The 144,179-nt window shown below is 43.4% G+C and overlaps 3 protein-coding genes across 4 annotated transcripts; 1 reads left to right on the forward strand and 2 right to left on the reverse strand.

Moving 5' to 3' along the window:
* Positions 1-16,993: 16,993 nt before the first annotated feature.
* dtx2 (deltex 2, E3 ubiquitin ligase) lies at positions 16,994-37,831 on the forward strand. Of its 2 annotated transcripts, XM_084474414.1 has the most exons (9): positions 16,994-17,600; positions 18,843-19,431; positions 22,757-22,815; positions 24,805-25,161; positions 26,629-26,690; positions 27,485-27,652; positions 29,094-29,255; positions 30,315-30,404; positions 36,181-37,831. In XM_084474414.1, the coding sequence occupies exons 1-9, from the start codon at positions 17,288-17,290 to the stop codon at positions 36,415-36,417; spliced, it is 2,037 nt and encodes a 678-aa protein (XP_084330540.1). In that variant the 5' UTR covers positions 16,994-17,287; the 3' UTR covers positions 36,418-37,831. The 2 variants fall into 2 exon arrangements, with proteins under 2 accessions (XP_084330540.1, XP_084330541.1); XM_084474415.1 differs by lacking the exon at positions 24,805-25,161.
* A 1,302-nt stretch (positions 37,832-39,133) lies between these two features.
* On the reverse strand, positions 39,134-65,386 carry gtf2ird1 (GTF2I repeat domain containing 1). Its single transcript, XM_084474497.1, has 27 exons — positions 65,168-65,386; positions 59,733-59,862; positions 58,551-58,692; positions 57,187-57,378; positions 56,124-56,307; positions 53,985-54,337; positions 53,730-53,825; positions 53,017-53,100; positions 52,280-52,463; positions 51,475-51,500; positions 49,952-50,114; positions 49,816-49,859; positions 49,469-49,549; positions 48,333-48,536; positions 46,608-46,661; positions 46,384-46,461; positions 44,631-44,814; positions 44,404-44,465; positions 43,916-43,987; positions 42,886-43,153; positions 42,696-42,724; positions 42,553-42,600; positions 42,364-42,441; positions 41,621-41,813; positions 41,315-41,352; positions 41,092-41,201; positions 39,134-40,866 (listed from the first exon to the last, which is right to left on the reverse strand). The coding sequence occupies exons 2-27, from the start codon at positions 59,856-59,858 to the stop codon at positions 40,798-40,800; spliced, it is 3,162 nt and encodes a 1,053-aa protein (XP_084330623.1). The 5' UTR covers positions 59,859-59,862; positions 65,168-65,386; the 3' UTR covers positions 39,134-40,797.
* A 1,926-nt stretch (positions 65,387-67,312) lies between these two features.
* Positions 67,313-92,112, reverse strand: clip2 (CAP-GLY domain containing linker protein 2). Its single transcript, XM_084474582.1, has 18 exons — positions 91,928-92,112; positions 89,806-90,055; positions 85,372-85,925; positions 80,290-80,414; positions 79,449-79,662; positions 76,459-76,656; positions 75,592-75,695; positions 75,222-75,282; positions 73,325-73,375; positions 71,966-72,343; positions 71,239-71,808; positions 71,009-71,063; positions 70,794-70,877; positions 70,345-70,501; positions 69,706-69,877; positions 68,931-69,119; positions 68,520-68,579; positions 67,313-68,419 (listed from the first exon to the last, which is right to left on the reverse strand). Exons 2-18 carry the CDS (start codon positions 89,918-89,920, stop codon positions 68,393-68,395), a joined length of 3,114 nt encoding a protein of 1,037 aa, XP_084330708.1. The 5' UTR covers positions 89,921-90,055; positions 91,928-92,112; the 3' UTR covers positions 67,313-68,392.
* Between the last annotated feature and the right edge of the window lie 52,067 nt (positions 92,113-144,179).

Genomic DNA, 144,179 nt, shown 5'->3' on the forward strand with positions numbered 1-144,179 from the left:
GCATGCATACATGAATACATACATGAATACATTCATATATACATACATACATTCTTCTACGTATGTGTATATACCGTACCAGGCAGCAGTCTTCAGAAGAAAGGACCGTCTGCAACATCTCAAATCCCCATCTTGACGCCCGCCCGCTATGTTGTTCTAGGAGTGATTCTGCTTTCATTTCGACATCCAATTATCGCTGAGCCTCAGACTGCTGGCTGAAAGAAATAAACATTACAAACGACCATAACAAGCCAAAAGAAAATGTGTGTATGAATGGGATTTGGATATTCATTATAAAAGATTCAAGCAATCATCCGCCCAGGGAAGAAATGTTGTTTTCCCCCAGCCATACATTCCCTTCTCTTAAGTTCTCTGAAGGTATGTTAGAAATGGCCCAATTGGCTTTTGGACCAATTTGGGGGAACCCAGTGCGTAAGGTCAACAACCTACGATTAGATGTCCCTGAGAGTCAGCCAGTATTACCAGCTCTCTTTGTAGAGATTAGACAGCTCATCTCTGGCTGAGGCCCAGACGCTGTGATGAAACTTTTACTTTGACAGGAAAGCTATTGAGGTGTCTATGCTCCACAAATGGTAGACCGAAGGCTTACAAACACTTCAGTGTTGATGGATATTGTTTTTGTGTTGGTATATGTTGAAGAATGTGTGTGTGTGTGTGTGTGTTAAGTCCTTTCCAACACTACCGTAAAAGTCACTCTCAAAGACGACAAGAAGTTTTCGAAAAGTGTAGAAAATGATGTGGCTTGAATTGTCCGAGAGAGCAGCCCCTTTTTGTAGCGTTTTAATTGCAGTTGACCTCCGTTAGCGTAGTGTTAACTCCCTGCTAAATAGCCAGAAATGACCCTCATTTTGTCGACGACAATGTGTTTATTTTATGATTAAGAAAACCAACTGCTGCACTGCATCTAAGGGCTTGGAATATGTTTTGTATTTTCGTTGTGTCTCTGATGTGGATGGACATGTGGAATTCATTCCATGTGCTTTCTTTTTTTAAGATAACAAGCTATCACACTAGAAAGCTAGATAGTGTGTTAAGACCTAATCCACAACGGGAGCGTCTACTAGTGACATCAATATACCATTCTTTAATGGCTTCTGTTTACTTTAATAACTGTTGAGGGTTTTGTTAAGCTGATATTTGTTTTGATTTCTTAAATAAATTCTTGAAGCTCAATTGAAGAAAAAAAAACTAAGAACATTTTTCATTCTCTTATTCTGACAAGTGGTAATATTTAACACCTACAAAGGGGATTACACTAATTTAAAACATTAATGTTGGTTTGCAATGACCTTTTTCATGCATATGCTTAAGAAGGTGGTATCTGAATGTTGAAATAAGATTTATTTTACAATCAAGGCCAGCGCTACCTACCAGCCACCTGTGTGTATATACCTTGCCTGGCTCATAGGCAGAATCTGAGGCGTTAACCTTTACTGCATGCTCTATTTACATTCCACGTGATTGATACCCAACTATGACCTAATCCGTGTGTTGTGTTTAGTATGCATTCATTCCGTGTCAACATCATCAACATCCCAATCCAGGCGTTGTTTTTCTTTGCACGCCCCGAGCTCTGGCCCTTCCATCCATTCCCACCTCTCCACCTTCATCACCACCTCCTCCACCACCACCACCACCATCACCACAGATACAAAATTAGAATTCACCCACACAGGCCCCACTCACGTCAGACCACCGCTGCTTAGGTGTTCTTTTAAAAGGCCAACATTTCAACGGCTTCATTAGCATCTCAGGATGAATGTAGGATTCTCAGCAGAACCTGAGCGATGTTTACCCTGCTTACTCACCGCTCCACATCCGGTTTTGGTTTCTAATAGCAGCTTCTTCCACTCCTCCTTTCTAAAAAGGGCAGATGTTATCGTCCGGTCCTCATCATTCAGATCACCGCCGCTAGGATAAATCGCTCATGTTGTGGGTTTGGTTTTATCTTTTTGATCGGTTCCTCATTCCCTCTTGTATATATGTATATGCATTTTATTTTTTTGTAACGCCACTGTTGTGGAAGTGCGCATAAAAATAACTTAGGTATTTTCTTCAAGCTGCTACTAGAGACTATGTATTCTTGCAACATGTGAGTGAACGCCGTAAAATGTACCACCACCACCGGACCCCCACCCTACCCCGGCCCACCCACCCACTTTACCCCACCCACGGTCCTCCGGGTGGAGAAGATGCACAGCTCACGCGTCCCGGCTCCTACAAACCTTCACCCCCAGCACCACCACACAGACGACATGTCCCTGTACAGAGCACTGTTATTTCCTGTATTCTCTTTAAAAAATGCAAACAAACCCTTGTATTTCTCCTATAATATGTACAATACAAAAGTGAAATACACAAACTGTGTGGGCTTTTATTTTCTGCGCTGTCCTCTTGTTTGACATTGACTCGATTTCTAAACGTGGAAAACTTGCCATCTGTGTTTTGATTTGTCCTATATTTGAGAGCCCATGTGTTGGCTTGTCTCTGTCTGGGTTGCAAGTTTAGTGCTCAATTCGGATTGATTGCTCCGATCCAAGTTTTTTGTTGGCTGTGTGAACTGGTCACAGTCCAAACTGACTTGTACACGTAAAATAACAATAACAAAGACATCCCACGCTGCACACTATCGCAAGGAAACATGGAGGCCACTGAAGTCTGGATTCAGGATCTGGGCCACTTTTACTGGCAGTGTGAACGAGGCCAAAAACTGAAAAGTATTAAATTGTTTAAAGACTATGGTTTAAAGGTTATATACCCAAATAAATACTATGTGCAGCGGTCAAATATATCAAATTTAGTCTTTTTTCGAACATTTCATGGGAGAGAGCAATAAAAGATCAAATCAAATATCCTGCAGTCATGAACGTACAGAGCTCTCATGTTAACACCAATTCCCCCAAAAAGAAATTATAATCTTGTGGGCTACAGAACTTTTAACTTCTATGAAGCAAAGTATTTTTGCCTCTTTATATTAAGTCCAATTTTCCTTGAAGGGCATTAGTAGTGTCAGGCAAAGTTACCCATGTGTTGCATAATATTTTGGCCCATCTGTGCCGCCGCAGACGGATCGAACCATAAAATCCAAGGACAACCCATAGGAGTCTCCTCGCTAAACTTGGTTATTACAAAAAAGGATTCTGACATAACTATTTGTATACATAAACTATATGCATACAGGGGCTTTAACCAGGGAAATCTGCATCGAAGAGTAATGGATTTGAATGGAACGTCACCGCTTGGTGGAATAACAAGATTTATAGTCGTGGATGAGGCATCGCTAGAATGGCTCCTGGTGTGTGTGTGTGTGTGTGTGTGTTTGCGTGCACGTTGCACTGCCTCTTTCAAGCGCTGTTTGAAAATAGCTCCACCATAAACACATTTCAGGGCACTTACGCTTGACAGAACTGTTTTGCCTGTGTCATTCCATTCACCAACTTACAGCATACATATGTCTTCCTATGAAAATGGCTTTGCTATTTAGTCTTTTGGTACCTGCTTTTATCCTTACAGACAGTGGCTTGTAGATACACTTCATCAGCCGGTAAGGTTTTAGGTATGTTGCTCAGGAAGCTTTGGGGTTCAACCCAAGAACCTTTAGCCCTGCAGTCTTAGCCGCTACAACCCTCTCTGCACTTGGCTCTCTCTCAGCCACTAGCACACTCTCATGCCACCTCTCTGCAATATTGCGGAGCTTCGTTACACTAGATCCTCTTGTAAGAAAAGACAGAGCCTAACCTGCATTTTAAAGTGACACAAGAAGCTCTTTGTGGCCCACAGAACATCTTAAACCCTAACCCCACGGGTGTCACAGGCATTCCAGAGAGATCCCTACTTTGTGCCAAACGCACCCAACCATCCACAGAATTCCCTCTTCCTTTTGTGGAGTCTGCACAATACATCCCACTGGGATCTGATCATAATGTGGGTTTTTGCTGCCAGTGTTGGAGGAGCCATGGCTATTTACAGAATGCACGTTTTTTTAAATGAAAAACTACAGTCGATTCAAAGGGAGGGAGCGGGTGGCTGCACCCGCGGCTACTGTTTGACACAAAGAAGTGCAAATGGCAGGTGTTTGTTTGAGCCAATCTGAGAAAAGTTCTGCAATAACCTGTGGTTGTGAATGAGATCGGGTTTTTACTACTGGATCGCCCACTAGATCATCCCTCTCCACAGCAGTCCAACTAATGAGTTTGGAGGAGAAGCCATGAGATACATTGCTCATGACAGCTGGCCTTAAGCGTATGTGAAGCAAGCAGAGGAGCGGGTCTTTCTTCCTACTCCCTTAGCACTCACACACTCCCTGGGAGAGACACAAGGGTATAAATTATACTCAAATTCAATTTGCATAGAATACTGTATATACCTACATAGCAGGACGTTAAGCATGGCAGATTAACCAGTTCACATTTGTACTATATTTTATATAAAGTATGTTCATTGGTTTGAATCCCTGGCACCACTTCTGAAGTAGCAAACGGTTACACTGTTAAGGAACCTAAACAAAGTGCATGACATGCTGCTCTGCCACGCTGTATCTCTTCTATATATGCCAGGGTTCAATCCCACAGGCCCCTTCCCCATCACACACAAACACACAGCCCTACAGCGATATATTTTATTTATCGTCTTTACAATGTACGTCTCTCTCTCCTGGTATGTGAAGTGAACCGTATTCAGCACTCAATTGCTTTTATATGTTGGATTTCATGATCTCAGAACATCTCAGAGGAAAAACAGTGAGCCGGTAACTCATCTGCATAATCACCACACTCCGAAGAAGCTGCTGCAAGCCCTGACTGCCAGCAGAGATCTGAACTATGAGATGTAAAAGACGGCTTCATCCTCCTCCTCTGCCACTCGCTGGCATGGGTGACATCTGCCAACGCCGTGGCAGAGAGTTAGAGACGACGCACACATCAAGGGGCCAGCGCTCCCATCTGCAGGGAAGAATGGGCTTGGTTCAGTGCAGTGTCGCACAAGGACCTCGATACGTGGAGAAGAAGATTGGAAGATTGGGAACTTAGCCAAGAGGACCATGGCTGCCTACAAGACTCTGACTACAGCTGAGGCGGACCAGGATGCATTTCACCTCCAAGATCAGGGCGATGGTTCAATAGTGCCGGCTGGGACATTGCATTTCACCTCCAAGATCAGGGCGATGGTTCAATAGTGCCGGCTGGGACATTGCATTTCACCTCCAAGATCAGGGCGATGGTTCAATAGTGCCGGCTGGACCTCGATCCATGAAGCAAATGTGATTTTGTGAAGATGAAATGCATGTTTGTACACAGTAGTGAAATGCAAGCAGAATGGTGGTCTTCGCCATAACAACCCATGGTTAGCAGAATCCCCAGCAGGAACTAATTGGACGGTACCTCGATGGACATCATTGTGATCTATTTGAATTGGATTGAGTTTAATTTATTGTGTTATCGTGGATTGGGGTATTGCATAGTTTTGTGAAGTAGCTTGGGATAGCAGGGAGTAATCAGAAGAGCAGTTGATGAATGAAAGCACAGATGGAGATCAGATTTTAGGGGAAGATGGAGAAATGAGAGATGAGTCATATTTAGGCACTTATTTCTCCTCACCAGATACAGGCGATAAAGACTTCCAGATTTCAAATGTCAGAAGAATAAAAATGTTGTTGTCGTTTCCTGCATTGTTCTGCATTTTCTGCAGCAATTTGAATGTCTTCTGAAATCTTCTGTGCTGATTGCCAGGTAACTTCTGGATGCCAGTTGGAAGTCTATTAGTCATTACCAAGCAAAAGTAGTCTCCCCAGGACTGAGAGAGAGATTAAAAGAGAAACGTAAATCAAACCCCAAAAAAACAAAATGAGTCTACTGCTGCATATCCATTTTTCTCCAGCTTTGTTTGTCAAAAACAGCAATATAGTGAAACAACTTACTTACTAATGTGATATGACTGAGGTATTGACTTCAAAGTCAACACAGTGTTTGTTATGGATAAAAACAATGAGAAGCAGAGCAGTCCCACCCACCCACTGCATCAGTAAGGCAGTGCCTCCTCAGCTGTCCAGGTGAGAGATGGTCTTATATATCCTCTGAACATGATAATAATCCTGGCGGGGGCAGTGTCCTCTCTGGACTCTTAAGAAAGTGTCTAAAATGGAAAGTTTTGGTGACTCATCTAAAAAGGAAAAACTGCCTTGGGGAGTGAGGAAGATCTAACCCTAAGCCAATGGCTTTTAAAGCAGAAAGGAAGAAGATGAATGGATACATAAATGGGTGGATGGATGAATGGACAGCTGTCTTCTGTTCTTTTCAGCGATACTTTCTGCCTTTGTCCGCTGTCTTTGTCTACCTCTTTATTACTGAACAAGATAAATGCAGTATCTGCACTAAAGATCATTTGTTATTCAAGACGTTTTTATGCTCAAGGTTTCTTCCATGATAATTAAGTGAGTTTTTTCTTGCTCTTTGGGGGGTTCATGGGTTATGGGGTGTCATAAAATATGGCCAGTGAAGCCCTTTGAGACTGAAGAGCTCCGCAAATAAAATTGACTTTAAAATGTGATGGGAGACTCACACTAACACACACAAAATGAAATGTGACAGTAGACGCACACAAACACACACACACACACACACACACACACAAGCGCTTGGAAAAATGCAAAGTCACCCAATTAGCATTAGCAGAACAGTGTGTGTGTGTGTGTGTGTGTGTGTCAGGTCCTGCAGGGAAGAGCAGGCCCTTGTTGGGGGGGTGTCAGCAATCAGGTCAGGGTCTGTTTTCAGCGGACCCTGGGAGACACTGCAGAGAGAGAGAGAGAGAGTGTGTGTGAGTGAGTCCCGCTGATATCCTGCTGGCTCTCCATCCGGGCCCTGACCTCTGCAGGGTAAATGACAAACCAATAAGAGGCAGGTCCCGACCCAACGCCCCCCCACACTTACCCATGGCACTGATGTATTTTTATGTTCAAGAGCCACCGAGGGGGGGGGGGGGAATGCGAGCAGAGGATCTGACAAACACGGGTATCTCCAGATGCAGCCTGGGTTTAAAATACGCCAGGTAAGCCGCTCCGCGCAGCATGAAATCATTCAATAAGCCGACGCTAAAAATCTCCTCTACTACGTTGCGTTCCTCCCGTTCCCCCTCTGCCTCCCGGGGGTCTCCGAGACAAGGCAGGGAAGCACCTCCTATGTTCTCTTTGATGTGCCTCCATTTACCCTAACCTGCCGTCTTTACCATCCATTGAAAAGGCCTTCTGAAAGAGATGGCTTTATGACTAAATAAAGCCCTGGCTCTAAGAATGTTCGCTACACCTGCCTTTGAATCTGCCCATCTACCTTCATGTGTCTGTCTGCCTGTCTGTCTGCCTGCCCTCTTTATCCTCCTGTCTGTCTCTTATCGGTGACTGCCTATTCCTCTGTCTGTATATGTCTGTCTGTTTGTCTGTCTACCTGTAATCTATCTGACTGCCTGTGTTGTCATTCTGTTCATCCTATCCGTCTGTTTGTCTGTCTGTGTGTGTTGCTCTCGCTGCCTGTGTCCTGTCTGTCTCTGTTGCTCCATCTGTCTGCCAATTCATCTGTCTGTATATGTCGTTCAATATGCCTATCTGCCTGTCTGCCTCTCAGGTGTCTGCCTGTTTTGTCTGCATGCCTGTTTATCCATCTGCCTGTTCATCCGTCCGTCTGTCTGTCTGTACGATGCAGAAGCGTCAACAGAGCAGCGTGTTTGCAGATCGTGGAGAGGCTGTCAATGAGATCCACATAATTTCGCATTAACACCTTAACCTAAATAGGATGCATAGCAGATGGAAGATTGAAACTGACAAATCTTCAAAGCACTCAGCTGTTTGAGAGTGAGCTATATTCCATCGCATGGCAAAATATATTTAGAAATATGTTGGAATGTGTGATGTGGCTCATCATAACACCCTAGATTGCGATATGGCACCCAGATTGCTATCTTCACCACCAGCACATGGAAGAAACAAATTATTGAAGGGGGGGGGGGGGGGGGGGGGGGGAAATATTGATTTTTTTTTTTTTTTTTACATGGACCACACGCACATGTTCTCCTGCATGACAAGTTGTCCGCCTGGCCATGCCTTTATTGCCCTAAAATGGTCGGTGATTCTGCCTGCCACTGCACTGGCTAAAGTTTCAGAGGTAATGACAGGGGTCATCAGTTCTCCGTTTAGACTGTCCTCGTGGCACGACGCCTTTCAGATCGACACATGCAGTCAACTGAGTCTGAGTCGCTTATCAGTAACCGATCCACTTCAACACAATGTGGTCCACCCCAAGAACATGCTGTCGGAGGAATCGCAGATCCACCCTTCATCTCTGGAGAGACGGGTTGTTTATCAAAGTCCTCGTTTTGTCTCGTAGTTTGGCTCCCTAACTCCAAGCTGTCGTTTCTAGTATTCTGTGACACGGTATTATATCGGTATTAATGGGTTTGAAATGATGCGCACAGCCGCACACACACGCACGCACACACACGCACACACACACACACACATACTGCTAGCCAACGATGAACATCTAATGTCTGATGGCAGACAAAATCTCAAATCAAATCTGGGCAAACTGGATTTTCGGTTTCCTTTGGCTTCTCATTCATTTAACCAATCATCTTTCTGGGGGCAGGGATCTATTGCTGCACGTTACACGGAATGGGTCTCTACTGGAAAGTACCTGCCCGGCAGAACCACATCAAACATGATATGGCCAACTATTAATCTTTGGTCCTGAAGAGGACTGAACTTAAAAGATAGCATTGTTGGTAACCCTCCTTGGCCAGTACTGGTAAACTAAAATGACAAGCTAAAATGTCCTGTCCGGACTCAAACACCCTCAGAAAAGTGTCTGTAAAGGTTTAAAATCAAACCTGTGTAGTAGACATCATCTGCTGAAACCTTCCTCTCCAGTACTTGTGAATGAGTTTATTGAATATATCCATAGCTAAACAGGAAACACTGCGTAACCCCGTCCCTCATGTTTTCTGGTGTCCGGCTCAGGCCCTCTGACGTCCCCTGCTAGAAGTTTGGCTTTAAAATTGACAAACTTCTGGGCCAGAGCTTAAGTGCAACTCATTCTTTTCCAATAACAACACCCAGGATATTGACCTGTCTGCATCCAATTCCCTCGATGTCAACGCAATGCTCGGCTTCTCGATTGCTGGGTGGGTGACCTACTTCAAATTGGATTTTCTCTAGTATTCAGAATGCCGATTTTAGCATTTTCAACTTCGGTATTATTCAGCTTTCAGCCAATATGAGAGTTACCGTAATTACCATCTTCTAACATATGAATACCATTCACGCCAACACACAACCTGTTGATTACACCTAGGAATTTGATATCTTTCCAAAAGCGCTGTTTATATCCAACTGGTTTTGTTTACACACTATTCAAATGCCGCTGGAAGAAAAAAACAACAGCTTATATCAGTGCTTTTGAAGAAGATGGACTCCATCTTGTTCAAAAGCACTGATATACAGCTCATAAGCTGTAAAGATCTCCCCCCCCCCCCCCCCCGCTGTCTTCCATCCCACACGAAATGAACGTACCATAAGCCATACCATAATGATCTGATACCAGAGAGACTGGGTTAGAGTCCTAGAATCCGGGTTGGAGTCCCAGAGAAAGGACCAAGTTCCTTTAGGTCGGGTTGGAGTCCCGAGTATCAGAGAGATACATGAACTTTGAAGGGTTTGAGACCCGAGTTCTGTCTGGGTTAGGGTCCTAGAATCCGGGTTGGAGTCCCAGAATCTGGGTTGGAGACCTAGAGAAAGGACCAAGTTCCTTTAGGTCAGGTTGGAGTCCCAACGTGGGTATACCAGAGAGACTGTTGATCTGATCTTAAATACATTGCATTGCTTTTTTGCCTTTATTTTCTATTTATTTTACTTTTTTCTTTTACTTATCTATTATTTTATTTTTATTGCATGACAATGTTTATATGTGAAGCACTTTGAGTCTGCCTTGTGTATGAAAAGTGTTAAATAAATAAATAGAGTTGCCTTGCCTTGCCGTGCCTTGGTAGAGGTACACATGCAGTGGACAAATTTAAATGACCCCTTTTATTTGTACAGATTGCAGAAATATTACAGGTGCGAAATTTGAACTTGATTAAATGGAACACACACTTAATGAATGCTAATGAGCTACACCTGTGTCTATCCCCCAAGACCCTTCTGTTAATTACAGCAGTAGAAATATTGGAATAACAAGGACATTCTGTGCTGGTTTTCGCTCATAAACTACACAACAACAATTAACAGAAAGACTGCAGTGGGGGGCAGAGAGAGAGAGAGAGAGAGAGAGAGAGAGAGAGAGAGAGAGAGAATGCTATCAGTATCATTGGGATGTTTCTCTTTCGACTGTGTCTTCCACCCCCACTATCTTGATTGAAAAGCCATCCAGCCTTCTTCAAAACCCTCTATCCTAATTGGAAACCATCACCTGCCTACACCCTTTCACAGTTCAGGTTTCCTCTCTTTTTTTTCCTTTCTTTAAGTATCTATCTATATAAAAATAAATAAATAAATATATATATATATATAGCTGTTTAAAAGTATGGCTCAATTCTTCTTTGTACATATATTTGACAAGTATATGTTGACAAGAAATAATTAGACGCCGTTACCTAGGTAACTGCTTCACCTCCACCGAATACTATCGACATCCTCTGCTGAAGAACCCTAAGGGGAATGGGGGGATTTTCTTTCACTGAAGTTGCTTGAGAACAAAATTAGATCCCCATTATTCATTCACTTGTTTGAACAGTAATATTGAATCCCAAACATACAACATAGAGGGTAACTGAAAACAGACCAAAATAAACACATTAATGCCTTATTTATCCTATGGAATGAGTAAACGCAGGACAACGCGATCTGGTTTAAACGTGGTATCCGCTGTGTGAAATCCATTTCATGTGGATTTAGGCCCCTCCGTCTCTACCCCCTCTGGCTTTGAGCTGTAAAGAATGGGTGTAACAACACACAGCCATTACACTCTGCCGTGCTCCCTCGCTGAAACAAGGAGGTACTTAAAGGCAAAAAAGGAAATGTCTGGAGTCAGCTTTGGGAATACCGAGATTAGTACGCAAATGTCGATTTCCTGAATTGTAATCTCCACTTGAAGAAATTTATGTGTGTGTGTGTGTGTGTGTGTGTGTGTGTGTGTGTGTGTGTGTGTTAATGTGTGGGTGCATGTGCGTGTGTGTGGGCCTGTGTCTGTAGCCATGTCTGTGTCCTAGTTTTCTCAGCAATTGTTTGCTGTCGAGGTATCGGCTAACTTAAGGTTAATCCCAAATAGTGATAGAAATAGATGTACCAATTACAAAATAGCTTTCAGTGTAATATCTCCTAAATACTCATATATCAAAGCTATACAAATACAATATTATAATAGCACATAAGGAACATGACATGACAAGAAACGTGAGATATTTCAGTCGAGGTCTGTGGTGAAAGTGAGATGATTAGGTTGTGAATTTATTGGCATAATATTAGAGGTCATGGAGGTGTTAGAAGAGCATTATTAAATGTTATATCAATGTATGATAACTAGGGCAGGACTATTGTACACACAGGTACAAACAGTTGACTCACTTGGTTATCCTACAGCCTTTCATTGCTTAATGTGAGCTATTGCATAACGTGCACTGCATGACATTTTATATTCTAGTGGGACGCCACTTTGGTAGTGAACTACCAAATAAGTTATAGCCATAGCTGCACAAAACACAACGCATATTTAAACAAGCATTAAACATGGTTTGGCATCGTGGCAAATTATGGGAGAAGGCGCCTGAACAATGTACTGATTTTTAACTGATATTAGGAGCAGCAAATAAACCCAGTTTATATTTATCCCTGAATGTCATTATGTTTGACAGTTGCTGCTGCTAAGTAGCACTGTTCAAAGAGGATATCAAGTCTAGTAGCCCAAGGATGACTGCACAAGGGGGAATGATGGGGTGTGAATATTATAAACCATAAATGTCTTATTGGAAGCATAGGATCTAGAATTGGTGATCAGCACAAGTTGCCCCGAGGAGAGCTTACAGCACTCAATTAAAATAGCATGATCTAGCACGCCGAACACTGCCCGAGCTCCCCACTCTTTATTTTTATTTCAGCATGTGTGCTGCTGATCAAAGATCATTTCCAGCCGAACTGGCTAATACGGGGTCATGGCTTTTCCATTGGATGTTTGCAGATTTCTTTAAGCTCTGTGTACCTAGGGGTTGACCCCAGCCAGGTATTGATTGGAATAAACCCATGACATTATATTAAGACTAGGAGAGCTACAAGCTGACCATCTTCATCCCCTATGCCCCTATGGTTTCGATTTGTGAGTGAGGAGGAAGCACTGGTTTAGAAGAGAACTGAATATGGCCTTGGTGCGCTGCTACTGTTACAAAGAAGGATTATAATACAATATAAATATATAGGTGTTATGCAATATGTTCAGCTAATAAATGCCAGATTTCATATGAAAGTGACATTTTAACATCTAGCTGATCTAGAAATTGCTTTATCCTTAGAGAAATAGTATATTTTAGACATCTGTAGATTGAAAAGTTGAACTTAAATGTTAACAGTGTTTACTCACAATGATGACCAAGGTGTTTTCATGTATTTATATCTCTCGCTGACGTGTAGGCCTATTTGGGCGCACTCATCTGCTGTGAGACTAGTGGTAACAGTGAATAGAAATCATTTAGAACACCAGACATTAATAAGGGTTCTTAATTACTGTTCAGTTGTTTTGGTCTTGTTCATTTCACCATCAAAAGACAACTTTTAGTTTCATGGTAAAATAAGAAGAATATTGTCATCACTTTGAGTCTTTTTCAGTTTGTCATTGGTTTTGTCTGCCATCATTAAAAATTATTGTTATTGATGAAAGACTTTTCTCAGGATTAAATAAATGCACAAGTACATGCATAAAAAGAATGATTGAGTCAATCATTTTGTTTTATTAATCATATCATATTGCCTGGAGTGTCGAGTCCATTCCAGCAGAAAGGTGCTAGGTTTGATTCACCAATTACTTGTTTGACTGGTATGTTTATTGATTCCAGTTTTCTTCTGCCTATATATTCTGTACATTGCTCCCCTGCAGATTCCTCTCATGTTTCCTGCTGAGTGGCTTTGCTGAGCTTAATGTTCCCCCCAGGGACTTTGAATAGGTGCGTTTGTCTTTGTCATTAATTAAAGGGCCTTCTTTAGTATTGTCTGGCATCATTTCTCAGGATTAAATAAAGCAATTGCATAAAAATAATGATTGAGTCAATATTTCAGTTTTACTAAGCATATTGGTTGCAGTGTAGCTGTAATTGATTCAATAAGTTCCAATGCAAGGATTAATAAAAAGAACAACAATTATTCCCCAGCCTCTAAAAGAACAGACAGAACCTTCCAATGTGGGATGATAAAACAATGATCCGTCTTGGTTAACCTTTTTATATATTCAAACTAACAGCTGCGCACTTTTGACAAGAGAATAGCAAAATAATTCCATGCATTATTTTCCATAGCACTTCCTGGAGGATATAAATACCAGCAGCATGAACAGTGTCTGTCCATGGGGTCTGTTCCCAGCAGGCCATGCCTGATGATCCACAACAAGAGGAAGCTGCCCAGCTAGCACCCAGCCAGCACCCAGCAGCTGAGGCTCAAACTCTGAGGTCCACATGCACCACTAAGCACCTCACCCTATCGCCAAGGGTAAGCCCAGCAGTGACCGGAGGAGGAGGAGGAGACTGGGGTTGGCTAAGCTCAGTAGGTAGAGGGGGATGACTTGAAACCGCAAAGTTGCTAGTTCGATCCCCGGCTCCTCCTAGCTTAGTGTATCAGTGAGCAAGACAGCAAACCCTAACTGCTCGTCACCTTGCATGGTAGATGCTCGCTGTTGTCGCTGTGTGAACGTGTGTATGAATGGTTGTTAGTCGCTTTGGATAAAAGCGTCTGCTGAATGTCCTTAATGTAAATTGAACCATGCTGAGATGACTAGCACTCCCCATGTGATTCTTCATAACTTGGACCATCAGCAATACAGCCGTCCATGCTAGGGAACACTGATTACACAGGGCCCCCCACGGCTTTGAGCAGTCACATGTCCATCCCACATGATGTGTGTTTCGAAGTAAAATCACTGTATGATGTGTTAAAGCAAACTCCCACAGTCCCTCGGTTAATCTGTGAGAGATTATAACGATTATAAAGTGTTCAACTGTACCGCAGCCCGGCTTGAATCTGCATTGTTCAAATATTGGCCTGGCATAAGCTTTAACCCCCAAAGGCTGAGCATATTAAACTTGGGGCACTATCTTATAAGGAATAGACTAGAAGCAATCCAAAAAATTAGCTTACTTAAACAAAATATATGTACTTAAATATGAGGTGGAGTTAAATATTAATTGCACTTAATTTGAATAGGCCCTTCGTTTTTAAGTACACTTAATGATAATCGTATCAAACTTGACCACACTCTATGCTTTCATGACTTTTGGTTTGTTCATTATCCTGTATAGTTCATACATTTTGTATTGATTAATGTTGGTTACCATTCTAGGAAAGTATACTACTAAAATGACTTTGCTGCTATTTTTCCAGCAACTAAACATGTTTAGAGGAGAAATGGGATCTTCTCAAAGAAGAAACACACTGAGAGGGCTCATTGGCCCTGGGTCCAAGCCTGTGGACTGTATTAGTAGAAAATATATATTTTTTATTTTATTTTATAGGTAGGAGGAGCCAGGGAACAGTCCATTCCAGCAGAAAGGTGCTAGGTTTGATTCAGCTATTACTTGTTCGACTGGTATGTTTATTGATTCCAGTTTTCCTCTGCCTATATATTGTGTACATTCCTCCCCTGCAGATTCCTCTCATGTTTCCTGCTAAGCTGAGTGGCTTTGCTGAGCTTAATGTTTCCCCCAAGGACTTTGAATAGGGGAGTTTAAAGGTACGGTGGCTCTAGGCTATATAAACCAGGGCAAGTTGTTATTGGTTGTGCTTTTTTGTTTCCAGTCATTGCATAGCTCTCTCTCTGTCTCTCCCTTGTTTTATGTCCAAGCTATTTTTGAAGCAAAGCTGGAGGCTTTAATGTGCACAGATAAAGATCCAAAATTGTTTATGTTGGCACATTTGTCGGTTGTAACGCCACTCTGGAAGTGAGTTTCAAATCTCCTAGAAAGAGTTAAAGCAGGCTACTTTTCTTGTCCTTACTTCCAATACACTATGGGTTGTAAGTGCAAGAATGTGCATGTTCTGTGTGTGTGTGTGTGTGTGTGTGTGTGTGTGTGTGTGTGTGTGTGTGTGTGTGTGTGTGTGTGTGTGTGTGTGTGTGTGTGTGTGTGTGTGTGTGTGTGTGTGTGTGTGTGTGTGTGTGTGTGTGTGCGTGTGTGTGTGTGTGTGTGTGTGTGTGTGTGTGTGTGTGTGTGTGTGTGTTAGTTAGCATGCACGTGTGTGTGTGTGTGTGTGTGTGTGTGTGTGTGTGTGTGTGTGTGTGCGTGTGTCACTTTGATTTCTTGCGGCAGTGACTATTAAAAAGCCATTTGCTTTGATAACTTTGCATCACTGTAGATTGAGCTATTCGGCCTGATTTCCAAAAAGTGAATTTCTCCTTTAGAAGATCCAAAAGGAGGAAGTGTGATGGAGGAAGCAAAGATGTTTGGAACGCTGTGTGCGATGAGATTAGAATGTCAAAAATGACCTATCATCAGTATAAAAAGACTTGAAAATAAATACATTAATTTTGAATTACAAAGGCTTTCATGATGTTCAAGGCCTGAATGCGTTTCAATTTCCGATTCCAACTGCATTATAAAATGCTAAGAATGCTCTACAAAAATGTACGAATAACCTTTCCTCCAACCTTTTTTAGAAAGGGCTGGTTACTATGAAAAACTATCAAATTACATTCTTGGGCCAACATTGGTATGAGCAGCATACACAATACTAAATATTATCATTGTGTATTTTAATTAAGCTTATTTTATATTTGTATATATATATATATAAAACAGATGGTGGTTTGCTGATGCTTTGCCTGTCATTGCCTGTCTTCCTCTAACACTGGGAGATGTTTTCACCTGCAGCAGCTCAATGTCACATTATAGATTGACGCTGACATCTATTGAATAAGGAATCAGGTTTCTGTAGATCGGTTAGAAAACAAACATGTCCAGACCCAGTTTATATTATTAAAACTATTTCTGTACAGCTTGCACCGTACACGCAGAGTGTTGAGAATGTGTCTAAGACTGAATGTGTGTGCTGGGATAACCCCGTGGCACATTAGTACAGTTAATTTTGAATGTGTACATAATTTGAAATCATATGGGGCATTATGTAATCATCAATGCATACAGCTGGTAAAAATAATGTATTCTTTTATGATAAGGCCTCCAGTTAATTTAAACAATGGTCAGATTTGTATGAATATATCTAGGGAGCAATTGATATATTCCATCCTTTGCTGTTGTCTGAGGGCATTGTGTTGATTTCTAACATATTGTCTTAATTAAATCTATTCAACTTACACTTGAATTTACCAATTCAAGTTTTCAAAGTATTCCAAGGAATAATGAATAATTAGTAATAACAATAATAATGTTATTATTATAATGTAATGAATAATAAATAATAAACAATAGATAATAACTTGAATCCTTGTTCATAATGTATTCCTTCTTAATTCCTTCTGTATTCCTTAGAATAAAGACAAAGTTGTGTTCATTAAATATCATGCATTGCATTATAAAACAATACTTTTGTATGACCAATAAGTAATGCAGTAGTGTCTATTTTTTACTGTAGGGAATAGCCACTATCATAGTGGCGCGTCATAGCGTTTCACTTCCAGTCGAGGGCAGCAATATTCACCCAGCCAGCTCCACCGCTGGGGAGAAGAAGGAGTCGACAGGAAAGGAAAAACGAAGAAGAAGAATAACAAGAGCAGGAAGAAGAACATTGGCAACAACCTAACAACTTCCAACCTTACTACAGCTCGGCTGCCTGTAAACGTATTACGGTCATTAGTCAACATGCCTTTGGATGTTCATTGTGTCCGTGTGTTGTTTGCTGTGGACACTGCCATCGCCACGGACGCATGCAAATGAATTTAGAATGGCTATTTTTAACGAGCCGAGCTAGCTGTGCTAGCTAGCAGCTATTATCGCTAGGCTTTGTCGTGGCAACGGAGGTAACAAGCTCGTTATCTGAGTGGGTTATTGTTATCAAACGTTAAGCAAGCAAAGTGTGAATATGGCGATTGTCTCTGGATCCTGCGTTCGAGTCAACGGGTCCCGAAACGGGCCCTCTGTGTCAGCCTCGCCCTCTGGGACGGTGGGACAGTCCCAGCCCATGATAGCGGTGTGGGAATGGCAGGATGATCTGGGCCACTGGCGGCCGTACAGCGGCCAGGTGAGCGGACACATCGAGCGGAGTCTGACCCCCAGACAGGGCCCGAGCGGAGGGGGCCCCAGCCCCACCAGCATCTGTCTCGGACAGTCAGACCCTACACTGTCTCCCTATCTCATAGACGTACCCAGCTTGAAGCAATTTCGGCAAGACACAGGTAAGACGGCTGGTGACAGATGCTCATTTGCATACTGTGTTTGTATGTTTAACCCGGTAGTGCCACGCAGAGTTCCAGTAAGTAGCTACCAGGCCTAATGGGGGAACAGGTTTAGCTGGGGGTTGGTTAATCTTACCAGTGATCAGTCAACGTTGTCTATTCAAACACCGACCTTGGGGTCCTTATAGACAGTCTATAACCAATGTCTTTTTGTGGTTGGGGATAATAACAACTTAGTGTTGCATTCAATGTATTTGAATTATTTAGCTGGTTAGTTTAATTATTTATTGACCTATGTTGTATGTTTGTTATGTCTTTGTTGTTTTTGTTTGTTCTGTCTCATTGTGCAGTGTTTTTTATTGAAACTTATTTACATAATTGATCTATGGATGTGAAGCACTTTGTGACTGTGCATTTAATAAAATGCTTCATAAATAACGCTTTACTTACTTTACTTAGTTACCCACTGTATCATAGCCTAGACATTTGTGTGTTGACCAGTGACAGCGTGACTGTGCTCAATACAGGAGTCATGGAGGTCTAATAATAGACGTCAACAAGGTCATGTTTGAATGTTGCATCGGTGATCTTAAAGACATTTTGACTTTTTGGCCAATCATAAAATATTCACCGAAACGTTGGTTGTGTCATTGACTTTAATTAGATGACAATAATGATGCCTTTGTTTATCTTTTCATAGACTTTCATGAGCAGGCTCTAATTAAGGGATACGGTATATCAGAATCAGAAATAATTGATTCCTGGGGGAAATTGGGTCACATTAAAGCTTGTTTTTAAAATAACAAAACAACATGGTTTCAACTATCTATTTGAAGCTAGTCAAAGGTCACAGAAAGTGTCAATGTTCCCAGTTAGTAAAATCCCTAACCCTATCACTGAGTCACCATTGTATTTTAATTTTTGTGTTTGGTTATGTTACAAATAATCAGTTCAGCAACCAAACGTACATTTCTGTGTAAATTGATATTTGGATATTTTTTAACCCTTGATTCTGTTAGATACCCTGTGAGACATTTGTGCAGGTCATAGGTTGCAACACATGCATAACTTGGTAAACACTTAAATGCATAAAACTTCTATGAAACATGCATGAGTTGCTATTTGTAAGGAAGAAACATCAACACTTATGGGAAATGGGGTCTATAAAGTTATTGTTCCGCAAAGCCGTTTTTCAATCCATAAACCCCACAAATCACCAGACTTGTATTGTTTTACCTCCAGGAAAAACCAGATCTGTGCGGCGCTCCCTGTTCCCCCAGTCCTCCGGGCTGGGCAGCGGCGTCTACTGGGAGTGGGCCAACGATGAGGGCGGCTGGACGCCGTATGAGACGCGCACCTCAATCCTGCTGGAGCACAGCTACCAGGCCCGGCAGGGCACCGCCGACCTCGGCCTGCACGGCTACAACTACATCGTGGACCTCACGTCGCTGGCCCAGGTGAATAAGGCCAGCGGCTTCAGGCGGCAGGTGCGCCGCCAGTGCAGCCTGCCGTACCCGCTGGCCTCCGCCGGACACGCAGCCGGCCCCTCGGGGCCTGCCTGCTCCTGCCACCAGTGCTTGAGCCACAGCAGCACGGGGCCCATGCCGAGCCGCTCCCGCCACTCCCTGTCCTCCAACCAGCTCAACCGGCCCAGCCTCCAGGGGCCCGGGAGGACCGTGGCGGCACACCCGGCCTCCGTCTACTCTCCCTACCCGAGGAGACCCCTCTCCGTCGGGGGCTTGTCATGGGGCAGCCCCTGGCCTCCGCCGTCCACTGGTACGCAGGCCTCTGGGCCGATGCAGAGCAACTCTGGAAGTGCAAATGGATTGAGGTAGGGTGTTGCTTTTCTGGTCGTCCCATTGTTTTGTTTTTGCGTTGTGATGTTGAATTAATGCCTTTAATGTTTGGATTTGAGAGGAGCTCTTGTTGAAACCTGAGTGGGAAATTGCACATTGAGCCTAATCTTTCCACAAGTGAGTACTAGAGAGCTCTTCTGAAATGCATGTTAAATTAAATTTGTGCATTCTGTACCAGATACAAAGTGGATACCAGAAAGTAGCTCTGGTAAGCTCATTCGCGTCAGAAATATTAAACATTTCAAGTTTCCTCGTTGTGCTGAAATATCGTAAGGATGTTTCCCCAGTGCATACATTTTATGTTCGGTTGTAACTTGTTTCAGAACAAGCCATCCGAATGTGTGTTGCAAAAAGGTCCTCTCAGAGTATGTAGCCCAACTAATCAGAGCCAGACACGGGGCTTTTTGGAACAATAACAAGGAAGATGATGTCCAAGATTGGATTTCAGTGGTTGACTGAAAAAGACCCATCAGTTAAAGTTGAGGACCAAAGTGCTTTTAGCAAAAAGCCGTTATCAACCATCATGTCATCGTCAGAATGTTGCTTTTTTATAAAATTTAAAGTAATCAGGGCTCCAGAGTGCGACTAATTTGGTCGCACATGCGCCCAAAATATTTAAGGGTGCGACTAATAATTTTTCTAGGTCGCACTGGTGCACCTGACGCTGCCCGGGTGAAAACATAAATTTCCTTTGCATCATTTCTATGTGTTCTCCTGTGACCGAACTCACACTCGTGGTAGGATCATATCGTGGTCTAAACCAATAAGAGAAAGAGCTCGGTCGGCTCTTTGCCTCTGATTGGCTGTGGTCTTGTTCACTACTTGTGTATGTTTAAAAATTGCAAGCGACCTGAGTGCCAGAGTAACTTAAACGGAGAAAGAAAATAAATGCGACAAAAGACGAGGGAAAATGAAGCGAGGTTGAAACTAACTTAAAAAACAGCCTACTGTTCCAACCAGACCTACTACTGAGAGTCTGGACCCCATGACACGCACAAACTTAAACACGCAATAAACGGCAGGCGTGTTAAACAACCCAGCTGTCCTAAAGGACAGCGCGGATCAGTCTATCTCCTCTCCCTCTCTAATTATTGAACAAGCTTACAAGGTAGGTTGGATTTATTGGGTTGTTTAACACGCCTGCCGTTTATTGCATGTTGCACGTTTGTGCGTGTCGTGGGGTCAAGTAGCTATTTTAATGTTTTGTGTTATCATTAATAAGCACATTTTTAAATTTAAAACATGATCATTGCACACCGGGTTTATATATTTTTTACTTTTGTTGGTAGGACCACGAGTCTCATGCAGGCCTTTATTAATCTGTAACCTATATGTTTAGAAACATATAGGACAGCGCGGCTCCGTCTTCCATCTCCTCTCCCTCTCCCGCTGTCAACCAAAGAGCACCATCACCTGTACTGTCAATCATCTCAGCCCCATTCATTGTGACCCGCCCCCATTCGAACTTCAAATCGCCGGAAGTGTATCGGTATTAAAGAGATTTACTTTTTAATTTGGCGTTAGTATATTCAATTGCAGCAAAATAACCTATAAATATATGATATATATTGTTGGAGCACAATGTTGTTTTATAGGTGAATAACCCTTTAAGCACAAGCCCTTTTATTTGGAAATGTTTTATTTTGAAATGTTCAATTCCGGCTAGGTGAAGCACTTGAAACCCCTAAATTTTTGGGTGCACCTAAATTTTGTGCTGGTGCACCTAAAAAGAAAAGTTAGGCGCACCAGTGCAACCAATGCAGTTGTTAGTCTGGAGCCCTGGTAATGTGTATACAACCACAATACACCAGCTCATCACATGCTAGGGCTAACAGTGCCCCTGCACAGGGGGAAATTAAGCATGAACAATTAAACAGAACATCTGTTGTGATTGCAACAGTGCTGCAAACATTCCCTTTGCTGGGCTTAGCTTGCTTCATGTCGTGTAGACTGGCATATTATTCATCCGTGCCCGCTCTCGGTGCATCATAATCCCTGCGATGTGAACTTAAAACATGTCTATTTAGAGAGTGGTTGGGCTAGCACTCATCAAAAGCTTAATTTCGATGCTAAAATAATTCCCTGATTATGCTTGGAGCAGCTGTGTAGTGAGGTAAAAAGGACAGGACGAGGGAATGTGTGTGCTTTTGCCTTTCACATTTGGGCACACCAACTCTACTCATCGTGTTGTCTGGTGCTTTTCCTGTTTGTGTCTGTGCTAGCTGGAAAATGTTGCAATTGTATTGCTGGGCCCTTTGATTGATGTCTGATTGTATCACCGTTCAGGTTTCTACACACAAACATCTTTTGTTGTGGTGTTTCATGTGTTGTGATTGCAAAAATAAACACTGCATGGCAATGTATAGAATGTGAGCAGAGAAAATATATTTATCATCATGCAGACATTCCTTTAGCCTTTGGTACACGTCTTTGTACCAAAGACGTCTCTCTCTCTTTTCTCTCTCCCTCTGTCTCCTCTATCTGTCACTCTTTCTATCGTGGGCGAGGAAACAAGCTGTTTAAACTAATCATGTGTTCTTTGTAATTTTCCACACTTCAATGAATTGCCACGTTGGCTTATCTTTGCCCGTAAGAATGTAAACCTGGGGTTTTGGTCGGTGCGAGATAGCAGATGCTGCGTCTGTTGCACATTTCTAATTTAGCACCATGCTTTCATAGCAAAGGGCTAACATAGCAGTAAGCCTGTCTGCTGCTATGTAATCAAAGGTTTATGGGGATTGCTTTCCGCTTAGCGTGACATCTTCAATGGGGATGGAGACACCTGGAGTGCTTGAACTGTTGGCAGCTGATCGATCTGGAGGATTCCCCCAGGGCAGCTGTAGCCTTAATGGTTCATGGGACACTGCTAGCGGGGACGGCAGCGGTCTGTCACTGCAGATGAGCCGCCAGGTGGGATGTATCAAACAGGGGGTCGAACTCTGGGATTACTTTGATTTGTTATTCATGGCAAAGTGTTTGTATCGCAGTTTTTTTTATTTTTTTGTTCTTAGAAACCGATTTCTAGAGCAACAAAGAAAATAGGTAAAACCGCTTGTGTCGGTTAAGCGGTTTGCCAGTGTCATGAGATGAGGCCGTGAGTGAGTGTTAAAACGATGCAGGTACACAGGGAACGAACGCACGACGAGACAACGGCGCTTTCATTAAACATTTAAAGTTGAGCCACCAAAGCTGGCGCTCGCTTCAAACTCGGGAGGCCTTTCTGCGTGACTTAGCAGGGGATGTTTTCTTTGTGTGCGTCTGATGATTTGAGTCACATCCCTCTTTTATCCCTTCCTGCAGTGTTCCTGCTATCCCTGTCCAGCTGAGCGGCTCCACCAGCATGACCTCCGCCCTAGCAGGTAAAGAGGTCGCGGGCCATCCGTCCCAAATCCCACTTCCCCTCTACTGCGCCGCGGGGCCTGTCAGCCTCCACACAAACCCCCCCCCCCCCTTTGGCTAGCATACAGCTTCATGATCTGGGTCTTTGCTATGCTGCCTCTTTTCCTTAATCAGTCAGCCTGCATAGGAGTAGTGTTTTGCCCCCCGAACAGCCGACGAGCGTCAGAGCCAAGTATGGGTTGCCATCCAGTTACTTTAAGTTTAATTTCTGTTTAATTTACTTTAAGATTCATTTAGAAGATTTGTTTGTCTTGTTGGAGATACTAATAACAAACCAGTTCAGGTGGTTCTACGGCCCACACTACCCATACAGTTGATGCATACTGTACACGGCTGAACATAGAGGGGCTTGTCTGCATTCAGCACTTTTTAAAACGCCACGCATGTACATATGGAGCTCGCCCACACTCGAATCTGGTAGAATGGCTTCACAGATGTATGTTTGTTTGTTTGTTTGTTGCCTAAGCAGCGTTGGTATTAATTTTTTCACGGAGGGGAGTGGTGGATTTTTGGTTTACAAGACAAATAGGATATGTTTAAAGGATTTCAAATGAACTGCTAGCGGTCGGTAAGCGCTTACTTTTAATTGTCACTGCACTTAAATGGATTCACTGAACAAAGCCATTGTTATTTCTTTTGAAATCCATAACTAATATAACATTGAGCTTAAATCTGCCTGGTGTAATTTGTTAAACTGTAAAACAATATTGTATAACAAATATATAGTCAACGCTGATTTAATTGTCCCAGGCTTTTGCCGTGACTATTATTACTAATGAATGGTGACCCCATCTCTGGCTTCATCAGGCTCACACAATGAAGTGAGTACAAAAGCTAATGTTGTGACAGCAGCATATTTTTAACGTGTGACACAGGACTTGTTAAGTACTTCATCGTCTATTACAGGAACAAGCGCTTGCTATAATGTAGCGCTTGCTACAAGTGACAACAGAACTTTCCCTGCGGGGGAAATTGGAGAACATCTCCCGCATGGAATACACTTCAGTTGACCTTTTTATTCTCAAAGAACAAAGCCGCTGCAACTCGTGCTCTCATTTCCCCCCCCCCCCCCTTAATGCCGACATCATCCCCAGTGAAAGGAGCGCAAGCAGTTAGCAGACAGTGTTACTTCCTGCTCACAAGTCCCCGTCTGTCTAGCCATCGGCAGATGGATGTGTTTCTTCTGTGCCGTCGACTTCCGTAGTTGTCTATGCCATAGTCTTTCCGGGACTCTTTTCTCCCCCTTTCTCCCTACTAAATAGCAGTAGAGAGTGAGTGAGGCACGGCTTGCTGATTTTTTTCCCTCTGCATCGCTGGATAACTCAATTGCAAGGATGTCTCTTTGTGTTGTTTTTTTTTGGACAGCCATAGAAGACTCGGGACACCATTAGTTTGGAGTGGTCCACAATAACAAGGATAACGTACACTGTGTTTTTTGCTGTGAAGATATTGACTGACTGAAGTTGAAGACACATAATTCATTTATCCAGTGCATGAAATGTTTATTCAGAAAAGTTTTAGTTTTGATTGTATTGAGTCGTCAATCTATTTAGTCGGACCAGATAAATAGTTAATTAAACCCGTCATTAAAAGGAAAATGAAGGCGACATGTGAGATGGAATGACATCTCGTCTCAGAGGGAACATCAGACAACCAGACTCGCTGACTCAAATTACAGTTCCCTGTGGCAGTTGAGGAACTTCCCCCCCCCCCCCATGCTACCGCTTTATCTCCAAAAGACTCCTTCTACATATCTCATACTTTTTGATTTCTTCCTCCTCCTTTGCATACCTCCACTGGCTCCGCCACACCCTTGCCTCCTTCCCTTTCCTTCCCCTCTGTCCTGCACCCTAAACCCTCCTCCCCTCCCCCCTCTCCCTCCCTTAACAACACCGACCCCCTTCCTCCCTAACCCACTCCCACCCCCATCCCACCCTGCTCCACTCCAGGCATGGCCTCCATTTTGATGTCAGCAGTGGGCCTGGGCGTGCACTTCACCGGCGCCCCCCTCCATCACCAACAGCAGCAGCAGCAGCAGCAGCAGCTACAGCAGCAGCAGCTACAGCCGCAGCCACCCGCGCTCCTTCCTCTTCCTCCGCCTCTCCTGCCCCCAGGCGGCGGCGGCGGCAGCAGCAGCAGCAGCACCAGCAGCAGCAGCAGGCCTAGCAAGGCCCACAGCACCAGTGGCGGCGGGGGTGGAGGTGGTGGTGGTGGTGGTGGTGGCGGCGGTGCTGGTGGTAGCAGCGGCACCACCAGCAGCAGCAGCAGCAGTTCAGTTAGGAGAGCAAAGAGGCAGCACAGGAGAGGTAGCTACTGACAGCCACCAACACCCCCACCCTCTTCTTCCCTCCACGCACCCTCCATCCCTCCCTCCCTCCCTCCCTCCCTCCCATCACCACCGCAGATCCGACCGCCTGCCCGTCTGTCCGCCCGTGCTCTCTGCCACCTACTGCCATTTGCCTTATGGGGGGCCGTCCATCATCATCATCATCATCACCATTCCCATTGCTGCAATTTGCATCCGTCTGCTTTTGCTCCACTTTGAGTTCTGCCGCAGCAGCGCATTCCAGCCTTGAGAGCAGGCCGTCCAGCAGCCCAGGAAACATGTTCCAGCTTTTATGTATTTTTTAGCGGAGAGGGCTGGGGGGGGGGGGGTCGTCCTCCTACAATGGCCAATAGAGTTTCCATCTCTTTTTGCTTTGTATTGCAGTCCATAAGCTGTAGTTGTCCAGGCTAATAAGATGGGCTGTAATTGTCTCGCACTCTCTAGTCCTTCACAGAGAATCGCCAAATTAACACAAACACAACACCCCATTGGAGAATGTTGTTTAGAGAGTAGAAGCACTCTGCGAAGTAAATATGCGGGGCAGGAGTACTTTTTGTTTCTAGGATGGTAATTTCCTGTCTCAATTAAAAACGGATATTATGACTCACTTTATAAAATGCAGGGGAAATGTGTTTAGATATAAGTTTTGGTACACGTCTTAACATTTAAGTAATTATCAATCATGATTGGGTGAATTTGTCTTTCCTTGTCTCTACATATTTATAAGCACACATTATTTTATTTTATATCGCCTATTTAAGAACATTTGCATGTTTCTTAAGATGCGTATTAATAATTCATTGGGCTCCCCAAGTGTGCATGCTGTGTGTAAACAAGTCATTAAACTAGTCGGGATCAAATCACAGGATTTTAAAGTCGAGAGAGAGAAGAGAATCATCATGAGATATGCAGCACTAGGGGGTGACCTGACGATGGCATGACTCGGACAGCTTTGCTCCTGTAACCATAGCTGGCACTAGCAGTAGTTCTCCCTGCATGTGGTCGACTCAGACCCTTCCTTGCATCTTCCACTTCTGCTTGGAGGCCCCTACTCAGTTCCACTGTGCAATTTGCCAATCAGCCTGGATTCTTCTTCTCACAACACTTGACCATCCACATGCTGTTTCTCCCGTAAACAGAGCGGGCCTGGACAGAGATTTTTGTTTATTTTCATTATATGCCCATGTCTCGCAACTACCAACCATTGGCACGTCACTCCCTACGTGAAGGAGAATCCCTTCACTTATCCACCTCACCTCATCCCATCCCATCTCGGCAGAGTCTCTCATGAAACCCTTTTAGTTTGTCTTTGTGTTTTTCCACCCTACGGATGTCTCACTGAACACAGCCTTTACTTGGAGGGGGGGTGATGTTGTTTTCATCCAGCCCATTCTGTACCCTGCGGATGCTGTCTCCTTTACCCTCCACTCCTGTGTTCCTCCCTCAGCCTCCAGACCCGAAGACGTCATCCAACGATACATGGAGCACCTACCCCTGGCCCCCGACGAGGTAGACCTTTTCACCTTTCACGTTTTCAAAAGAATCGATCGCTCTCTATATACAGTTTTCATATTTCTGCTTACAGCATTGGATTCGACCGAGCGTCCTACATTTCCTTGTGAAAGACAAACAGGACCTGTTTTTCTGAATTAACAAGATAATCATCTCACAACTCTGAGAAAGCTTTTCAAGAAAAAATGTATTCTTCTCTTGCTTTCTGAATAACCAGATGATTATCTCAGAATTTGGAGGAAAGTATTCATGGCGTAAAAGACGTGGCTCAGTTTTTCCGAATAGAGATGTCTGAATGGAATTACTTAGACACGAATATCTCCCAATGCTTCAAACACCAACCAAGCTAAAACTGGATTAAACGGGCAGGACGTGTTTGCTTCCAAGCTTCCATTTCAGTTTGAAATCAAGCTCTCAAGTGACTGACGGCTCGTCTCGGGATTTTTAAGATATCTCATGAATTCAGAAAAAATGTTTTTTTCATGAAGAATTCTTTCTGAATTCTGAGATGATAATGTGATTAATTATGATAAAAAGCACCAGACTCATTTTTTTTTCCCAATAAAAACTTTTCTCTGACTACTGAGAAAATTTCTTTCAGGTCAAAACTTTCTCAATTGATCGCATTGCGCTCTCATAGGATCCTATTCACTCTCTTCTACTTTATGTGTTTATTCGGAAAAAAGAACGGCACTCTGGGGTCTAAATGGGAAACGTGACCTTACCGACTGACCGGTCTGTAACAAAATAACACCCTCTACCTCCCCACCCCCATCCCCATTCCCACGCAGGACTGCATTATCTGCATGGACCATCTGTCCAGCCCCTCCAGCTACGAGGCGGTGTCCTCAGAGAGCGGCGGCCCGTGCATCCTGCCCGAGACCGTGGGCAAGTTCATCACGTGCGGACACGCCCTGCACATGCTCTGCATGCTGGCCATGTACAACAATGGAACCAAGGTGTGGACGCAGCCGCCATTTGTAGTGGTTTGTTTTTAGACGCTTTGACGTTGCGTGGATTATTGATAGTATGGTCACATTGTGTAGACTTTAATCGCACAAATCAGACTTTTTGATGAATTATGTAAAGTCTGATGGGAGACCAGCTCAAATCTAGGGTGAGCAAGGCTTATGTTTTTCTTAGTTTCAACCAATCGTGTTGCTTCAGGCGGGGATCTGTGAACGTCTTATTCTGTCTGAACACCGACGTTCTTAGGCAAATGGTCTGTAGGGTTTTAAATCGATACCTTGTAGACTTGCCACTGTAGAAATACACTTAATAAAGTCCCCTTCTGAAAGATTCTTCCTGTAGAAGAATTCCTGTCCTCTTTCTCTGTAGAATATCTCAGAAACACAACAGAAATACAAGGCGTAACTGCCATCCCACAAGTAGGACGTCCAGATTCCGTTGACTTTTATTATGTCACCACCAGATCGAGGTTAGGGAGGAATATTTATGTCCACTGTTGGATTCTCTGGATGTCACTCTTTGTCTCTTTGTTTAGGTCCTTTTGAAGGAGTTCTGGGATTTTATTTTATGTTATGGGCGGTTTCTCCTTATTTAGTTAGAGTTGACTTTTAATTTTATAAAAAAAAAACATTACCTGCTGAAGGTAGCTTCAAAGTATTTCCCGATCCAATGTTTAGCCCACAGTTGATGCTCAGAACCTGTGCCAGCGTGCTCCAACCTTGCCAGTTGGTGCTCCCAGAACCGTGTCAAAGGATTACCCCAACAAAATATAAACAAGTTTTAGGCATGCCAGTTGTGCATGGCAGCAGACCAGACCTCCCTCTCTGGTCTCTGTCTATCGCTCTGGCTCTCTCTCTCTCTCTCTGTCCGTCTCTGTTTCTTGCTCTGGCTCCCTCTCTCTCTCTCTGTCCGTCTCTGTTTCTTGCTCTGGCTCTCTCTCTCTCTCTCTGTCCGTCTCTGTTTCTTGCTCTGGCTCTCTCTCTCTCTCTCTGTCCGTCTCTGTTTCTTGCTCTGGCTCCCTCTCTCTCTCTCTCTCTCTCTGTCCGTCTCTGTTTCTTGCTCTGGCTCCCTCTCTCTCTCTCTGTCCGTCACTCTGGATATTTCTCTCTCTCTCTCTCTCTCTCGATCTCGCTCTCTCTGTGTCTTGTCCTCTCCTTCTGTCTCAGCAGGTTGAAGTGGTCAAGATTTTCAATTGTATTTATTTAATTCCTTCTTGCTCTTTTTCTCTCAGTTCCCCGATTAATACAATATTTACTAATTAATATTATAATTATTTGTACCTTTATTATGTTAGGCCCATTGAGATCAAATATTGTTATTTATATGTATATACTTTATACCTATTTGTTTATTTTTCCAAGATGGCAGCCGAGTTGCCTCCTCCCTGGCTGCATGGTATTTATTTCCCCTGCCTCATTTCCTGCCCCGTAGGACGGCAGCCTCCAGTGTCCCTCGTGTAAGACGATTTACGGCGAGAAGACGGGCACGCAGCCCAAGGGCAAGATGGAGATCTACAGCATCGGCCAGTCCTTGCCAGGCCATCCTGACTGCGGCACCATCCAGATCATCTACAGCATTCTGCCGGGCCTCCAGGTGTCCACGCTCTCTACCATTACACATGTCAATGGTTGGATAAACATTGATATGGTGATCTGTATCAATGGATGTGGTGGATTTGGATATGGTTTCACATATGCCCCGAGTTAAACACACTCTAGGGATGTGTTTCACCTAGAAGAAGTAATTTATTACAAACCCAGTGGTGTTGGGTGGTTTCCATTAAAGAGCAACTGCAGAATTTGTGGTCTTGCCGTTCAAATGGTCCTTTTGAGAAATGCATTGTAGAAGGACTTACTAAGCATCCACATTGCTCTTAGAGTTAAAGGCCATAGATGCTCACATCACCACATAGTTGGGACTGAACAGTTTATAATGCATGTCACTTGAATATACAACAAATATTCAAATAAAATACTGGTATTTAAACCTATTGACTAGTAATATAATACTCTGGCTATTTCACATTCAAAAGAGGTCACTAGTTCTAGTTGCAGCGTAAGTAAATTACCTTCCGATGTTACTCTTAATACATATCCCCTTCATACGAGCAAAAGCATCCTTTAATGTAGTCTATAATTTAATGGCTAAATATAATCTCTTCACGGGCCTCATAATGAAGCCTATTCCTATGTGTTCGGTAAACCCTAATAGCCAGGTTTTGCCTTTCCATTAATCTCCGTAATCTCTGCGGTAATGTAGTCAACATGTATGCATTAATGCATTAGAGAAGCGTTTTCTGAGCATATGGATGCTGACACCTCACAGATGCGCTTTTGTGTTGAGAAAACAACAAAAACGTGCGTGCGTGCGGACGTGGCTCCGCGTGGGGCCAGCTGGTGTGCATGGTGTAATTAGCTGAGACAGAGGCTTCGGAGCTACTCTGTCTTCCATCGCTCCCAAGAAATGCAGCTAATGCATGTCTACCCCCAACCCCAACCCTACCCCCAACCCTACCCCCAACCTTACCCCCAACCCTACCCCCAACCCTACCCCCAACCCTACCCCCAACCTTACCCCCAACCCTACCCCCAACCTTACCCCCAACCCTACCCCCAACCCTACCCCCAACCCTACCCCCAACCCTACCCCCAGGGCCCGGAGCACCCCAACCCTGGCCAGCCCTACACCTGCAGGGGGTTCCCGCGCTTCTGCTTCCTCCCGGACAACGACAAGGGCCGCAAGGTAAAAACACCCAGTAGTTTAGTACTGTGACTAGTTTAGTACCGTAACTAGTTTAGTACCGTGTGTAGTTTAGTACTGTGACTAGTTTAGTACCGTAACTAGTTTAGTACCGTGTGCAGTTTAGTACCGTCACTAGTTTAGTACCGTGTGCAGTTTAGTACCGTCACTAGTTTAGTACCAGTTGCAGTTTAGTACTGTGTGTAGTTTAGTACCGTGTGTAGTTTAGTACTGTATGTAGTTTAGTACCGTGGTTTTGAAGCTGTGGGTCAGGGGATAGAACTCTTACTATCAAAAATGATGATTACCTCTTTTTGGACATGTAATATTATATTATACATTTTTGGTTATTTCGTTCCCTCGTCGATCATGGCATGGAAATTATAGTGGAACTTCTGGTTAAGTGTTTTCTCAAAGCCCAGATTTGGGATGAGATTCCTAAACAAGACGCTTTATTCCAAGTGGACCCTCAGTGAACACAGCTACGTGTCACCAAAGAGCAGGTAGGGGTAAGGCGATGCTAACAGGCGGACGGCGGAGCTGGGGGACGCTGGCTCATGTTTGCAGATGGTTTAGTGAGGTCTGTGCTCCTGTGTGGGTTTACATTGTTTAGGTTGCATATCGGCCCACGATCAATTATCCACGATCAAGTCTTATTAATACCTCTTCACAAGGCGGTATTACGCTTATAATCAGGGAGATTAATGGATCTCTGTACATATTTTCATCTTCCCTCAAGGGCACTGTTTTAAGTGGAGTTGGTTGTAAAGAAAATACTTTTTTTACTTTGCTGTACTTTATTTTCTCTTGGGTGAGTCGATCAGTCTCCTTTGTGTCATCTCAGGGTTGGCAATACACACAATACACACACAATGCAAAAACGTCTTTGCCCAACCTACGTACAGCAATATATCAATACCGTGGGGGGGGGGGGTATTGAAGTTGCTGTTGAATTGTTCACGCTTGCAGAAAGGCATAACTAAGTATGAATGTGCAATTACCTCTTGCCGTCTGCTGCTGTTGTTGTCAAAGCCCTGACTACAGCATCCTTAAAGCCTGTTTAACTTATGGTAATTAATCATCACAATCGTGTAAATAAGCCTCCTTTTTAATTTTGTTAGAACTACAAGGATCCAGTTTAAGCTGTTGGAAAGGGATTTATTGTTTTCTCTGCACACATGCTACATACAATTTTCCATTTCATTTAAATTCAATTACATTTTATTTGTATAGCCCTTAATCACAGTCGCAGTCTCAAAGGGCTGAACAGGCCATATATATATATATATATGACACCCCCCTAACCCTAGCCCCCCAGAGGGCAAGAAAGAACTCCCTTAATTAGCACAAAGAAATCTTAAGAAGGAACCCAAGGTGAGATTCCTCCAGCAATACAAGCAAACATTCTAAACCATTTAGTTAACAAAAATACTATGGTGCTGGCCAGTGAGTAGGCTGGTTACGGTCAGGGGGGTCCAGGCATCCAGTCACAGTCACCGCAATAGACCAGACATCTAGTCAGTCAACACAACAGACCAGACATCCAGTCACAGTCACCGCAATAGACCAGACATCTAGTCAGTCAACACAACAGACCAGACATCCAGTCACAGTCACCGCATTAGACCAGACATCCGGTCACAGTCACCGCAACAGACCAGACATCCAGTCAGTCACCGCAACAGACCAGACAGCCAGTCACAGTCACCGCATTAGACCAGACATCCAGTCAGTCACCGCAACAGACCAGACATTCGGTCACAGTCACCGCAACAGACTAGACTACAGTCAGTCACTGCAACAGACCAGACGTCCAATCACAGTCACCACAACAGACCAGACATTCAGTCACCAGTCACCAGTCAGTCACCGCAACACGCTAAAACAGAAAACACAAGACCCTCCCCGACCCTCTCCATTGCGCTGATCAGCCTGCGGCCGGGATTCAGTTATATCATAAACGGGCTGTTCCTGCTGGGTTAAAGGAAGGAACTGATTTGCAAGCTCACTCCCAAGCGCTGCAGTACATAAGAACTAGCTTTTGCCAGTTTGTGTTATTGTGCAGTAAGCTGCCGAGGAGCCGGACCCGTCAACAAGCAAGTGAGCAGCTGTGATCCGAACAGCATCAAGTACTCCACCCACAAAGAGTGGGCGGTGCAGTTCACTTAAGGCCCAAAGAGTCGGTAATGAAAAGGCGGTTCTGATTCTTACACAATCAGCCCCCTTTTTATGGTGAAAATTTCCCATTTTAAAAAGGGTTGCCGGCTATGTTCAGCTTATAAACACAGGCCATTACTCTCCATTCAACCAGGACCCACCGGGGATGTTGGGGTACTTTAAGGAGCCCCCCCTAACTCTGTTCATTTCTACAGCTCAGTGCGGTGCCGTGGACGCCATGGGTGTTTTCACAGCTTGTTTGTGTGAAAAACGGTATCTCCGGGTGTGCAGGTCTTGTTTATTTATTGTCACCCAGCAATCGTGTGTGCTGTAAGCCTCCCACGCGGCACACGGTGTGCGTACCTTCGCTCCGTGGCCCCGGCAGTGCGCCCGACTCCCGCGGCGCTTTGTCTTGAGAGTCCCTTAAGGACTGTGGCTGCAGCAGCCCTGGGGAGAAAGCTCCAGAAATGATTCACTACTGCTCCCCTGACATGTAGCAGCGGGAAGCAGCAGGTCAACAATACTCCAAATCCCAAAATGAGAATAAAATAGCTTTTTAAAATACTAAAATACCCCCTTTAAAAAAAAAATTATATATATATATATATATATATATATATATATTACATACAGTGGCAAGAAAAAGTATGTTAACTTTTTGGAATTTTCAGAATAAATTTGTCATAAAATGTGATCTGATCTTCATCTAAGTCAAGGGTATTGACAAATAAAATGTGTCTAAAATAATAATGCCTCATAGTGCTTGTGGAAAAAGTATGTGAACGCTTGAGTTAATGACCTCAAAGCTGATTGGAGTCAGGTTTTAGCACACCTGGAGTCTTGTTAAGATAATACGTTGTGGTAAGTAATAAGGTGTGGACTACAGCTGCTTTGACTGATAAAAACCCCTCAAACTTTTGGAGTTTGCTCTGCACGAGAAGAACGCGCTTATGTGAGCCATGCCTCACCAAAAAGAGCGTTCAGAGGATCTGCGATCAATAATTGTTGATTTGCATAAATCTGGCAAGGGTTACAAAGTTATTTCAAAGACTTTAGAAATTCAACAGTTAGGCAAACAATCTACAAATGGAGACACTTTGGGACCGTTGCTACTCTACCAAGAAGTGGGCGCCCAGTCAAAATGACACCAAAAGCACAATGAAGACTCATCAATGAGGTAAAGAAACAACCCTGAATGACAGCCAAAGATTTGAAGGCGTCATTGGAACTTGAGTCGTCAATATGTAAAACACTGAACAAGCAGGGTATCCACAGCAGGACTCCACAACGGAAGCCACTGCTTACTAAAAAGAACATTGCTGCACCCCTGAAGTTTGCAAAAGAGCTCATTGACACTCCACAGTGGTGAAACTAAGATTGAACTGATGAAACTAAGATTGAACTATTTGGGGAATAAACACACAGCATTACACCTGGCGTAGAAAGGGCACGGCATATCATCATGAAAACATCATCCCAACTGTAAAGTATGGTGGAGGAAACATCATGATTTGGGCCTGCTTTGCTGCATCAGGGCCTGGTCAGCTTGGAATCATTGAGGGGAAGATGAACTCGCAAGTATATCAGACAATTCTTCAGGATAATGTATGTCAGCTGAAACTGTGTAGAAGGTGGGTGATGCAACAGGACAACGACCCAAAACACCGGAGCAAGTCCACAACAGAATGGCTTCAGAAAAACAAAATCCGCCAAAATCCGGCCAAGTCAGAGCCCAGACCTCAACCCAATAGAGATGCTATGGATTGACTTGAAGAGGGCCATAATCATGAGACGTCCAAAGAATATGACAGAGCTAAAGCAGTTCTGCCAGGATGTGCAGGTCTGATCCACAGCTACAGGAAGCACCTGGTTGAGGTTATTGCTGCCAAGGGGGGGGGGGTCAAGCAGTTATTAATTCACTTACTTTTTCCACTGCCATTTTGAATGTTGAATGAGTGTGTTCAATAGATTCAAGATTCAAGAATTTATTTGTCACATGCGTGATTTGTGGAACAAAAAGCAGTGAAATGGGGATTGCGACTGCAACTCCCAGCTGTGCAAAGTTTAATAATGATAGAAAAGTAAGAAGATAGAAAACAGAAGACATGAAAGATCAGAGTTTTTTTGACACATGTTTGTCAATACCCTTGACTTAGATGAAGATCAGATCACATTTTATGACAAATTTATTCTGAAAACCATGAAATTCCAAAAGGTTAACATACTTTTTCTTGCCACTGTACATGCACACAAAAAGCTTTTGTTTCTATGAGAAGGCTAATATATATGATGATTTATATACTAATGTAAAAAAAAAAAAAAAACCTTCTGAAGTACACTGTGTCCTTCCTCACCTGAATCTTCCTCCTTATCCTTTCCTTGTTCCCAGCCTATGGAATGGCATGTAAATGTTGTGGTGGAGCGGCCCGGAGAGCAGCCTGTAACCACCAGGGTTAACAACGACGCTCATGAAAACTATCCACCGCTGTTACCTTGGCCTCAGACAAACAAACAACTTTGGCCATGCACCTGCACCGTCACCGTCCACCTAGCCAGGCCATTTGTTATCGCCTCGTCTTTTGTTTCTGTTTTGCATGAGGCGTAAGCGATGTGGAAGTTGTGTCACACCGCGGGCCCCCCCCCCCCCCCCTCATTCTACCCATCAGCATTTCAATCAGAGCTCACCCAGCTGGACCCCTCCGAGGCTCCCGGCCCTGTACTCACCCTCCCGTAACGCTCGACGTGTTTTCCACTCTGAGCCGCTTGCAGCCACTGCGGCGGTGGCCCCGGTGGCCGCAGGTGTGAATTGATGGGGCTCGTTTAGACGCAGCCGCCCTCCCCCCCCCCTCGCCCCACCGCCCGCCTGCCCAGGTCTGGAGTCTCTCTGCAGGGTCTGAACCACTTACATCTGTCAGCTCGCTACCAGGAGTCGGAGCGCCCGGATAAAGTGGTTCCTACCTTTTCTTTCTTGATTTGTTTCCCCACCGCATTGTTGTTTGTTGACGCCGGACGGCGGAGGCCTCTTGTCGGCGACGTTCACCCCGACTGAGATAGATTATACCTGGGTGTTGTCGTGAGCGGAGTCTTATTTCAGGAGGAACGCGGGATGGGAAGTGACTCCCCCCCCCCCCCTCCCCCCCGAGGTCGGTGGGCCGCTCCTAAGCACGCCACTCTGCTCAATTCAATCTGGCGAGCTCGACAAAAGACACGGCGCGGCTGCACGCCTCGTCGCGCCGCCGATCCACTTCACTCTCGCTTTTGAGGCTGAGCCATCTCGCAGAATGAGAAGTCGTTTTCCCTGCCGAGCTCTGGCGCTTTTGCTCAAACTCATCTTTATAAATGTAGGGTTTTTTTTTTTTCTTTTTTGGAAATGTGCCCGGGTGAGCGGGTTGGAGCTTCTGTAGGGTGATTTATTTTGGAAGGTTTTTATCCTTTTTATTGTAGAGTGAGACAGGAAGGTATCTGGTCGCTGCGATCAGGACTGGGCCTTAGTAGTACGCGCTCTACCCGGTGAACCACCGGGGCGCCCCCGGTCCACCGTGTTTTAAGAGATGATTCACCATTCTCTGTGTGTGTGTGTGTGTGTGTGTGTGTGTGTGTGTGTGTGTTTTTACAATGTCAGGTGCTGGAGCTGCTGAAGGTGGCGTGGATGCGGCGGCTGATCTTCACGGTGGGCACGTCGAGCACCACGGGCGAGCCCGACACGGTGGTGTGGAATGAGATCCACCACAAGACGGAGATGATGTCCAACCTGTCGGGCCACGGCTACCCGGACCCCAACTACCTGGACAACGTGCTCTCGGAGCTGGCCTCTCAGGGCGTCAACGAGGCCTGCCTCAAACACCCGGGCGGCAGCTAGGTCTGCAAAGGACCCGCCTTCGCCCCAACCCCCTCCTCTCCTTCTCCCCCTCCTTCTCCACCCGTGGACCACCAAGACTGACCCCCCCCCCCCCCCACCGCCCCTCCTCCCCCGACCCCTGATCACTGTTGACTGTTTCCCGGGTTCAACGAAATGAACGGCAAAAGAAATGAAGTGGCGTCGATTCCCATCCACCACCACGGAGCGGTCAGGTTTTAACTGCGTTCTAGTCTGTGCTCGTCGTTGTTAGGAAAGGTCAGTTAGGGCTCTGCAGACGACGCAAAATCGACGCCGCGTCTGGAGAATCCTGTTGTGACCTAGTGGATGGCGGCTGGACAAACGGCTGGATGGCACCTCCCCCCCCCCACACCCCTCCCTCCCGCAGTCGTGATTCCCCCCAGAACAGTGAGCGGCGAGAGATCCTCGCGGAGCACTGACCCTTGGTCACCTATATTTCAGTTTCTCTTGTACTCCACCAAGTGTGGAAAAAGAGGAAAATGTCAACGTGGATTCAATGCTACTGGCTATGGAGGATATTTAGGATTTATTATCTTGTCTGGTTTCTTTTTCCATCGAGAGTCTCTCTTGTATACCGGCGTCATGAAAATGGCAGCTTATGTGGGAGATTAAAAAGATCTCATTGAGCACTTTAGTTCTCGCAGTGCAACTAAGTAACATGGTTAGCTTTTCTTTGAATGGTTTGGGGGTTTCTTAATAGGTCATTTATGCAATGAAAAAGAAATGGAGTATTTTGTTTAAACCTTTGTGTTTAGCGCAAGGACACACTGAAAAATCTATTAAGTAATGAGCGTATGTTTATATCTGCCTAATTAATTGTCAAGGCACTATCTTTGTTGTAAATGTTAACCCCCAGTTAAACAAGCCTTTGATAAAAAAAAAAAAAGACAAACAAATTATGGAAATTGATCATGTACTCCACAAATACCACTACAGGACAATGCATTAATTATGCATTGATCTCACTATTGTTGGATTAATCACTCATCTATAACATTATGGGGGTTATTCTTTCTGTAAAACCAATATCTGGCATTGAGTTGCCATTCACAGGTAATGGGTTATTCCCAGACACGTGGACTGTGTTTAGTCCGAGGGGACCAGACGGATGAAACGTCAGTTGTATCGACAGAGCCTCGGCTCTGTGAATGACACGGTGTGACAATCAAGACGACAGAGGGGGGAAAAAAAGCTCTTACTCAGACAAAAAGCAAATGTATATTGAACACCAATGTCTTGTTCACAGCTGGCCCACCGCTGCCTGTTCATCTGATTGTTAGCCTGTGTTAATCCTGCCTGTGACACATTGCAGCATTGTCAAACTGAGTCTTGAGATGTATGCAAACCAAGTATGATTTTAGGGGTAAAAATTGATTTCTGCAATAAAGAACGTAAACTGTAAAAATTGTTTTTAAACAAGTCCCTGTTGGGTCTCACTCCATCCCACATTGATGTAGTGTGTAGAACTGACTGAGTCTGGGGAACTTTGTGCAGGTCTACTTTGCTCACTTACTGGTGAAGAACTGAATACCATGTAATTTGATTTCTGAAAATCAATACTGACTGGGAAAAATACTTTTATAATTGAATCAAAACGACTAAGAAATATTGTATGGATAGGCTTTCTTCTTTCTTTATTATTCTCTCCAAATGTTGGGACCCTTCCACAACTTTTCACCTAGATACCGCATTACACTTTTTAAATGTTTATATTTGCTTGGAATCGCCCACTACTGTTTAATTTTTTTTAAATATTTTAAGTATTCAAGATATTTTACTTTTAAAATATATATATTTTTGTTGATTTTTTTAAATTGTAAATGATGGTGTGTAGGCCTATGGTGTTCGAAGATGCAGGGTCCTATGTCCTACTGGTGACCCTGATGATGACGACTCCATTTAGCGCCCCCTCCTGGCAGTTAAGGCAACCTCCAAGAGCGGTCGGAACTCGCGGTGGTGCAGGAGCTGTACAGCCATAACCGCTGTGGAAGGGTAAGATGCTGAAGTGCAAATCTTAATTTTCTTCGTGGCTCAGTTTAGTACGGTTTAGAATCATATTGGTAATTTACCCAACCCTTTTGGGATGGCAGATTTAGTCCCCATCACTTTTTAAAAGCAACATTTGTTAAACATTGTTCTGAAAATAGCCTGCACCAAACAAATTAGTAGGCCTACGCTCTGATAAAGGGTTGGGACCCGAAGGCGAAGACGGGATAATACATCTGTTCTTTCTGCATTACTCTATTATTTTAGTAACAATGGGAAATAGCATACGATACTATGTTGTAGACCTACCAAGACTTTTAAAACAAATTACTGTCTTGGGTTAGCTGGCACTTCTTGACACATCTTGTAATATTTTACAAGATACTTGCACAAGCAATCAAGAATATCATGCTTAACAGCTTTCCCATCTTTTAGACATTGATGTAACATACCCTTCATGGAAAGAAGCCCAGGTAGTGCAGATCTATTTAATCAGTAATAAAGATGCACTGATCCGATACTGGATATCTGTATTTCATCCGGCTATTCTTACTGCGAAACCGAAACAGATAATACAATGGAGTTTATATTTTGTAGAGGTTTATTGTCAATTCAAAACAGATTCGATTTTTTTGTTTAAAAAAAAAGTTTGCTAAACATTTATAGCATAAAATACTGTGTCCATTTATTGAAATTTGATGGAGCTCTGAAATGGGCCAGCCTTATAAGCGTTTAAATCGAAATAAACTCATTGGTGTATGGGATTGATTCTCTGCGTGGGCAAACACATGTGTTGGCGCAACAGTCATCTGTATAATCACCATGGTTGGCTAGATTGGAGGGGAGCCGGCAGGCTTGGAATCCAGTTAATCAAATTCTGTAGGTCAAATTATAATATAATTGTAATTCAGTCCTTTGTTAGGAATGCAATGATACCATCAAAGTTGTCTAGCACCTATAGGTAAGATATGAGTGTTGTAAAGAGAAAGGACATCAAAGACAAACCAGAAACAACCAAGCTCACATGGCTAAAAAGATGTCACGCAAACTCCTGATGCCTGGCGGTGTTCCTGACAGGTGACTTACAAACATACCTCGATGTGGAACAGTTCAATAGTGATTACTTCACCCACCAAAAACCCAATTTGTGTTGGCATGCTAAATAATAATGGCTATGGGGTAGACTAAGGGTCGTAATGGGGTTTGAGTGCATACATTCTTTGCATGGAGACAACTTTGACATTGTTGTGTCATGTTTTACAAACACGCAAAAGGTCCAAGGCAACACATTTTATTTAAAAGGCCTAATTGGCATTAAGGTACAGCATTATTAAATATTGTTAGTCCAGAGACGGTCAATCGCAGAATTACACATACCATTCATTTCCTTTACATGTTACATTCAGTTTGACTTACATGAGTTATTTTACATACTGTAAATGTGCTGCTAACAAAAATGAAAAAGTGAGGCGGCTATATCTTTTTTTAAAACATTTTTCCTTAAAAACCAAAGGGTTTATCGCGGGCACGGTTACTACTGCAATTCCAACTATCTGGATAGTCTTTTCACAAATGTTTTACAAGACTGAAAGGCAAAACGTTCATGTTGATCATCCTGTGTCCTTGAACTCCTGATGGCTTGTGTGGGCCCAGTTAAGACACTTCAATGCCGGCTGTGTGATTGGTAGTCACCTCTTATCGCCTACGCTACACTATGCAGCATCTCTGCCGTTTAGTGTTGTTGGCCGTTCAGTAAGAACTTGGTATTCTTGTATTTTACATCCCTGCACATATAATTTTTTCCATAATAAATATAATAAATAAAAAATACAAATATCATAATCAGTGGAACCAGATTGTTATCAAAGACTTGCCTATTTTTTTTTGTCAGTAAAGTGTTGCAAACAAAAGACGGATCCACACGGGATCCACAACGTCACCCACGTGGATGGACACTCAGTTAAATGCAAAGGGGAAATGCATTGTTAGTAAGAAATTACATATAGCTCTTTTTAAAAGCCAATGATGCAGTCACATCCATCCTCTTTTTCTTCTCCCTCTTCTTTCAGGTAGAAAACGTTTGATAGCCATCTCTTTGCTCGCCAGCTTTTCAGCAGTACTGAAGAGAGCCATCCAATGAGCCGGCCTGACTGATTCGAAATACATTCCATAGTTCTTCATTCCTAGGAGGTGGGTGGGAGTTGGGGGGGGGGGGGGAGCGCAGGTGTAGTTTTTTTTGTGGGTTTTCTTTTTTGGTAGAGAACTTTTCAGCAGCGGCACTCAGGCAAAGTGTTAATGTTCCATGTGGAATAGCAATAAATACCAGGGTCGTGTCTTCATCTCCGTCCCTCTGACGTCACGGAAAGCTTAACTCCGTCAGTACTTGACTTTCCCTGGAACCTGCACATTCACTCCGCTGTAGTCTACCATGTACATGGGCCATTGCTGGAAGAGAGAAAATCACATGAGTGATGCTTCCAACTCGATTGGGCTTTAAGCCATCGCATCGCAATCACAAACCGGATGTCAGTTTATATTTCAGATGATGGTCTGGAAACGGATATCCCAAAACGTTTATCATTTTGGTTTCTTTTAATCAGCAGAACTCTGAACATCAGAACACTTCAAACTCAGCGGGCATGGTTATATATATGATCATAAAATACCCACCATTACTGGAATCTGATTAGGCGATACCCCGGCGTTGGATGATTCAGGGACTCTGTTGCACTCCTGGACCCGCTTGCGTTTGCGTCGATTAATGGAGACCTCTGTCCCCTCTGAGATCAAAACCAAAACATAAAAGGCACATAAAGGTATGCCTTTCTAAGCACTCTGTGTTTCATTTCATTTGTTCAAAACAGACCCCCAAAGGCAGCCCAAGGTTACGTACCTGTGTTGCAAGCTTCGGTACATATTTCTGCAAAAGGCCTGCATGAGGGGAATACAAGAGCTCAGATTGTTGCCCTTTTCAGTTGGAAGTGTTTTTTTAAACACATCTCTCTATTATTATTCTTTGCGTCAAGGTCAATCGTTCAACAATCGTTAAGATCTCCATATTTAAACTGTTTGCATTTTTCGACGTATCTACAGGCAGGGCTCACACCTGGAGAATTCAACGTTTGTATTTCAATCCTGGGAAGAGAAATGAAAGAGCGCTGAGTCCATTTTAAATGTTACTCTATGTTGGCCCACTCACTGTAGCTGGCTCTTGATGTCGACGCTGACTTGGTCGGAGGCTTGGAGGATCTTCTCGAGGCAGAGCAGGTCGTAGTTGTTGGGGTTCCTGAAGGGGACGCCCTCCGGCAGGCCACTGACCTCCACCGACTCCGGGCTGGCTCGGATCAGCTTGTACGGCACCACCACAGGCTGGTCCAGACCCAGAGCCTCACCTGAACCCACCGACATCACACATTTCACACGCTCAGGCATCACATCACATCACATCATATCTTCTGGAGGAGCAGCACACCACGTGACGGACTTATCAGGCCGTTTCCCGTCTTTCTAACTTGTGTATACATCCACCTCTGAGATACAACAATTGGAGGCTGCTTGAATCAATGAACTTGTTGAATATTACTCTGGGGATATGCCAAGATCAGGTTCTTCAGTATTCCTAAGGTGCGTTTGAAGTTGTTAATTTAAGTTGTTACATAAGACACTGTATGTTGTGTGTACATACAAGAATTCGGTTCAAATTTGGATCTCATACACACGCATCCGTCTCTCAAACCAAAATGAACCTATATTCACCACGGTGATCTAACTTTCTCACAAAATATTTATGATATGATATATGATATTGTGGTACAATGATCATTTGCAAACCGTAGCGATGAGCTATGACAAAAACCATGCCACACAACCTCCAGCCACAGTGCATTGACGCAATCAGCCGCTTTCTCGTTGTGAGTGTGAGGCCCGGAGAGTCGTGCCCACCGTATTTCCTGTTGAACAGCTCCTTGACCTGCTCTCGAAGCATCACTTTCTCCCCCATGCGGTTGATGTCTTCGTCGTCTGTGGGACGAAGAGCACAGCTTAGTGGCACCATATACGCTGCATAGGTGAAGGCCAAACACCTTGGTTACACAAAGTCAGGAACAACGTTGGTGTTGACCCGTTCTTTACCGCTTATGGAGCCGTAGGCCTTCTTGAGTAAGGTGACGCGCCTTGGTGCTGTGAGAGAAATAAAGGTTTATATCAAAGGGTACCGGTTTATGGAGGTTTAGAGGAACATGGTAAAGAATTGACATTTTCTTGAGGTTTCTCACCAGGTTTTGGAATGAGTCCTTGGAAAGGTCTGCAAAAAAAAAAAACAAGCATTATGAGCATGAGCAAATAAAAAGGTTTTATGGTGACCTTTTTATGACCAGGCATCCTCAGCAGTGCAAATGAAACAGGTAAGGTCAATGATCAAAATAATAGTTTTGAAATTAATATTTTTTTAAAAATCACCATCACCTGGTGATGGTGAAGCAGATCTTGTCGGCCACGGCCAGGATCCGCTCCAGGTTTTGCGAGCCGAAGGTGCAGGGCTTGCGGAAGGGGATGCCCGGCGGGAGGCCCTCGATGAGCACCGAGCCCGGGTTGCTCTTGATCCTCTTGTAAGGCACTTGCACCGGGTACTTGATGCCCAGCGCCTCGCCGTACTTCCTGTTGAACATGTCCTGCACCTGCTCCCGCAGCGTGTTGGCCAGGTCGGCCCGGGATAGCTTGCCCTCCATGCACTCTGAGTGAATGAGGGAGGGAGGGACAGACCGAGAGAGAGCGATAGATAGAGAGAGAGAGAGGGGATGAGGATGGATGAGGGCCTGCCGTTTAGAAATGCGAAGGTGGGCTGTATCCATAACATCTTAATAGCATTGGTTTGGAACTAACTACCGCCATACTAGCTTAACCGTTGGCCTAAATAGATGTCATACACATCTTATGTAATGCTGCAGAACATGAGGGCCGGTATCACAAGATTAATAATGTATTTGGGATAGTTTCCACTTTTTAAAACTTTCTTTCTGCACCGTTCACCAATTTTGTCCCTGTAGCCTCTACAAAAAGATGTTTTTGTGGTATTAACTCTTTTCTTTCATTGTCGTTCATTGCCGTATGCTCTGTGGTTTAAGAGCCACATCCAGTATTAGAGCATGCCTCAGTTGCCGTGGTTTCCTTAAGTGCTTCACTGTACTTGTTTGAGGATTCATACTTCTTACAGACATTGTGACATGTGTATGTGCAAATGCTTGTGCATATTTTTTTTATGAAAACCCCCCTCAGATGATGAACATGAAGGTTTTCTGGCAACCTTACAGAGAGTGGGTATTCTTTTGGAAATAAATTATAAATTTGGCACAAACCACTTTAACAGACGTCAACAAAAACACAAAATTGGTATTTTCTTTTGGCTATGTTTTTGTAATCCATTAGCTTTAATCCACGGGGAGTTGTTGACAGTGAGTCACAGACATGTTTTTCTGCATGGGCAGGTGGTGGTTACCTGTGTAGCCAGGTCTCTTAGATAAAGGGATCATATCATCCGATGTGGTTAAGGCATCCTTGTTGTCCAAGTCTGCAGGGAACAAAAACAATGTTTGTTTATTGATATGCGTTTTTCAGAAATATCCGAGACCGGAGGTTTGAGTTGTCCATATTTCAGTGACACTATCAAACTTGGTCATACCATAAAAGGCAACCTGAAATGATGTACCCGTTATAAATTATCTTAATAAAGACAGGCTTTATGGCCAAGAAAAGGGCATTCATAAGAGTATAAGGCGGATTAGATTTCTCCCCAACCTTTATTGAACGCTATCTTAACATTTTAAAATGCCTAATCCATGTATCAAAGTTCACCATAATGAAAGCTGAAAAATGCCTGCTATGCTTGAGCAAACACATACCAGTGATACGTGCTTCATAAAGCTACCATCCAACGCTGTGAACACACAATATACTCGTATCACAGGCAAGTAAAAAAAAAGCTACCTGCATCACAGAGAGGAATGGGGGGCATCTCTTGTTTAACGAGCTCCGTCAGCAGTTCAGGCCTGCAGAGCAAGGAAGCAAAATGCAGAACGACACAATTCAAATCACCACAAACACAGCCTTAAAAAAAAAACAAAAGGCTATGGCCCATCCATCCAGTGGGTGGCGCTGTTCTCTCTCTACCGTCTAAGCTCACTAAGACATAATCCTCCTGGTCTCCTTCTTACCTCCGGATGATGAACTGGATCTGACTGCCCACGGCTAGGACCTTGCGCAACTTGGCCGCCCCGAAGCAGTTGGGCCTCCGGAAGGAGACGCCCTCTGGCATGCCGGTGACATACAGGTCCTGCGGGTACATCTGGAACTTGGAGTAGGGCACCTTGGCCGGCTCGGGCAGGCCCAGCGCCTCAGCTGGAGGGGCAGGAGGACAGAGAGGAGAGGACACCAAAGAGAGGGATAGGGTTTATCGGTCTATAGCCCAGGCTCTCTTATCCACACTTAAGGCTAGGGTAGGCAATTTGGAGATCCCGGCCAGAGTAAGCTCGATTTTCATCTACTTGATGATTCTGACCCAGGCTTTCAGGCCTCTGTCCAGAGCCACTCCCCCAAAACACGTGTCAAGCTTGCTAGTTTGACAGACAGTCAAACCATCAAAGCATTTAATTCAGGCCGATTTAAATGATAACACAGGTTTATACAGCGACAGCCACAGATGCAGATTCGTTTTTTGGTCCGAGAATCTGATTTTGGATCGCTGTTGGGATGCAAAAGAGAATTTCAACAAATATGACAAAAAAGTCCTATCCTAGGGTGAGAAGACAGCGATGCATTCATCTCAAGGCTCACAAGAGCAACCTGCCTGATAATAATAATAAAGCTGCGCACAGTATGCTTCATGTGCACTAATGTCAAGGCGGACCACAAGTGCAGGACGAGCACACTGATGCGTTTCATTCTGAGATACGCACTAAGAGGCTGGGATCTTAGCAAACCATCGATTCAATAATACAAGGTTGTACGGTTTGGGTTTTCAATGCACTTGCGCACCTCGTATGTGCTTCACGGTACCCAAGAGCACTGTGCGAGGTACAGAGCAGGGTTATCTCTCCATATTCTGGCTCTAGTCAACGGAAGCTCTACAGCAACATAATATTAATTCACCCCCCCCCCCCCCCGGGATTTTCCCTATCCCTGTCTTACTTGTCAATGAAACACAGGTGCTTTAGTACACAATGGTTGTGTTAACGATTTGTTTAACCACAGGATCACAGTAGAGGAAGGCCAAACCTGCAACGTCTTCTGTAAACACTTGAAACAGGGAATCAACAACATCCTGCGACGCCAGCGGGGGAAGGCTTATCATGGTTGGCAAAAACAAATGAATGATTCCATTGATAATAATTGCGTTTTCCCTCCCCCATGTCTTTTCGTTGACCATCTACGGGTACTTTCTAATCGGAAACGGGACGTGCTATGAAAGCCCCGAGCACGGCGGCAATGAGGGCACTGACGCCGCCCTGACAGCCAAGGACATCAGCCGTTCAGCCCCGGTGGGTCCAGGCTGTGAGTTAACTCAAAGCACTGGGGCAGGATGTGCACGGTGTGCATGTTTGAATTTCAAACAGCTCCCTCCCATTAGGAACACGCACACGCACACATGCGGTTCGGACACATATTCTGACAGTATTCAAATATCTGTCTCTCTGTATCTGTATCTCTCCCCGCTGAGATTCCACCCGTGTTGTTTTTCGTTTGCGGCTCCATTTGAAAACTTTGAATATTCTTTCGACTTTCGACTGACGCAACCGATATACCTACATATCAAAGACAAGGGCTGTTCAAATACTTGATTGAATACACTGATTGTGCTCAATCCATGAAATGTGCATTAAAGGGAGAGTTGCGAGTTCTTCAAAGTCTAGAGGAGGACAGGTCCGTACATATTGGGGATAAGCCGTCCCTTTACTAAAACAACCTTACCGTACTTGATGCTGAAAAGGCTCTCAACTTGCTTCCGGAGCTGGAGAATCATTTCACCAATGTCCTCCACAAGATTTCCTATTGGGGCACAATTGGTGAAAAAGAAATGAGACCCATCGCACACATTGAAGAACGAGAACAGACACTCTTATTGATCTCAAAAAGGACAAATGTTGCGGCGATCCGGAAGAAATAAGGTCATCTTGTGAAGGATGTGTAGGTACCTTCAGAGAGTCTTCCGATGCCGTAGGGGCCTGCTTTGGGTGGCATATCTTCAGCTGAAAGATGAAAGCAAAAAACACTCATTGGACATCGGCTACACTCCCCATTCCCGACCCCTTCAAAGCCTCCACCACGGATAAAGAGGCCATCGTGGCTCGAGGGTCAAAAATAGGATATTATAAAATGAACTATTTGTTAACGTTGCGTCAACAAAAAAGTTTGAGTCGGTTCTAACATTCCGATCCTGGAGCAGAGACAAGGGGCTCTAAACATTCCTCAAAGTTGTGCTCGTGAAACACTCCACGCTGCTACAACTTGGCACAGGCCCTCCCATAAGCCTCTCTAGCTTTAGTTTATGTTTAACAGAAACTTCCGGAAAAGCTTAAGCGCTTGCCAGGCTTCGACCGGTAACAGCGGGCGATAACCTTGCCAGATGAGCCTTTTTTGAGCGTGGACATATGAATCTTTTGATTCAGATGATATCTCACTGCTTGGCTAATTGAAAACCCACGAGGGCAGGGTTCCAGCTTATTGCGATGGCGGAGATGCTTGGCCAAGGAAATATTCTGATTGATGCATATTTCTCTTTTTACTGTTTAGAACTAAGAGAATATCTAAAAAGGTCGCTAACTTTTCTACGTACACCAAACTCACCTTTTACTTCACTCCTTTAGTGGTCATTTGTGAAAGAAAAGAAAACTTAAAAAGATAGCAGAAGCAAATTAATAAAATGAAAATACAACTGAGTCACTTCCAAAGAACTAGAGCATTTGAGGAGAGGTCCTTGGCTAAACAATTCAATGTTTCCATGCAGTCCCTGTCGAAAGAGTGATCATGATCATGATCTATTGCCGCACTAAAAATGCAATATATATCCCAATTAAATGCAATATATCCCAACTAAATTGTGCTTTTCTGGATAAATATGACTTATTTAAGCAAAGGCTATCTTCTCAAACACTCTTTTTAGGCTTAATTAAGACTGAGCCACTCAGCCATTTAAATGACTCACACATTTAGCCAGGAGCTAGGGGTCGGGATTTAAACAAGGGACTCTGAAGGGAGCGCTTGGGCACAGAATTATTCAACAGCAGCCTCAGGTCCAGGACGGAAGGACGAGAAGGAAAGCTCTGCTCCCCCTCTGGAAACACGCATAATAGACTCCAGTCCAAACAGAGAGATTTCCCTGGATTATGACTTGACATTCGTACTGGCGTGTCATAATTCTGTTGATTTTAGGATTTAGAATGACCCGATTTAAGGGTTTAATGGACGTGTTTTTTTTCCCAGGGTAAGAGCAGAGCAGGGTGAGAGGAGCTTGCTGGTGGGTCTGGGGCAAGGGGGACAGGCTACTGTTCTGGGGGGGTGGGGGGGGGGGGGGGGGCGCTAGACGCTACTCGGCTACGGGGAGCGGTGTAGGGAGAAGGGGGGTGGGAGTTGCAGTGGAGAAGTGGGCGGAGCTGGGAGCTACAAGGTGTAGGGGAAGAAGTAATGTCTAAGAAGCGGTTCCATACGTGTGGCCGTGACACGGCAACCCCGAGGCGGATGTGGAGCGGGAGCCGGGGGGCCCCAGAGCGGCCCTGTGCTGGTGGCGGGTGCCGGTGGTTGTGGTAGTAGTAGGGGTGGTGGTGGTTGCGGGGGATTGTGTTTGGGAGCGTTACAGGAAGAGAGGGGGCTGGTGTGTGAGGTGGGAGGGGGCAGGGTTCGGGGGAGCAGGCGTGGGTTACCTGCGTGGTTCTCTGGGAGTTGGTGATGGAAGAGAGGGTGGGGGTGAGGGTGGAAGGGCGCGGAGGGAGAGGTGGTGGCCGGGCACACGGCTGCAACCGGGGTCTCCGCCTGGGGCTCGGGGGGCTCCTCACTGGGCTCCTCCCCGCCGCCACCACCACCACCACCACCGCCGCCGCTGCTGCTGCTACCACCGGCACCGGCGTCTGGCGAGAAGGACATTGATAAGAGGAATACACCAGAGGAAACAAGGAGCGACGGTAAAGGAGTAACAGCACAAGATGACACCCTCAAAAATGTGGTTTCCCGCCCATCTTCCACTCATTACGCCAAGCCGTTTAACTGATTACGAATCAAATCACGCATCGACACTCGGGCAGAACACTGTTGCACGTGATGCAGGATCACACAACATTTCGGGTGAAACACGGAAAATAGCAGTGGTGGGTTGTGATTCAATTATTGCCAAGCAATTTTATTTGCCCTAGTTCGGATTGTCATCACCTGGCACCAATTAGAGTGCCCACAGCTATCACAATTAGCGGTTGTTTGGTGGCGATCCTGTGGAGCTGGGTTCAGGGTTGAGTTGGTCCTCCGAGGATTGAGGAGACTGCAGAGAACCGCCCAGAGTTTGTTATGCATAGCACAACATTTGTGATGTTATGCTACGACAACCCCTGCAGTAGAGTAGACCACTGATTTATTGGCCGTTGGCATACATCTCAAGACTTTCCAAACTACTCCACTCTGCTCCGCTATGCAACGGGGTGAACCAGCGATCTCGTAAAATGTTTGTTGTTTTTCAGAAACAAAAAACTCACTGAACCATTAAGCTTATCCTAGAAGATATGAGTCTGACACTTTTTAAAATAAATATGCTAAACTATGATAAAGAACGTGGGTATACTTTGCCAGTATAATGATAGCGTAGCATGATGCCAAACATTTTCAGTTCTGCAATTATTGTCAACTTTCTAACTGCCTCAGGAGCCGGCTAGAGAGAAGTGTTTACAGTTTGTTCATTGTGTCAAAATGAGGCCTGTGACCCCAACAAAATGTCCACCACAGAATATGAAATATCAAATATTTTGGACGAAAGCCGACCGCCGTGGCTGGAATGAGAAGCACCGTCCCGTACCTGCCACCGTCACCTGGATGATGTCCTCTTCAGAAGGCTCTGTTTTGATCCTCTTCAGGGGAAGGCACTCTCCCGATGGACCTGGAGGACAGGCGGCAGAGGCAAAATAAACAAGAGGCACAAGAGGTCAATCAGCTCATCTGAGTTTGGCTTGCTAATAGGCCCGCTTACACTGCCAATAGCAGGCCCCTGGCGTTGGTTCCAAATACAGAGAGGTTGTTTGTGTAGGGTGCTCATGGTTAGATATCCAGGTGTTGTTTTGTCGAGATTGAATCTCAATGCCCCATGGGATGTAAAAAAAAAAAAAAAAAAGTGAAACCAAGTTATTTGTGTTTCGTTGTACTCACCAGCCTCACAATCGACAAAGGGACTGCCACAGGCGCTGGTTGATCTGAAACAAAAACAAAAGATCATGTTACTCTGAACAGACAAGCCTGGTGGGTGTGTGCATGTGTGTGTACATGCGTGTGCGTGTGTGTGTACCTGCTGCTGCCATGAGGGTTGCTGATGAGCTCCAGGGAGGAGGAGGAGGACGCGACGGCAGGGATGTGCGGGAGACACAAGCTGTCTGGGAAGCCGTCCTCCAGCGAGGAGCACATGGAGCTCAGGTCGTGGCGTCCGTCTTCCTTGGCCATTTTGCCGGCAGCTTTGTGTTTTTTTTTTTAAAACCAACCCCACAAAAAACAAGAAGAAGAAGAAGACAGAAGGCAAAGGAATAAGTCAGATGACCGACGGGGGTTGTTGTTCTTTCAGCACATGTGCAGCCCTGTAATGGATCAGTAGTTGTAGTGGATCAGTTGACAGCTTTGCCTCAGTCAACACACACACACACACACACACACACACACACACACACACACACACACACACACACACACACACACACACACACACACACACACACACACACACACACACACACACACACACACACACACACACACACACACACACACACACACACACACACACGCTGTCGGGTGTCTGCTGTGCATTAGAAAGTTAATGTCAACAACGTCATTTGTTTCAGGGCTCTCTTGCACAGAGACTTCCCGAGACGGCATGACAAAAGTTGGTTGAGTACTTATAGGCTTTGTATGTTCATTTCTTCGGGCAAAGGAAGGTTTTTACATCATGTTGAAAAGTTATTCATGTTTTACCTCACAAACCCGTTCTTGTTTTCCTATTAGGATTTACAGGTCCTTTTTTATCTATTGGTTGATGGGTTGTGTGTGGTGCAAGTGGATTGTTTTTGCTCAACATAAAACCTTTTTTTCTGTCACAGAAGAATTGCGAGGTGCCCTTAGAGCTCCAAATTAATCTGCAGGAGATAACGTGCAAGCTCCCAGTCCTTTTGTTAGTGTGGTTATATTGTTCTCTGATGGGCCTTCGGTCAGGTTAGAGCGAGAGGGGGGACAAAGTTAATCAAGAGTCATTTTTTTGTTGTTATTGGTCGATTCCGTGAATAGCAAATAGAAAACCCATTTCTTTTGAATAAAATGACTGCATGGCCACCACACAAGGTCCGGTTTTAATGACACCTTTTCTATCCTTCAGTCCCGAGTGATAATGAGTTCAGGGCCAGTTGGAGAAACACATCTGTGGCTTTTGTGGGACTAAGGAACTGGGCAAACATTGAAACACTGAATGGGCATTTGATTGAATCTTTTAGGAGAAAGAAACCAATATGCGCGCAGAAGTTACTTTCCTGTGTTGCTTTCACTATTCATGCAGCATAGTAGACACCTGGTTCGTTCAGCACAGACACACTTTTAAGCATAGCCTAGACACAGCAACTGTTTCAACAACCCGTATGTAGGTGTGTAGTGGGTCCTTTTTGAGTAACATAATATTGCTCTGACAATTGCAACCATTGCAAGCTTGCAAGCTGTCACTGATAGATGATGTAACAACCTTGGGGATTCAAAGTCCAGGGGAAAGACATGCAACCTTTTTTTAATATGCTGGATACAAGGTGCATAATTGTTAATTAAATGTAGCCTTACCTGTGAAAATCCTTTCATCAAACATTCTGGAATAGAAAATCAAATAAAAAGGTTATTGATGTCACAACCTTTGTTCTATGGTCATTTTGGCTGCATTCAAAGTAAACTTAAGTTGCATTTCCCTAACTGCACACCAGTGGAAGATTATCAAGAAGTATTTTTCCTTCCGTGGCAACACTTGACTCGCTAGCTTTGGAATTATAAGCCCAGTAACAGCCAATGTTTACATAATTGTGCATCGAGTGTGTGTTAAGGTTACTAAAGTAGCATTGCAGCTACCGACAATGCTATGCCATAGGCCAATGTTGCGGCTGTAATCATTACCATAAGTAGTAGGTAAACAGTAGTGCTTTAATCTCAGTACGACAATTTGGGAAATTAAGACAGAAAGAGGCCTGGCCATTCAATTAGGGGGAGAAACCTTACAGCAACAGTTTAGGTCTGTGTTAAATGCCCTCGATTACCATCAGTATTGGTGGCGATTAACAATAACTAACACTAACGAGACAGCACAGCAGCCACCACATTTCCGTTAATTGTAATCATCCTATAGAGAGGCGAACATGCAAAGTGGCGACAAAGAAACTGATTGCATCATTTGTGAAGACTTATCTCTTCAAGGAAATAAGAAAACAGATGCCTTTTCACTTTCCACTATAGTCCATCTAATAAGCTGTGCAAGCTTTACACTGGAATAGAAACGGCACTTGGACTCGGGTAAAGAACGATGGGACGCATTGCGAATGGTCTCACAGAACGCTCATTTCGCTGGAGCAGTGGACGTCTACTAGGGTCCCAACGTTACCGTTTGACCACGAAGCGGATGGCGTGCCGTTCGTCCAGAATGCGCTTCAGCTTGGGAACGCCGTACGTGCACGGCCTCTTGAAGGGGATTTGGTCCGGGATGCCGAAGATATCTACCGCCCCCGGGTCGCACGCAATCTTTCGGTACGGCACCGGCACCATGTGGTCCAGACCCAGGGCCTCCGCTGGAGAGGGAGAGAGAGAGACAGAGCCAGAGGGACAAGCAACAGGGTTTAAAGGGACCAATAGGATTGTGGCCATTGCTTAGACCACCTCTCACCTGACATCATGATTTCAGTTACACTCCAGGACGAAATACACTTCTGCTGACACTAGGAAAGTAGACATGCTTGTGAGCAGAGTCCGATATTAAATGACTATTAATTGACTATTTGGCAGGTAAAATAACATCATGTTTGCAACAATGCTAGGCCAGTAGAGTTCTCCACTCTGGCAGCTAAAGAGTTTGGACCCTGCTTCTGAGAACTCTTGGACGGTTCGGTTAAGTATGCATTTTTACACACTTTTTGTCTTAAAAAGTTCACAGTCAAAGGTTAAGCAAAATCCCATGCTAAGCCTTTGCGAATTTGGTTTTGGTGCTTAGTGCATTCATAGTAATTTGAATGTATGGAAAAGATGTGAATGAATCCCATGGGAGCACCATCTCGACAGGTGTGACCTATAGTCTATGATGCAGGCGACCTATGGAAGCTATACAATTGTGAAAGACGTGCTCACCATATCTGCTGTTGAACAAGATCTGGACGCATTCCCTCAGGGTGTTGATGTCCTCCGTTTCCCGTATGAACGAGTCCCACTTTTCTGAAGAGTAGAGCAGCACAGGAATGATTCATAAATCCTTTAAGTGGGTGGGAGGGCGTCTAATAAAACATACCTATATGAGACAAACTTAATGAGAGATTTCTCTTTGGGGGGCGAAAGTTTCTTGGTTTAAATCACTAGGGCCATACATGGGAAAAGACATGTCTATATTGGCATAAAATGGCTGCGTGTAATGCGATTCTGGATTAATCTTCTCCCATCTACTCAGTCTCCCTAAGAATTGTGTCTAATCGTATTAAAAGATTAGCCTTGACATTTAAACAGCTTACTGCTGAATGGTTTAGAGGTTAGTATATTCTTTGGGCTCGGTGAAAGTGGTTTATCGTTAATTTTTTCGCATTAAAAATCAATCAGGAAGTTTGGACTGAAAGTTTCATATATATATGCTTTCTGACTCGGGGGGGGTCGTAGTGCTGCCGGGGTTGCCTGGGAAACCCTGATAGATATATATATATATATATAGATATATATATATATATATATATTATTGAAAGTGTTGAAATGCTACCAAGACATCTATCACTATCAAGTTGTTATTGTCTACTGTTGCAGATGCTAGAGCGGACATCGTCAAATATTCCTCTGGAAAACCGGCCCGTTCTTCTCACCCGATTTCTCATGCACGATGGAGAACAGCAGCCTCTTGGAGATGTGGACTCCGGGGGGGCTCTGCCCTAGGTCATTGGGCACTCCGATCATCTCTTCTGAAAACACAAACACATATACACATATATATATATATATATATATATATATATATATATATATATATATAGACCCTCCGGCTTGGGAACAGAATTTCGGGTGAGTAATGGTCCCACACACCACAGTGTGGTCTTCTAAAGTGGCAAAAATCTCCTCACCGTGGCAATAACCGTCCCTGGCCGATGCGCCCATGTCACCCCCGGTCGCCATGGCGCCGGGCCGTTCCTTGCCCAGGTTGAGGAGGCCGACGGGCTTGATGTCCAGGTTGCTGTCCAGCGGGTGGGGCTTGGAGGACATGGGCATGCCGTACAGGAAGCTGGACAGCACCGAGTTGCTGGCGGTGATGGAGGAGGAGGAGGAGGAGGAGGGGGGGCTGGAGGACGTGGCGGGTCCCTGGGGCTGCTGGGGTTTGGCGGCGTTGCCGTGGGCGCCCGGCGACAGCTTGGCCGGGGAGGGACTGTGGTTGATGTCTGCGACGGGCCTGGACTCCCGCGGCGAGTCCCCCGACGGTCTGTAGAAATAAAAACATTGAGCAAGATCTAACCTTGTTGGGGGTTCCTTCTGGTTTTCAACAGGTCGCCAAGTAGTTCCCTTTAGTGGTTCTCCCTCATGTTGTACGAGAGCTGCCCTTGCATGGAATAGTGAGCTTAGCGGTGTGTGTCCATTTATTATAACAAGAGCACATTCAAACCCTGAGGGAAATGTTTTTTCTGTGGAACAGTTCTTCATGGGATCCTTTCGCTAAAGACGTATTAACAGGTGACCGAGTGGAGATGGATCGGTTGATTCCAACGTGCGATAGCAAATGCGTGCAGCATAATCACCGTCCCTTTTCCAATATGGAGCCGCCATGGCTTGATATTAAATTGGTTCTGTCTTCTTCCCTGGGATGTATAATCGGGTGTCCTTGGATAATGATATCACCTTGTCCTGTGCATCAATATCCCCCTCCCTCACCCCCACTCCCCCCCCCCCCCTCAGGGGGATCTGAATGTTTTATCTCATCTAATCAAAACAATTATCTTCTCCATCAACAGCTCATCATACGCAGGGGCCCAGACAGCCTAATTATTAGATAGACAGGGAGAGAGAGAGAGACACAGAGAGAGACCATGAATAGAGCCTCCAGTTAAATTAATTTTAGCCAATTTACCAGGCATACCTTTCCTGCTTTTACCACTACACTCCTTTGTCTTTGGGGGGGAACAGTCTCTTGTTTTTCTCTTCTTCCTGCACTGTCACATATTCTCTGTGTGCTAGCCGGCCCTCAATTATGTAATTTATGTAAAAGAAAATGTGTTAGTTATTCATCTATGAACCCGATTGAATTAGCCTTCACAACATGCTGCTTCAAATAATGAAGGCATAGCGAATTGTTACCATTTAAACTAGATTGAAATACCACAGAGCCATACCCATTAGAAAAATGATAGCTTTTGTCCACAAGGACAAAGCTTTAGTAACACCAAACGCAATGAATACATATTACTACTACCATGTCCAATCATAAATCTAATCCAATATGATTATCCTCCCAACCTATCTTAAAAATATTGTAATATTGAATCATGTTCCCTTGATTTATAAACCAAAGGGAAACTACAGTAGACTATTTACTACTACATTATAATGAACTATACTATAGTATACTGAAAACCACACACACACATTGTCTTCAGTGTTCTTTGCTTGGCGGTAATGTGTGACTTTGCAACCTCGTGAAAGCCAGTGTATCGAATGCAGCCTAATCACATTAAACTCTATTACCCACGAGTGTAGGAAAAAAAACAAAAAACATTAGGTTTGTAGGGGAGGGGACATGTTACATCTGTTATGTTAATGACAAGATGGAGCCTTTATCTTCTCAAAATGGGACAGAAGTTCTTCTTTTTACGGCTTAATAAAACAAATGGATGTTTCGGTCGCTGCATTAGCCATGAAGACAGGCTATTCCGCTCATGTAATTCAGCCTTAATGAGCCGTTCACATTGTATGTGTTAAAGAGGAGCCACTAGAGTCTTTCGGCCGGGGGGGTTACAGTGTAAGCTACGAATCAAGACTTGTCGACTTATCGTACTTCCTCAGGTCGTTTAAAATAAGACTTAAAAATAGGTCGACAAACTCAACCAAAATTGTCAATCTTTGCCAGAGCCTGTGCCGACAGTGCCGTCTTACAGCTGCAGCCGCTCAGCGAAATCCCTGCGTCGCTCGATTCAGAACTGTTGTGAACAGCAACACTCACTCTGGGCTAAAACCGATCCCTCTGTTACACAGACGCACGCTTTCGTGAGACTCACCGCTTGACGGAGAAGTGGATGCGGTGGCTCTGCTCCAGGATCTTCATGAGGGTCTTGGTGTCGTACTCAGAGGGCTTCTTCAGGCAGACGCCCTCCGGCAGCCCGTGGGCCACCACGCAGCCGGGCTCCTTCTGGATCCACTCGTAAGGCACCGGGACCAGGCTGCTCTGTCCCACGGCCTCGCCTGCAGAGACCACGGAGACATCATGGTGAAGCCTTCTACTGCCTTCTACCGCCTTCTACTGCTACTACTACCACCGCCGTCCCCCTCAGAACAGAGCAACCCCTTAGGCTCCAACCAGGAGAAGTTGTGCCTAAAACTGGGTTTTTGGATACGGGGGAATAAAAGTTTTTTGATGTGTTTTTTGTGAGGAGCATAATCATTCATCGCAGTAGTAGTTGGTTTCCTTTCCAATATAAAATGTATCTGCTGATTTCAGAATACGAAAGCTTGAAGCATTCAATCATTCACTTTAGGCTGAGCACATTCACAATGCTGGGGCAGGAGAGGCAGTGGGTGCCAAATGTGACTATCAACTTCAAAAGAGAGGTTCAATAAAAACAGGGTAATTAGCTCAGCTTCTACCCCATGCCTGGAATTATGATAATATCATATCACTGTTGTAGCATCTTCACAGGCGCTGCCAGTCACCTCTGAGGATCACAGTTGAAAATTATTTCAATAGCTTTTTTAGATCTTATCCCCCTCTTTCCCACAGACCTCCTCCTAGGGGCCTCTGTTCCCCTGTGGCCGTACGGTCCTTGAATCAAGGTCGAGACTCAAAACTTTGATACCAGAAAGAGAGTTTTCTCTTAGGCCTGCTGCGGTTTGGTGAGGAGGAGGAGGAGATGAGCTTTTTGGCATGTTACCTGTGGTATGGTCTGGTATTCTATTGTTCTCATACTCCTTACTCACACTCATTCCACTACACCTTTACAATATCCTGTTTTGTCACAAAGCGCAAAGCATAAATACAGACTTTGTTGAAATAAAACTACAAAATTATCATGATAATGATTATAACACTATTCCTATTAAAGAGGCTTTACGGCCTCTTCTTACTGTAAAGCACGGTGAAGACTTCCTCCACCATCTTGATCAGGACAAAGATGTTGGACTGGGGGTCCGAGAGAGACGTGTGGCTGGGCCTCTGCTTCAGGGGTTCGCCCTCCAGGCTCTTGTTCACATCACCCTCCTGGACTTTGATGTGTGTGTTGGCTGGCGTGTGTGCGGCACTTTGCAAACACGGCACCCCTGATGTGATACACAGAGAAAGAAAAAAAAGATTAAATGGTGTGCATCATTTGCACCATTTGGGCCGATGCACCGAATGCACTGCATGATGGACAGGAGTCACACTGCGCCACTTTTATTGATTGAAAATGAAATGTCTGTCAAGCTGAAACAAGCGCATAATTCAACAACCGTGTGGTGATGATGGAGTTCACAACATAACTCTGCAGCAGAGAGAGGGTCAATTGCAGTTGTAGCAATCTAAAAAAGCCTTGTTTGGAAATACTTGGTTGATACTAGTCAGTACAAACCAATATGAACATTGTCCGACCTGTATTAAATGAGGATATCAATAACCAATCATTTATTTGGTCTCACTCCGAGAGACAGCCCGTTCTCAGGTCTCACTCCAGCACCAACCATGGTGCAAACACAGAGACAGAGGCATAGAAAGAGAGTCTTTAAATTAAGTTTTACAGTATAGGACACTATTTATTTGTTTATTTTGTCATGTGTATGTATGAAGATCTTTAAAAGAAACAAATGTACCTGTACAAGTTGTCTCTTGCATTGGTTTGCCCTATTATGGACATAATGGTAAAAATATTATATTTAAATGGTTCCAACTTAGGTGTTTTCTTAAGAAGTTTTTTTGGGGGGCATTTTTTACAGCCCTAGTGAATATGAACTAAAAATATCCAAGAAATTGAAATTAAGAATTCTAGTTTTAATAATGAAAGAGTCCCCTCTTTTGAAGAATATTAATGTCTTCCCTTTAGAGAAATGATCACGTCACAGGCAATCTAGTTTGCTTTGTGGATGAATTTCAACAATCATTTTATGTGGATATTATGGTAAATCTCAGGATATTGTTTACTTTCACAACTCACAATGAACCTATGCATGGAGTTAATTCTTTGCCATAACAATAATAATGTGTTGTGTCTTCAAGCATCCAATCATTTATTAGTTTGGAAAACTAATTTCACGATGGGATGCAGATTGAAACTGAGCGATGTTTGTACGCCACATCATTTCCATAAGTAGTACAGCTAGCCATGCATACGTGTATTAATTTATATCACTTGAACCAGCGTCTCCTCCATAGTCTAAAAATAACCAGTTTAAATTAATGTCAAAATGAATACAATGAATAAAAGTTTAAAAAACCTGTTTAAATATTAAAATCTTACGGCAAAACTTGAAGAAGTCTGTTTGGATTTCCCGCCGAGAGTTGAGGAACACCCTGCCCTTCTCCGTGCCCACGGCGATTACACTGTCCTCGTGCACGGTGACACACGCCACCTCAGCGTTCAGCTTGGACATGGCCAGGCACTGTAACGACAGGACAGCCATTGATTTACATAAAAACCTAGTGAAACGTTACAGAAACCAAGGAGTCTATTGGGATGCTTACAACCCAAGTGGGTCATCTGTTACTCATCCACTGTTAAGAAACACTTCAGTGACCGTTAACACCAAGATTTTTGCAATTAGCAGAATGATGGCTAGATAATGGGTTAAAACTAAACTATAAGAATACAATAATGTGAACTTTAAATTAAATAGTAACCACAAATAATTGACTATTGTCTAGTTTAGCATTACGTCTTTGTTCAACATCAAGTGTTTTCAAACAGGTCAAACTTTCCATTGGTTGAAAAGCATTCTGGCGGTACATGATAACACACACAAATGCCTCCAGGCCTTTATGAGTGGAAAGCTTTCCATTCATAGCTGGGAGAAGAGCGGGGAGCTTTCCTCTGCTAGCTAGTATCTCATACTCCCTAGCTAGGAGCTGGGGGCTTGGCGATTTATGAAGTGAGCGCTCAGCCCTAATAAGCTAAACGCTGCTACTAGCATTTGTAGGTTTATGGGTTTGGGGGAAACACATAGCCTGCAGGTAATACACTTAGAGGTCTGGACATTGGCCCTGATGATAGACATCAAAACAAGCATGGATTTTATAACAGGCCGAGCTAGAACCTCTGCAGTTGCCTAGTCTAGCAGTTGTACTTGGTGGAGCTGGAAAATTTAAGCCATATAACATAATTTACATCTATATGATAATACAAAGCCAAAATTACTGCCGCATTATTTTATGACATTTTAGAGTAACCCACATATCCCCATGAGGGTATGTGCATGGTTGGTGCTGAAAGTTGATCAGAAACAAGCTCACCTATCGGCTATACAGTCATAGCAGCTACAAATTACCAACTCATTCTCAATAAATCTCCCAAAAAAGAATTATGGTCAGTCTTCAACATACGGCATGGCAGAATACTGATGTCGGACGAAGATGATGACCATAATTGTAGTATGCAACGGTTAAAGTTCTTGCATATTGAAACAGCGATGTGTTGTTTACGTACCACAGAGTCCAGGGCGGATACCAGGCTTGTGAGGATCTCCTGTCTGGTGGAGACCAGTGGGCCAGCATGGTCTGCCCGGAAGTTTGTCCTGACACCTTCACATGCAGACTTTCGTATCTGAGCCATGCCGCTGCAGACATACAGACAGACAGACAGACAGACAGAACGAGATGTGGGCTCATTAGTGATACTGGTGGTTTAGTGTAGTGATGCTGGCACGTCTTATGTTGATATGATGAAAATATTTGGTGGAAACGGTGCAGGACAGTGGGACTATTATGGCCAGTCCAAAGATCAGATTATGAAAGGCAGGAAAAAAAACTTATAGCAAGTGTTCCAGTGCGCTGCATTCTGTCGTGGTCTATATTCAGGCTTCCTTCAAACATGGCCACAGTTTGTGTTTTTTTTCTTGTGAATTGTATTTTCACATCAAGGATAATTGAATGTAAATAAGCAGAAATGTACATGACTGGCTAACCACACTTGCACTATATATTTGGAGTTTTGTGTATTTTCTAGGTATAATGGTAAGTGTGTAATACAGTTACTACAGAGAAGCATAACACATATACAGCCAATTCACTTTTCTTTGCATGTTCAACCTAGATTGAACCAGATTTAACTTCCAAGGACAATCTTATCTAATCCTATAGCTTCATCATTCATTCTTTGTTGTCCCATTTTTAAGAGGACAAATTTATCTGATTCCAAATAATCAACTCTGATCTGAAAGGACTGAGTGATACACTTTTGAAGAAGTGAGTGATGCTATAGCTTCGTTTCAGACTTTCCAGAAACTAGCTAGATACCGTGGAAATACATAAATAAAGTCAACAATTAAAATAAACATTTGCTCAAATAATAGGCTTATGTGATGATAACAGCCTTATTTTAAGCAAATAGCCTGCAAGTAAGCAGCAAGTAAGCAAATAAGACTGCAGCAAGCAGTTTACATGAATTGCAAATACTTTCTCAAAAAAATGTAATAAAAAGCAAAATCAGATTCACTCTCTCTATTCTTGATTTCCTCCCCTGAGAAGGGACACACATTGTAAAAGGTTAGGCCTACCACTAAAAGGAATAACAAATACAATATCCATTGTGCTAAAAAGCCCATCTGCCTTTTGGCTTGAACAGCCATGTATCCGGATGACTCCTATTACAGAGCACTGCTGACCACGAGATTAGATTAGATTAAATTACATTAGGTTGCAATTCAATAATCCCTTTAGGGAAATTGGGTTGTTGCAGCAGCCATGAATTGGGGCAGAGACGGGCATTGAACAAGGATGACCACAATACTGAAACCTAGTGGAACCACTGTAGGCATGGACACATCATTAACCGGTTTAATAAGGGATATGTGTAGAATACAAAGAACCATAAATAAATAAATGAACAAATAAGATAATTGTAAATAGTCAAAGACAGAAAACAGGGTAAAAAAAAAGGTGCCATCCTAAAACCAGGCAGTGTTTTCTCATGGCAACTGAAATCCGTCACCTTGGAAACTAATCTCGGGGCATTCGAACAATGCAGGTCTGGCCTTTAATCTCTCCAGACACTAGGAGCCATTATGTTAGCCTCCAGCGAGCACCAAAACCCACAGACTAAATGGAGAAGAGAGGGAGAGACTCAGCTGCACCGGTTGCAACATGCCAGGTCGGTTTGCCCGTCTAAATCCACCTTCCCTGGGGGCCACAGTAAACATTAGCCCCCCTCTCTTAAATGATGACGGCCTTGAAATAGACGTCCTCCGCCTTCCCTTCACATACTGAAAGCAAAGGGAGCAACAAGGGAAGCGGCGATGAGAGGCATGCGCGTATGTCGTCGGCCTTGGTGTTTATGAGAGAAGGGGTTGGGAATGGTCTGTGATGTTAATGTGGTTTTGGTCCTGTGCTGGAGTTGGAGTTGAGGCCCCATTTGTGAAAAATAAATTTGGGGGACAAACAAAACAAATGGTAAACAAATGGTAACATACGCTTGTGCATGTGGGCGCTTGTGTGTGTGTTACCACACAAGACGAAGCAGAATTGTTTTGGCATCAAGTTACAAGTTACTTATTGGTATCATGGGCATTGGGTTCTAGCTTAGTTTAATTGAATTAGATAGATAAAAGCACATTTTCTATATCAACCAGGCTCTGCATGGTGGTGTAAATATCCATGTGAAAACACTTGTGACTTCAGAAATTAAACTGCCTATTTTATCAAACCTATACATATTCATATCCCCTGAATAGTAGGGCTCACAAACAAGTAAAAACGGTCCCAGCCCATTGTTTAAAAGTCTGCCTTCATTGATTTATCAATGGCAAAAGATAGGTTGTGTGACATTATGTAAACAATGTTTGAACACCATTGGCTCCTCAGACAGAAATGTATAGAAAACAATTGAGATGGTCCGAAAAGGCATAGGTTTCAAAGAAGGGTTTGAGCAAAGATGTTACCACCCCCTTATTCCTCAAACCACTGTACAAAGCCCGAGAGAATATACTGCAAAGTCACATTTGTTATCTAAGGGAGGAAAATCCCCTTTGATACATCTGCCCCCAGGCAAGACCAAGCAAAAGCCTACCAATAGATCCCTTCTCCTGTAGATGAAAAGACGACAAAACTGTAAACTTTATGGCAGAAGAGACCTGACTCTCTCCCACCTTCTAGTAGTGTCAATGTAATAACCATATCCAAGGGGCGGAAAATAGCTTGTGATGATCGTTCTACCGATACTTCAGAGTGAAAGACTTTCTGTCTATAAATTCTCATCTACTAAAATGTTGTTGATGAGAATTAAAGAACAGCTACCATTTATAAAACTCAACGATTTTTGTATCACCAGTCATAAAGCATGATGTTCAATGATCTGCAAATCCTGCTTTAGGTTTGGAGAAAAATAAATCCACCCTGAAAGGAAGGCAATAAAGCCTGGCAGACTTTTCCCCGACAGGATTGAATGTGTAGCATAATAAAAGAGATTTGTTGCTACCAATTATTTATGAAGAAATACCCTGAAAAGAAAAGCTTCCAGATGTTTAAACAAGTGATAAAAACTTAGAATGAGGCTTTGGCACCTGGGTTTCCTTAATATTAAGACTCTTGTCTATTAAAAATGCTGTGGTTGCCGATAGCGTAATGCTTGTGAGGTTAAAACATGCATACAATAACCAAGGGAAACCATTACAATTGCTGCTGATTACAGACACAGCACAGGGTAAAAAATGATTCATGGCACCATTGCAAGAGTATGCACATATGTATGCTTGCATATCGACTAAGGGTAAGGGTGACGTCAATATTTGACCAACAGTGCTTTTTGTGTGGTCTTAAATTAGTCTGATGCATTGGGAATAGAGGGAAGGTCAGGGAGTCTCTGAATAGTCTGTGGCTATGAGCATCTGGAGAGCTTGTACATGCGTTCCCAGCTGTGGATGGGGTTTATTAAAATCAATGAGCCACAAAAAATACACCGAAGTTTTGGCATTGTTTTGTGTTGCTATGGTCTTTATTGCTCTGCTGTTTGAATCTGAAAATGATTGTGGGTACTATGAGGATAGAGACTTGACTTTAAGAACAGATGGTAAAATTGCATTGCTGCATTATTGTAAATGTATGTTGTGTCATTATTAAATAGGTTCCAGAAGAGATATTTAGAAGGGCTCTCAAGATTAGAAGCATTGGAATTTGGGTTGAATAAGGGCAGCAGAAGTATGCAGCGACCATGACTAAAATAGCTCATGTAATCTTGAATGTGCCAACGTTGACCATCCATGATGTAATTAAATTTTCCATAGGCTTGTATACCTTTCATCAGAAAACAAGAATGTGAGCATGTAGAAAGACGACACCAGAAAGGTTGCATACCTGGATTGAATGCCTTCTCATAATAAGTTATATGTTTGGGCTATTAAAATCAGCAGCAACCTAGTCCCATGTGTGCTGCAAGACTTGTTTATCAAAACGTTTAAAAAGCAAACATCGAAAATAGGAGAAGGTTAATTTTTAAAACTTGGAAACAACCCAAGCAATGGCTAAGCTTAAACGAAACAACTGTGTGTGTGTGTGTGTGTGTGTGTGTGTGTGTGTGTGTGTGTGTGTGTGTGTGTGTTAGGATAAGTGTTAGTATGTTAGGATAACATAGGAAAAGTACTTGCTAGATGTGTAATAGTCGGGGCACCAATTGGAAAGGACTAAGACAAAGCGTATGGAAGTGAACAAATGAGGATGGCCATCTTCAGAGGCTCAGGTTTGACATGCCTTGATAATATACACAGCTGACAAAATCGGCGAACCAGCGTAACCCAATTTTCAGTAATGCTTGAACTCCAAGGTATAAACAATAAAAATAAATGCTTTATCAATCACGTCCACCTAGTTTGATGATGACATTGTAACACTGCGTATTTAGGTTGAGGCGTACGCTCAGGGCTGAGCTCACTTCACTTAGCTATACAATATCTTAATATTAACAAAATAATTACTAAATATATACAAGTATAGGCGTAGCCTACATTGAATAACTCTGCCTCCTTTCAAACTTTACAGGTGTACGAATGTGTGGCTCACATCTTCCTTGTGCAATACAAACAGGAGAGCTGCTGGTTGAAGTCCACATGGATAACCTTTTTGGAACCGCTCATTTCAATAAACCTCTATATTCTACAAGCCTATTGAAGTTTGTAACGCTGGCCAAGTTATTACAAAGTAATACTAGTGTGTGTGTGTGTGTGTGTGTGTGTGTGTGTGTGTGTGTGTGTGTGTGTGTGTGTGTGTGTGTGTGTGTGTGTGTGTGTGTGTGTGTGTGTGTGTGTGTGGTGCTTACTAGATGGCCGAGATAGAGTTATATTTACTATGGGGCTCTGTGTATTTCCAAAGAGAGGGGGGGGTTTACAGTATTGTAGTGGCTAATGTGTCATTTTCTCCTACCAGATAGCTTGCATTTAGAAGAAGAGCAAGCACCATGACAGCGACGGCCAGCTTTGTTGTACCAGCGGTTTAGCCGTGCATGGATAATAACGCTACCTCTGAGCTTTACCGCAAAGCTAAACGAGCTAAAGCTAGCTTCCATGACAGACAAATGAATTCCAAACAAAACATAGTATTGCTGGTCAGTCCACTGGCGAAGGGTCGAACGGACGGTGCGCGGTGGCAAAAGTCATGAACATTGTCATTCCGATAATTAGTATGCGTGTTTAATCACGTAGGCTAATTAACGGGCTCCTCAGAACGTTTATCTAACTAGCCATCTTAACTGGTTAGCCCCCTCTTTGCGTTAGCCACCATGCTAGCAGACGTTAGCACTCCGCTTTCATCTCCTCCCCGCTGTCGAATTGGGTTATAATCTGTAATTTCAAAATGAACAACCGTGAAAAGTCACGTGCTCCACAAAGACATACTATTGGCATGTTGGTTGACATAATGAATTCTTAAAAACCTTACCTCAATTAACGATTCAATATCTCCGTCGCTACTGTCAATCCCGGAATAGGTTTATTCCCCGTTTTAATCCATCAGAAACGCTCACTATTCCCATCTACAATGTACCGCCGCCGTCCGCTCAAACACCGTAATCTGAGGCATCACAACAACACACTCGGTCACAGGCCAGTTTGTTTATTTGTATATTTCAGTTTCTTTTTTTGAAACAGCAGCAGTCTATCCTTTCCCCTTTCTTTGTTCTGTAATCCAGTAAAATTGAAACTCATTCGCTTTTGCTAATCCCAGCCCAACTCAACAACATCATCTATTGGCTGCGATTTACATATAGGATTAGGGAACCTCTGGAAGGGAAAAAAAAACAATGGGGGGAATTTACCTGGAATGGGTTGAAGACCTGATGTAATTAACAAAGCTCACATTTAACTTGACCTTTATATATAAAAAAAAAAAAACATGTTTATTATGACTGTGTGGCGTTTACCTTTTACCACGCACTGCGACCGCGTCGCATTTATTTTTGTTATAAACGAGAATAGTGGGGTATAATATTGAGGACCTATTCAAGATCCTATTCACCTATCAAACTAAAGTGTGAAGTATTTTGTCAACTAGTGTGTAAATACTTGGCACGCAAGTCTCACAATAACACGCACGCTCTCTCTCTCTCTCTCTCTCTCTCTCTCTCTCTCTCTCTCTCTCTCTTTCTCTCTTTCTGTCTCTCATATTTTTATAAAACCATGAAGAATACTAATCAGTATAACTATATTTAAGGTAATCAAATTACCTAATGCCATTCTTCTCTTAGAAAAAAGTAACTAGATCTTTGAAAGTATGTATGTATAGATGCATACAAAAAAATGCATACAAAAAGGAAATCATGAATATATATTTTAAACTGTTTAGCTCTTATATAGGTGAGGGCAATACAGTGTTAACCTAATCGTCTGACACTATGGTCATTGATTATTTGTTAGAAGCAGAAAAGCCTTTGACTCTTTGTTTGTTGGTCATAAACGTGTAATAAAGTACTTATTTCTATTTACTAAAAAAATATTGTAGTGGTGGAACAATATTCTTTAGATCCTGATCCCATTCCCACATTCTCTGAATTGATCACTTGATTACTAGAAATGTATTTTACTGCTAATAATATAATAATAATAGCTAATTATGAACTTTATACTAACATTGAATTAACATAGATCTACCTACACAATATCAATTCAACTTAATTAACCCATTTTTGTCATGCATAGTAAGAATATTTATAATTTCATCAAGTTGGCCTACATGTTCCAACATTTTTGAAGATATAATCCACATCTCATATTACTTGCCTCTGTCCTTTTCAGTTTCTTAGCCAAACCCACAATGAATTGATTATTACCCAAACCTCTATTTGCATTTCAAAACCCTCCCAGTAGAGGTCTCCTGAAAGCCATGTACTGACTGGGAGAATACGTGTACCTCTGTATAGTAGGGGGAAAATAAAACAAACAGTCCAAAGGTTACAATTGGTGAGGGAAGAATTGTGTGTTTTCATGTTAAGTGAGATGTACAACTGTGGCAAATGTGCTTTAAACACTTAAAAGAGAACAACTTCAACTGTGCGTTGTGTATATGAATTAGGGTTTGGAACACCGACCATTACTTAATTAGACGTTCTCCTTGCTCAATGTAGACGCTATAAATCCTAATAAAAACATACAAACAAACAAGCTAAAGCCCATCTGTTGTGGAGTGGAAGGATCTGGTAAAAAATGTGTTTGTCGAAAAAAAGTTTATTGGTCAATGTATAACATACTGATAGGTATTATTTTTATAGTGGCTTGTTAAATCTCTAGAATAATTTGCATTGTTTGTGATTAATTGTCACTTTTCCCGATTTTGCTACACATGCCTTTGACCTCTACTGACACTGTGTATTACCTCTCTTCATTTGATGTCTAAAAAATAAGGAACGTTATTAATAAAACAAATGTTAATTCATATTTTTAAATTGAAATATGACTGGGCTTTACTTAAAATAAAGTTTGAGAAAAATAATGCACTGACAAACTCTGAAATAAAGCACCACAACACTTTGCCCACATTGTTAATATTTAATGACTCAATCTCTGAAACCGTTGCAGCAATAATCAAGGGTATAAATCTTCCATTGGAGAATATCTTATAAAGTATTCAATGAAAAACAAGAACATTAGCTGACCGAAGTCCCCCCAATACTGATAAGAATTTGTGTCCATGTAACACTGGCTCACAGAAGGGCCTCCGAGTGTCAGTCGCCTACATCTTAATTGAGCGGTGATTTGGAATTTACAATATTTGGAAGACTTACAGTATTTAGGATTTGGTAGCATGTTGGAAAATAATAGCCAAGGTGAAGAACTCCCATTGTTTTCCTTCTACTTTAAGCCCTTTTGTATCTCTAAAGCAAAAGAAAGGCCTTGATGTGCACAATGTTCAGCATCACATTTAATCACACGAGGGGGTATGAAAGGAGTCATATGCACAGGAACACAGGGAAAGAAGGAGAACATCACTGGAGGTATAATGGTAGTAGATTGAGTTTTTATGGAACGCTTCATTACAAAACGACTCGTTAGTCATTCCATTGACACAAGTGGACATTGGAAACACAGCAGGGCTCTCGATTTAATTAACATCCATTTATTTTCAGTCCTCAGATTAAGCCACTTGTTGGGGGGGGGGAGGGGGGGGTTCTCGCTGGCCAAACACCACTGACTTGACAGAGCATTGTTACAAGGCATAGTAGCAAAGTATGAGCAATAAATAAAAGAGGCAGGGTGCATCGGACCCCTTAGGTTCTTCTCAGTCGTTGTCCACCAACTGTTCACCAACTGTCCTCCAACTCAGGATACAAGAGTCAAGATTCAGGAGTTTAGGGTTGGTTTTCCTAGGAAACACCTGGATCCAAGCTGTCCATCACAAACTATCCCATCCCAATTTTTATTTTGAAACGATAATACCATGTCACTTTGAAGTCCATTTGCCATCCACAATTCATAGTACATTGAGCTGACTCTGTCTGCAATTGGCTAATAGGTGTTTCCAGTAACAAATAAATTCAGTTTAGAAGGATCATTGTTTTGGTATTAACTGCAAAGGGAAGAAAAGTTCTTCAGGAGTCCATCATAGCATTAGGCTGAACATCAAATTGTCTTTATTTTCTCATGTTGGCAATGTACCTCTGTGTGACCCAATTCAAGCTTCTCTCATCCTGGCATGTTCCTGGGAAAGAAAGAGTGATGTAAGAGGTAGACACTCTGTATACATGTAATCATGTATTACTAACAGCCATGATAAATGACAATAATAAAGAAATACAAACATCTTGGGTCAGGTCGGCCTCTTGCTGATGAATTCCATTAGCTGAATTTGCCCCATGAACCTGGAAATTATTGAAGAAAACAGAAATAATATATATATGTTAGAATGGACACTGGAGCAGTTAAAACCAAACTTCATAGAATTTGTATAAAGAATAAAATTTCCCTGCTGATAAAATACCAGCACTATTTACTTGTCGGACAATAATCAACACAGGAGCTACTTCTTGGAGTTAATACAAATAAGTATTTGCATTAAAAACTAAAGTGGGAAAATACCAATGGTTTTGTATAGCTCCATCTTTTAGCATCAGATCTGTGTACTATTGGAGCTGTTCCTTAATATACCCTAGCTTATCTTGGGTCGAGTTATATTAGGCACCACTGGTATGACTGCAACATCAATGTCTTACGGGGCTTTTGTCGGGGTGCCTGCCCATAGCCTGCACCAGCTGGTCCACGTGCTGGTTGTGCTCCATGGCGTTCCTCAGGGCGTCCTCTGTGCTGAGCAGCCTCTGGCGCAGCCGCGTCACCTCAGAGTCCAAGGTGGAGGGGTCGAGCATGGAGAACCTCCGGTGGTCCGGGGAGGAACGCTCCCGACCCTGGGGGGGGGGGGGGGGGGGGGGGGGGGAGACACATTTAAGGAGTCAGAGTGTTTTGTTGTTGTTGTGGATAATTGTAAAGAGTATTAATACCTGTAGTATCTGTAGTTGCATGCATGGACTTGCGTAAATTCCCACCACTGTTTCAGTCACGTAGCAAGAAATGGAAACACCTTTTTTTAATCATTTATCTAATTCTCAAAATGAATGTTCTCAGTTTTAACACATTCATGTGGATCTGCCTAAACACAGTGTGCTTCAAAATGTTTTAGATATCTTAATACTGAAACACTTAGTGTTGTTGTAATGTGTTGTTGTAATGCAGGAATAACCCAAATCAATGAATTAATTTTATAGAGGAGAATGGACTGATTTAAGAGCAACCACAGGGAAAGCCAGCAAGTCGAGTGCATCCCGGGCTTCACATACAACCCCCTCATATCGATGGATCTCAAACTTGCTTGTTCACCGGACACAAGACACTGTTCCTCAGGTCTCACTCAAGGATTTGGTTCAAATCCTCAAGGACACTGGACCATCGAAACAATCCTAGCGTTCCCCCCCCCCACAACCACACCCTCTTCACCAGTAGGAGCAGCTTGTCGCGCAGAGTCTTGATGTCCTCTTGGAGCTTCTGCTCCTTCACCCTCCACTCGGCCTTGTGGACCTCCCTGCCCAGGTCCCGCTCCAGGTCTCGCTCCATGTCCCGCGAGTGGCGGTGGGAGTCCAGCAGTAGCACACGCAGCTCGTTCAGACTCCTGGTGGGGAATAAAAGAGAAAGACCATGGTTAATAAAGGGGTTCCCAACCAAGGGTACGCGTACCCTAGGGGGCAATGTGAGCAGGGTCCAGGGTTTCCTTCGGAATTTCGAATGACCATGATAAATATTTCTATTTATTTAGACTGAATTTATACTTAAATATTGTCAATATTGACAAAGACCATAAATAGGTGCATGCCAATGCTTCTTCAAATTTAACAGTTTTAATATAATAATTAGTCATTAATGGACATGGTAGCTCTTGATGTGCTGTCTGTATATACTGACGCTGACCCATCATAGTGGGTTTTCATTTTTGTAATATTTGTATTACATTGGGTGTTAAATAATGAGCACATACTGCAGAGTGTCTAGGCAACAGTCTTAAACTAAAAGTTGCTGTCCAATCAACTCAAAATAAACCAGTGGTGGACATATGGGTTGGCCTGAGTGGCAGTTGCTCACCTCTCTTTTTTCAGTAGCTCCTGGCTGATGAAAACCAGCTGCCCAGATGCATCATGGGACTTCTTGGTCATGGACTCAAGGTCCGCCTCCAGGCGCAGCTTCTCCCTGGCAAGGGCGTCGGCTCTCTTCTCCCCCAAGCGCACCTTGCCCTCCAGAGCTGATGTGAAGGGCACACCATAAAAGCTCGTCATTGTTTACTGTTTTACATGGTTTTACATGTTAATGTTAAACATTACAACCAACACTCAAGATGGAAAGACAATAATCAAATTATTTATTACATTTCATGCCCTAAACTTTTCAGAATCATTGTGAAATAAACTCCCAAACTAATAAGTCATAATAGTCATGCTAGCCTAGATAACATGGATATTTGGTGATTATTATTATTATGCCATGGCCTTACATGGTGTTGTTATACAATAAATATGCATGTGAAGTCAGTTTACCAGAGATCTGTGATTTCAGCGCATCCACGTGCGTACTGAGAGTGGAGACCTCTTTTTCTCTTTTCACCAGCTTCTCCATTGTTTCTGGAAAAAATACAAACATAATTTTGCCATTTGTCTTTTTCCGTAAATAGTCTAATAGGATATTCGATTATATTCTGTAAAAAAATAAAATAATACTACCCATATGCTCAAACAATGTAAACACAAAGTACCTTCAATATTCTGTTTTCGTGTCTTTTCATCAGAGAGCGCATTGTCCTCTATAACCTAAACAGGAACGGATGACATTATGGTAGAAGAAATTAAGAAATTGAAGACAACTTTTGTGGGTGGAAAGTGCAGCTATCTACATAATGGTACAGACATGGGTATGTTCTCTTCCCATAGCTGAGAGAGCATGTGAGCACCAACATCTAGACACGACGAGCCCCCTTGTACCCACGTTGGCATCGTGGGACATGAAGCGGTCCGCCTGGATAGCCTGGAGTCTGTTGGCCATCACCCTGAGCTTCTCCTCCAGCTTCTGGATCTCCTCCCGGCTCTCCATCTGAGCCTTCTGCAGGGCTTGGTAATCGCTCATCTTCTTCTCTGACAGCTCCAGCCTCTCTCTCAGATCCTGCCCGCTCCTCTCCTGCTCCGCCCGGAGCTCCTCCATCACCGCCAGCCGCTCGTCCGCCCTCTGCAGCTTCTCCGTGGCGGTGCTGAGCTCCTCCGCGGCCTCCTTCAGGCCCTGGGTGTCGACCGCCCCGCCCTGGGCCAGCTGCTCCTGGGCCTCCTGCAGCCTCACGCTGAGGGTCTCATGCTCCTTGGTCAGGATGGCCGCCTGGATCTTGTGCTTGGCCTTGAGGTTCTCCACCTCCAGCATGTGCTCCATCTTCAGGCTCTCCAGGGAGGCCCTCAGCTCCTGCGGGTCCTGCTCTTGGCCGGCCGGGGTGGCCCGGTCGCCGGTCAACGTGGCTTTCAGCTCATCGTAGGAGCGCTGGTGGTCACAGACCATGGTCTCTAGCTTCACCTGTCAAACGCCATGGGAGTAGTTTCAGTTTCATGAGGATTTCATGTTTGGATTTCAGCGCACACACAAAACTGCCCTGCTTTTACATGGGGGTAGTTATTACAATTTTATGAATGCCTTATTTCACGTAAAAAAAAACAAAAAAAAAACATGTTACCTTCCAGCTGTCCATCATCTCCATGTTCTCCCTGGTGGCCTGTTGGACCTTCTGCTTCAGCAGGCCGATCTCCTGGTTCTGCCGCTCTACCAGCTCCCTCATCGTTTCCATCTCCTGCCGGCCGGCGGCCAGAGCCTCCTCGTGCTTCTGCCTGAGCTCACTGCTCTCCTTAAGGCGCTCGCGGCCCGCAGACAGCAGCTGTTCCCGGAGGACGGCCTCCGGCTGAGCACCCGTCACCGCTTGGGAGTCCTGTTGACCGCCCTGGCCGTCTTCGCCGGTGGTGAGCTGCTGAGCCTGGAGCTGAGCCACCTCGGCCTGCCTCAGTGTAAGCTCCTCCTCCAGCTGCACGATGCGGCTCTTCTCCTCCACCGTTGTTTGCTGGATAGAGAGACAAGGGGAGCCGTCATGACGAGAAGACTCTGGTATCAGGGAAGAAGAGGGGGCCAGGGATAATGCCTGCCTCCTGTTCAATGGCGGTATGTTGAATGGTTGCCACACTAGCTAGGGTGACACAATCAAAAGCAGCAGCACACCGACATATTTTAAGGTATCATGAGCACAAAGCCTGCCACCCTTAGAGCAGCAGAACATTGATACTTTAGGGACGTCATGAAAATCCCACAGTCCAAGAGAGTCATCATCAGTAACAACTCCAAAATATTGTAACAGTGGCAGATTGTTTTCTGTTTTAGCTCTCGCTGTACTTCAATATATATTTTAAATAAATATGTATGAAGCAAATACATTTTTATTCATACAAATATCCCAAATTCCAAGAAAAAAATCACAATTTTTTACCACCAGATTACATTTTATCTTTCTTTCCAATCTATTATGAATTTAACAAATACAAAGCCAAAAGACAAACCAATGTGCCACTGTCTCCAAGATTTGTAGAGCCTATTAAATGTCTAAAACAGGAATTTAAGACGATAGCGAAAGCCATTCGTATTGCCTAGTAACTGCCAAGCAAAAAGGAAATAAATCAAAGGAGAAAAACTCAAACAAGCAAAGATTGAATCTCATCATCATAATGCTGCTATCTACTTATGGACAGGCACTACCAAACAACCTAAACTGTATACCTATCACTCAAATGTCAGAGAAAGGGAAAAAGAGAGGAGAAAGGGGTGTAGATGTTAATTTCAACCACCAGGACACAAAGTGTGCTAAATTGCAGTGTTGCGGTGTTGATCGAGTCTGGCAATATCAGATTGCGGACCAACACGCGATAGAGAGAAAAAGATGAAAGGTCTACGAAAGGTTTGACATCCTTGACGACGTCACAGGGCAGTTTGAAGTCAAGACATGAGATAAGTCAGCAGAGAATCAATGCCACGGCGTGAGTCTTTTTTTCACCTTAGTTCTCTTACCCAACCTCAAGGCCACTGCATCATGGTTGGGCCTTCCCTGTTGGCAAAAGCAGACCTTTTTGTTTTGTACGGATTTGGATAGACGTGTCGATTATTCCGAGATCTCTCAACCTTTGGGTGCCATGGTTGATTGTCAAGGCACGGCCATTTAAACCGTATTTGAATTCAACTTTACATATTTTTACCTGTGAATTAGATCCTTTAACTGAGGTTTGTATGTCTGCAGAGTTCAACAGAGGAATGATTTTGAATGTCAGAGGAAGGGAGAGTCAAGCAAGTCCACGTGTGCCAACCAAGTATGGACCGATATTGATTTATACGAGCGATTTTTAACTAAAACGATACGATTAATATTGTTGTTTCATTCTGTACAATGTCTACACAGACATCCTTCTCCATGCTTAAACACATGTTTGGAGAATGAGACAATAACAATCGGGCAAATGAAATGTGTAAAAGTACAACGATAAATAAAAAGAGCAGTGCATGATCACTTGGAACTGATGTAGCCACGAATGCAACCGAAAAATGGGTGCGAAATGGCACGACAAAAAAAGCAACCAAACAACAGGATGTTCTGGTCGAGCGAGGCTACAAGCACCGGGCTTCTCGGGGTTTTACCCTGTTGGTTTCTAAATCTTTCTGGAGCGCCCCTGCTCTTGATTTCTCAAGCATCAGACTCTGCTCCAGCTGACGTATGCGTGCGTGCTCCAGTTTGGTCTGAGTCTACAGAGAGAGGGGGATAGAAATAGAGAAAGGGAAAGGTGGAGGAAATAAGAGAGGAAAGAGGACAAAAAAAAGGAGGGCAAGAAACCCAGAATACAGATCGAGGAGATATCCCATGTGGAAAAAAGTTCAGAAAGGAAAGAAATTCACATGCGATATTGTTTTAATCTGGTAAAAATTGGAATATATCCTTGAGTATGTGGTTGTGCATTACCTCTACTTCAAACAAATGTAGAATGCTTTGCATGTTTAAAGGAATATGTGAGTTCCAGTAAGAAATGCATGCAGCATGTCTACACCAAATTGGTTTTATCGTGATTCTCCTGTGTTCTTGTCGGACCTTTCATCCCATGGGATTGGAAATAGAAATTAGAAATGATACAGACCACAGGGTAACTGAGAGAAAAAACTTGCCAGTGAGTTCAATTATCAGCTACAGCATAGTTGTTGATGTGGGATCATTCAGGGCTTTGAACTGCCAGTGAAGACCCAATGATCACTAGAGTGAGTGGGTAGAGGATGGTGGTCGAGGGCAGGGATTTGGATTGGGGATTTAGGTCAGAATCCCCCTCAATCAAGATGAAACAGAGTCTTGCTTGTTAAGCTTGTACTTACCCATGTCATCGATACTGTCAGACAAACCGACTAAACACTGTGCCATGGCTCCATGGCACGATGATCAACCAATAGGAACTTCAGTCTGCCTTTCCCATCAGATATAATTTGAATCGTAATTATAGAGCGCCTCATCCTATTAGGGTGCTCTGCCAATTATCTGTTTTATCCTACTCCATAAGTCAGCATTGCTTGTATTTCGGAAACAGTATGCAAATACAACACAAGGTACAATACGGCACACACAAAGAGCATACAAAGCCTCACTTGTGCTTGTCTACAAAAAAATTGGACATAAAATGCCCAATGAGATGCAGCCGGAGCAAACGTTGGCCAATGAATTTCAAATAAACATGTGGCAGACTGCATGAGAACACACCCATTGTTTCACATGGTGGAACAAATATCTATCTAGCATTTGATTCTTCAGTTGTTTTTTAATCACTCAGACCATGTCTGCCCATCAATATTGTGATGTCTCTCATGAATCCACCCGGGATGATTAAACAGGTATCTGGTGTTTGTTTGTGCTGATAGAATACCTCCAGATCTCCTTTTGTAATGGACTCCTCCTCCACTCTGAACTGGAGGTCCTCCACCTTCCTGTGAGGACAGGAAGTCACGGTGAGGTAACAGAATAGCTTCCCACTTCCTGTCTACCTCCTGGCCTCTTCATTGTCATGATACTGTCAATGCAACCTTCGTATGGAATATTGTAATTATTGAAACACAATGCCATATTTTAGTTAGTACAAAGCATGACGTGTATCTCATCGTCTTACATGTGTACAATATATATATTTAAATCATTCTACAGGTGACCTAAACACAAAATAGTGTATACATTACACTAGTAACTATGCCAACAACATATGTGGTCTAGAAGTTGACATGGAGATGTGACTTGCATACCTTTTCTCTTCTTCAAGCTGATTGGCCAGTTCCACTTTGTCTTTTTGCGTGCTGGCTAGCAGAGTTTTCACCTGCTGCATGGTGTTCTCATTCTCCGTGACATACTGTATTTAAAACAGCATCAACAAAACACGTATTCGTTAGTGCAAGGACATGTTCGTTTGAAGACTCACGTTCTCAAAGCTGCTCAAAGCTCTGAGAGAATAATAACCCTTTAGGCAAGTGGACTGCTAATCAGCTCATTAGCTCCAGTCTAGCCTTCACTTGCCTGCTGTTGCTCTCCTGGCACTGAAGCGGCTGGCTTTAAATGAATCATAACTTGGCCGTGATGCTATCCTCAGTGGGCCTTCTAGCGGCCATCTTGGTGCAGATCATCGGTGAGAACTGAGTGCGGAACCTCCCCCACTCTATTATGATGGCCGCTAGTTGACTTTTCAATATCTCCCTCTTTTTCAACATCAAATGGCATTCTCTATTCTCACCCATTGAATACCTTAGCCTCCAGAAGCAAAATAAAACTAAATAAAACTAAACTACAGTCAAGGAATAAGTTAAATCCATACATAGCTTAAGGGTCCCTTATTTTACCATCAAGTGTCAAGTGTTAATAAGCCATAACAAGCCTACCCACTGTACCAACTGGTAGCCTGGTCCATCTCACCAGTGCAATGCAAAACCAATGAGCCTGATGACGCAGTGACTATACACGTTACATGCACCCCCTAAATTCCATAAGTAAAACGGAGAGCTGAAATAGAAACATCGGTGTGCCCATGCGTAGTAATGACTCGGCTCTCATTCAATACATTCAAACCTACGTTATCGCTATGTCATAGTGAACAACACACACCACCGAAAGGGGCTCACCTGCACATGCTGGTTCTTGAGGAGTCCCATCTCCTTCTCCACCTGGCAGATGTGGCTGGTGGCCTTGGCCACCTCGCCCCGCTCCAGGTCCCGCTCGGCCAGGAGCTGCTCGATGTGCTGCTGCTTCTCCTTCAGGGCCTCCTGCAGCGCCGTCGTGCCCGAGATCTTGCGGGCGTAGCGGGACGACGTCTCCGTCAGCTGCGGGAGGAGAGAGGGTGCACCGGGTTCAAATGAGGGCGGCTGGTGGTGGTGGTGGGTGGTGGTGGCACAAAGTATATCGTCTGTGAACCATGTATAAGATCAATCGATCAGGAGAGCCGGGATACTATTATTAATTCAGCTACGTTTGGAAGGAATATGCTTCAAACGTATTGATGCTTTTATTCATCTCCCATACAGCAGCATTGTATAGTCTGCGCTAGCTGCAGGAAGAGAGGGCGCGCCGGGTGGAGAGAGGGTAGTCGGTTGGTGGTGGTGGGTGGAGGAGGGCCAGAGGGGCGGAGAAGAGAGGGAAGAAGCAACATTAGGACAAAAAGAGAGTGAAAGAGAGTAATGAAAGGACACCTGGGAGTGCTGCACATGGTAGCATGGGTTGGATGAGACTAGACTGTGTTTTGTTCTTGACCACTAGAGGGTACTCTAGTAGCAGACCTTTTGAATCGGTTCAATGGCAGATGATTTGCAAATGGTGGGTTTTACTTCCGTCCCGAGTTCACGAAACACAGCAGGGCTCTCTAGCCTAGCAGCACCGAGGGACCGGGGAACTGGGCTTTTCTGACGCCTGTATGGCCTGGAAACCTCGAAAAGAAATGAAGCCATCGCAGCTCTGAAACCAACCTTGAGGATCCCTGCATGGTACAAGCTAAGGGAGCCGTGCTTCCCTTATTTCTAACACAATAACCACCAACTATTGAACACAAGTGCACTAAGTATTACCTAGTAATAGTAAATGTCGTCTGTTAACTGTGATAATCTGTCATATAAAGTAGTTTGAACATGTCAACAACAACTACAATAAGACTGTATTTCCAAACGCATAACCGCACACATCTTTGCATTTCTTATTGCAGTTATTAAATGCCACTACTAAACACACTAAATACACACTGAGAATATATTATTTGTGCACCAAATATAAGCTCAATCAATCAGGAGAGCCTAGACGTTATTAGCTATTCAGCCTAATCTGGATGGAAAACCCTGAAAGAGATAATGGTGCTGTTAATCATCTCCCATACAGCAGCATAACATTGTACGCGTTAGCCGCAGGAGGAGAGCGCACGCCCAGTTGAAGGAGGGCGGTCGATTGGTGGTGGTGGGGGGAGGATGGCCAGGGGGACGGAGAAGAGAGGGAGAAAGTGAGCTGAAATACATGTGTTGTAATGAGAAGTGGACTGGGAGGGCTGTACAAGGTAGAGAAAGGATGGATTGAAGGAAGATGCTTTTCCGTTCTTGACCACTAGAGGGTACTCTAGTAGCAGACCTTTTGGATGGGTGTAGTTCAATGGCAGATGATTTGCAAATGGTGGGTTTTACTTCCGTCCCCCTGGGCTATGTTTGAATAGAGCGGCTGGGTTCAGGAAACACAGCAGGGCTCTCTAGCCTAGCAGCACCGAGGGACCGGGGAACTGGGCTTTTCTGACGCCTGTATGGCCTGGAAACCTCAAAAAGAAATAAAGCCATCGCAGCTCTGAAACCAACCTTGAGGATCCCTGCATGGTACAAGCTAAGGGAGCCGTGCTTCCCTTATTTCTAAAACAATAACCACCAACTATTGAACACAAGGGAACTAAGAATTACCTAGTAATACTAAATGTTGTCTTTTCACTGCAGTTTTAGCATGTCAACAATAGATCACATTTCTTAATGCATTATTGCACATCTATGGTTGGCATTTATCTTTGTATTTCTTAAATGCCACTACCAAACACACTGAATACAAACTGAGAACTACACTAGAGCTAAGACATTATTATATGGACACAGGTATTGGACACTGGTCTGATAGGCAGCAAAACAGACGTCATATTACTCCATAATTGTCTGAGGCATAGCTACCTCTACCGAGGTATAGCTGTCCAAGATCAACCCTTAAACAAAGACCCAATTTGAGAACACACATTGAGAGGTAAGTGAATCAGTTCAATCTGTAAGTGTACACTGTAGTACTCTCATTGCAATGGATCCAAACTGCATTAAATATAGGACTGTGATTTAACCAGCCTTGGTGTATAATAAAAGGACCTTATATTCCCTCACACCTGGCTTCCTTTGGCAACATGGTTTTAACAACGGGCGTGGATTAGTTTAAAGTCAGCCCGAGCCCCGCACCCTGTTAACATTCTCCACTTCCTCATCAGTACACATTATTGGATGTGCGGCGACAGTTGCTCGGTTCAGCGCTTACCAAATGTCTGAGAATTTCTAAATGCTAGATAGTTGTTTGAAGGGCGGCTAAAAGATTTACCCGCCATTACGTTTGACAGAAATTACACCTTACTTGAAATGATGCTGTCACCCGCACACTCCTCCGCAGTGAAACAACTCGGAGGTATAGCGACTCACCTTGTAACACGCAGAAAGCTTTTTAAAACATTGTAAATGGATTTACTGAGAAACATTACAATATTTGATTCGACTTCATTTAAATATATTTTAACCAAGGACGAGAAAGACGTGCTGCGATGACAAGTATTTACAATCACACACGACTTCTGCATGTCACCGCCCTGATATGAATGGCCCTTCATATTGATTAGTTCTGCTAAGCAGAGTTTTTTTTAACTCTCTGATCGTTTCCTAAATGAGCTAGCTGTTGCCATGCGTGATTGACCTCGCTGTCAGTGCATGAATGGGTGAATGTTAGGCACAAATTAAAAAAGTGGCCACAGGTAAGAAAGTGCTAAATAAATGCAGTCCCATGTAATATTAATCACACAGGTTCGCTCTTGCAAAACGAAAAAAAATGTTCTATGCTTGACTATGCTCACCAGTCCTGCGCGGCTGGGCCTCCCCCCTACAGAGCTCGCCACAGAGCTGACAGAGCTGATGGAGGAGCTGCTGGGGCTGTGGGCCAGGGAGGACACCCCCATGGCCATGCGCTTGCTTTTCTTGGCCTTGGCCGGACTGGTGGAGGGGAAGCCGATGCGGATGACCTTGTGGACGGGGGCGAACAGCCCGAACTTGGGAAGGCACTGGAAGTACCTGTGCGAGACGGAGCACAGATAGACAGGAAGTGAGGTCTGAGTTTTTCTTCAGAACAACAACAAGGTATGGGTCTTTTTTGAAGTTAGTTTAGCTTGTTAATGCCCATGGTTTGCCTGCCATCTGCCATGTGTAAATACTTAATCGAAACAAGCGGCATCATTTTTTTTTCTGGACACAGGGATGAAAGTTGAATAAAGTTGAATTGTCAGCAATTAAAAATGAAGTAATCATGAACATGTATGACGTATGTGTGGTGTCCGTTTTAGATTAGGTATTGCCGTTTGCTGTTTCAGCTGAAATTAAATGCTGCTAAGGCAGTTGTTTAACAACTAAGGAAATGAGTGTCTTCTAGTGATTCAGCGTACAACATACTATCACTGTCAGCAGTGGATGCTTCATCGATTTAAATCACGTGATGAGGATCTCTTTTTTATGTTAAGTGGATTAAAGATGTCGAAAAGAGTATTTACAGACAGCAGAAACTAATAAAGGTGCAGAGGCAGTTATTTCAATCTCATGATGAATGACACATGATACATATCAGCAAGCTTTCAACAGCAATAGCATTCATTGGACTAGTTAATTCATTCTTGCTGTGCACATCGCTATGTGTCATCCGCGTACCTGGTCCCAGCGACTGCACCGTCGTTCTTCCCCAGAGGCTCGTCCAGCTCCACGCCGCACCACTCCCCCTTGGCAAAGTCTGTCTCGCCGATGTAGCGCACTGCGCCCATCTTGGTGCCGCCCACCTGAACACACACACCGGCCACACGCGTCAGCGCTCTGCTGACAGCCCAATCTGGAGGAAACGGACTGTAGCCGATGGGGACAGGGAAAACAGCTGTTGGGGTTGACTGATAATCCATAAAGTTAACAGAATAAAAATATGAATGTGAATGGTGCTATTTGTTAGCTGGTCAGGGAAGACACCTGAAAAATAAACATCAAACTATAATAGACTCAGATCTGGTGCTCCAAAAACATTTATGGTGCAAAAAAGATCTTCAATTGAGAGCATACACACACATAATTTAGTAATTAGTAAGTATTAAGGGAAATCACTCTTCAATCTTCAGAACAACCAACCTTCCTATGAAAACAAAACCACTGGAGTCGTCATCTCTAATGTCATCAATATGTAAAAAAAAAAAGGAGCTGCACATTTAGTATCGTCTTAAAATGTTCTACACAGAAGAGCATGAGAGCTGTTGTCGACCCTCTGGCAATACAGGACAACATGTGATGAAGGGCTTAGCGTGGAACATAAAATAAGAGGAATGCCTTCGAGATTCCTCAAGATTTGATTTGAGGCTTGCTGATAAAATAACCAAACATAGCCAGCTATGTGTTTGCATGTTTGCAGGCTCTCTCCTGCTCTCTCGAATACAATAGAGAGCAGGAATATGAGATCATCATTATCATCAAGTTATGGTCGCTACCAAAAATATTAAGCACATTTCATGGTGGCTTGTAGGGAATGTGTTTACTGTACTCAATCTGTACTCAAAGAAGTACTAAATTAAAGCTATTTGCTATTGGATTCATTATCGTGTGCAGATGGAGTGGAGCTGCACTGGTTTTAGTATACTTCCTTTCAGAAATTCAGTGTTGTCAATAGTGTCCAGAGTTAATATAGTCTTATAAAGTCATGGTCTAGACAGGTTGAAGTGGATCTATGTTACTGCTGTACCTTTAAGGAACAAACTACTCCCAGTCACTCTCCTCCTCCTCCTCATTTCCAGAGTTGGAGGAAGAATACCCTTTTGCTTGTCATGTGATAATGGAATTTCTCCCAATTCATGCACTTATGTAAGAAAAACACTTCGGAAACACAAGTCTTTGTTAAAGGATACAGCTTTGCTGTATCCTTTGAAAATGAATAAAACCGTTCAACAGACTTTAACGTCTGTCTCACACAGCAAAAATAAGAAAAAAAACTTATTTTAAACTGTTCACTTTATACTGATACAAATGACAAAAATTAATTTATTATAAATTAAATTATTATATTTTTTCATTAATTTCCAGCTTCGGCACAAACAAGATGATGTTGACTATTTATCAGGACCAAACTAGACCAAACAGTCTATCAAGAGACATCGGCTGGCTCTTTGTTTACAATATATCTCAAGGATTTCCTGCTTCCTGTGGTCCTCATAGTGCTGAATCACCATTACCAGCGAATGCCTCTCATCCCGGGACACATGGTCAACACATGTGCAACTGTGACACATGAAAAAAAGGAAGAGCTGTGTAAATCGCGCATCGTACAAACATCCTGTCCCTCATTTGCTACGCTGTTTAGTTTCTAAAACTCAACAGTGTGATGTGGCATGGAAACACTTTTGACTAAGCCACAAGAGACAAGCTAGACAGCGTTTCTCACAACACAATTTTGTGTGCCTTTGAAATCCATTATATAACATTGATATGCCAATATACAGTATATCTTGAAGGTAAGAAGTACAATTTAAAAAGCTCTTCAAGTTATGCTCATTAATTCGTTTATACGTTCATTAAGATGAAAATGTAATAGCATTTTAGAAAATAAACACCTTATTAAACCTCAACCAGCAAGTGACAAGAGTGTTTTATTCCTGATGTGTGTGTGTGTGTGTGTGTGTGTGTGTGTGTGTGTGTGTGTGTGTGTGTGTGTGTGTGTGTGTTGGTTGGTTGCTTCAGAAATGCAGTCATAGCTTCTATTCATTAAAGACCGTGATCTACCATGGTCCCCTCAGTAGTGGTGGCAGATCCAAATCACCACATGTATATGGTTATGTAAAAGTGGTTTTACATTGATGTATGTCTCTATTAAAAGAACGGCCCAAGTGATGTGGTTTGTGTTCCCACCCTACAAAACCAGAGGAACTCATCTCATTGGTGCCTGTTCATGCTCTCTCACCCTCTCCCCTGTTTCTGTCTCTTTCTCTCCCTCTCTCCCTTTCTCCCTCGCTCTCAAGACTCCTTTCAAAACCGCTGCTCCTGCGGTAACCATAATAACAATAAAAAGATTTGTTTCATTTTTTTTCAAACAAATTAACCCGTATTCTGTCACCAATGTGAAGAGGAACCGGCTGTCCCGTACGACTCCCTAAACTATCATACATTGGTTGAAGGTGGTGGAACTTCACTCTAAGTGAATTGACATAAACCAAAACCAAAGTGCAAAGGCTCTGTCTAAACAATATACATAGCCCTCAGTTGTGTTTCTGTCTCACATTACTGTTGCAAACAGTTGAATAAAAAACATCTAAAGCCAGTTGGAGCCAGATAGCCTGCTAGGGGACCAATCTGAAATAAATAATTAGTGTCTGCAGTAGCTTCTAGACTGTGCTGCTGATTGGGTGTGTTTAGGCAGAGCAGAGGGTGAAGGTTTTGAGGAGAAACGGACACAAGCAAAGTAGGCACAGAGGCCTACCAGGCACCTCTCCACATGTCTCTGACTGTTAGTTCATTAAGATAACTCGGAAGCGACAGTTAATTAACGTATAATCCATATGCAACACATCCAAAAGCAAACTCCCTCGCTCTCTCTTCTGTATCCATCTCTCTCTCTCTCTCTCTCTCTCTCTCTCTCTCTCTCTCTCTCTCTCTCTCTCTCTCTCTCTCTCTCTCTCTCTCTCTCTCTCTCTCTCTCTCTCTCTCTCTCTCTCTCTCCCTCTCTCTCTTTCTCTCTCTCTGTCTTTGAACCCTGTGGTCAAACTGTGAGGACACATTCAAGCCAAGTAAGAAAGAAAAACATCAAAGAAATGCCACAATTGTGGTGGAAAATGATGCACAAGAAGTCACAGGTTTTGCCACTGAGGTTGGCTTGTACATGTTTTCATGATGAATCATTTTAGAAAATCACACCCCCATGATGTACCCCATGATGGATCACATTTTAAAACCAGATTTAATTGGTTGTCAGGCGCTCTGGTTCTTTGGATACCAATTAAAACTGTTTTATATTACAGTCAGATGAATGCATTATTAAGATGAGGCTTGTACATTTATATTATGTTATATTATGCTCTGTGCATAATCCTCTCTACTTTTCCACTGTTCTCTGATGTATTGGGTTTTCGTGACATGGAAAAACATGGCCTAGCCCTTTCTGTTCTGACCTGGTGATTAGTTTTTCTGTAATTGGGCATAGACGTTGTAACTTTGGTAAGGCATTGTAGAACACCATTCTACCTTGTGGCACCACTGAAAAAAATAAAAAGCCTCAACCACCTTATTATCTTGCAGCTAAAATACTTTCCTCTGCTTATCTCTCTGGATTAAGAGATACTTAATTAACATAATTTTAATGAAACTAAGCTAACTAGAGATTCCTCTTCCAAAACACTATTCCTGACACTGGAAGCTGGCTCTGTTTGCCTCCCTGCCTTTAATTAATGTAATTTTAATTAAACTAAATCCAACTCAAGATTCCTTTTCAAAACACTGGAAGCGGGCCCTGTGTTTTCCCACCCCAGATAGAGAGAGAGAGAGAGAGAGAGAGAGAGAGAGATAGAGAGAGAGAGAGAGAGATAGATTACATTGGAGGAGCGGCTTATGGTGAAAGACGCATAGCGCTGATCAATGTCAGGCCTGCTTCTCCCTTCCTAAGTGCTAAAAGTAATCCAGGGTGATTTACAATATTGACCAGTAGGAGAGAAAAAGACAGGGCGGCCACAGCCACCCATTCGCCCATACCCAGGGTCGGTGTAGTCGCTGTCCCTGGTGCCCATGCAGCAGTAAACAGAAGGCAACACGACCCAACGACCAATAAGCCACAGGGGAAAATAAACTCAAGAGTGCTGCTGGGGATGGGTGAGAAAATGCACAAAAAGAGGAGGGGATCGTTTTACCAAGCGTTGGCCAGAATGACGTGCCCTTCCAGTGGTACGCACAGACAGGATGAGGAATCAGCAGCATGCTCAGCTCGGATAACAGCAGAACGCTAGTACCAGGGAAGATTGATTCTGGGGAGATTTCAGCAGTTTTGAAACTTAGACAAACGCCTGAAGCCAGCTTAGAAAACGAAGCTGACTGTGCATATTGGAAGTCTGTACATAAAGCTAAAGGGAAGATATCATGTTATGGTTGGTTTACCAGGCCCTGTCTCTTCAATCTCCCCCCACCCCCCCAAAAAGGGGCTAGCAAAATCCCAAATCCAAACAATAGCAATAAAATACTCAGATCATATAAATAGCCATCCGCTGAATATGAAATGTGATTTATTCTTTGCTATTTTTAGTGTGCTTATTGCCCTCACTACAACAATAATGACCCCACAGCTCCCAGTCCAACATTACCAAGGTTATAGAAGCCTCGCGAGAGAAGAGACCGGCCCTGCTGTAGGCTATCAGAGTAGAAGATTTATAGCCATCAGTTAATGGCTACAGTGGATAAGTTAAAATATCTGGTCGCCACTTAAATGAATCACATAAAAACCCAATGTTCTTTAAAGTCGTTAAGCTCTAGGGCTATGTCTTAAGCGTTTTTTTGTCTTTCGTAGCGTTTTGAGATCACTTTAGCAGACGCTTCTTTCAAAAGAGACTTGAATTCAGATACATAATAGTAGCATGTGGCAGTTGCAAATTGCGTTCAAGGACACCCAGAGGTAATTTGGGACATTTGCGAGTCGAACCCGGTACCTTTGTTTTGGGCATCACCCTAGTCCCATATCCCCCCTCCCCTCCCCTCCCCAAGCTAGCCCCTCCCCCTGCAACTCACCAGAACGCGGTCTCCCACTCGCAGGTCCTTATCCCCGCCCTTCTTCACCGAGCCGCTGTCGGACATGTTGGAACCCGACTCGTTGCCCGTCTTGGCGACGCTGTTCAGCAGGCCCTCCCTGAGGGGCACCACTATGCGCTGGCCTCCCGGACCCATCCCCCCTCCCCCGCCGCCGCCTCCACCGCCACCGCCGTTACCGCCGCCGCCGCCGTGATGTGTACTGTGTCCCTGCGCCACCTGGGAGTCCGTGGAGTGGCTGTCGCTGCTGTCTCCCACCTGCTGCCGGGTGAGCTTGGAGGGCCGCGTGAAGATGCCCTGCTGGGCCTGGCACTCGAAGTAACGCACGCCGCCCACCGTGCCGTCGTTCTTCCCCACCAGGTCGTTGAGGACCACGCCGGCCCACTGGCCCGGGGCGAACTGGGTCTCGCCCAGGTAGGCGATGACCCCCAGCTTGATGCCGTTCACCCACACCATCTCCCCCACCACGTAGTCCCCCAGCACGTCGTCGCCCACCTCCGACAGCTTGGTGGGGGTGATGGGCTTCAGCGGGACGTCTGCGGGGAGAGAGAGGGGGACGGAGGGAGACGGAGAGAGAGGCCGAGGGAGGTCATTGATTGGCATCGTTGTTCAAATATAGCAGAAACTTAGAGCATCAATGCCGAAGCAATGAACAGATCAAATTTAAACTGATAGTGTCCATGAACAAGAAAACATAAAAATTGCATAAAACAACAGCTATCGTGGTCTCCAAACTACAAACTCTCTTCAAACGACTTTCTAAAAACCAGGTCATGTACTGAATCCCTGTGTCACCTTCCGAACTCCAAGCCTATGTGGACCGCCCCCACAGCACCACCCATCTATCTGCTCCAAAGTTTATGTGATGGCATTCAGCACAATGGTGGAGCTCAGGCCAGATTAACCGGCGCCACTCACCCTGCTGCTAAAGTGGGTCAGAGATCTACGCTGTGTGTCTCTCCGTGTGTATGCGTGTGTGTGTGTGTAACTGTTGTTGTGCTGTGCTGTGATGTAAACCCGACCCGGGCTTCCGAGAAGAGTGACAGAGCTGTCTTTGACGTGGTGTTGACAGGCTGCCTCGCCACTGGTTCTACACTGTAGAAGGCCAGGCAGGGCGACCACAGCACACACAGCGTCTGCCGCTGCTATACTAGGCCATACTGCCGGGAAATGGAGCTTGGTTGGTCTGCGTGTATGTGTGGGTGTGTTTCCGGTTCTGGTCCAGTTCAATGCCAGAACGGTCTAGCTGGCAGAATGAGAATTGGCCCAGAATCGGTCTCTGTCTAATGCATTAATCACTCCCATATGCAGGGATTGTGAGACTGGGTCAACATGAAGGCGAATTCATGACAACTTACAAAAAAAAACTTTGCCTTGTTATCTCATTTCCACATCCTCATATTATGTATGTATTCGACAACAACACCAACAAAAACAAAAACACCACTGGAAAATGTAGTTATCTAACTTCCTGTAGAAAACAGCAGGTTTGTTTTAGGGTATGGGGGGAATGCAGTTAATTTGTTATGTATGTTCGCTAAGAGCAGGAAATCATCAAGTGTCATCGTGTTATGTGTTGCCTTTGGGATTGAATGGGCTTCCATGTATTGCAGTCCATCGACAGCTTGTGAAGTAGTGGCAGGGTGTGGAGAGTGGTGGGGGGGTTTCAAAGAAAGAAAGGTTTGAATGGGCGAAACAACAGTTTATAGAGGTTATCATGGGCTTTTAAGCAACAACAATGCTAGCTAGTTCTATTGGTTGTCTCACATATACACGCTTTGCATCGGCAACTAGGGTAACTTAAATAAGAAGAATGGACAAAAGGACCAAAAAAAGCCTATTTTTTGGCAGCACATCATCAGCGTACCGGTGCTGAAGAAAAATCTACAACTAAGCAAGACCCATGATCTGTGTTGCCGGGGCAACAGGGAACAAGAAAGGGATGGGTGGTTGGTGGTGGTGATGGAGGGGGGGGGGCTGCTGAGGGCAAAAGACACCCTGGCAGAAGTGCAGGAAGGCCCGGGAACACAGCCCTCACTTTCACCATTGTGGCCCCTGCTGCCGCCTCCCACCACCACCACCACCACCACCGCCACCGCCACGGCTGGCTCAATCCAACCATTCATGGGATGTGCACAATGGGCTCCGCACAGCTCCTGGGAGCCCTAGCCTGCCCCTCCACTCTCCCTCTCCCCTCCAGTTCCTCCCTCCCTGGGGGTCTTCCCTTCTTCACCCTATCTTTATTACCCACAGTACATTCATACACATCTGTTACAGAGAGAGAGAGAGAGAGAGAGAGAGAGAGAGAGAGAGAGAGAGAGAGAGAGAGAGAGAGAGAGAGAGAGAGAGAGAGAGAAAAGACTGGACTTTCTCTTCACATTGTCTGCTAACTAAAAATGGAGGCTGCTTGATCCATATGGTACTGACGGGGGTGAGGTTGTAGCTTACCATCGAGCTCATGCTTAACTATATTAGGTATAACTTGACACTACAGACTGCCTTAACAATACATTTGCATTAATGTTGCATTAAAATCTTAATAAGTGTGCCTAAGGCCAGAGAAGGAGTAAAACATCTAATCATTGGAGGAAGTTGCCTTAATAGGGCAAGGTTCCTGCCTGTTCCTGCATTTGTGAGAATAATAGCTGTAAGCACCCTCTTATTTATACGAAACCATTTATTTATACGCACCATTTATAAGAAAAAGAATGTCTTCGTCTTATTTATTTTCTAAAGCGATAGCTAAATAAAAACATTCCAAGGGAAACCTTTTTCACGGACATATAATCAACATACATCATCCTGTTTCAAGGATTTGAAACCTGTGTGTTTGAATGCCCCTTAGCTAACCCTATGAGATCTCTCATGCTAATACTGCTGACCAGAGAGCAGCTGGAAAGTGTGTTTATGGCAGGTTGGACTTAAAGACCAAAGAGGGCATGGGCCAATGCTTGGAGCAAGGTGACTTCTGTGCAATGCAAATGACTGAAGGTGGAAGCAGGAGAACTAAATGTTATTTTAGTTCTCCATAGCTTGAGATGCTCAGGGCGCAGGGACAGTGGGTGGAAGTGGGGGCTTGGGGGAAGGGGAGCACAAACTATTTCACAACTTCCTCGATGGATCTGAAACAGCTGGCAAGAAAGTGGAGAAGGCTGCAGTGGTCTTCCAGCATGACACCCACCGCTGCAATTCAGCGCACTGCCGCCGCCCACCTCAAGCTGGCCAGACGGAAATGGGTGGGGGTGCGGTGGAGGTGGTGGGGCTGGTGGACCGGGATAGTGTCATGGAAGTTCATGGGAATATTTGTTTTACATCGAAAAAAGGAGGTCTCCTTTATGTTTAGCGTTTCTCATCAGATTGATTAATTATTACAAAAACACAGTCACTCAGGAAACATACTAACTCATTTACATTTGAGTTTGTATGCTAGTTATAAGTTAATTTTTAGTTTCTTACTCAAGATATATATAGAAATTTAACTAAATCAGGGGATTTATATTGTGAGCAGTGAGTTGTAGTACACTGCCAAATATATATATATATATACACATTTATAGAAGTTTCAAAGTTGTTTGTGAATTGCATTCACATACAAACATTTAGGAGCATAGAATATCTGCCCTTTCTGCAGACATAAAGCAGAGGTCCCTGGTAAATCCCAGCTGAGTGTTTTCACAGCTGGGATTTACCGGTTTTGTAAACAGAAGTAGATTTAAAGCATTCCAGCTTTTAGTGTATTAACACAAACTCTTGTCACACGTATCTTATTTTCAAATTGTTTTTTTGCAATCTAGAATAGGCTTGTTCTATTGGGGCCTAAAATGGATTAGCCTTAATAATAAACGTCCTCAATGAAACAGTAGACTTGAAAAGAGGAAGTTTATTATTAAGTTTGCTTAATTCAAATCTACTGTTTTAATAGATCTAATAATCTTCCTCTATTAGAACAATGGATTTTAAGGCACTACTCTTATCACATTATTTTTACAGTTGCTATTTAGTAATTACTTTCGTAGACACAAGTCATTATTGACCAGGTAGTGGTAAGGCATCGTACTCAGGGATATCTACAGGCAGATTGGGATTCAAACCAAGACCCTTTCGCCTGGGAGTCGACCACCTTACCACCACACCATCCTGCCTCACATTGCACTGTGCAGTGGGTCTGGGCTGTATACTATATACAGCTGTACGCCTCATTGCATGCATGGGATAGATTTGCGACCAACATTAACTTTCCATCCATTTATGCGTTCACACATGACAACACATCACTGGGTATTGTCACAGCCCGGCTGAACGGAAATGGAACGGTTTGTTTGTGTTTCCCAATACGCTGATGTTATGGTTTTGTCACACAAGATAACAAACCGAGTCACGGCATTTTACATTGTAAAGAGTGAAGCGCTGGCTTACTGTCTTTAGGGATGACGGTGCCGGACACTGCTCCGGCTGAGGTCCTCCCCACTGGGCCGGAATGCTTTGGCCCCCGGCCAGGGATTTTCAGCCCGCTGGATTTGAGCATATTCATTCTAGACGGCAGTCAGAGGGAGACTGGTGGGGCGTTTTGGGCTAAGGCTGATGCCGAGCTGGTGTCCCTGTTGTAAGGCGCGTGGATCCCAGGCACTAGATGTGGGAATGGCGTCCGTCTTTTTCCATGTTTTAGCTGTGGGGAGTGGGAGTGGTTGGAGGCAAAGACACACACATACACACACATAGGTGTAAGGAACAGAGAGAAAGGACATTCAGGCCACCGTAGTTACATCTGGGTAGTTCTGAGGAGGAGAAAACATTTTTCATCCACTAGGAACTTTTGATGTGTTGGACTTCTGATCATGGAAAAACAATGTTAACAAGTCTGCCTCTTGCTTGTTATACACTTTTTAGAATTAGAATTAGAATCAAATTGTGTGTACGGATTAATTATGTTGTTAGTATAATGTTTTTGCACAAAATTGTTAGCATATATAAGCTTATTGCTAGAAGGATAATACTGGTCTGAAGGAGATTCACATTGTTGTTGTTTGGTTGTTTGGTTTCTATCTAGCTCAACTCGAAGAGTAGGGCCCTAAGACTGCATTTGAAAATGATTTCCCACTGGGGCCTCCCATGCTTGGAGCGTGCATTCACTGTACTTAAAAATGCTTTTGGGAAAAAAGCTTCTACAAAATGGCACATATATTTTTCACTGCACCAGCATTATACTTTTTTGTTCTACTTGAGCTTAGGTTGTTCTACAGTTTTAAACCTGATTTTTTTTCAGGGAGACAAAGAGCCTCTGCCTTTGTACCCTTATAAACAAGTATTATACACAACGGTTATCTTTCTGTGTTGATATTATAGCCTAAACAGGAAGATGGGTCAGTGAATTTAGACAGTTCAGAATTCCAGAACCCCGGTCTCTTTGGGCCTTTGAGAAGACCGTACAGAATTACAGAACCTGGTCTCTTTGGGCCTTTGAGAAGACCGTACAGAATTACAGAACCTGGTCTCTTTGGGCCTTTGAGAAGACTGTATAGACTATCAGAACCCCTGTCTCTTTGGGCCCTTGAGCAGACCCTACAAACTATCAGAACCCCTTTAGAGATAAGTTCCATGTCATCTAGAACTACACTGTGCACTCAAACCAGGCCTATTTAAGATTAGCTTCTCACAAGTCAGTAATACAAGTAATGATCCAGATTAAAGTGCAAATTGGAACCTAAATAATCTCTAAATCCTGCCAGAAGTGTTTCAACATTCAAACAATGTTGGTTATTTCTACATGACATAGGGATTTTTTTTGTTGCAAATCTTTCATTCAGCCTGTTCTTGTCCTAATGTATGACATTATCATTATCTTGTTATGCAATATCATATTGTTTTAAACAATAAATCATTCCATGATGATAGGTAATAATCAAGTTACAAGCAAGTGCATATGATGATATCATCATTATCGTTATCTATTCAAGCCACTGCTGGTCGATATTTAGTGTATTTAACAGGTTCATTTCATGATTGAAACCCTGCGTAGGCCTTTGCCTAAATGGCCGTACCCCAATTATAACCAAAGACCCAAAAGGCCTTGTATTGTATTTGACGTTATAAGCAGCATGTTGCAAAACACAACACAGGCCCTATTCAGGCAAACCCCAAAATATCCTCGCATTCTCTTCCATGGTTTGTTGTTGTTATACTGAATCAATTGGATATTCTATAATAAAGATGAGCGGTGCCCATATATAAAGCATCAGTCCTATCCTAATCTATCTTAAAAGGACCCGACATGCCGGTAACATAACTGGAAACACAGGAATGCAGGACCCATTGCCGCTTAGCATCTCTAATATTGCATTCAGCAATAGATTTACAACAAGGGAACTAATTTCATTCACAGTGGATACAGGGCATTGGGAGGATAATGCGCACCTCAACAATTGATCACAACGCTAGTTTGATCCATTGTTGTAGCTACTGCGGCAACGTGGTCCAGAGACTGCCCTTCAATTCAACACACAGATATTATCTCATGTAAAGAAAAACGCTAAACACTCACCTCTACGGATTAAGAAAACAGAGCGTCGGTGCTTGTCCAAAACCGGTGAACTTTAAATTTTCCTGCAGGAAATGGGTTCGGGTGGGTTGAGCCACTCCCTGGGATGCAAATATGGATGCTGAGCCGAGAAACTGGAAAGCGAGAGTGGGGATCAGTGAGGTGGATGATGCGAACACCAGTGTCTGTCAGCGATCGACTTCACAGATCGCCTGTCTGTCTGTCTGTCATTTCGTTGCTATGAGGTGTATTCTAAAAGGGAAAACAAATGTATTGACCACTATGTATAAAACTAGACAACACTTCACACGGGTCCAATCTGCGTTTAAAAGTCCAACCCAGTACCGGTGACGTTATGGAACCGAACTTTTCCGATGTATATCCTGCAATGAACATAAGATGTTAATGATGTATATAACTGCTGTAGAAGCCATTCGCTTGTGTTATTGGCAACACTGTTTTGATTTGTGAGTCAAAAAGCCAATGTTTGACTCAACCCACTGACTAGACAGAACAAAGGGCGGGGAGGGATGGGAACAGTGTCTACTCGCCAGATGCATGCGTAGGCACTTACTCATTTAATCAAAATATATATCCACCTAAAACGTGAGCAGTAAACGTAAACACAGTTTGTGATAAACATTTGAATATTCTAAGATTAAAGGGTTTAACCTAAACGTGTACGGTTTTTTTTTATCTCGTCCTTAAGGGTGGGCGGAGCCAATCAGGGTTTGGATACCATGGAGTTTTCCAGCGATAACTCTTGATACGAACGATGTGATTGGTCACGGCAGCTCATACGCAGTATTTTGGGAAGGTGCGATTGGTCGCCGTGGATGATTCTAGGTTTGACAGCTGAACCGGGAAACTGGAGATACTGGTTAAGGATGTAGGATGAGTAGCCTATGTGGATCATAACCATGTGACAATGTGAGCAATTAAAAACAAACAAAAAATAAATGGTATTTAAAAAAAATAGATGTTATTTAATTGTATGCCTGTTAGGCTATACATACTGTATATACAAATATATTACCAGCAAACTAAATTATTTTGTATAGCCCAACAAACTAACCATAAAAAAGATTGTATTGATACTATAGTATCAATACAATCTTTTTCTAATATACAAAACTAACTAATAACCCTAACCCAAAACTTGTAAAAGTTAGGGTTAGGGTTAGGGTTAGAAATGAATGGGTACACTGCCCTTATAAGGGCAGTGCCTTTCAGTGTACTCTAATCTCGGTCGTAGGCCTATTTTATACGGCTGTAGAATTTTTTTACGGAACTCTTTTTTTTTTAACACCGGTAGATTATTTTCATGTCAGTGGGTGGTTTAGGAAGATGGCGCCTCAAAAGTTTTAATCATCTGAATCATTGACCACATGTTCCCGGTATAACTCTATCCTTACACATGGCCTTTCAAAGGAGATAACAGTTATACATCCATGTGTGAGTCGCATTATTCTCAGTCAGAGCCTCTGATGTAGTGTTTGGAAATCCCCAGGAATAAAAACCATGCATGGTTCAAAAAAATTAGCAGTGTTTCGCTCCTGTCTAAGCCCATTTCTGGGTGTTTAGCAGGGGGGTCTTTGTCTCAATGTGAGGGGTATATTGTAGCCACGCGTCCTAATACAATGTTGCTCTCCTCCCACCCACCAACAGCTCTGATAGCCTATCATTACCACCACTGTCTTCTCAGCCAACACCAAACACAAGGATCTACATTGTTAGCACATGGATGCTTATTAACTGCTGCTGGCGTTCAAGGAGTAATTCCAGTGTTATGAATATCATTTGCATGACTCAAGCATGTCTTGAACCAATGGGCATTTATTTTATAGGGAGAGGTTCCTTCTACTGTTATTAAAGGAGTGACTGAATTGTCTCGATAGCAAAACCATTAGCAAAACCATTTAGCAAAAACATTTTTAATGATAGTACAGCTGTAGAAGCCCTTCCAGACCTAAAGCCTTACAGTCCCCCCATGCACCCCCTTGCTTAAAGCACCTATGCAGCTATATTTAGCTAGAACCAGACATGGAGCACAGAAGGCTACCATTAGTTTGCAAATGCTTGCCTTCCTAAATAACATTTACTTAAAAAAAAAATATATATATATATATATATATATATATATTCTGCTGGGGATTCTCTCACTACTGCCTATACTTTTCACTTAAGCCTACACAATATGGGCTATTTAACATTATACTGGAACAAAGATGATTGGTGTTCATAAATTAGCTTACAGTACTGTTTTCAAGTCTTCCTGAAAGGACTGCTATTCTCTTTATTATTCCAATTCCATCTCCCCTTATTTTGGCTAAAGTGATTGCAGTTTATTGAACCACGTTTAGCTCTCTGACCGAGGTACAGAGTTCTTTGCTGTCAAGTGTAGGACTTACATTTACCAGCATGACCAGGCATGTATACATTTAATTTGACTTTTTTACTAATAGTTTAGATTCTGTAGTTGTGCTTTTTGTTTCATCATATTAAGTCTCTGCTCTTTGACTTTTATTAGCTTTTTGTTTGGTGATTGTATTCAAATTATCTCCTAAAGTGTTGTTGTGTTCTGGGATTTCTGTTACCATTATTATTAATTATTATTGTGTATTACGGTTAACTAAGGTTAACTAAGTTATACTCATAGTTGCCATAGTTGCCAGTAGTTGCCAGTTGAGAAGAGGCTCATCAGTAAGTCAGAGAATCACATAACAGCCTCCCTTCACATCTATATGCCCATTACAGTTGCATGCATTCTTTTTTCTAAACTTTCATATGGTAAAAACGTCAACATCTGGTCCGTGATTGCTTTACCAGGTTCTTTACACATGTGTCGAGAAATGTGTTTCTGTTGCTATATATACTCCCAAGTTGACATATAGTCACAATATTGTGCACTCTTCCTGTTTTCCATTAATATATTATGATGAATTATGACACCAGCATCATGTAGCAAGGTGTGAGGAGGTAGTATGTAAAGCATGTGCTACAGAGAGGAAGAGTGCTCTTGCTGAGGCAATTAGCAAAGATAACATATTCTCTTATATTATTTCCAACATAATTTTAGACTCAGGATTTTTTTTTTTCTCATTTCATTGTATGATAAATGCTATATAAGACTATGATTCACTTAATTAACTTAACTTAATCCAATTAGTGTAATATATGTAGATAGTAAATATGATTATTAGGTGTTTTTTTTAGCATTAGAGGCTATTTTTTTTAGTCCCAGTATAAACCCTCCCTGCATTATTTCATATCACCGCTGCTCTCTGATAATTGACTGCAATACTTAATTTTCCACCAGATGGCAGCATGCACACACGATTTGAAGTTGCTTCCTTCTGGGAGTAGGCGAGAATATTATCCTTTACCCTAGAAGAAACTCGTCTGGGTTGACTTATCTTCCATTTACAATGCAAATATAACATATAATTTAATTGGATAGCATTCATTTATTTGCAATCTAAGTTACCTGTTCATGTAGTTGTATGTATATTTTTTATGAGTGTTGGTGGTGTTAACACAAAGGCAAATGTGTGAGTCCATCTATTATATCCAAATACGTTTCAGTGACACTTACAAAGCCACAATACAAACCTAAACAAATTAACTAATAATTAATGAGTGAAGAGCTTCACAAATGAGCTCTTGGCTCAATTCTAATTTCATATATTGGTGCTCCTTACCCATTTCCTGAGAAGGATACAAAGAAACACAGTAATCTATTATCAACAACTGATTATTGTACAGTAAGCACTGATTGTCTTTAGTTTACAGATGCCTTTATAGTTTTATGTAATCTGTGTGTTATTAACAGCATTAACCGTTTGATTACAAATGATCACCCCAATGTTGGCCATTTAAAAAAATCTCAAATTGGCAATATAATTTTAAGAGCATTGTACAGCCAATGCTGCCAAACACCATTCATCATTTGGACAGTAAAAAGCTAATCACTCCAACTCCATTCACTGATGCAGTAGAATGGAGAAAGCAACTTAAACAGAATATTGATTTAAGAGCAGCAGTCAGATGGAATTACAAATGCATTGGCCAAGAGCAAAGAACAGGAACTCCAATTAACTTCTTCGTTCAGCAAATATGCACAGACATTTAGGAGGGCAGTGGGGCAGGGAACCCCCTCGAACACACACCAACATACGTGCACATACGCAAGCACAAACACACATACACACACACACACACACACACACACATGCACACACACACACACACACACACACACACACACACACACACACACATACAAACGCACACACATACACACACACACACACACACACACACACACACACACACACACACACACACACACACATTGTCATATGTGTTTGTGGCAATGATTTGATTTAGAAAACTGTAATTATCAAGTCGCATATGAAGCAAAAGATTAAAGGATTTGGTTTGATTCAAAGCCCATACTTCAACACTCTTTGATTAAAGGGATAGTTCAGGACTTTTGGACATCGGGTCTCATTTCCAAGTGAGCCAGTGTGTTATTTATCATTGGAGACCATTTTCAACACTTTTCATTCAGTCCTTCTAGTTGCAGAAATCGCTGGTGCTAGGCTAGCGCAACTCGAGGGGAACTGCTAGCCTGCCAATAGAAACAGTTTTACCCACTCCAAAGTACACCCGATGCAAACAAATTATAATGCCCGACTATCGATGTAAATGTCTGTGTTGATAGAATAATATTAGAAATAAAACTATCCTTGTATCGCAATGATCACATTACATTTTGGGGGACTACTTTCTCAGCAGTGGCGGAATTTCACTTTGCTCCGGTGTAGCAACCAATTCACTACAGCAGAAGGTAAACAGAAAAGCGCACTCCAGGTAATATCAGTCCGCCGCTGCCGTAGCTTGCTTCCAACTACAGGGATTATAAACTAAATGCAATGCGATGCAAGGGTAAGTTTATTTCTAACACTATTCTATCAACACAGACATTTACATCGATAGTCGGGCATTATAATTGGTTTGCCTCGGGAGTGGGTAAAACTGTTTTTATTGGCAGGCTAGCAGTTCCCTAGTTCCCCAGCAGTTTCAAGTTGCGCTAGCCTAGCACCAGTGATTTCTGCAACTAGAAGGACTGAATGAAAAGTGTTGAAAACAGTCTCCAATGATAAATAACACACTGGCTCACTTGGAAATGAGACCCAATGTCCAAAATCCTCAACTATCCCTTTAAGTGTTGTCAAATAAAAAGCACTGACATACAGTAATGATTGTCTACTATAGATCTGTATGTGGCAATCTATTAATGATACTTGTTTGAGCTTAAATTGACTTTTTAACCTTTAACCTAATTGAAAATTAGGTTAAAGGTTAAAAAGTAACTGGAGAATCTGTTTTAAAGTGACTTCAAAGCAACCTAGACGAAAGTGAAGTCTAACTACATAATAAGTTACAGGATTGCTATACTTGACTTCACTAAGTTATGGTAACAGCGCCCCCCCCACCCACCATGGTAACAGCCTCCACTATACCTCTGGCTATATGCACACACAGTTTGAACCATTTCTTTCTCCAGCAGATATGTTTGCAAATGGCCATTTCATGTCTGCATAAATTACCTTTAACCCCAAGGCCACTTTTCCTCAAAGCGGCATGAAGAAAGTGCTAGCATGAATGCAATGTTTGGCACGCTTGTTTTGCTCCATGGAGACTCTGGAAAACCTCCGAAGAGGGTCCTCTGGGGATGGAGCGGTTCCTGAGCCATGGAGCATGTACACGTGAATAAGGGAAACACAGTTTGGCGGGCCCCAGTTGGCCTGCTGTGGGTTAATGACATCGTCACAAGCTCTCACCAGCCTTCAGCAGTCAGGCCTATTAATATGGATGAGATCAGAACGATTGAGAGGGGCCGACCAGAGGAGAAGGCTGTCACCCTACAAACAAAATATTGAATGGTATTTTGTATGTGTTGTTGGTGAGAGATGGATGGACTGCCTGCACAATGCAACCCAGAGAGAGAGATAGCCTAGGGGTTGGAGTGTTTGACTCCGGTTGGAACCACGATGTTTGCATTCTACCTTATAGGTGGCAATTGAGCAGAATACCTTACCTGCTAAATAATTGTATTCATTGAATGTATAAAAAAAGAAGGTCTCTACATCGCTTGGATTAAAACATCAAGCGTATGACATTTTTTGTTGGGGGGATAAGGGGGTGGGGTATGGCACACACATGTACATGCACACACACAAACAAACAACTAAACCATAAACAACACAAATAAATTTCAGTGTTAAACAACATCCACGTTCACAGTGGAACTCTGCCTCAAGGAATCTATTGAAATAGATACGTGGCACAAACCCACGGTTAGCCAAACCACATGCTTCAACATGGCTGTGGTCTTGTTTCTTCTTCTTTTTTTTTTAATAAGCCACCCTTGTTTTGGATTTCACCTTGTGATTTCGTGCCCGAAGGAAAATATAAGAAAATTAAATTCCCTGGTAGTGCCTCAATCATCGAAATGAGAGTTTGTCAAGTTGAACAACTCTCTTGAACCGCCTCCCGCAGTCATAGCCAACAGGGAGGAATTACAGGTACTCTGGTCTAATTGGGAGTAATTGGATTCTTATGGGGGGCAGGGGAGGGGGGGAGAGAAGCTCTTTAATTCCCATTGCAAGACATTTCAAGGAACCCTATTCCTTCAAGTGTTATTAACGGTGTCTGAGTTCACTGGGTTCACGTCACCGGCATAGGAATCCTTTTACTCAATTACAACGGGAAACGCCATCTTAACTCTGACGTTTCCCCAGGAATTAGGTTGTGGTGGGGCATAAGGTCAAACTCACTGTAAAACACAATGATTTAACACATATGGTAAATGTACACAAGGCATTTCTTTGCTTTTCATTGCTTGGCCCACTTCTTTGGTTGCATGGCGGTATGTGCAAGTGTAGCGGATAAATTGGACTATTTCTCAGAAATGGCTAGTAAATAAAACTATTATAGAGGCACATTAAGGTATGTCTCTAATTATGTGCAGGCGCACAGAAAGAGACACAGTTCACATTTTTTGATAAAGCAATAGAGAAATGTCAAGCAGAAACAACTTTTGAATAACAAGTTCTTCAATGGGAATTTCATGGCTCACACTGACACAATTGTTATATGCAAGTTAAAAAAACTTGTATATTGTGCCGAATGACATAAAAGGTATAAAAAAATGACTTTTATAAGGCATACTCCTCTTAACTCCTACACAGCATAGAGACTTTTTTTTTGTCACCAATCAAAAATATCTAGCCTCGGAAAAATAGCAGCCAAGCCAATTAAAATGTGAGCACGCTACTATTGTTACTCGGAGACACTGTTCTGCTGGATTTGAGGCTTCAGGGGTGTAGGCTAGCACTCAGCGCCACCAGCAGCAGGTGTGTGCAACGAGATTGACAAACACAGGTGGAGCTTGTGTAAGTAAGCCTCATTACCCGAAGAGCCCATGAAGAAGCAGACATTCAATTAACATGGAGCCTCTGGCAGCTATGGACACTCACTAGCCATGGCAACCGGCTGCTAAGGCGAGGAAGGACGTTGTTTTTTTTAACGCTAACAAAGACAAAACTAAAAGAAAAGGCAACTTGGGGAAAATAAGCCTGGTCAATTTATTAAAGGTGTTTTTGGTAAGATTTGAGAGGTAGACTAATATTTGACTATAATCTGCTTGAAATGGCAAAGCCATCTGTCATCCGAGCTCCTGCCTCTATGGGGACATTTTGACCAATCTGGGATTCTCTTCTGGGATTAGTTTGTGGGGAATCCATTTGAATGAATGATTGATTCTAACACTTCTCATTGGTGTAGTAGAAACGTAGGGAGGAAGGGGGAGGAGAGATCGGTTGTTTAGTTTCAGAATCTTGCTCAACCTGCGCTCTTTTCTGCTCTCGAATCCTAATGACCTCATCCCAACATCAGTTGGGAGTTTTTCAGTAAAAGCTCTCAACTCTCAACAACTCACCACAGTTACAGGTCTTCTTACAGTTTGCTCACATGTTACTAAGCCACTAAATCAAATCATACAGCTAGCCCTTTTCTAACCACACTCACACAACATCCACAGCCTAAGATAATCTTGTTGCAGTTTAATGTATTCTGCATTTCTAAAATACAGGAAAAAACAACAACAACATGATATGCTCTTAACAAGAAATCTATAAGAATGTCTTACAAATCTTTCGCTACATTTTTCTATATATGTATGTATGAGTGTGTGAGGGTCCAAACCAGATCCTGGCAAAAGCTTGCCTCTGAAAATGCTAATCCCATGCAAATGCACCCAGCCCAGAAATGGGTTGGCACTGCAGACTGTTTTGACTGATAAATCACTCACTTTCTCTGCCTCACATTGACTTTGCTTCCTTGATGGATAATGAGTGCCACTCCAACAGGATCACGCGGATCCAATACAATTTACTTATACCTCCCTTTCCTCTGTAATGATGTATTTTTGGATTCACCTGTGTTTATTTCTTTCTACTTTCCGTTTCTTCATCTTTCTCTGTAAATGGTTTCATTGTCCTTCTTCCGTCTGTCTGTCCGTCTCTCTCTTGTTGTCTCTCTCTGTCTCTCTCTCTCTCTCTGTTCCGCTCCAGTGGAAGGAAAAAAACATTTATTGTTTTGTATTAAAATAATTAAAATCACACATTTTGTACACAGGGATGTTTAGTGTGCATAAGTTTAGCACACCTCATTTTTAGTATCAAATCAAAGTGTGTGCACTTCTCCTCAGGCAGTCAGGCAAAATAGCTTTCCCATTGCCAGATCAAATGTAATTTTTAAGCCTGCATGCACAAATGTAATTTTCTACCTGTCCAATATACAGTAAATCAAAGTGCAATTCCATTAGCACCATACAATGGGAATATGAATTTGAGGCTGTATCTGTATACTGTATACTGCTTGATTTATGTGTAAATGTCTGACAAAAAATTTGATTTTCCACCATGGAGAATGACATACATTGGCAGTTGATTACAATGTAGTGTATATATACACTGCAACCTCCTCAGAAGGGAGACCAACTGAGGCTTTGATGGCTTTAATCCCAGTCCGACCACAAGGAATACAGTGCTGCCTTTCTGTTCATCTGTACTTCCAACGCTGTCAAACTCAATCAAATTTCAGCTAATGAGCCATGAATGAAAGTTCTGAGTCCAAGGTCCAAACTTTGCCTCTGTGGCACTGGGTATTATTTCCAAGTTATGTCTTGCAAGCTGGCTCTGTTTATAATGAGACAAGGGAGAGCTTGTAATAAAGCAACCCCATAGATGAATAAAAGTGTCCCGCTAAATGCTCTCTGTCGGGGGGTCTGCGGCCAAACACCAATCATTTGCCTCTGCATTAGCACACACTAACGTTGGACGGCGGCTGGCGCCCTGCATGCGGTGCGTGGCACCAATTTAAGGCGCTCCCATGGCAGGTCGCCTCCACGTGGATAATAGTAGCACCATGGAGCAGTGAGGACCAGTGTTGTAGTTCTGTTTTTAATGAATGTTTTAATTGACATTTTTCAAATCAAAGCTTGGGCCTACATCTTGATTCACAGGGAGGTGAATCCAAGCAGGGCGCTTCTGCGCAAATGAAAGGCAAGTTGTAAAAGGCGTCCGATTCATGAGACAAAACACCGCCCCCCCTAACTAGTAGTGGGCTACAGGCTTTGTTTGAGGCATAAAGGGGTCTTTTTAATAGATTTAAAAGGCAACCTTGTTATGCGTTCGTCCCGAAGATATACTAGGCTATTAGTCTACTACGTGCTAGTGACTTGGAGAAGATTTGCAATCGCAGCTCTTTATTCTAGGGGGAACCTAGCAATGTTAATGGTGTATACATTATTGGTTTGTTGATGGTTGTTAAATGTTCTAAGAAAGTGATAATTCCTGTTATTTGATAAAACCTTGGCAAACAATGTCAAGCCTTTGAGATTGAAATGAATCAAGAATGGTTATGCTCTAAAATGTATGTAATGGATCGCCCACAACAGTTAGAGTTTTTCTTTGGTGTAGGGTTTAAGTGTAAGCCATCATTTTTTGGACTAACAGCAGTGATGAAAGGTTTCATTGAGGGGTTTTAAAGAGTAAGTCCACAATAATCAGCTTTATGATGCGTATCCTGCCCCCTAAAGGTTAAAAACCATAAAATGACATTGAGAGCTTTAATGGAAAGAGACAGCTTGGCTCAGACTCAGTCTAGACTGCAAAGAACTGGATTATTTTTTTTTTTCAAAACAGTAAGGCACTATGAAAAAACATCTGCTAAATTCCCTAAATGTAAATATTAATGTGGTACCTTAGTTAACAGAGAGAAAACACAGATACAGAAGCCTTGAGACCACAGATACAGACAGCATGCAGCCTCTTGCTTATTCTCACATCTCCAAGCTCTGTTTGAACCTTTTCTCTCCAATTGGTTCACGAACACTAGATGGCAATCTCACGCTGAAGTCTTGTGGATTCACCCCTCGCCTCAAACCACATGGATTCCCTTCCCTTGCTCGTTAGTGAGGCAGAAGTAATTGGGATTTTAAAGAGGGTGTAATCATGATAACAAACACGCTTTCAGTGTAAACTAATGTAGCAAGAGGGTAACAAGAAAACATCTTTTAAATAACTTTTGAAGAAAACTAAGCCTTCTTGTTCACACCACTTTACTCTTGGTACAAAAGCCTTTCTACCAGATGTCAGTATGTCAAATAAATTAATTCATGAAACACATGTGTATTGTAATCAAGCACTTTTAAGCACTGTGAATATGACTAATATGAATATATAAAGGAAGGAGCAGGCTTGCATTCCCAGGGCTCTTCATGACCACCACGTTCCATCCCTCCTAGAGCCAATGTCTGCTCCACTCGGCTCATTCATTATTTTACCTCTAAAGCCTCACAATTCTAGCCTGGCTCTGCCCGCCTCCGTATTTCCGCTCAATTTTCATTTCCCTTCAGTACTACGTCTGGGTTTGCGGTATTTTCGCAAGATTTCTGCAGCGAATTCTTTGGCAGCCCAATCAGCAAACAGAGGGAGTGGCTGAGAACATTGACGTTGAGGTCATGCACTAGTTTGAGTTGTAGTCAAACGTCAGCGATTGGTTAGGGCAGATCCAGAGTGGCACTGGCAGATCTAATAGTTTCAAACTCCAACAGACACCCGCCTTCAAGTGAGTTAACGTTCGTCAAAAATCATGCATTCAATAATATCTCTCACTTAGTCAAGCCTCTTTTGACGAAGACTCAACAACAGGATGCAAACTACACACATGTTGGGTAACAGGACTGCAAAGGAAAGAACAAAAAGGCGCCAGTGGGAGATTACATAACCTCCATGTGTGCTTTGTTTTATGCTGCCTTCATGCGTCTGCCTAGTCGGCACCTATTGCACTTCTAACCGTCCCTGGAAGGAGGGTTCTCACCTCTTCTGTGTTTGGAAGGTTTCTTGCCCTTTAAAGAGCTTAGGGATAGGGCATGTGGTATCATGTGTGAAGCACTATGAGACTCACTGTGATAAAGGGCTATCCAAAAAAAATGTGACTTGGCTCGAATTAACCTGTTTCAGTTGCAGGATTGTAAGATTGTATGATGAACATACATTTTTTGCTCATTCACTATTAAAATACTGATATTAACAATGATATCCCCTCGAAGGGTCCTACCCTGTCCCCAGTCAGTCCAATCAGTTGAACAGTCCTGTCCGTCAACAGGAGCCCACATATGCAGAGCTACCAACGTAGCTTATGTGATCCAGTAGGTTCAGTGGTTCAGTGTTAACATTTCAAAAGTGAACATGAATAATTTGCACGGTGCTTTTGCTATTCTGTGATTGTTCTCTTATCGTTCGGAAGAGTGAATTATCCCATTCATCTTCTACACATCATGCAGAAACGTTACAGGCCTTGTCATTGTCTATTTATGCAGGTAGCATGCATACATAGCTTGCATAAATTCAGACGTTCATGCGTACGCACATACTTGCGCATGCAGAGAGCGAGAGAGAGAGAGAGAGAGAGAGAGAGACTTTAGCATCTGCTGACATAGGTTGGATGCAATACCGATCGGAATAGACTCATTGTGAAGCATACTATTCATGACTGTTTAAAGAATATTAAGATGCAAACCAACATGTCATTCACACCCCACCTAGGGGAAGGCTTCCTTTTGCCAGCCTTCCAAAACACCCCAGCCGGGAACTCCTATCTAAATCATATTGGATCTTGCACACACAACTCCCCACTGATTGTTTCTGACCTCTCTGCCAATCGACTAATAGTTGTTTCAGTTGTTCAGATGGGCAAGTCCTAATTAAATCAAGGAAACAAGGGACCAGCATAGGCATCAGCTGGAGCCATGAATATCTGTTCACAGTGCCAAGACGCTTTACCTGCCGTGGATCCCCCACCCTTCTCTTTAAACGACCAACCACAGGAAGTTAATGGGCAAAGTATCACAAAAATGTGCGCTGCATCTTTGCATTGGGAATATCCTGCCCCATCACCACCACCACTAGCACCACCCATCACCGCCCATCACAACTACATCCGCCACCATCATCCCCACCACCACATCACCGCCACCACCAGCCCAACCCCCACGGCCAGCCCCAGCTCCACCCCCACCTCCACCCAGCGCCACCCATCACAACCACCACCATCATCACCACCACCATCATTATCGTCACCAACACCACCACCACCCATCCCAACCACTACCACCACCACCTTCATCACCACCATCATTATTTCACCAACACCCCCACCACCTACCCGACACCGCACCGCCTCCAGCCAGCACTACCACCAGCACTACTACCACCCATTACCACTGAACACCAGCCACCATCACATCCACCCTTCCCTCCACAACCAACCCCCATCTCCCTTCACCACCACCACCACCACCATCCCCCTACATACCGAACACAAAAGTACAAAAGACACATGAAAGCAATATTCATTAATTAGTGCTATTCATCAAGTTAATTGGCAGTGTTAAAATAATTGAATGGAAGTAAAAGGAAAGGATCAATATTTGGCCTAATTTGCCCATCTTCATGAAGCGTGTGAAGACGCGCTATTCAACCCTCTATTAAGTGCCATAACCATAACACATAGCCACATATTTTGACACTGGACACAGAATAAATATATTCACAAGTCAATCCATCTCGAGCATCAAAATATGCACTAAGTGCTAGTCTTGAAAGAATATCCTCTCCCCATTAGTCGTTTGACAAAGTGGCTGCAAGACTTGGCTCTTTTGAATAAAATTGCCTTCTCTTTTATTGTTGTTAGTTGTAATCATGAGCTCTCAGTCCTCTAACAGCTTTTTTTTTATGTTTGTCTCAGATAGACAGGTTAAAGGTCAATGACAGTTGGCCATTGAATAGTTCTGAGGTGTGAAGTAAACAAGATCTTTTTTTCGTGATCACTGTGATCAACGTTTCTGAACGTCGCACAAATGTACCATCCATCTTTGCACTTACTCACCCTTACTGGGATAATACATGAAATGTGAAATGTTCATGATAAATATCAGCCACTATATGAGTACCTATGAGAGTAGTTTAAATATTCAGAGCAACATGGCTGGACTTTAAAGGAATCAGGGGGAATTACAATAGTCTTTTAAGTCCAAATTTAAAACATGCACACATGCCATAAAAAAAACAACAACCCATTTAATTAAGCAAAAATTTTTTTGTGTGACTGAGACGTTAAAATACACAAATGCTCAGACAGGTACGCACGCACGCACACACGAGCACGCACTTACGCACGCGCACACACATACACACAAACTGAAGTTATACACAAATAGTATTTCCCATATCAATCAGTGAGTGATGTCTTCGTCAAGTAGGATTTACTTCCTCCTCCTCTTCCCTTTCTTGGACTCTGTCTCTCTCTTGTTTTCTTTGTCCTCCATTTCTCTCTATCTCCCTCTCTCCTCTCTCATTCTCTCCCCCTCTCCTCCCTCTACTGTCGCTCTTTCTCCCTCCCTCCCTCCCTCCCTCCTTTCCTCCTCCTCTCTCTCCCTCTTTCTCTCTCTCTCTCTCTCTCTCTAGTCAGGGGGCTGCAGGCCAGCCTCCATCTGTGTCTCTTGAACGGATGTGCCTCTCCGTCGTTCTTCCTCCACTTCACCCCCCTACCCACACACCCACCCATCCACCCTCTTCCTCACACACTTCTACTCATATTTATCTCCTTCCAACTTCCTCCATCCCCCTGGGGGAGCAACCCCCCCCCCTCACACACACTCATACACACACACACACACACACACTGTGTGAGCACACACAGAGACACACACCTACACAAACAGCACACACACACAAACACACTGCTCTCATTAGAGGGTCCCCAGACTCTCTGACACATATTGAGTGTGTGTCTCCGAACAGCCCTCTGAGGTATTACATACTCCTAAGCTACTTATACTACTAGTACTATGACTACTACTACTATTGCTGCTGCTGCTAAAAGCACAGTCAAGTATGCTGTACTAAACTGCTATAGTACTAGCTCTTCTGTTGTTATTACAACAACTGCTAACACACTCCCGTACTATTTACTACAGCTATAGACTTCTGAAGAATAAGTCCCGCCTCCGAAGCTCCGGTTCCCTCGGTCAAATGTCTAAACTGTGTCAGTCGAAACTAGATGGAAAAAATGTGTAGTTCAAAATGTGACGCAGCTTTTACTTCTTCGCCGCCTACAGAGTTTGTTATGTACGATCATTCCAAAACCTCATGTTATTTCCCGTAGACATTTGACCGAGAGAACCGGGAGCTTCGGAGGCAGGACTTATTCTTCAGAGGTCTATATTACTGGGCAATCCAACAGTCCAATGGCAAGGCTAGAGAGAACACATCATGGATATTGATGTTGTTTCAACAGTATTGTCATGTATAATCTACACATTTCCAATACAACACTGTGGTGGCATGACCTGGTGTTGTAAATGTTGTGAATAATCCCTTTTGGCGTGCATGTAAAGTAAATCCCTGCAATTAGATGAGACACGCACAAAAGATTGAAATAACTTAGAAACACTGATTTCAATCGGTTCAGAAGATTAATGTGGAAATGATCTCCAGATTCATAGTGCCGATTCAATTCACTGATTGATATGCATGTGCAGTTGGGGAATAACACATCTCCCTGCACAGTAGCAAAACATGTTAGCTTATCTAAAATATGACCAATATTAATATAGGATTCGAGCACCTGTAAATATTCCTCAAAGATTAATCTTGCTGATTAAATAGGGGATTAAAAATCCCCTATTATCCCTGTTATGGCTTGCTCTGCGTGTTATTACTGAGGAGAAATGTTCGATAGCATTAGGATTGAACATATTTTAAAACTAACAACCTTATTATACAAAGGAAAAAGTATGACAAGTGGGGAATTTGAACTTGAAAAAGGGAAAAGGTGGTTCGTACTACATCTTTAACCCTCTCCGCCACATTAGCTTTTAGCTGCTTTGCAAGTGTAGCCATTTTGTTTCACCGATATTTGCTGGAGCACCAAGGAGACATTGGTGGTTTGAGCATCCTTCCTGACCACACAGACACTAATGGACTGACACCACTTAATCAGACTTATGTAATTACAATTGATTCAGCACTGGTTCAATGGGTAATTGGCTTACCATTTTTGTGAAGTATGTATTTAGAGGGAGATATTTGAGGTAATGAAATATCAAGCATCCTATTATTTTTTATATTCTATTGTTATATAAATCTCCCAGTAGCACTTTACATTAATGTAACATTAATTTTCCCTAAATTAACATAGTTTAATGTAGTAATAAGCATTCTTATATAGCATTAACATAGGGGCTGGGTTTAACCCTAACCCTATTAAATAATGAATAAATTAATACCTTAGTTAATATAACCACTATGAGTAAACATGGATACCATTAATAACACTGAACCATAAGTCGATTGTCCATTAAATTTTAGTTAATGCTTATTATTGCATTAACTAATGGTAATTAATGGTTAATTAATCAACCCTAATTAATCAACAACTTAGAGGAAAGTGATAAACTTTATAGCATAATTTATTTCTTAATTTCTTTATATTCCAAATCTGGCCTGCTCTTACTTTTGATGGGTTTAGTACACTGAAATGTTTAAATTATTCGTAGTATCTGAGATTAATAAGAGAGAATACTCGATATCAGATGCATCAGTTTCTGTGATAAGGCAATGGATCACACAATCAATTACAAACATTGACATGGATGTTGTACTCGGTATAACCAACACAAGTGAACTGGTATTATCTGTAAGTCAGCAGCATTCAAGCAGCGATGAATTACAGTCTGAATGGGCTGTTGGAGTATAAGCCCCTTGTCACATGACCACACACACACCCACCCACAGACACACACTCATGGGCCTCCACAGCTGACTCAACTCTCTCCCCTTGTCTCACGGCAGCCTCACAATTACATCCTGTGAAATAAAACAAGCGCTGATGTCAAAGAAAACAACAACCCCCCCCCCCCCCCCCCCCAAAAAAAACACACACAAAAAACATCACTTTATCGCTGTGGGACTGAGAATGACTGCTGTTTGTGTCAGCAGCATTTGAATCTGCATACATAAATAGGGCAGAGTACTGCTTACAAGTGCATTTAAAAGAACAATGTGGGCCATGGTTGACATTTACCACAGAGAGATAAAATCCCCCCCCCCCGCCCAAAAAAAGAATAAACATAAAATTACAAACAAAGCAACAACAAAAAAAGTACTTAATTATGGCTTTGCAGGCGAGGATGGTGTGCAGAGCACAACGTTTGACCACAAAAGGAAGCTACTGCTAAAGGAATCAGCCTCTTACTGGAACTGGTCACCTTATGCAAACAAATGTGTCTGCTATATGTACGATTGCAGACACACACTCTCATACACACACACACACATACCACCACCATTATTCTTGTTTCTGTTCCGGTGCTGATAGCACTGGAGTGGCTGCCGGTCATATAAAGATCTTGGAAACAAACAAAGAAAGGCAGTTTCAGTGTTGTCAAGGTCAAGCTTGAGGCAGCCTAATCTAACAGTAGATGTATTTTTCTGCTGAAGAACAAAATATAAAAACTGCACACGTGTGCTACCTATCTGTGTGCCAACGAAGTGAATTACATGTTATGTGAGCATTTTTTACAATGTATAACTTGAACTTGAAACTCTATTGCAAAGAGCCCCTGGTCTGAACTCTGGGAAACCCCAGACGTGAAATGTGAATGTACGTGCCTGACACACAATCACTCCTGACACATATGATAATGGCCTGTTGTTTGGGTCATGTTTATTCCAAGGGAACTGCATCACCCGATTGACAGTAGTAAAAGCAACACAACATTCTACAACATGCCAGCAACTACTCACTTTGGGGCCTGTCCCCACCACCAGCGCCCCCACCAGCACCACTATTCCCCAGTGGAGATTACAGCGTCGATGGGAGCACAAGCCCAGGGAAACCCCCAGGGAGACAGTCGGTGACAAGAACAATGTTGTGGATTCCCCCGTTGAAGACACCGGTGGCAGCGACGTGTGTGGTGAGCGTCCCCATTCCCCGTCCCGCCAGAATACCTACCGCACGGACTGCTAGCGGCTCTCTTTAGCCTCCTCCCTGCTAGCAGCTGACCTGCTTACAGACTCTGATCGTAACATCGATGGTTTCAGGTGGGACGTTTGAGCAGTGTGGAGAGTTGCAGAAATACTTTTTTTTTTTTTTATCCTCCTACTTTTTTATCTTAGAATCCAGGGGAAAAGATTTGTTGTTCCACATTGTGAAGATCTGATTCAGGGCTGGATGAGTGCTTATCCAGACGCTTGTCTTCATCAATTCAACCTTTCTTTGTTGCCTCGTTCCCCTGTTGGTAGTGAGGGACATGCAGGGGTCCGTTGCAATCACTATGGCCTTCTGGGTCCCATTCCATTAGACGGAGCCTGGCAACAGCAAATGGTGAACTCTAATATGACAGCAACTCAAAGGAGGGAGGGGGAGGACCAGCCTCTGTGAAGGAGTCACACTCGCACCATATGGGTCAAATGGATACACACCACCACATATATCCACCACCTCACGCTGGGTTCTTTGTGTGGTGTACTCTGAAAATACACCTTTTCTGACTTACTTCAGTGCAGCATCCTTTGTGTGTTTTTTTGTGCAGATTTCCTCCTGTTTGTCTGGGCATAGGGGAGTGTTTGCTTATGTGCTTAAAAACCTGGCTTTATGAAAATCCAACAGCGATTTTCTTTTGGTAGCATCAATTCCCAGTGCTTCTGATGTGGTTACCTATGAAATCCATAAGTTCCTGCCATTGTCTGCAGGGAGCTCCTTCTGTAAGCTTTTTCTCTACCTCCTCCCCCCCTCCATTAACCATCTTTTCATCACCGGCTGGGCAGAATAATTTCACGCGGATGACAAACTACCCATCGCCCTTTCAGTCAGGGGGTGCTTTTAATATCTCTGATAGCTCCCCTACTCCTCCTCTTTGTGGCCTTCATGTTGTGCCTCACATGTGTTGACGCTACACTCATCTTTCCAGCACACGCCGTTGTTGTTCGCGTTCAGGGCTGGTGAGCTCAGCCTCTTTCATCTGAATAAGAAAACTGTGGAAAAACATTGGTTAAAGAGCAGAAATTAATACAGTTCTGCGGTGTTGGGAGAGATCCGTGGATACTGTACTGAGGACCAAAACAACATCTCCAAGATAATTATGTGGCGATGGTGATTTGCATTTTGAAAAATAACATTTCTAAGTTATTTAGGATATACTGTATATCATTTTTTTTTTTAAACGGGCTGTCTGGAATCAGATAATTATCAGACCAAGATAAAATTTGGTATCTCAACAGATATTTAGTGTTTTTGACTCACCTCAGACGATTCCGTAAACAGCTACCTTTTTTTCAAAGAACAACTACAACTACAACTTTTCAAAGTAAAAATTACATGGCTCTCTGAAAAGGTACTTGGGTCTTGGGTTATAATGTCTGCAACACTTCTTTGAAAGGTGAAAAAATAAGCTACAGTGTTGAAAAATGTTTCTACGGCTTTGGGGAAACTTCAAAATACTTCAAAATAGCATAAAAAAACAGAAGTAATATACAATGACTTTTGTGACTGTGAATGGAAAGGCTATGCCTGAATTGGTCTAGCCTATCGTTAAACTCAACCCTTATCTGGTCAAACAGTATAAAAGATGGATTGATGGATGAGGTGACAGACTGCATGATAACTGTCTAGGCAGACATATACAGGCCAAAAGGCCGATACAAGGGGAATTAGTTGCTTCCGGTTCTTTTTCTGCAGTCCCTGTCATTAAAAGGAGACACGTACTAAATAAATCATATTGTTCTTCCACTGTGCCAAACCTGATTCTTTAGTAATATTTGTGTATTTTAAGAATTTATATGTAGTGTTTTTATTGCACACTGTGTAACGTATGTGTCTCTTCCTGTTCACAAGGAGGATACACATTTCAAAAGTACTTTTAATAACCATCGCGATTAAAGCCCTCAAGGATCAATATATATCCAACCTTGCATCCATCCTACGATTAGTCACACCGTTTTGACAATTTCGAGCTCATTCTTTCCGTTGGAAATGCGTCATGTCACGGTAGAAGGAGCTAATTTCCCTCCCCCGTCTTTAAAGTTAGTATGACCGTCTCATTACAGAGTGCGCTGTAAGATGTACGACAGGGTAATAAAAAAGGTTGGAGAATAATACAAATAAAAGGCTCTTGGAAACACAGCCACAGCACAACACAGTGTGTTGGGGGTGTAAGTGAAAGACAGCTGGCACTGAGCTACAGAGAGAGGGCAGGTTGGAAGAAAAAGCAAAAGGAAATATATGCTGTGGAACAAAGATGCTTTTCTACCAGGAGCTCCATAGAATCCCCCCCCCGGCCCCCCCCCTCCTCCTACTCCTCCATGGTCTTTTCAAGGCGCTGGACTAATTCCTGCGCTAAGCTGCACCTACCCCGAGGAGCGACCAAAGCATTCAATATGCACTCAATCCATTAGGAAGTGAACTGCCTGCATTAGCGCCACAGCAGAGAGGAGATTCAATTTCCACGGGGCTGAAGACGGAGGGAAGGAGAGCCGAAGAGACTCACAGTGAATACAATAACAAATGCACCCCGTCCCCAAAAAATTAATAATTAAAGACGCAGAAAGGATCCGAAGGACAGCGGCGAAAAAGTCAATAAAATGAATAATATGGGAAATAAAATAAACTATAGCCCAGTCTCGGTTGGAGGACCATGTCTTCAGCTGCACCTCGGCCACCCCCACCCACCCCAGCCCTTAACCCCTCCACCCCCACCCACCCCAGCCCTTAACCCCTCAGATGCAAGCAGACCACCTCCTCGACCGACGTGGGCAGTGCGTAGTCTGGTTTTTCACAGTCCCATATTGAAAATGTATGTTGTGTTAGTTTGCACCACATCTCTGTGTGTACCAAAAGCAATTCAAACAAACACACACATCTGAGGTACGATGTAACGGCGGCTTTTTGGAAAACGTTCTTTATAATAACGATAATAATAACAAAAAAAAGATACAATGACAGTGACAAGCAAACGCAAACCTTGCTAGCTTGTTCTGAACAGGAGACAGTGCCGTTAGCATTAGCGGAGGACCTAGCGTTGGGTAATAGGGGCTATTTGTGCAGAAGGAGAGGCCAGAAAACCTGCTGCACGACTGACTGATCCTCTGACACGTCTCCTGTGGACGGGGCCCGCGAGCTACACAATACCTTTACCTAAACCACACACACAGCATACACACACACACACACACACACACACACACACACACACACACACACACACACACACACACACACACACACACACACACACACACACACACAAATTTGCTCCGCTCCGCTCTATAGCCCTCGCTCATGAGCAATTCCCACCGCCCCTCCTTCTCCATCACCACCACCACCAGCAGCACCAGCACCAACCCTGTCTTTGTGTGCATGAGCAGTGCTACCTAGGTGTTAACTGGAGCAAATTCCCTGGCACGGGAACACAGCGCGGAACCGTAGTCAGACAATGAAACAATAGAGGAGGTGGATGGGAAGAGTTCCAGTACATCACACACACACACACACACACACGCACACGCACAGAAATCCTTCCCACACAAAAACCCTGTACCCAGGAGGACCTCCGCGGCAGGTCTCGGATTTGTTGTTTTACAGTAAATACCTAGCTCTGTTGTTATCGCAGGGCCGAGAGGGAGAACCCATGGGTGCCACCCGAGGAGCACAACAATCCCACAAACCCATTCATTCTCTGCATCTTTGTGGCTAGCCCGATACACAGTCACACTGCGACGCCATTGTTATTCAGGCCAACGCCAGCTTTTGTTGTTTGTTGTCCATCACTCGTTAATAGGGAGCAATTTATGGAAAAATATATATATATATTTATAAGGTACATTTTGGGTTGTTGTTTTGGTTGCCGTCGTTGTATTTATGTAAAGCAGGGATAACAACTCAAAGAGGGTGAAGCTGCAGCGAACTAAACACAGCGTCCAATCTGCTTATACAACCTCCACTTCCAACCTGACACTATCTCCAGCACTGTGCTTCCCAGGAGGGGATTGTGTCATGTTTAATTTTCCCGCTCCCCATCCCCCCCCCGCCCCCCAAAAAGAAATATGGGGCGAAGGAGCCGGAATACGGAACCAAGTTGCCGGTCGGGGGGGATGTTTTCAGCGTGGATTAAAAAGAAGATGAAGTGGAAGACGGAATAAGAAAAAAACAGGTTAAATAGAGCTCGGAGTTCCACCCGAAAAAGTTTGGCACCCCACGGTCTCTGTGGCTTGTCCCCGTTCCTCTTATTGATTTATTTATGCATGTGTCGTTCCAGGCCTCGGGCGCGGAGACGAAAAGCAGGCCACAAACAGACAGCCCTACTCTCTCTCCCTCTGCCTCTTAGTGAGCTCAAAGGAATCAGGGTTCCTCGCTGGCGCTATAAGCCATGCATACATAGACACGTATAACATACGTCGACTTGAGTTCCCCGACCAAATAAATGAATAATTCTCACACGTTCGATGGATAATTCAAACCGGGAGTATTGGTGAATTCCAGAAAATAATTATTCATGCTAACATGTATTTAAGATTGTAGTCTGTCTAGTGAGTAGTTTTTGCATTTTTTGCTTCTAATGACACTATGCGCCTGCATAACACGTTTAATGGAGTGGGAGTAGGCCAGGAGTGATGTTAAGTAATGGCTGTTACCAGGTAACCAGTTGGGCACTTCATTCACAACTGTCCAACTTTATTAAAGGTACACTTTGAACACTTTTTCACTTAGTGTTTTAAGTAATTTATTACCTCAAATCAACGTCTTCATTCATAAATAAGTCCTCATTGGTGTAAAATTATCTCTGCCAACAATCTCACTTATCCTCCTGAGCGAAGAATCACTTATCTGTATTTACATACGACGGGCGAGCTCTACGGAGGCTTCAATGTCCTTCCGGTCTATAAAAAACGATGAACTGCCGAGAGGGACAAAAACCACTATCCTATCAAGTACTTCTCTTGTAGCTGCCGGGCGTCTTTGTCGTCGTGGTTGTGACTCTCGTTCTCCTCCTCTTCCTCATGGTCCTCCGCGCCGTCCTCCTCGCCTAGCTCCCACCGATCCACTGCCTCTCTGTCCTCTCCCTACCGGCGTTGAATCGCCTGATGACGATCTCTGACAATGCACGGACATCGAAAAATAAACGGATAAAGAATGTTTCATTACTAATTAGCACATAGTTCATGCGTTGTAGTAGAGCAATAAACTCTAAAAAATTGTATTTGTCATGTGTCAAGTGTCGCTATACTGCGACAGTAATGTTACCAATAAAAAACGATATAAACATGAGAACATAATTCACTATCTTGCTCGAGGAGTAATTACTCATACATGCTCACACTAATGATTCAATGCAGTTTGAAGTTTGTGTGAAATAACCAGTGGCGTTTCTACATGTAAAAAACAGGTGGGGCTAGGCTAATATTTTTTATTAATTTTTTTTTAAATAATTTATATATATATATTTTTTTTTTAACTCCACATTAAATGCACGGGTGTTTTTGCCAGCGGTTTGGCTAATGCCAAAATCCCTTGGATGGTGGGGACCAAGGCGTTTTACCTCTAATTTTTCCTTCAGACTAAGGGTCTCAAATCTGTGCTCCAACAGATGATCTACCTCAGGGTTTCTCAACGGGGGCGTTCATAGAACCTAGGGGGCGCTGTGAAACTTTGCTTGTGTAGCGGTCATTATTTTTTACTTTTTAAACTTTCAAATATTTTCGGTGCAAAAATAGGATAACTGAAATAAAAATCATTTTAACCCCCTTTCTAACCCCTCTATCGTCTCATCTACTTTTTACTTTATGCTCAGTACCGTCATGATCGCCATGGTAACGCCGATAAACAAATCCACCTCATCGCAGCAGCGTGGTGCTTTCCAAAACTGTTTCGCCCTCCCCTGACTTCCACTGGTTGGTTTGCGGGACATGCAAAGCAAGCGGTGGATGGGGCATTACGCTAAGCAACATGAATCTCATCCATATGACATAGTAAGGCAACATAAGACGTGAATAAAGCTAACTCCGCTTAGCATGCTAATTGTAAACAATAGAACGTGCGCATAAAGGTGTGTTCACACCGCACTTCGCCCCGCGACACGTTTCAATGTTAAGTGAACGTGGAGACGCGAATCGGGCGAATTTTTTTTTCGCCGATACGTGCGACAAGATTTGATTGACAGCGCGAAATTTTTCCTCGTGAACGGCGAGCGCGTTCACGTGGATTCGCGCCGCGAATAATTCGCCCCGCGAATAAAGTTAAAATATTTCAACTTCTTCGCGGCATTCGCGTTGAAACAGCCAATCAGCGTTCACTCCCTGTGGGTAACGTGGGTGAAGTAACGTAAAACAGCCAATCAGCGTTCACTCCCTGGGTGACGTCACGTAACAGCCAATCAGTTCACTCCCTGGGTGAAGTAACGTAAAACAGCCAATCACCGTTCAACCGTTCAGTGAACCGCAGCTTGGAGGAGAAAGTGATTGTTGCCGTTTGCGACTCCCGCTCTATATCTACATATAATATATAAATATCTATATCATATAATATATACGATATATATAATATCACGGCACAAAGCGGTGTGCGCCTCCGGATTATATTATTAACCCATAAACGACGGGCTCTCCCTCTTCCACAACAGGTACAGACACACATCTCGGCCATGGTTGATGAGAATGGCATGAATGACCGTTGTCAGGCAAAAAAAAAATTCGCCCCGCGAATAATTCGCCCCGCGAATGCACACAAAAATGCACAGCGACAGATTATGATTTGTCGCGCGGCAACATTCGCCTATTCGCGCGAATAGGCGAAATGGGACAAAGTGCGGTGTGAACACACAGTTACATGTAGACCACTGCAACGTCGCTCATTACGTCTGCGAACCGATAAACACTTACTTTCATAAGGTACGCACACCAACCGGCACATACGCATTTAACACTGATGTTACATGCGCTTAACTTGTATAGTAACAAACTACTTTAATTACTATTTGAACTTAAACGTGCTACTCTCCAACTCAGAACGAAGTGGATAAAGGCTGCACATGCGCAGCGTTGCTAGGCAACGTCACGTAAACAAAGGGAGTCTTTCGTACACATATTGAACCCAAGTTCGCGGGTTAACACTCGAGTCATGACTCATCACGCGCGCCACACACATTACGCTGTAGTGGAACGAACCATATATGTCCATGGCGGTGCCGGTGGGGCTAGCCCCACCAGGAAGTAAAATAATCTCCGTCCACTTCAACAGAGAAACACTCTGAGCATGCGCATTTCAAATTTTCTTCAAGCCCAATACACATTACATTGGGCTGGTGGGGCTAGACATAGACATATATACGTACATATATACATATATGTATATATGTCTATGGGGCTAGAGCCCCTCTTGCCCCACCGGATGAACTCAGCCGGAAGAAGCAAGCTAGGGTCGACTAAAAATGAACTAAAAGCGCCGAACTTATTATTTTACAGTACTTTCTGGGGAGATTTTTTTATTTTTAATATATATATATATATATATATATATATATATATATATATATAATTTTTTATATAATATATATATTATATTTTAATTTTAATTTTTTTTTTTTTTTTTTTGTGAGAGTAGGTGGGGCCGAGCCCCACCTGCCCCTAATGACCAGTCGCCACTGGAAATAACGTACCTCATCACCCGAAACAAAACTTGATGAAGTGGTGTTTGAAGACACGTTGTTGTCATAGCTTCTTGAATCTTGACACATGCCGCCTGCCGTAGTTCCAACAGGTTGCAACGCACATTTGAAAACGCGAGGCGCTAGAGGGCATATTCGTTTGAATGCGAAAAAAAATTTAACCACTAGATGGGAGAAAAAATTACACAGTATACCTTTAAGCAAAAGCCTCCTTCATGTTCTAGTTTTACAGGTGCCGGTTGAGTTTGTTCAGTTGTGTTTCTCATATGTTAAGAGGTTTGTAAAAGCAAAACAAAAAACTGACAAGAAACAAGAAATACAACCTGCGTACACAGAAAAGGACAAAATATGGCATACAACTTGCAAATGGCATTTGAAACCTCTTATTTGCACATTTGTATACTGACAGTCTTTATCTTTCAGAATATATATCTAGATCAAATCAGTTTTGATCTATATATTTATATTATTATTATGATATATATATAACGGTATACTACCCAACATCATACATTGATTCATCAAATAAAAAATGGCTTTTACTTTGTGCATCTGGAACCACACTTCCACTTCCACTTGTGGCTGTGTACAGACACCAGGCAGACACTGCAAAAAAACCTAAGCGCTTGTCGGTGTGGCTTCAAACTCACTTAACCTCCTGTGGGCATTACCCGGCTGACCGCCCCCCTTCCTGCTCCTCTCAGACGTCTCCACTACTGCTGTTCACCCACCCCCCTGCTGTCCAGTGACATGGCTGTTGGACCATGACAGAGCAATGCTATGCTACTGAGACCGCAGACAGCCAGACAGATTGTCATACGGGGTCAGACGCCGGAGCAGGGTTCAGCCTCACTCTTTCTCCCGCCTCATGTGGAGAGAGAGAGAGAGAGAGAGAGACTGACAGAGACAGAGAGACATTGAGTGAGAGACAGTGGGAGGGAGGGGGGGGTGGGATGGAGGGAGAGAGATCGGAGCTGCCAAAAATATATAGATGCACAGCACATAGACACACACAAACACACACACACACACACATTATGTATAAGTGTGCACCTGTGTTTGTATGCATCTATGCATGTATCTATGTGTGTTTTCGTCTGTGATTTATTCTTCATCAGCTGAGCAGCAGAGCTCTTTTCATCCCGACAGAGAAATAATTAGTAAGCAGTACTTAGTTCCCACTTAATCCTGGCAGGCAACTCCATGTAGCGCCCTGTCAGGGAGAGCCTCACAATTGGGGGAATTATAGATCTGCATCTAGGGTAGGGATACAATACATAAACAAGCTTTGAAGAGCATGGATTTCCCATGGACCCAGGAAGCGACGAAGCGGTCACAGGTTGCCAAAAGTTCAATCTATTGCAATATAATTAACTCGATACTTCAATATTGAATTCAATTCACAATAAAACATTTTTCCCCAGGTTTTAGCATAATCTATTTTTCTGCGTTGGTAAAGCAGGAGGAAGCCATTGTTAGTAATGTAGATATGATGACCAGGCAGCCGTATTGATTGGCCCGCTCCACTCAGCTCCAGCACCCTAATGAGTTGAGAACAACGGATCGCTTTACTGTAATAAAACACCGGAGGAAAGACAACATTCAAGCCACGTGCTCCCAATTCCCCCCGCCGCCCCCTCCCCCCCCCCCCCCCCCCCCCCCACAGATGATATCCACTCTCATATTAATATCCCCATCGATTTATCACTCCGTTCCAGTTGAGAAAGAAATAATTCTGTGTATTAGCGGTGATTCACATCTCCACAAATGACTCTCTGGGCCCTCCATGCCTTTATCTGCCTCTACTTCTACCTCTTCTTCTTCTTCTGCAGATTCTTCCAGACGACTAGACCCGAGTCCCAGCAGCCACCTGCTCACCCCCCCTTCAGCCCCCTCCCCCACCAACCCAACCCAACCACCCCCTCCCTTGAGCTACCTTTCAATCCAAAGGACCATCGCCTTAAGCCTGTAAATAAAGTGATTTTCTGTCCCTCCTCGCAGAGAATGAAGGGGGCTCGGGGTGTTTTCAGGGAGTCCAGTCGAGTGCTCCGACTGCATGGCTGCTCTTGTAGTGAGCCAGACAGTGGAGTGGAGTGGAGTGGAGTGGGGAAGGAGAGGGGGGGGGGGGGATTTGATGCCGCTGGGTAAGGTACAGGATAACTGGGAAATTGCACAGCGAGGACGGAAGCGTCAGCACCTAAGTCCCCTCTTTAACCCTTCTCTTCCCCGCTCTCCTGCTTCAACCTTTTTCTGTCGTTCTCTTCCTCAACCCCCCTGTCCCCTAGACACACACATACACACACACACACACACACACACACACACACACACACACACACACACACACACACACACACACACACACACACACACACACACACACACACACACACACACACACACACCTGTTACTGCCTCAGGTTTTTTTTATTTATACTCTTATGCTCTCTTTTTCTCCTTCTCTTTTTGTTCATCCACACTTTCAAGGCAGATTGCATGCCAAATTGACATGGAGGAAAGAAAGCTAAAGGGAAAGAGGGAGAGTGAGTGATAATCAGAGAGAGAGAGAGAGCGAGAGAGAGAGAGAGAGATACAAACAGGATTACATGCTGTTTGCACCTGGCTGTCCCTATTAGTGGGCACTGATGACTGTGGTGGCTGGATCCCATCCAGACTGGGGGACGCCACTCCAGCTCTCTCTCTCTCTCTCCCCCCCCCCCCCCCCCCCCGATGATGAGCTCCGAGCTGGGGTAGGATCTAGAGTGATGGCAGGTGGCGGAGATGGAGGTGGATGCGCGTGTCTCATACCTGGAGCACTGGAAGCTTCATTTTAATATTCACATCAGCGAGCAATGTCAGTGTCACCGTGTATTTCTGTGGAGGATACAACAGGAGAATGTCTAATTGTCCTCGTGTCGCTTTGTGATACAAGCTCAAACTACAAACTATATGCCAGAGCAAGTGGGCAATCAGCCTAACTCATACTAATCTCATTCTGTTCCCGACCGCCTGGCAAAACCCGAACGGGGAAGCAGCGTGCTTTCTATTTTTCATTCGTTCAATTTCCAACGACGCAAGAATAGTAACGTCTCCCCAGCCCCCCTAAACCCCCCCCCCCCCCACACACACACACACACACACACACACACACACACACCGCGGCAGACACACACGCACGCAGGCACACATCTCCAGAAACCGTTATACCGCTGTCGCTCTGGCCCCCCTCGCTCGCCCAGAGATCATTTCTGAGCACATCGGAGAGTGAGTGAGCGAGCGCCATTCATATTTAACATGTCTACTGAGTCAGGTAAATTATGCAGATTGGGTTTTGAGGAAACCTGGCATTTTATTTTCCCCCACTCTCGCTGATGTCGGTGAGACCGGGCCCGCCGTCAGAGCGCTCCACCTGGGCGCCCGTAGCTGTAAACAGTGGGTGGGTGGGTGGGTGGTGGGGGGGGGGGGGGGGGATCAGTTGGAAATGAGTATGATAAGGAGACGGATGTGTCCATCAGTGGCGCAGGCGGCTTATTACCAGCAGATAATCTATTTTCAACTGAGAATTTCAACGGAGAATGATGTTGAACGCAGCAAGAGTTTAGTGTGAATGTGTGTGTGTTGGGGTGTGTGTGTGTGTGTGTGTGTGTGTGTGTGTGCGTGTGCGTTTGGGTGTGTGTTTAGGTTTGTGTGTGTATATGTTTGTTTGTAGGTTTGTGTAGGTTGTGGCAACCCGCCTCGGGGAGTGAACCCGCCTTGGTCAAAACAGCACGCAGTTCGGTTGGGTGTTCAGCCACAACGGCTTGTTTAATTAAACAATAAGACTCTTTTACAAAAAGAACTAAAAGATGATTGCGTGGCGCAGCCACAACGGCTGGACTCTCCGTCCACCCAGCCATGAGAGAGCCCCGAATGAACGTGGAAGCCAGCCTTTTAAGCAGGCTTCCTCAGGTGCTCTGCATTACGTTGATTGGGACCGGGCCGGGTTGCCACAAGGTGTGTGTGCGTGTGTGTGTGTGTGTGTTCAGGTTCAAGGTTCAAATTACTTTATTGGGGCAATTTGTTGTGCAGCAGATAGTATACAAATCACACACAATCACATCACTTAACAATCAATAAATAGTAGTCAATATAAAAAATAAAAAGTAGAGTGGCTGCGGGTACGAAAGAGTGTTTATATTTGTTGGTTTTGAATTGCGGGAGTTTAAACCATGATCCGGATGGCAACATCTGATATTCAGTCTGTAAGGGATGAGAACTATTTGACAGGATAGATTCAACCCTTTTTAGCATCTGCTAAAATCTGTGTGTGTGTGTGTAGGTATATGTATGTATGTGTCTGTGTTGGTGTGTGTGTGTGTGTGTGTGTGTGTGTGTGTGTGTGTAGGTAAGTGTGTGGGTGGAGAGTGGGTATTCTGTGTCTGAAAGAGATGTCTTCTGCTTTTGGAGGTTTCAAGAGCATTTCAGAGGATTCTTGTGGATTCAGGTCTAAAAGAATATAAAAAAATGTCCAAAGGAAAGTGTAAAAACAGAAACGACTGTGTTTATGGGCAATAATTCAGAGTTATTCCACAGAGTGGATTGGCAAAGTATCAAGTCTCATTAGGCTGCTCGTTTTCTCCCTTTCCTTTCTCACACAATGACCTTCCAGCTGTAGATTTCGTAGTCACTGGTCTTATACAAATGGAGCATTTCCTTTCAAATGTTGCCTGGATACGAGGAGAAAACCAATGAACTACAGAGCCAAGGTCTCTTTCAAAACCGTTGTTTTAGCTACATCTCCTTAGACCTTCGATCCATCAATTCATGTCAGATTTACGATTGCTTTTCCTCCTCTTATATGATATGCGACAAAAGAACCGTTGTTGCATGAATGGATGAAAGTCGTCCTTCTCTTTTGGGACAAAGCCAAATAATTCTGCAAGCTCAAAATACATTTGGACTTGACTGGAGTTAGGTGGCCTTCAAGTTATAACGTGTAATCTTGCTGCCAGGGGATTGTCAATCAATCCCATAACAAAATATGTAGTTTCATGTCTTTACATTGCCTGTGAAAATCGATTTGATGTCTCAGGAAGAAATCATGTTTAAGGGCAAGGTAATGTATTTTTTTTTTTTCACGTTATTCCGAGTGCTGTAAAAAATAATTTTAGGAGCGTGCTGAACGTTGTTGGACATTACGTATGCTAATGTTATGTTAACGTACGCATTGCTCTGTGGCTGGAATGAGCAGCTTGTCATAGTGGTAAGCTAGATCCATATTATTTAATGTTTACCTAACATGAAAATATAATATTTCCTGTGTTTCCCAGGAAGTTAGGGAGTCATATATAGGGAGCTATTGACAGGCAACCAAATAACACATCATTACCTTGAATAAAAAACTACAGATATCTCTGGTTCCCAACCCAACAAAATACAAAACATAGGTCTAGTCGTTTTTAAATATTTAAATTTAGAAATGTTTCTAACCCTAACCTAACTCTGAAATCTGTTTCTAAGACCTAATTGCAATGTTTTTCCTCTAATGATCTGAAATTGGTACCAGGTAATGCCAAAAGATACTCTGCAATTTGAATCTGAGATGTTATCTCAGATTCGTTATCAGAATCACTAATCACTTGACCTTTGAGAGTGAAAGGGCGAGGTGGGCGTCTTGAAAAAGAAACTGGTCGTTAGACAACACTTTGTTGTCATGGAGATGACAAGTAAAGCTGCCTATTTTGCTAATACATTTTACGTATTTATGGACAAGTTACTGAATACATTTAGCGCCATGAAACTCTGTGAACTCCAAGATGGATTTGCTTAATTAGCCTCCAATGAGATTAAATCGTGGGGGGACTATGTTTAATTTTGCGGCGTTTGACTTAACTCATAAAGTCGTCTACCACAATGAGGACGGAGAAAGAGATACACAACACAATACAAACAGGGAAAATCTTCAAACTCTCAGTACAACAACAATAATCTTCACCAACTGATTTGATACTTCGATGATTCCTTTATCAACCTTGTGGATAAAAAAATGGTGCTCATGAAAAAGTTCTTTATTACAGTAATACCCACAAAATCATATTTCACAAATCAAAAAACAGGTAACAGAAACATTCAGAGAAAGAAATAACGATTATTGTATTCCCCGGGGGGGGGGGGGAGGGTGAACGGGTAATAAAAGCGACAACTTACTTACAAACTATGTGGTCGACAACAACTCAATGTTTACAAGCCCGAGCATAAGCGTTCACAGTGGTGAAAGAAGCATTGTGACCCCCCTCCCCCCCCTCCCTCCCTCGCCGCCCCCTTTGAGGTCTGCACTGCTTGTATATCAAGCAACGCACCACTCCGCACAGCTCCAGCGTGACAAGTGATTCCAGAGGTGCGCTTCGTTGGAATTCAGAGGGAGCCCGACGTATGAACCACGCCGTCAGCCAATCTTCTGCTGCTACTGCTGCTGCGTGTCTGTGTTTGTGTGTTTGTATGTGTGTGTGTGTTTGTGTGTGTGTGGGGAGGGCTGGGTTGCGCGTGTGAGGTTGGGGGTGGGGGGTGGGGGGAAGGGACAGCGTAACCGCCTCCAATGTTTGTTTACTGGGGTTGTCACTGGTGTAATACATCTGACAACTCCCTCGTTTGAGCCCCTTCCATCGCCGGGGCTGGAGTTGCACATTTAACTTGTCAAGAGGGAGGGGTTACTGTGTGTGTGTGTGTGTGTGTGTGTGTGTGTGTGTGTGTGTGTGTGTTGGGGGGGGGGATGCTTGTTTTGTTGTGGTGTTTTTTTTCCCTGTGTTTCAAAAGAGGCGAGGAGAATTGGATTTGCTTCAAATACAATGAAGGAAAACATGATTTATGACAGGCTAGCGGTAATATCGGTATTGTGTTTTGTATTCCTGTCCATATATCACCATCACTCTCTCCAGAGGCGCGGCTGGCTTTACTAATGGTTATTTCAGATTCAGCTTTAAGTTCAACCCGTTTGTTGTGTTGTTTTGTCCTTTCCATTTTTTTGGCCTGTGAAAAAGGGTCTATGCACCGCGGACCAAACGCAACCTAAAACAAACAAGGCTGAACGAAAAACAGAGGCAAACGTTTGAGAGAAATGACTTTTCATCCAAATGTTCCTTGAAATGTAGAAGACTCAGGTCGTATGCAGAGATGACCTCATTTTGTGAGCTCTGGCTAGGACTATACTTTTGCATTAGCCTTTTAACCTGCTGATATTTGAATCTGCTGTTGGCTGCCGATATTGGGCACTCACACATACACACACACACACACACACACACACACACACACACACACACACACACAAACCTTTTCCAGTGTACTTCCTTCGGTATAACACAGGTTTCCAGCAGGGTCCATTTCCCCCCAAAATTGCTTTTATCTAGCTTAACATAGCTTTTATCCAATTTAGCGTGTTTGCTGAAAGCATTTTTTTTTATTTACCCTCTATGAACAAATTAATGAGTCAAAGTGAGTGATCTCACAATCCACTCTAAGTATTGTGACATCACTCACCCTAGCAGCAGCAGATCAGAGACCATGAGTTGAATCATACACACACGCACGCACGCACACACGCACACACACACACACACACACACACACACACACACACACACACACACACACACACACACCAAGACCCATTGTCCATAAGGGACATTCTAATATGCTTAAGTCAGTTCCAAGTCAGTTTGAATTTGCAGTTCTTTCCAGGAGCATGTCCTCAGGGATCGGTTCATGAAAATATTCCATCCATGATTAGCCACATTGGCAGAGCTAGCATAAAAGGAAGGGTATAAGGGAATGTTGTGGTATTTGAGGATGTCACGCTAACAAAGGCCAGCACATCACAATAAACAACTTGACTGAATGGCAATAGAACACTTACTTCAGTTTGAATATAACTCAAGTTACATTACAAACATTCCAGTACAAACATGGTGTCAAAGTCGCAATGTGTAACATTTTAACTAGCTTGTAGATTTAAAATAACTTGGCCATATCTATAGTTAATGGTGATTGGGGGTGATTTCAACAAAGTTATAAAGAAAATCACATCATATAACTGATATATTCTACAAAGGAAAAATGCTGGCTAGCCCATACTTCTATATTTGTTTACACAAATTGTAAAATCGACAAGAAAATGCTTTTTTTTTGGTATCAATTATACCATCTTAGGTTGGAAAACAGGCTTAACTAAGCGTTTTGCTAGGGGAGCTGGGAAGGATGTTTTCTGTTACTCGCCTTCAAGTCCCAACTGCAAGAAGCTGCAGCCCTTTTCTTTTGGGACACCTACAGATTGTCACTGGTTTGTCTAAAATTTAAATAATTGATTAATCTTTTTTTTTTATATATATCTGGCATTAATCCACAACAAAATAAAAAGTTATTTCCCATATGAATGATATATGGGAGGATACTCTTCAAACTAACTTAGATCAGATGTATTGTCAAGTGGCCTGGTATACACAGCATACACAAACCATCAAACTTTGCATTGCAAGTAACGAAAAACAAAATTTACAAATAAATAAAAAGGAAAATGACTAGAGATGCAAGCCACAGCACACCAGCTCGGCACTTCGACGGCCCTGGGCTGAAACAAGTTATTCAGTCTGCTGGAGCAGGGTCTGGGGCGAGATAGGTCCTTGATGATGCTGAGAGCCTTTTTTTACAGAGCTCTTTGTGGAGATGAACTCAGCTGGCGGTAGAACAGAGCCTGTGATGTTCTGGGCTTACTTGACCACCCTCTAAAGACTCTGGACTCTGCCCGCCCTCCACAGAGCAGCTCCCCTACCAGGGAAGCTGATTCATCCGGTCAAAGGGCTATCATGTAAAACCCGTGGAGAACAGGTTGCACACACAGAATTTCCTCAGTCTCCCCTGGAAGAAAAAGCTTTGTGCTTTCTTCAATATTGCAGTGGCGTTGGTCCACACCAGTTCATTACTGAGGTCAGACGGACCCCCTGGAGCTAGCTCCCGGCCATCTCCAAGGACGCTGCATTGATATGGATAGGGGTGCGTCAGCAACTCTGCCTCCTGAAGTCCACAACCATCTCCTTCGTCTTCTTGGTGTTCTCAGTGTGCCCCATGCGGCCCGGTGCTTTGCCTCCTCCCGACTGTTGGATCCGGATTCATTTACGGAACCTGCGTAACACATCCCATGAAACAGACAGTGTCCAGGGGTTTGGGGTAGGATCATCACTATCTATCTAGTCTCTATATAGGTGTACATTTCCATCCATGGATATATACCACTACCACAATCTTCACCACTGCCGGTAACCTAATCTAACAAAGCAACAAGTTTAAACATGCAACACTTGCATAATACATGTGTTGTTTATTTGGCTTTCATGAATTGCCTTAATTAAAATTAGTTATGGCACAAAATATAACCTAATTAGGAATGGTTGATTAATAAGCAGGAGGCATTTAGTGAATGCTTGAGTGATCACCTAATTAATGGAAGAAAAGTTATATTCATTTCAAGTTGTCACAATTTCATCCAACTAAACTACCTGAGCAAGCAGCAATGCCCAGATCCATCCTCTTTTAATATGAACTAATGCAGAGTAACGCAAGCAAGTGTATAAAATTGCTTTTAGACCTTCCTAATAAATGTCAAAATATAATTAACAACATTGTTACAACCTATCAATTATGGGTTGAGCTTCAATTATGCAAATCCTAAATTAAATATCATTGCAAATTGCATTTCTCCATCCTCAAATTGCAATAGTATTGATTTGTACTATGCTTACATTGTGATTGTGATGGCCACTGCTTGGTATGTAGCCTACACTGTCAGTGTAGGCTGTTTTTCCGTTTATACGTTTTTTTATACTTATTTTGAATGTACACCTTTTAATTATTAACTCAAATTAAACTAAACTAACTAACTAAAAAAGTTAATCAATGAAAAACAGATTAAACATAAGAAGAACAAACTTCCTAGTTTCACTTTCGGTATCGATTGAAATGTGTACGTGTGTTGACCTTCACTGGCTATGTGACCAAAGGTAAGTCCTGCATAAATACATACAGAAATGTTATTCCAATATATTTTACGAGCATGTGGTGACTGTAAATAGATGAATATAAGATGGCTGTTCATCAACAAGATGAACATCAAGCTTGTGTGCCATGTTTTCTTGGTGGTTGGAATATAATAGATACAAATGATTAATTAAAAATGAATACATTATTAAATGTATTATTAAAAAACAACAGGAGGCACTTCACTTGTATAAAAGTATCTCTGACGAACTCTGAATCTTTAATGCGCTCAGTTTTTTCCCCCAGTTGCCTTTTAATTAAGTATCTGACCTCATTAATAACCGATCATTTTAACCCCCTGGCTCCTGTCCATGTCCGTGAATTTCATATCGCCTTTGAATTGACGCACAGCCTTTGTTCTTTTCATTTGTTTATATGTCAAGGTTTATATGTCAGTTATATGTCATATTATCAGTGGTGGAGGAAGTGCTGCATCTCAGTACTTGCGTACTGAGTACAAATAACCAAAGAAATGTTTACTCTAGAAAAAGTAGAAGTACCACAATGACAACCCAACTTAAGTAAAAGTTTATATTACTTACTTTTAAATGTACTTTTAAGTATTAAAAGTAGAATTACTTGCGTGTTGATTTTATTCTAGTAATGTCTATATTATAAGAAAACAGTATGGACTGTTGCATTTTAATTTAGCTAGTTTTAGGTTGATGTACTTGTGCTTACCATTTTAGAATGTATGAATCCACTTCACTAAATAATTTAGTGAATTGGATTCATACATGGAACAGGGTCCCGCCTGTCATATTTTGATTTAGTCTAAATCAAAATATGACAAGCGGGACCCTGTTTCACGACCAGGACCACACAGAGCAGATACCATGACTTCTACCAAGCAGTCTACTAATCTACTAGCTTTTAAGGAGACATATTATGCCGTTTTCCCAACAATTAAACATACTTTATGAGTTCCAGAAAACATGTTTTTGAAGATGTTTGCTGGAAATAGCTTTTAGGGAAAAAAAATCTTTGCCTACGGCTATTCCCCTCTGTTTCAGTCCCTTCAGAATGTGCTGTTTCTGGTGTCTGTAGCTGCTTTCACATATGACCTCCGTCTTTTCTCCGCATTTGTGGAGCAGGAGGTTCGACCGTGAGGGTCATTCACACTTATTCACACTTGATGCCCGATATGCGGAGATCGGTGTCAGTAGAATCTCCGGCTGCTTAAGGGGGGCGGGCTTGCAAGGGACGGCATATGACGTAGCGTCACAAGAGGCGGGATCGGGTTTGTTTTGGTTTGACCGCAGACAGCACGCAGGCGAAACGGGCAGAACTAATCGCAATCATGTTAAATGTTACTGCATCAATGCATATATTCCGTTGCATCCACAACATCCACATCGATCGATGAAAGACTGGAGCATGAGTTACAGACAAATAGAAGAAACGATGAACAAGAAAAGCGTTGCGAACGACTGTGTTACCGGAGGAAGAGAGCGTCTTTTTTGGCTTCATTTCACATCTAACAAACACTGGGACAAATGTAGTTGATTTCTGTGTTTAACTGAGAAAACAGGGAGTGGAAGGACGGGACCCTATAATGTTCAGCTAACTGTCAATAATAATTGTTACGAGAGTAGCGCATGTGTGTGCGTGTGTGTGTGAGTGGATGAGCGAGGAGAGCGAGCGGTAGCATGTGTCAGTTTAGTGAGGTAATGAACGAGTCTGGTTGTGTCTGTGCAAACGTGTAGGCCCTACTGTAAAGTTAGTGAAAATAAGAATAAAGTACACAGCCTGTCAATAATCGGTGGCCGCTTCATTCCGACCATATTCAAACCTATAAGCACTGCAGACCCACTGCCGGTCAAAGTGAAGGGTGTTACTCCCGAGAGAATCGACGGAGCTCCTCGACTATGGTCTGGGAGCCGACAGCAAGAAAGGTGTAACATAATAATAAAAATATTTTTTAAACCATTCAGCGACAAAAAGGCAATAGGCTGATTATCGATTAGGGTGCGGGTGCCACTCAATGACATGCAAACGTAGACCGAAGCGTCATCAACACGCCCACTCAACTGGTGTGAAATGCCGACATCCTACTGCTCATTCACATATAAGGTAATTAGCATTTCCTGCAGAGAACATACTACCTCGGGGGTAGTATTTTTTCAGGAGGTCCAACGTCAGGATATGTCATTCACATATACGGCACCTCTGTAGAATAGATGGAGAACAGACGGATGCACGTCCATATGTGAAAGCAGTAGCTTTCATGCAAATGAGCTGCTGCCCATTGACCAATGAGCTGTCAGAGTGAACCACAGCATGCAGGAGAAGTGATAGTTGCTGTTTGCGGACTCCGGGAGCTCTATATCTATATAATATAATATAATATAATAAAATAATAATATAATATGATATAAGTAGCCGGTTGAAGTAGCCAATGAGCTTAAGAAAGCGAAGTATGCTGAAATGGAGAGGCAGCACAGCGAGGCTGGAGTATGCGACTAAGGCCTATTGAAATCGGTGTGCGGGGGTTCGTGGCTAGATCTGCTATTAGCTTGCTGACTGAACTGGGCATTTGTGGACGAAGTCTGAGCAGGTGGTTAGTAACATGTCCGTGGCAGCAGAACGAGCAAGTGAATGGCTGTGGGTAAGGAGAAAACATACTTCCTGGGGTGCAAGCTAAGGTAAGCCAGCTGACTAATGTGCTAACATGTTTGTTTGGTCAGGGTTAGGGGTAGGGCTAGGGGTATGATGCAGGAAAGAGAGTATTTAGATGCATTAAATCTGGCAATGTGGTGGCAGCATTGAGGGGGGTGAATCCAGGACGCTGGTTTCTTGTTAAGCCCTCAGGAGGTGTCGTGGGCCTAACTAAACGAAACATCTGTGAAAGAGGGTGCCCACTTGATAACCCCAATGAAATTCTGCTTACTGCATACTGCTGTATTTACTGCTGTTAGTTGGGCCATTTGTCTCGCGTTTTTCACCTTTGGTTGGGAGCTTAGTGGCCAGCGTGCTTATAAGGTTGGTTTGGGCAGGGGCTTCTGAATATGTGTTTTCCTTGGATTTTGGCACAAGGGATTATAACATCTGATCCTGTGTATTAATGAAAGAAATAATATATCGGTATCTATATAATAAAATATTGAATATCATGGCCAAAAGCTATGTGCGCATCGGATGATATTATGAATCATAAAGACTGCTTCTGACGTCTCTGGTACTTCCACAACAAGTAAAGACTCGTAGTGGGGGTTATCTCGGCCATGACTCTCTGAAGTCCAGATTGAACTGCGACATGGAGGAGAAAGGGATTGTACTCCCGGAGCTGAGCTGCCGGACTGCCGCCGAAGCTCTGGCGGCAGGCCGACAGCTCCGGCAGGGGGGAGCAAATTTGAAGGCGAGTTCCAGCAGCTCTTTATTTTGTGGCAGGCAGAGTTTGCACTGGAACCTCCACTAATCTTTCTTTGGTTCTTTAATGTCGAACATTTCCTGAAGATAGGGCCATGGGTGAGGGTGATTCAATGATTGGGATGTTTCCTCCGATGATGTTTGCTAGCTTGTGACTGTGTGAGAGAGAGCGCGTGCACGGGTGGATTGTTGTCTCTTAAACTATCCTATGAGTGCGCGATGCTGCTCTTGGAGCATAGCTGAGCATACCTGATTGGTTCAGAGCGGAATGGGTTCTAAAGTGTTGGTGAAGTAAATGTGCGCCTCTGGTCAGATTGATCATTTTGGTGAAGAAAAAAAAAAACCCTGATCATAAAATGTAACAGGACGGATTTTAGAAATGTAGTAGAGTAGAAAGTATAAATAACTGCTGCAAAATGTAACTAAGTGAAAGTCGAAAGTATGCACTATTGATTGTACTTCAGTAAAGTACAGATACGTGAAAAATGTACTTAAGTACAGTAACAAAGTATTTGCGTAAAGTAACTAGAGTTCAATTGATAGAAAGTGTATTTTGTGTTGTACCTATCACTAATTTGTTTCTTTGGAGTACTAATTGCTTAGCAGATGATCCCGGTCCAGAGATTAACTGTTCCATGGCATTAAAAAGGCATGTGTTGATCTCTTCTGTGATTGTTATCTCCCCACAACTACCATAAAGAGACAAGCCATCCCAACAGACCAAACACAATCCAACCCATCACCAATCAGCCACCAGCAATCACAGAATACGGCCAACCAATAAAACAGGTAGTATTCCAGTCAGTATTCCAGTATTCCACTCATCTCACACCTCAGTGGCTGGGGTCCCTTGTAATTGGATCAAAGATCTCATGAACGTGTTGAAAAGAAAAGCAGTGGAAAACCCTGTGCTCTATGATCACTTCCATTCGGTCCATACATGCATCCATCGTCTCCCCTTTTTGTGATAATATATCATCTTTTTTATTTAGTGTTTTTCTTCTTCCGCCCTGCTGCTGCTGCAGGTAGCACTGGCCCCTGTGGAATCTCTCATTAACCTTTCTTGAAATGGATTTTGTTTGTCTGTTTGCGTGTTTGATTTCACAGCTCCTTTGATCAGATCGGCGGCCCAACGGAAAGTTAAGCCTGTCCCATTAACCCTGTCGGCAGGGCATCAACGGGTTTTTGGTCTTTGTTGAGACATCATTTGGAATGCACCGTTTCATGCCCTATGCCGGCTGCATTCCAAATACCGACCAGATGTTCTACCATGGCAAGATCAACCTAATGCCCTTCTTTTCTTTCTTTGATTTGTCCTTTTTCTCTGAATTTCTCAATGGCAAACACTGCAGACAGTCAGCTAACCATTCCCTACAGTGGAAAATCAGACGATAGTGAGCGAGGAGAGGCTGCAGAATTATGATGTTTTACAATTTCCCCTGGAATGAAACATTTTCATGCCGTGGGTTTTAAAATTCAAATCACTGGTTCATTCAGTCTCACCTCTATAATTGAATAACATTGATTTTTGTTTACAACCTTTCTGAGCCAAGGGTAACGCCTGGAGGCCGGATTTGTATGAGGGCATGCCACCCTCGCACTAGATAAATACCATATAACTGCCATTATTGTACGATCAAAGACCTCAAAGACCACTTTACCCCACAAAACACCCCTCGCCCGCGCAGGCAGAAAATCTGAATCAAAACATACGCAAATACACAAGTAAAGATAGCTTGAACGCACGCAGCGCCGAGGAGAGCAGCAGGGTGTGTACGGATAATTACAAAGTGTTGTAATAACCCCAAAAATGAAATTGAAAAAATAATTAAAATCCATATTCATTAGAAAGAGAGAGGTTGAGCGGCGTGTTTATTTTTTTTCTTCCTCTTTTTTCATTCTTCTTCTTTGTCTTTCAGCATTTGTAACATCAAACAGGAGCAGGGATTATTAACTGCACGGGTATCTCCTGTTAAACGATAGTCTCTCCTTTTTTGGTATGGGCGGGTGGGGTTGGGGGGCGGGGGGCGGTTCCATCACTTTGTTGTAATGTGGATTCTGCGTGTAAAATAATTATCAAAAAAAGGCCCTAAATGAAGACACCATTAATAGTCAAGCAGCCTGTTAGCTCTGCAGCATTATCTCACTGCGCTGTTGTATTACATTGGTTTACATGGCAAGTAATATTTAACGTGTTTGTCAGAATTACCTGCAAGGCAGTTGGCACGCACGCAGATACATACCACTTAATTCTGTAGTTTGATTACTGCAGCCCTGGCCTTTCAAATCTACATTTCTGCTGGTATTTTATGATCCTGTGCATTAATATTTATCAAATGAGGGATTACTTTTATAATACATTGTCATTATGGTTTTTACCTGGAGGGTGCTGAATGCACTATTTCTATCCTCTACAGGAAAATGTTCTGCTCATTTTAGAGTTCTTGGGAACCTGGTTAATTCTATCCTGTCCGTTCCAAGCATGCGAGGGCCGCTAGAATGCAGTCAGGTGATTGCGAAGATAACTACGACATTCTTCAGCAGTCTTATTCTGAAACTGTTTGGAAAGTATTTTTCATTTTTTCACTATGAAGCATGGCCTTTAACAAATTGTTTTCCCAGGACAGAAGGACAGAAGGATGTTGTCTTTGTTCAAGTGCAGCGAGTGTGCATCAAACATCCACTGATTGTGTGATCCTGTGTGCTGTACAAACCAGTAGGCTGCTTCTTCATACCAATGCAAGTGCTGCTGCTGCACAAACACACACAATTAGACACACACACACACACACACACACACACACACACACACACACACACACACACACACACACACACACACACACACACACACACACACACCATTACCACTGAGGTTGCCACATGAAGCACTCTCATGTCGGATCTTAGAGTTAGTTTCTTTTTATTATGATTATAACTGTGTTTTATTGCTATAGTCCATATTTGACTCTATTTGCTGTCTCATCCTGCTCCCGTCCTGCCCCTGTGTAACCTGAGCTTGCTTTTTTATTATCTCCCACCTCGACCTATTCCATTCCTTGCTTTTAACGTGCGCGCCGGGAGATGGGATGGCCAACCATTCAGTGACATTTGCAATATAGATTTAATTTTCCTTGCTGCCAATTGCGACAAATCATTGTGGTGGGGCCAGAACCAAGCCCCTCTCAGTGATGCTGTTCGTAAGGAGGAGTGGGTGGCTCCGGCCGTACGCCTCATCTGGAGATACTGAACACCTCCTCCACTGGTAAACACTGGAAACACTGCAGTACACAACTGGTCACTAACGGTCACTGACGGACGGACGGACGTTGAAAGACAGACAAACAGACAGACTGCCAGATGGGTTGGCGGACATACAGACAGATTTAAAGACAGACACAGACAGACAGACAGGCAGAGATTGAAAGACAGACAGACAGACAGAGATTGAAAGACAGACAGACAGACACAGATTGAAAGACAGACAGACAGACACAGACAGACAGACAGACAGAGAGACAGAGAAAGAAAGAAAGACCTGGTACAGACTGACGGATGGATAATAGATGAATAGCCACACAGACACATATATGGGCACTTTTCATTTCCAGAGGCATCTATAACCCTTACTTAGTCTACTTAGAGCTGGGGCGATTCCTTAATCCATTTACACTGTGCAGAGGGCTCACTTTAATGTGCAGCTGCTGGAAACTTTTACTCCTTATTGACTGCTCACTTTCACACTGAAGCGTCTAAACAATATGGATGTTTTTTGGTGCAAGGGGATAATTAGCAAGCTCCCATTCACCAGGTGATGCAAAATGCATGTTCATTAAATGTTCATAAATGTTCATTTACTCAGACAGCTGATTCTCAGGATATGAAACGCAGATAGATTAATCACCCAGGCTCCTGATTTATGTCATTTGTCTGGGCGATCAAAAATAATAAATGAAAGGGCACATGCGCCCGTGTCTAGAAGACAAAGGCAGACGGAACAGAACTGAAAATATCGTTACGGAGCTGTTCATGGTTTACCACAGGGAATGTTGTTCAATTATAAATGCCAACAGCCATAAAGACCTTTAGTTTAATTCCACATCTCGCTCAAGAAGTACACTTTGAAACAGAGTTATTGTAGCTTATCTCCCAACACCGTACAACGGTGCATAGCAAAGAGGGCTCAGAAAGCCTACGCTAAAATAACATCACGACTTTGCAATTAAACAAATGTTCCCACAGTATCCATGCACAAAAGTCCTACAGTGACTTATAATTATTACAAATTAGCAAGGCTTATGGCTCCGACATGCACATGAACGTTTTTGCAGGGAACTTTTTCCCTGCATAGTGTTGTTGAATGCGAGGGGAAGTGGAGAGTGGCGCGGCTAGGGGGTTCCACGCCCCTCCGGAAGCTACGGAGATCGATGCCTAATGTCCACAGCTTACATGTAAGCATCATAGAGCGGGACGCCTCACCCTCCTCACTGCCACTTAATGGTGTGGATCGGGATTCACTCCACGTCCGCTGGAATGAAATTGTCTGCTAAATAGCAGTAGCCGAACACTCTACACACTCTACTGAATGTGATTATGTGATTTCACTGCCTACATTATGTACTATGTATGGCATTTTGTGTTTGAAGGGTGCTGTAGAAATAGACTCTTAATGCCATGCCTGGATATAAAAGCTAAGGATGTGAGTTCAGTGTGTCGCAACTTATAAGCGGTGAGTGCACAGCCTTTTCTTGATGCTGTTTTGAAAGCATTTTTAATTTCTTCGGCGTGAAGCGTGGCCTCCAAAAAAATGTTTTCCCAGAGATGACTGAAGGACATCTTTTTTCAAGTGCAGGGAGTGTGCGTCAACCGTCTGCATGTGGTGTACAATCCAGTACAGCAATCCTGTGTGCTGTACAATCCAGTACAATCCAAAACACTTTTGTGTTTTAAAGGTGCTGTATAAACAGTTTTTCCTAGACTTGCCCGAATAAGACTAAATACTGTTGAAGGATTTTAATTCAGCATGACGCTGAAGTACAGTGTGCATTCTAATTAGCCTAATGAATCAAATGAATCTGAAATCCTGCCGAGTGGCCCCCCATCATATTGAGAGGGAAGGAGGTATTATAAATAATATGTTTGTTGCGAAGCAGTCGTTCTGATTATGAGGGGAAATTACCATATTTATTAATCACAATTATTATTAGAATTTCCATTGTCGCTTTTTTTTGTTGTTGCATAAACTGAGAACTTTAATTGAAGCAACCACCTACACAGTCGATCAAAGCATACAGGTTAATAAACAAAATAAGTGGAGGTTTGATTTGATATGGAAGTAAATATCCCTCTGACCAAAAAAAGAATTAGCAGGTGCATAGGTGAATGAGATACATTATAGCTGGGGGCGGGCCAGGGTGGGCTCACAGCTGTTGGATGGTGTTAAGAGGGACAGCACATAGATCATGTGTGTTATTTAGGTCGTCTTCATGTTCATGTGTGCCACGCCAGCTTGATTGACAGGAGCAACTGGGCGCAAAGAAAATGCAAAAAAGCGAATCCAAAAAAATTAATAATTTGGGTTTCGATGATCGTATGTAGATTCAAAAACATGACGTTAATCTAAATAAAAGCCAAATTAAAAAAGCATGGTTCTCTACCGCATGCTTGTAATTTCCAAGGCCTTGTCAAAAATCCTCATTGTCTGCTTTGGACAATGCAGAAACAGTCAACATATCTGACAAAGCACAGGGATCACCATCTTATACACAACACCTCTCTGCCTCCTCTCCCCCCCCCCACCCACTTTCCCCCAAAGCTCATCCGCCCCTCAGTTTGGGTTAAAGTTGTGAGCGTGTCCTTATTACGTCGCTCTCAATTAGCAAAACACCCCGGGACAAAAATAAGCACTGTTGACGGGAGGTCTTTAAGTGTTGGGGACCACATATGGTTTTAGACAGTGATGCAAAGTGCTTCTCTTGGTTCCCATGTTGACGCTAGGATTCTGGTCGGGGGGGGGGGGGGAAACAGAAAGGAGCACGGAAGATTTGAGGCTTTGATATTAACTCTAGGAGTCTGGGATGTTCACACCGCATTTATATCACAGTGGTGGGTGACATATACATTTATTTTATTTTATAGTATAATGTGTATCAGCACAGCGATTGTATACATGATGTGAAAGTGATGAGCCAATGATAATGAGCGTTGCATTTTAATAATAATAACTTTTATTGATATCCACATGCTTTAATTCGATTAGCAGTGGGTTAGCTCTATAGAATCCCGCACACATTGCGATTGTAGAGATCTATCTACAGTGCTGTTGTATTGAGTTATGAGCCTGGAAATCAAGGACAACAATAACAGGGATGAGAGAACTTATTTCCTATAATTAAATGTTGTGCATGTTTTGGCGGGGGGTCTGATACCGGATGAGAGACACAGCCCAGACACAGAGAGAAAATGATTTCCTCAGGATAGAAGACAACGTGCTCTCGAGGAGGCCTCACGTGGATTCAGAAATTCACACGTTTGTTGTGTTGTTTTTCACCCAAAAACCACACGAGGAGGTGCTCCATGTAGCGTGAATCATTCATGAACGTCAAAACAGAGATCTACAGTCTTATGCAGGAGTGAGAGAGGCCAGAACAAATCTCAATATGTAGACTTGTGGAGCGAGAAGGGGGAAAAAGCGCTGCAAGTACAAACTCAAAATCAAATCAGGAAATGAGTCGCCCGTTCTCGGTCCAGTAAGGAACAACAGTCAGGGTTTCTCTCTCTCTCTCTCTCTCTCTCTCTCTCTCTCTCTCTCTCTCTCTCTCTCTCTCTCTCTCTCTCTCTCTCTCTCTCTCTCTCTCTCTGTCTCTCTCTCTATAGTGTTTTTACTTCCACTTCCTTTAGACCCGCAAGATGGTATTCATGCATTTTTAACTAAGTCACACTCAAAACTCAACTGACAAGCGAAATCAAATGTAACTTCTCTGTGAAAGGGGAAATATACAAAATATCACACATGCAAACAAGCCAGGGTAGATTCCAAGTGTTTTTTTCCCATTTACCCCATACTCGAAAAGATGAATATATAAATACAAACATAAAACACAGCATTAAGGCCGCTTATGCAAAGCACTCAGTTGGCCCATGCAGGTTTTGACATCCATTTCTATTGTTTTATGTTTTTAATGCCGTGAAGGACGATTTAACAGTCAAATTCATTCCATCCTTCACACTCTGTGTGGCAGGCACCACCTTACGTGACAACGTGAACGAGAAGATGAATGGAGGCTCCATGGAAAGTACATTGAACTTTGACGAGTCAATCAGACCAGCAGATGTCTGACGGATACATTTACAGTTTGAACTTACACACACACACACACACACAGACACACACAGACACACAAACACACATAGTTCTTCTGTATTTCATGTATTGTCTCTTTTGTCTATTGAATCTATTGAATCAGCCTCATTCACAAGACTAAAACCAGTGTTCTTCACACACACACACACACACACACACACACACACACACACACACACACACACAAACACACACACACAAACACACCGATATAAGCTTCAAGTCATGGTTAGCTGTCTCTTTGAGGTGTGACGTCACACGGTCTGCAGGCGTTTCACAGCGCGAGGACAGTGGTCTTGAATGGAGCTGTTAATCTCAGACACGGCCCACCCATCTCTGTCCCCCCCTCCCCCCCTGCTCCTCCCTCACTCCCCCACAACACTGTGTGATTTCAGGGAGGAAAATAATACAAATACAAAAGGCAACGACTTGATGCGTTGTCAGGGCGGCCTCTCGTCTCGTTGGTGCAGATTGTGATACGCGGTGGTACAGACACGCTTGGATTTTTTCGCTGCTGTCCTGTTTTCTTTATATTATGGGGGGAAAAACAAATCCCTCTGTTCAGCAGCTCCTGCAGCCTGCTCTGCACACACCACTGACACACCTTGCGTTGGGCTTTCGCTGTGTCTTCTCCTCTAACCTGTTTAGCCTTTATTTTATGTGTGAGGATGGAGTAAATAGAAATCAAGCACTGCGACACACACCGTTAAACCCCCCGCCCCCCCCACACACTTCTCTTGACTCGTGAGGGGAGATTTATCTCCTTCTCCGCTACATAGCTTCCCGAACGCAGTGTGATGAAATATTTATCTTAGCGTTAGGAATGTGGTAATCATGCCCGATTGTCAGCACATTCATTCATATCCATCATACAGGATTGGCCTTGTGTGTGTGTGTGTGTGTGTGTGTGTGTGTGTGTGTGTGTGTGTGTGTGTGTGTGTGTGTGTTTGTCGCTGTGTGCGTCACTTGCGTGTTTAAGCGAATACGTTTGTGAGTGTCTGGTTGTGTGTGTGTGTGTGTGTGTGTGTGTGCTAGTGTATTTGTGTGCCCAACTGAGTGGTTGTTTGTGTGTGTGTTTGTGTGTACAAGTGCATTTGTGTGCACTTGTAGTGTGTGGTTGTGTGTGCGTGTGGGGATGAGTGTAAGTGTGTGCGCGTGAGTGAGCGCCATGTGTGTGATGCATTTGTGTCTGTGGGGGTGCGTGTGTGTGTGTGTGGGAAGAAGACAGAGCTGAAAGAACTAAAGGTTTAAAGATAAAGAGTTAGGGGAAATAGAGTTGACTGTATTGTGATTATTATTGAGATAATTATGCATGACCCAAATTAGGTCAAGTCCCAGGAAGAGGCATAGTTATAATATGTATTGTTGTTTCAATCAGCTTTCGCTAATAACTTAATCATCACAGCCAGCGTGGCAACTGAACTGGTAAGTAACCAATTGAAAACACACCCACATAGACAACAGAAACTCGAGTTCTGAACATTTGAGGATTATAAATAGCCATTTTAGTTACGATAATTTGTCTGCTGCAACCAAGCTGCAGCCAGGGCCGTCTGTCTATGAGGCTCACGATGTCCACTAACAGCCTTTAGGTGGTTTCCGCTTGGCAGGATAGTCTGACCCAATGTGTTGCTTTTACCGTATGATCATCCACATCCTCATCCACATTCAGATTCCCAGTTGCAGCGGGCTCCGGTCCATCGACCTGCACGTTATGCCCTTTGACCTGCGTCAAGATCGATCTGTCCAATCTCAGCTCATGCACTGCCTGATTGGCCTGCTCAAATTGTAATGGTATTCCTCCCTCTTGTACAATGAAAGTGTCACACAAGAGAAATACCAGATACCAGTCTATGTCAACTTGGAGAAATCTGATTTCAATCCCATAATAGAAAGCCAATCATTTATTTTCGTTATTTGGTTAGGATCGCAGTAGTATTTTTCAAGGTTGGCGAATATTGAATTAAAAAGGACTTCAGGGTGGAATTTTTTATGAGTTTCAGGCAATAACAGGGAAGAGAGAACGTATTTCCTATAATTAACACTCACATGTAGCGTGAATCATTCATGAACGTCAAAACAGAGATCTACAGTCTTATGCAGGAGTGAGAGAGGCCAGAACAAATCTCAATATGTAGACTTGTGGAGCGAGAAGGGGGAAAAAAACGCTGCAAGTACAAACTCAAAATCAAATCAGGAAATGAGTCAGACTAGTGTGAGGTGTCATTCATTTCCCACCAATGTGCCAAATGGATCTGGATATGGATAATATTAGAGAAGCAAACCTACCCCCTCAAACAGGCCATGTGTTACCCAATGGGGGACGTCAGACATCTTATTTTACACTATATAGTTGCAACTGATGCTACAAATCAGTTTCTAAAATATCTATAGGAAGGGCTTATAGGAAGGACTATGTTACCTAAACGCACACTTATTAAGTTTCACCCTTGTCTGGTTTCACCGTCTTTCACAGATATAGAAAAAAGAGGCACGCATCAGCCATTTTAAATATGTTCATGATAAGCTATCCAACGGATCTCCCATCACTCATGTGACATTTCCGCTTTGCATAAGCGCGTATTCTGCTTAAAGGGCAAATTCCTAGTAGTTATTTACAAACGTGACATATTAGATTAAAATGGCTTTCATGCATTCACCCTATGATAGACTCTGATAGGCCCTCTAAAAAATAGTTATATCTATAATGTATAATTCTAAACTGGGCTGATGTGTTTTCACAACCAACACGTTGGTTGTGCTACGCATATCTGAACTTATAACCCAACGACAAATCGCAGACTGTAATTCCAGCTCTTTTTCTTTTTGCTAGCACGGCCCGGGCTGCGGGTTATGCTAAGCTAGTCACAAAATAATCAATAACCGCTAAGAATATAATGCACTGTGTACATAGCACTAGCCGCCGTGAAAACGACACGCTAATGACCTCTTGGATTTCATCAACGCTGCTTCTTAGGGGGCTGCGAGTCAATGACTGATTGAGGTTCCCCTTACACTGCGGCCTCATTCATTATTCAAATGAAAATGTTAAACTTAATCCTGCTTGAACATTATCTGATACATCGGACATGCAGAACACCTCCCCCGTACATTTGTTGTCCATGCTGCCAGGGCAGAAGAGATGTCCAGACAACGTAATATCCAATGCAAAACACGGGATGTTTGGACTTCTTCTCTTGTGTGGGCGTACATGTGGTGGTGCAAACACATGTGCACACACACACACACACACACACACGTGTGCGCATGCGCACACGCACACACACACACACGCAGGCACATACATGCATGTGCACTCACACACATTCCCACACATACACACACACACACACACACACACACACACACACAGGCAAACACATGCACACACTCACAACAGATCCACAATCACACACACACACACACACACACACACACACATTTACACACGCACACACATGCACACACTCAAAACAGATCCACAATCACACACACACACACACACACACACACAGACACACACACACACATGCACACACAAGCACAAGGGGGGAAATCTAATCTGAGGAGATTGCATTGTTTTGGTGGGTGAGCCGGCGACTGGCAGGTCATAGATAAGGTGAGAAATATATGCAGGAATACGATTAGAAACTCTGAACCCCAATGTCTGGTGCTCTCAGCATGAACAGAGATGATAGCGCGGTGGCGGAGCTGGCTAGTGCCACTGGAGAATTAAAGAAATAAAAGGAAAATGAAGAAATCTTCAAGTGTAGACGGAGCCGTGGAGTACGGGCCGATATCTGATTTATCGTGCATTCTGATCCATATCTTTATCTATGGCTCTTTTTACTATTAGTCTATCTGTCTCTCTATACATCTACCTATCCATCTGTCTGTCTGTCTGTCTTTTTATATCTATCTGTATCGCCGTCCTCCCGTCTATCCATCAGTCCCTCTTTGTGGCTCATCTCTTCTGTCATTGCCCCCCCCCCCCCCCCCCTCATCCCTCCTCCTTCACAAGGCCACTTATACGTCTGTAGAGCGCTGTTAGCTGCAAGCTAATTCTTAATGCAGTCAAGAATCAACTGCAATTGCTCATGTTTAAACCATTCACAATGAAGGCTGACAGGTTTGTTTACAAACCTGTGCTGCTCTCCACACATGGAGATAAAAAAATGAAAGTGTTGATATTCCCAGAATGGCGTCTCTCGTATCTCCGTAAAAGCCGTAATAACCATGGCTCACATTACCAAATTCAACCAGCAAGAAAGTAGGAGGCCTCATACACACCCCGGGCGTATTCAGACCTCTCTTCAGATTTAAGCCCGGGGCTCCATGCCCTTACAGTAAATAGCCACTCTTCAAGATCATGTGCGTTGCCACTTGGCAGCCGTCCAGCTCATTTTATTAGCTGTAAAGTTATCCACATTTTTGAACACAGAACGGACGAATATCGAAGAAGGCCAACTCGGAAAAAAAGTTCATTACCCAAATGGAGGAGTCCAATGTCTAATCAGACCCCATCTGTTCCCATAAACCCCCACGGTCCCGTTTGAAAGAGCACCGGCAGAGGGGCACAGACAGCAGGTATATTTCCCAGTGGCAGTCACAGTGCTCTGACTGCCACCTACCTCTTTATTGGCGGGTAGGAGCAGAGGGCCATATGATCGCACCACGCCGGTGGGGTGGGCTAATTGGCGGTGCCGCGATCAGCATTTGAGGGGAAAGGAATCCTCTAAACCTGAGCGATCGATGGGCAGCTCAGTCCTGTTTAACCTATCAGAACGCTGCCACGACGCTGCTGTTATCCCATGCTCATGGCTGCCTGCCAGACCCAGAGGTCACGCAGGTCATTCTGTCCGTCCATCTCATCTTTCTATCCGTCTGTCTGTCTCTCAATTTTTTTTGATCTACCGGCCTGCTTGTCTTATCCGTCGGTATGTCTGTCCGTCATCTCTATATCCATCTGTCAATCTGTGTCTGTTTTTTCTCTCTCTCTCTCTCTCTCTCTCTCTCTCTGTTTCTTTGTGCATTTCTCTATCTACATCTCTCTCTGTATCTCTGTCTGTATGTCTATATATGTATCTGTCACATGTGTGAAACACATGTGCACCCATTGAGCCATTTAAAATAAAACATTGTACCTCTTTTGTTCTTAGGTTTATTCATTGCATATGTATTTATGTTTCTCTAAACTGTCACCATAACAAAGTAAGGAGTAGCCGGAAGGGACTATTATAAAACTTCCCCGCAACTAGAACACAATACACAGAGGAATACATGCAATGTACCCATTTACGTTACATTATGCTTATGTGTTCCTTTTAATACCATTGCATTTTAATCATGTGATGCCGTCCTAATTCTGTATGTTTGCCTTAAAAAAAATTGCAAAAAGAAACCCTCCCATTAGTAGTAACAATGACGAATGTAAGCTCTGGGGGTCAGCCTCACACACACACACACACACACACACATACATACATACAAACACACACACACACACACACACACACACAATGAAATATAGGACTATTAGGGCAAACAAAGGCAACAGACCACATCATACGTTTTTTAAACAGCGAATAAAATGCTTTTTAACTACAGATGAGCTGGGAGATTGCGAACGGGAGAGGAAACGTGACAGAGATAAAGGGTGTGTGTCGGAGCTCGGGGGTAGGAGATCGAGGTTGTTAAAACCAGGCGAGACACAGGGATCCCTGGTAAAAGTAGATTGGGCAAAAAAATAAAATGAAATAACGAGAAAAAAAAAACGCAAAGTCTATTTAAAGCCGATCTGTGTTGTGCACGCGGGTTTGCGCCCATGTGTGTGTGTGTGTGTGTGTGTGTGTGTTTTTTTTCCCCCGTCTGTTCTACAAAGTGTTGCAGCGGCTTAATGTCACTGGGGGGCTGCCTGGGAGAGTTGTCCCATGCAGGGCTTGATGTATCTGGCACGCTGTCTCCTGCTAAGGAGCTGTGGACCGCAGCATTTTCCCGCAGCCGCGCTCCAAAGCGCTCTCCCTAGCTTATTACCGGCGCACTTTTGTGAGGGGGAGCAGAAATAAAAAAAAGACACCTTAAAAGTAAGTGTTACAAACAAA

This window comes from Micromesistius poutassou, assembly GCF_964030765.1.
Source record: "Micromesistius poutassou genome assembly, chromosome: 10".
NCBI lineage: Eukaryota > Metazoa > Chordata > Actinopteri > Gadiformes > Gadidae > Micromesistius > Micromesistius poutassou.

What these genes read in the sequence shown, in the direction of transcription:
- dtx2 (XM_084474414.1), top strand. Translation starts at nt 17,288, where the DNA reads ATGGCGATTGTCTCTGGATCCTGCGTTCGAGTCAACGGGTCCCGAAAC. An exon ending in GGAAGTGCAAATGGATTGAG is followed by an intron (nt 19,432 to 22,756) that starts GTAGGGTGTTGC and finishes CCCTTCCTGCAG; the next exon opens with TGTTCCTGCTATCCCTGTCC. An exon ending in GCATTCTGCCGGGCCTCCAG is followed by an intron (nt 29,256 to 30,314) that starts GTGTCCACGCTC and finishes CCCTACCCCCAG; the next exon opens with GGCCCGGAGCACCCCAACCC.
- gtf2ird1 (XM_084474497.1), bottom strand. Translation starts at nt 59,858, where the DNA reads ATGGCTCAGATACGAAAGTCTGCATGTGAAGGTGTCAGGACAAACTTC. An exon ending in AGACTTCTTCAAGTTTTGCC is followed by an intron (nt 57,379 to 58,550) that starts GTAAGATTTTAA and finishes GTATCACATCAG; the next exon opens with GGGTGCCGTGTTTGCAAAGT. An exon ending in AGTCTTCACCGTGCTTTACA is followed by an intron (nt 56,308 to 57,186) that starts GTAAGAAGAGGC and finishes TGGTCTCTGCAG; the next exon opens with GCGAGGCCGTGGGACAGAGC.
- clip2 (XM_084474582.1), bottom strand. Translation starts at nt 89,920, where the DNA reads ATGAATATGCTCAAATCCAGCGGGCTGAAAATCCCTGGCCGGGGGCCA. An exon ending in GGTGCAGTCGCTGGGACCAG is followed by an intron (nt 79,663 to 80,289) that starts GTACGCGGATGA and finishes CGTCTCGCACAG; the next exon opens with GTACTTCCAGTGCCTTCCCA. An exon ending in GAGCTACTGAAAAAAGAGAG is followed by an intron (nt 69,878 to 70,344) that starts GTGAGCAACTGC and finishes ATTCCCCACCAG; the next exon opens with GAGTCTGAACGAGCTGCGTG.